The following is a 121987-nucleotide window of genomic DNA, read 5'->3' as shown; positions in this document are numbered from 1 at the left end:
GAAACCCAGAACTCCCCACCCCGCTCCACAGAGAGAACATTTCATAACCGGATAAAGAGAAACAGAACATTCCAATCCATATTTAATAGACACTGGGCGATCTGAAGTTCTGAGCAACTCTCTCTGATGTTCCAATTATTCTTTACAGAACTAAGAAGTCTGCTTATCTATTCTTTGTGATATCATTAGCGTTCATTTATAAGCTGCCAACATGGTAAAAAAAAAAAACTAGAGTGTGAAGGACAAGAGGGAGAATAATGTGCAATTAACATTTCTAATTTATCCGGCGAACATTAACTCGCACGGCACAGAGCATGTAACAAGCCATACGATAGACACTGAGGTTCATCCACAGAGGATTTTATGGTCCGTCACACCATGTTGACAACAACCTCATTCAGTTTAGAGCCAGCCTGGCAAGAGTCCTCTTTTGACCCATGTAACTCCTTCCTTCTGCTTGAGCATAAACTCCCCCCAGCCCTGTGACATTTTGGGTGACTTTCCCAGCTTAAACACCACACTGAGCTGATGCTTCATGGCGATGCTAATGAAGTCCTTTCCTCCATAGACTTTCATTAGTCAGAGAGTCTGGCTGGGTGGTTAAGACTGAGCCATTCTCTTGTTCCCCACAGGCGGTATGATAAGGAATCAGGGGGTTTGTCTAGTAGATTGGGGATCAGATAACAGAGCGAGAACTCGTACAATTATATTATGGGGCAAAAACCACAACTGGTTTAAAAAAAGAAAACAGAATATTTTTAAAAACTTTTTTAATGTGATACTAGATTTAAGGCTTGATACGGTTATATATTTTGAACTTAAAACCTTGTCTGCAGATTTCTTAGGCAAAGGGTTAAGTTTTAACTTTATTTTTTTATTTTTTAAATTAGAGGTTCAGACGCATAGCCGGCCGGAATGATTCATCGAAGGGGAGTGACAAAGCTCATTAATATGTTTCTTTCAAGTAGAACAAACTAGCATTTACAGACTAGTCACAGAATCTCCTTCCAAATTACAGGCTTCAAACTTTCCAGCTCGGTAGTTTAAACTGCCTGTCAACATTTCTTTTTTCATACGATTGCTGTAAATAAATATTTTTTTTTTTAAAAAAGAGAAAAACACAGAAAAACAGCTGTGCTTCAAACAGGCTGACGCTTCAAACTGCCGAATAACGTTTCACTTTTTAAAATCTTAATTAAAACACAAAACTCTCCGTTATGTCGTTGTGGCTTCCTGTCTCACAGCGCACCCCGGTGGCATTTCAACGGTATTACAACACAAAGCGGATCTTCTTGCCTTTTGTGAAACTGTCTGGGCTTTGTTTTTTTTTTTTAAATGCACCAAAGGCAAAAGTTCCTCCACAGCTAAATTATTAGCTTTCCCAATCTCTAAAAGTTGACAATACTCTAATAATGGTCAGTCTTTGATGAATTCTGATTGAAATGTGGATAAGGTTCAAAGAAATATTAAAATAAAACGAAATAGACATGCTAAGCTTTAGGTAAAAGTGACATTTCTCTAGTTTTTATGATGTCTCATAGGAGACTGTCCTTAATTACATTTTTGTTTGCCATTGGTGGTTCTCGTGTCCATAGCAGCGCTGTCTTTACTTATCACTATCTTCGTTATCTGTACCTGCGCTGTCCAAAACGCATCCTTCTCACCAAGAATATGTTTTGTTTTGTATATACTTAACTATATCTTTATGTACAAAAAAAACCCCAACAAAAACTAACTTGTTTTAGAATATTGTCTCGAACTTTTTTTTAAATATTCCAAGTTTGTAAAAAAAAAAAATGATTAAAAAAAAATAATAAAGCTGTTGAATATTTTTACTACAGATTTTTATTTTTTTATTTAATGTCCATTAGATCAAATATTGCACAAAGTAACAGCTTGGCCCGCCTACACGTTTGGAAGGATGACAAAAGATATTAGCACCTTTTTCGAACAAGAACATTGATGTGATTTTTACAAAAAAATGTTCTTGGCAGCCTGCGTACAATATCTAAACTCAAAAAATAAGTCGCACATAAATATAAAAAGGCATTATAAAGTCGCGACCAATTATATTTCATTTTGTTATATATATATATAAATCCAAATCATTTTCAAATTAACCGGAATTGTAAAGATTTTCTACACAATAATTCACAAAAAGGGAGGAATCAGGATTATTTAAACTCCAAAATTATTTATATGTTTTTAAATATTTTTTTCTACAACAAAAATATAAGATACTAAAAATGTTTTATAATATACAAAACAGCGACAAAAATGTCTTAATCTCACTAACTGTAGCCGAGTTCCAGGACTCCAGATCTTATGAACCGTCAGGAGGTTGCGTTTTGAAGATAACCTGGCCTGAGAACGGCCCAAGTGTCTTCATTCATCCACCTTCGATACCAAAGATGACCCACTAAGCTGTGTGACCAGCATTTCGTGGCATCATGTAACTGGTTTTTCGGGTGGGCTCGTAGAGGTCTCCTTCTTGAGTTGGTCTTCAGGATCGTTCTCGGCGTCTTCTACATTGCTCGTTAAAAGAAATTCTACAGCCTCTTCACCCAGGACACGATGAACCTTCTCCCCTTTGGCAGCCAGGATTTCCTCAATATTCCTAATATTATTAATGGGTACAGTGAATTAATATATTCATGATTATATTAAATAAATATATTTAATTAAAAAATAATAAAATAAAAATAATGAAAAATATAATAATAAAAGTAATAATTATTATATTAAATAGAATAAAAAAAAAACAACCCTGAAATCTGTTGCATTCATTTGAATAAATGACACTAAATATTTAAATACGTGTTTAGTGGGTCACGCTACTGTCCCACCACAAAGCACATCCAGGATTTAATCATAAATCAAAGAGCTGGCAATTTTTTTTTTTTTTTACTTACTTTTTTCCTTCCAGATCGGAGAACCACCCGAGGTTATCCGCTATGATATGATGGTTTTTACACCCGGGGCACTTTACGATGACTACTCCATTGTGATAGGCAACTTTAGATATCGTTTTCTTGGATCGTGTCGAACAAACCTGAAAAATAAATATATTGTGAAAATCCTTATTAATATTATTAATTCAGTATTTGAAGGAACGGTAAGAATACCAAACCTCAAAAGCTTGGTCCGAAGACGCAGTTGACTAAATTTCCGAGACCGAGGAAAAAGCTGAAAATCTGGTACACGTGGAAACTAAAAGTAGTAGAAGTATATTTTGGAATCCTCAAGAAAATTCTCAAAAACTGGATGCCTAACTTTTTATTATTCAACAGGCTGGGGGAAGGACTTATCCTGCGCACCATTCACTTCCTGTTGGCATTTCCATCTGGGCAAGTGCAATAACGAAAGTGCACAAAAAAACCTGATTATTTTTTATACCGTGGCCATATTTTCATGTAGATTTGAAAACTTTCCCATAAAGATTAAGAATACATGTTAGTAAACCAATGACAGAGCGGGATAAAGGAATATTTTATCGGCCTCCGTCCTTTACCTACCGATATCTCTGATTATTATAGATTATATAGATTATTATCGATGATTTTACTGATACCACATACCAGCTCGCAGCCTTTTGTAGAGCATTCAGCCGTTTCTGAAGGGGTTGCGCAGACTCACAAGAGTGTTTAGCCAATGAGAGGTGGCATGTGCAAAATACTTGCATCCCATTGGTTGCGCAGGCTCCTAATTTGTAGCACCGCAGGTGCATCTCTTTTACAGAAATATCCCCACTCCCTGGTTGCCTTGGAAACACCTAGCCAGCAGCAGGGGGCACAGAGTAGGGTACTTACCTTACAGGTATATATGAGATGGTAATGAGTGGACTGGATGTTCCCCAGGGTAGCCCCTTCCTTGGGGCCATTAGGGGTGCAGTAGGTCCTGTGCAGTGGTACCAGGTGGGTAATAGGGGCACACTTACATGATAAGGGTAATAAGGCTGATTTGGGGGTCCACAACGCATTAAGTTCAAAGAACCCGCAGCTGCCCCGAACAGCTCGAAATGCCCCAATTACATGAAGATACCCCACTCTGCCCTTCCCCCAGGAGGGTACCCGGGCACTTAAAACCCCAAAGCTCCATGCTTTACCCAGCAACGCAATCTGCCCGCGACCAGCACCCAGCATGGCTTCAGAGCCGCACTGCGCAGGAGCGGAAACGCGTCACAACAAGGGCGGAAGTGCCGGGAGCCGGGTAGCTGCCATGTTTTATGTGGGTGAGAAAATATGTTGCAAGCTGAGAATAAAGTTTTGTTTAGGACTGAGGTAAAACAAAGATTGCTCGGTGTCTGTCTCACAAGGTGTCATGGACTCTGACTACTATTATTCCCAGCCATCTGAGCAATGCTTTCCTGTCAACACCTGTTTAGTAGACATTAGCACCAGCTAATAGCAGATTTCAAAGAAATCACCTCAAGCCAGGTAATTAAGTCATTGTCCCACCAGGCTAGTTGTGTCTGCGCATGATTACGTGAGAGGAACTTGAGGAGTTATACCAGGGCTCAAATATCATTATTTATATATCGCCATCATGTTCCGTAGCGCTTTACAGTGGAGGAAAGAACAAAACGAGTCTTGCATCACAAAAAATTGGCAAGAGCCTTGGACGATCTCACGGTCTGATGTGGCAAGGGTAGAAAGCAACTCCGGATTCTGGAAAGTTCTACGTTTCTACGGAACTTCAGTCCTAAGAAGGGTTAATATTACAAACAACAAGCGGAGGGAGTAAAACTAAAGCTGAGACGCTAATCTAAGCTGAGACCAAAGACTGATTGAGGTCATTACAGCAGTAAAAAACAGGCAGACTAGACAGGGGCCGAATGGGGCCGATCTGCCGGCAGGTCCTGGCTTTGGCTCTAGAAATAGGAACCTCCATTTAGTTTAATTTTTTTTCCGCTGAAGGCCCCGAGACCAGCGAAACCACATGGCGTGCCCCGCGTCCCCATCACGCTCCGTGTTCTGATATTTTCGCTTCTCTGATTTACTTTGTTACCGAAGGCCGGCGTCATTGTTCCCATTTTTTTGAGCAAATTCATGTAACAAGCAGGTGAATCACGTCGATTACAAAGTCAGAATCTAAGCAAATTCACGTTCCGTTGACCGCAAGCTACGTTTCCAATCCTCTTCCATCAAAAAATACGAGCAAAATGGGTCCAAAAATGATCCTGCCCTGAGCTTTGGTCTGCTGAGATCTGCCGACGGGACGATAAACCCTAAACATGTCAGGAGCTGTTTCAGTATCTGTTCAAATGAGTGAACTCAACCTCCAGTCTGCAGACTAGAAACGTGCGCTTGGATTCGTCCGACTTTTAATTTTAACCAAATTTGCCAATTTTGTTAGTTTGTACGAATGTCCGAAAACAAGGAGGGACCCCAACGAAGCAGAGAGCTCCAAATTTTCGTTCGTTTCCTTGCTTTTTCACTCTTTCTCATGCTGTCTCCCTCTGTCTCAATGTATCCATACCTTCTCTGGAGAAACGGGACAGAGGCTGTCCCCATGGTGGCCACCGAGGCTCCTTTTCTGCGAGGCTAGAATAACGCGGTTGGATTCGCAGAGAAAGGCACAGAAACGCTTCTCCTCCGTGCGGAGACAGACTCCCCCCAAAGTTTAGCGGAAGTCCTTTACAATTTCATCAGACCTGAAAGGGCAGGAAACTACATTTCTTGGCCGTAAACAAATGGACCAGAAACCAAACCGAATAATATTAAAACAAAAATACTGACTATTTGGACAAGTCTACTGCAGGCTACCATTTCAGGGTTCTCCAAGGAGAGCTTCACCTGAAAATTGGAGAATCTTCCCAATACAATGTTTTCTCCTTCTGTGTTAATTTTTAAAGCTGAAAAACCTTCATTCACTCATTAGCCTGGACTCAACCGAGCAGAGTCTTTGTGAATATGCAATAAAATTACTACATCTTTTTAGAAGGAAGAAGACAAGTTTTTTTTTTTTATTAAGACCATCTTTACTCAGCTCTTCATGTGAATACTGTGCGTGATCATGAACCCGACCAGAAAGGACCTTCAGCCGATACTCGAAGCAGCCCAGGGACGTAAGGATATAAATGTATCTGAGATATTTATCCATCTATACCTGGTAAGGTAGCTTTTGTTTGAACCTTTTGTTTTTTTGATTAAGCTACCGTATTCATAATGACTAGAAACATTTTCTCATGTGTTTTATTAAGGGTTAATTCCATATAAAAACACCCAATAAACTCCCTTTATCTGCAGACCTGGAGCCGCCGTTGCTGTCAGTCATGTGATATTTGGGGTGACTTTCCCGACTCCAACACCACACTGAGCTGATGCTTGATGGCAATGCTAATGAAGTCCGTCCCTCCGTAGACTTCCATTGGTCAGAGTGCGGGGTGATTTAGGCTGGCTTAAAATGTTACATTTTGGTCTCTTCTGTATAGGGACAGCGTTGTAGCTTCAGATAAAAAAAAATTATGTTCAATAGAACAAAATATCAATACTCCCATTGCTAATACTATGGTGAGAAGGTCATTTTAATATAAAGAAGTCACCTCTGAGACCTTAAAAGCTACATCGTCTTCTATGAATGCTAGACTAGGGACAGATCACCCTACTAGTCCCTAGGAATCTTGCAATTCACTCCAAAATTCTACCCGTTTTACCCCAATACCCTGATAATCCAACCATTCGCCATGTGATTTAAAGAGTAAGGAGTTCCGAAGCAGGTCGTTGTTGACCATCTGGCCTTCAAAGAGCTTTTGATTGATACATTATTTTAATGGGACGAGAATGGTCAAGATGATGTCGCCAATCCTGTTTACTGTTAGAGGTGGCCGTTCTAGCTGTGGACAATGTGAGACATGAGGACTCCAAACCCTGTAGACTAAAAAAAAATTGACCCCTTGTATTTGAGATGAGCAGATCTGAAGAAGTGTCCTGCACCTCCAGGCATTGTCCCGTATTCTCATTCATCCCTATGGCGCCTTCTTGTCTGCCGTATCCAATGAACATCAGTTTTTCTCACATCTCTAGAGACTTAAAAGAACCTACAATAGCTTATTTTCAAAGTAAAAAAATTATACGTTCAGGGGCTCGTAAATCTCCCGTGGCTCCATGTTACAAAGTCCATGCTTGTTAAAGACCCGTCCTTTTCCTTCTCATGGACTCGCATCGCTTTCTGTTGAGTCGTTATGTTCTTCCGATTTTGAGGTTTTACCGCTAAAGGCTTTCTTCCTGGGGGGGGGGGTCAAAAATTATTTTTTATTAAATTGATATTTACTGGTATTTATACAATTTATAGATAAGTCATTTGCATGACGACTTTCCCAAGGTGGTTCATGTTTTACCCTAGGGCATCATCTATAAATAAGGAGAGAGGTTAACGTGTTCAAGAATGTTCACACGTGAGACGGAATGTTTTTAGAACATTAAAATAAACATTCCTGCAGCTTTAACCTGTTCCAACATGGTTTAACCCCTTCGTGACAAAGGCTGATTTTACTTTTTGTACCCTTCGTGACAATGGCCGTTTTAACATTTCTGCGCTGCTCGTGTTTAGCTGTAATTTTCTTCTTTCCCGTTTACTGAACCCACACACATTAGATATTGTTTTTTTCAGGACAAGAAGGGCTTTCTTTAGATGACATTGTTTTGATTGTATCATATTATTTACTATTAAAAAAGTATAAAATATGGTGAAAAATGTAGAAAAAAATGACTGTTTCTAACTTTTAGTTGAAAAATCTTTTACTCATCTATAAAAGGTAATGAAAAAACCTGCTAAATAGATTCTACTATTTGTCCTGAGTTTAGAAATACCCAATGTTTTTAGGTTTTTTTGCTTTTTTCTACACATTATGGGGCAATAAGTACAGGTAGCGTTTTGCTATTTCAATGCCATTTTTTCCAAATCTGGTAATTCTTCCCCCCATGTGCCATTTCGGGTATCTTTGAAGCCGGCCAATGCAATTTACCCCATCAAGTCATATATTTTTGAAAACTAGACAGCCCAGGGTATTCCAAATGCTAGTATTTTAACCCTTTCCAAGCACTAATTCTACCATCAGCCTTTGTCAAACTTTATGGTAGTAACTTTTTTTGCATTTGTTTTTTCACACACATTTTACTTTAGGTATGAATAAACAGGTTCTGGTATATGTCACTATCATAAAACACCCCAATATGTGTTTAGCAACATCTCCTGAGTACAGCGATACCTCACATGAATGATTTTGCCTGGCTGTTTGGGGGCAAAAGGGCCACATTTGGGGCATGCGCATTTTTCAATGTTGAACTTTGGCATTTGGGGATCCACTGCCCATGCCCTATTTGGTACATCTTTGAGCCAGGCCATTTCAGTGTGCCCAATAAAGCCATATATTTTTGAAAACTAGACACCCCAGGGTATTTCAAATGCTGGTATTTTAACTCTTTGCATGCACACATTTTACCACCAGAATTTTTTCAAAGTTTGCAGTAGTATTTTTTTGTGTGTATTTTTCCCCCACACACCTACTTTATGTATGAATTTACAGCTCCTGGTTTATGCCGCTGTCACATGACACCCCAATATGTGTTCAGCAACATCTCCTGAGCGCAGTGATACCCCACATGCATGGGTTTGTCATTTTTTGGGGGAACTAAAAGGCCACATTTGGTACGTGTGCATTTTTCTAATTGGAAATTAGATGTGTGGCCATCCTTCCCCCCCGTGTTATTTGGGACATTGTTGAACCCGGCCAATTCAATTTACCCCATCAAATCATACATTTTTTTAAAGTAGACACCCCATGGACATTTAATATGCCAGTATTTTAACTCTTTCCATGCGAGAATTGTTTTAAGCTAATGTGCTAAATTTTAGGACTTGCTCACAAAAATATATTTATATATTTATATATATAAATGTAAAAAAAAATTTCAACTTGAAGGTTCCCCTGATAGTGACATCAGTGGGAAATTATTTTTACATTTTACTGTTTTTTTAACTATTTTTTTCTAATTATTATTAATTTTATTTTATTTTTTAATTTATTTTTACTAATCACACTGTGATTAGAAAGCTGGGCTCCATTGACTTGCATGGTTGAATGCAGTACCTGTATTCAACCTGCAAGTGGAGCCAGAGTTCTCTAGAGGGTCAGGAGACCGTCTAGCGAACTTTTTCACCTTTATTGTTTTTTTTCCCGGGCCGCCGCCATCTTGCGGATGGCGAAGATCACCGGCAGCTGCGGCTATCCATCCAAAGGTAAGTGTTTGGTGTCGCTGGATGCCTCCTGATCGAGGCATTCCAGCGACACCATTTAAGTTTAGGAGGTGATCGTTGATCGCCTCCTAAACGCTTTTACAACAATGTATGGCGGTTGTTGACGCCCCGGGGGGGCCCTTGGTGCCGATTGTGGCGTTGCTGAATGCCTCGAGGTCAAGGCATTACAGCAACGCCGTTTGGGTGCAGAAAGCGAACGTAGATCGCTTTCTGCACCCGTTTAAAGGCGTGCCGGTTCTGGCACGTCATTTGTCATAATCGACTTGTTTTTCCGTGCCGTGCCAGAACCGGCAATTGTCATTAAGGGGTTAATTCTTTCAACAGATCAGTTTTACCTTAAAAAAATAATTTCAAAAGCAGGTCAAAGAAGAATTAAAGGACTTTGTGAAAATAGCTTTGGGGCAGGTAAAGGGGCAAACGCTAAAGTCCGGGAATCTGCAGAATCCCCCCATTCATTGGGATGGGGGGCATCATTTAAATTTAAAGGGACCTCTCAGCACTGACGTGTATATGAAGGCCGGAGCATCCCTTTAAATATTTTATTTTTTCCAGTTTATATATTTAGGTGTATAATACATTTACGTATCTGCCTCTTAAATCTCATTAATCCCACTTAAGACACCACTGTCTAGAAAGACCACCAACAAGAAATAACCGCTTATTTGCCTGATACTAAAGTCTCTTTTTATGTTTTCTAATCAAATTCCGAAATCTGTTATTAAAATAAATTTTGGAATAATTTTAAATAACATTTTAAATTAATTAATTAATGGAAATTAACCTAAAATCATTAAGTTAATTAAAAAAATATATTATATAATATTTATAGTTACAGCTCACTAAATGGACCACAGATAAGTTCCCAACGCCTTATTATGGGGGCTGTTGTATAAAAATGGACACTTTCCCTTTCAAGTAACTGCAACCCGGAAAAACCCAATTTTCATTGTGATTTATTTTAAACCTGTTTAACCCTTTAAAGCAAGGCTTATATGTTGTACAGCTCGTCTCTCCCTTTTAAATAACATAGTGAGTAATGACCATAAAATCCATGCGGCTAACGAAACAATGATTGGAATCGAAGAACATTACCTTCGATTGTTCTCTAAGCTTCTTTTGACCCGACGTCTGTTGATCTGTAGGATGAAAGAGAGAAAATTTATAAATGTATCAATACTAAAAAGAAAGCAAAGAATAGAAATAGGAGCAAAGTCTAAAAATATACCGTATTGGCTCGAATATAGGCCGCACTTTTTTCCCCCACTTTAAGTCTTTAAAGTGGGGGTGCGGCCTATATTCGGGGTCTGACGCCCGGGACATGCAGTCCCAGGCGCCGGGCAGGCAGCGGGGTTAGGATACAGATCCCCCGCAGCGGTGCAGGGGACCCGCATCCTACTCTCCGATACGCTCAGACAGCCTCCCCTGCCAGCACTTCCCACGGGGGGGGGGGTGCCGGCACGGGAGGTTGTCTAAGCGCATCGTGCGGACGGTCACCGGCTGCGGAGGTTGTTTACCCGCATCGCCGCAGCCAGTGGTGCGGCCTATATACGGGGGCGGCCTATATCCGAGCCAATACGGTATATGCAAATAGTCACCGATTTCCCCTAATCACGCTCTAAACCTCTGTCCGTCCTACGCAGTTCAGAGGGTTTTTTCTATAAGGGGTTTTCAATTTTTGTTTTAAACATTTAAGGTATAAGCAGAAGAAAGATTTTCCGATTGTAATAAGTATTAACAGCTTAAAGGGATCTGGAAAAATATCCAGGCCGCACCTGATCTCCTCTTTTTTGATTGGGCGAGAGGGATCAGGGGATTGGGTTGTTGGCCCACAAAACCTTTAGAATATAGTATATGGGTTGTGCATACCTGCTAAATCTGAGAGTTTTTGCCCCAATCTCAGGGTGAAGGAGCAGATTCTCACAATCTGAATCTGACACCTTCCTATTCTCCTTGCTGTTATCATGTATATGATTCCTAATTGGTGCTTTTGCTCCCAGTATGTTATGGTTGATATTCCTGCTTGAATACAGGTGACTCAATTAAGTGTATCTTTAAATAATGACAAGTCAAGGTTTCCATAAAGAAGGGTATTAGAGGCGTTTGGGCTTTTAAAGGGTTAATATATTTTTTGTAGTTTTACCTTTTGCTCTGATATATCCAGACAGCTTTTACAGTTCTCCACAGGTTTGATTTCCAACTCTGCGTAACAAAAAAGACAGAGTAACCATAGTAACTATATAATATTAAGTAACTTTTTGAACACTTTGCGTAGTTTGTCTACAGCTGTAAACAAAAAGAAAAAAAAAAAACTAATGGAATTCAAACTTTTCACTTTTTGCCTTTCTCTTTGCCCAATCATTCTCAGTCCCATAAAACAGATACACTGTAGAACCTGCCAGCAGGTCACCCTCATCCAGCCCGTCAGTCATTGGTCCCGTCAGGTATTTGGTTGAAAAGCAATACTTACTGTTTTCGTCTTGTGTTTGTTTTTCATCAGGACAGACCTGTATGTTAATCTTTTAGCAGGAAAAGGGGAAAAAAACCCAAGATTTTTTGTTACTTTTGCAACTTAATCTCCAACACGATGTTAAAAAAAATAGGGTTTTATGGCTTTTAAAGGGACAGGACCTTTAAGAGTAAAACCATGAGCTTGCCTTTTGATAACCCAACCCGGAGGCTGCCAATATTCCAAACATATGACTAAGTTTAAAGGGACAGTCCAGCCATGTTATAACTGAGGGTCACCTTTTATTTCACCCTCCTTGGAAGAATTCATTAGCGCCAAGCTCTTTGCCTGCTCAGCAATAATCACGTGTGGACACTCACCCTTCCCGTAGATTTTTAAAGGGATCTCTTTCCTTTCTGGTGAAATGATGGCCAAAAAATGGGGCAAGTTGCTTCAGTGTCTATATGTCAAGTTTTTTTTAAAGAATACATAATAAAGTACTTTGGGACAGGGAACGGTCCCTTTAATTTTCCAGTTACCTTCACTATTATTACACGCAGATTCTATACATTAAATCGAAACATGTTTGGGCCACACAGGCATCATGTGAATTCGCTCCACCAGTTTATTCTGGAGACGGAAGTTTTACCCACATGCCCATTGTACAGCGCTGCGGAATATGACAGCGCTATATAAATCATTTAAATAATAGCGTTCTCTGGCTTCATTGTCTTAATTCCTTGCTGTCATTTTAACTGCATTTTGTTTTTTAAACCAAAATGATGTTTCCATTTAGAAATACTCATTTTGCTTAAAAGAACAGAAACTCTCCATATAATACATTGTAGCAAACTCATGACTTCTGTGGGGTTTGGAGGTATACCTACCTCCTGTGAACTACGTGAAGAAATATCATCCATATCAGAAGACTGAAAATAAAAAAAGAAGATAAAGATCAGTTATTTGTTGGACAAATATGGGCAGGGACACTTTAAGAATCCTAGGCCCCTACACCATGAAAACCACCCATCTCTATAGGAGATTTCATTGGAGTTGGCATTCCCACCCGGGGACTGGCAGACCCGAACTTACGGTTCTGTTAGAATTTGGAACCTTACTGCATTCCGTGTCCCCTACCTGCACCAATGACTCCATTCTTTTCAGCTTGGTCTCCACAGCCAATAGTTTCCCATCACTTCTAATAAGTTGTATCTGGAGGTCGTCACATTTCTCCCCGAGTTCTCGGATCTGTCTTCGGTACACGTCCTTATCCATTAGGCTTTTGGAATACTGCTTGTGGAAGTCTTCCCTCGTAGCTATGGCCTGTAGCATATAATGATAAACCTGCATGTTACTCTATGCTCATATCTGCTAGTGGATCTCATATCTGCTTGTTGCCCAGAGGAAGATAACCTCTCACCTTCCAAATTTACTACCTACAAGATCTTGTAGAAATGTGAGGCCTCGGTGTGGGCCATGGCTGGTCATTTAGAACCATTGGTGGAATTTTCACGGTCAACTTAGAGAACTTGGTGAGGATAGCATTCATTTATACCCAACAACTCCATTGGTTCACCCCTAAAATAAAAATGGCAACCAGCTCATTCCGTGTCCCTCACCTGGTCTCGTTCAACGCACACTTCTTCCATCTGTTGTAAAATGGCCTCAATGCGTTCTTTGTACATCTTGGAGTCATTTTTCAAGGTGGTACACTGCAGCTCCAATACTTCCTTCTCTTCCAAGTACTAGAAGATTGAACATTACGATTAGTAACGAGGTCTGTCTCTACAGGGCAAACCTAAGACAGACCTAGAAGCTCAAAGCAGAGTTACCGCCAGAAGGATAGTCCAGAAAGAGTCCAGAGCCCAAAGCGGAACAGTAAAAGTTATAGCGGAAAAGGGAGGACCATACACTTACCCTGTCACGTAGGTCTTCAGCCTGTCGAAGAGTCATTCTGAGGGTGTACATTTTGTTCACCATATCCTGATACTGCTCCAAGGCCTGTCTACGCTCATTTTCTAGGGTATGGATGTACATTTTTGTCTTTTCTCCCGTTACTTCCTTGGGTACTTTCTATCACAGCAAAATACAAACATTCCCCAATCAGAAACCGCAAACTTTTTTTAATGTCACATTTGGAAATAGTTGTCCGGCGTAAGCAGTGGAGGGCTTACGTTTTGGGGAGTGTCCTTACTGAAGAAACGAAAACTTTTTTTAAGTGCAATACGGGTGGCCATGTTGTTTTGGGATCTTAGTCTTCCGTTTTTTAGTCTACAGTTTTGGGGCGTTTAGTCTTGAATCCGGAATGGTAGTAACATTGTTTCTAAAGTAACAAAAGTAAAGTGTTTACCACGTAAACCAAAGTGAAGAATACATACTTGCGTGGGGTTCTCCAGCTCTAGAATTTTGGCTTTGAGGAGCCTGTTCTCCCTCTCCAGTTCGTCAATATGGTCTGGGCTTGGTCTTTTCTCAATTGCGTTCTTTAACTTGCTGGTCTGTCTCCTCTCCAGCTGACAGTCATCCTCTGCTCTCATGAGATTGTGTTTCAACTTCTCTATCTATGGAAAAGGAGTTTTTTGTCCCAGATTACTTTGATACTCAAGGACTTGGAGTGGAAATTAACTTGGTAGCACCTGGGTCAAGTATGGAGTCCATTTTGAAGCGGCCATTGGGACAAAGCTTAAAGAAGCTATGATATTGATGATGTTCTTCAAGCGCTAAGTTACCTCAAGTTGTAGGTCTCGATTCTTCATCAGCGCGGAATTCTTCTCTTCACTTTGACTCGCGAACCTCATGGCCAGATCGTAGTTCTCATCTTTGCATTTTTTCAGCTCTTTGCTGAAGTTGTCTCTCTCCTCCTTCATCTTCTGGACTCGTTCTTGGTGCTTCTTCAGCTCGCTGTCTTTCAACTGCATCTGTCGGATGGTGTCCTCCTTCTCACAGAGCAACATGTTCAGCTTCTTGTAATTCTGTCTCTCCTCCTGGATGACCTGTTGCAGCTTCAACATCTCGTTCATGAGAAGCTGTGTCAGGCTGGACTCTCCGGCCGTGTCTACATATGAATATATATATAAAAAAGTAAATATTTCCATGTTGGATAATTCCTCATAAAAGGACACCGATGTGTGCCATTGGCCAGTAATACATGGGGCAGTCATGGAATGTTAATGGGAAAGTATCACTTTGTTACAAGGGAGTTACATTATTTATTTTTCACTTAAATATGAATCAAAATCGGGAACATTTTAACCTTCCTCGAAAAACAACGTATACGGGAAAGATGTCCGGACGTTACCGATAATCATGGAGAAGACGCGACTTGGCTCGTTTCCGGTTATCTTCTTGTACAGGTTAGGATAGTATAATTCTAGACTTTCTAAAAACGCGTTGTATCCTTTACAGCCGGTCTTCTGAAGAATGTCTAGAAGTACACCTGCAACGGGGAAGTTAAGCAAAGTGTTAGAATGTGTGAGTGGAAGGTCTTTCGGCATTCTATTTTCAATGACCCATCAAAAAGATTCAAGGTTACGGACTGCTAATTACTGACAGCATAAGGTTTCGATACCGTCCATCGTGGAGATGGGGGTCCAATAGTCTACTAGATGTTGGGCGGCAGAGGAGCTCTACCGGTTTCCTGAATATTTATTGGAATAACGATTCCAACAAATCATAATTTTGGTTGTTTCGTGTTGCCTCGGGCCAAACCAGCAGCCAGACCTGCTCCATGAGACTCACCCACTTTCCTCTTTCGGATGACAAGGTTGGGGTCGTTGAAAACCTGTTCCTCATCGTCGCTGTTCAAGACCCGGCACTGGCGGAGATATGGCGTGATCCTGTTGGGATCTATGATGGAAATGAGCTTGACTCGATAATGCTCTAGCTTGCTCCAGCATCCTTCATCTTCATCCTCCGACATGATGGACTAAAACGGATCTAACCTGAAATAAAAAAATATCTGTGTATTTTTTGTGAAGCTTTGAACCTATAGGATTATTGATTTTTGTTGTACCCATAGAACAAAAAGAAAAATGGTAACATATTAGTCAACGCATGAGTTGCGATGGCCTCGCCATTTGAGATATCTGCGTCAAAGTCTTTTGAGCTGTCGTAGATTTGGGTTGAAATGTTTCTTCTGACAGTTTTGGTTGGCTGAACGAACTCCTCACGGGGGTGACTGGCGGTGAAACGCGTCTCTGGCATACCAAATTGCTGGGGGGGAGGGGCAAATGCGTATGGGGGATTCTGTAGAAAGGGGGTCACCATGTAAATTTAAAGGGACCTTAATGCTTTATTATGCATTGGAGTGTATACAATGGCTGGAATGTCCCTTTAATGTTTAATATAAATATTTTAACGATGGGGGGGGGCAACAACATGCATTTAATTTCCAAATTTCCTGGGCGGATCTACCGTGAAAGATCTGTGACTTTCATCGGGGGTTCGCTTGTCTCATGGGTAGTGGGCGGCTGGCAACTGAGGAATTTGGGTGTTCCTGTCACACCTTAAGGGTGGCAAATAACTCCTTACAGCTGGAACTTTATTTAATGTACGGTAAACCACATCGTTTCCCAATGCTTCCAAATTGAAGGGTGCGGCGTATAATCCGGGATAACCTATCATCAACCCGGCATAGCGTACAGGATTAGCATTTGAACTCAGCGCTGCTTATTTTACCTTAGAAAAGAAAACCGAAACCATGGAGGATTTCATCCCAAACAGGTTATTTGAGTCTTTTCAAAGTTTCCAGAAAATCATTAAAATAAAATAAAATAATAATACGTATTTTGTAGCTCGTCTGTTGCAAGGGTTAAATGACGCTCTCTGCGATTGCATATTACATTACGTCGCATTTATTAATAGAGCTCCAGCGGATTCCTCGGCGCTGTTACAATAGGGAGAGTGAAAAAAAAAAAAATTATTAAAATAAAATGTAGAAAATATAATTTAATTAAGATATATATATATATTATATTATGGATTGTATTCCTCAAAATAGAGAAGAATATTCTAAAACCAGAAGAGGAACCATAACAGCGATGGTGGATATTTAAGGTTTCCGTCTGCTGAGCTGTTTTTTTTTTTTTCCGTTGGGCCATCGTCGTCGGAACTTAGAATTGGTTGCAGAACTTGGAATAATGGCTTAGACACAATTGTCTTGGGGTCCGAGCAGCGGGGGTGGGGAGAAATATGTACTTTTGGATAATGAGCTCCATGGCAGCTAAAATTATAGGAATTTGACAAAAATAATGCGGAAATATTAAGATTTTTAAAGAATGTTTAACAATATGAAATTAGTTTACAGAGAAGTTAACTTTAACAAAGTAACCGAGCTGTTGCTGCGGATCTAAGAGAATGGAAACGGCAATATATCATTTAACCTTCCGACCCGTAGGAAACATTAAAGGCCTGATAGAAAGCACCTTGGCCACTATATATATATATATAGTAGACTATAAAATCTGAAAATGGCTGATAACTTTGAAATGAAATACGTTTAGAAAGTTAAGGATTTGCCGGAATTATATTATCATTATTATTATTTCTGTTATTATTATTTTGTTCCAGGAAGTATCCGGCGAGCGACAAAGTAAATGAGATGAAATGAGTCAGTGTGGGATTTCGTGGATAATTTCTGTGGTGAGTGACCGCCTGGTTACATGGCGCTCAACCAAGTGGACTTAGGCAGCGGTCGTCCAGAAAGAAAGAGATTAGAGATAATTATTAATACCCAGACAGTGGCAGAAAAAAAATTATTTACCACTCTTGCCCGTCGTATTTTAATCACTTTTTGAAATTCTTCAAGAGAGCTTCCTGGAACCCCTGCTGTGTTTGCCTGCACCGCTTCCATCGGGAGTCTGTTCAATGCAAACACTGTCTTTTCTGTAGTACCCCCACCTCTTTACTAAAAAGGTTCATTCTTGGAATTGATTTGATGTCTTTATTCCGATTTGAATTTATAAACTAATATAAACCTACAACTTGCCGGCAGATCGGCCCCATTCGCCTGTTTCTCCTGCTTAGATTCAGGAGCCGTATGGCTATCCCATGCGTGTTTATTACCCTCACTGTATTAGCCTCTACCACCTCTGCTGGGAGGCTGTTCCACCCCTCTACCACCCTCTCAATAAAGTAAACAACAAAGCCTCCTTTTGTCAGAAGAACTTTCAACTTAATGTCGCTTCTCAAACTTTTACAACAGTCATGTTACGTAATGATTTGCTCACCTGCTTAGCAGTCAAAAGGTTAAATAAACATGTGAAATATTTCATCCTTAAGCTACATTTTCAACAATCTAAAAATATTTTGAAGAAATAACTTTCATTTCATTTATTCATTTATTTATTTATTTTACTAAAACAAAAAAATATATATAATCTAATAATAATATATTTTTAATTATTACTTTTTTTTTTTACTTTAATAATTAAACCCATTAAAATAATAATAAAAATAAATAAAATTCCGTATTTTTAACGACGCGTTTCGTTCCCCGGAGCTAAGGTTTACTGATCCAGATGTTTTGTTTTCATAACATAGAATGTAAATTTTTTTCAGAAAATAAACAATATACGTTTATAAATAAAACTACCAAATTATTCTGCCCACTTGCCCTAGGAGGGCACAAGGTTGCCCCACTATGGCTAATACCAAATTAGACCTGGAAAGGGATTTGAGACAGAATGAGACAGCTAACAGTAGATTTGAATCCTACTTTTAATCATTTGACCAAAAAATCTACTGGGAATAAATTAGTATTTGTAGAGTATTCGGAATTTTATATCGGAAAAGCCCAATATGGTTAAATTTTAGTAGTAATTGCTAGAAATGAGAGGTTCTATAATCTGATTTCTTGGAGATATAAAGAATGGCAAGTAGATATACATTGTGTCTCAAGGAATGAAATAACCGGGGGTCCGGATCTTACTTCTGATTCTACGATTAATAAAAATAATAAGAGAAACGTACCTTTGGACGAGCGACTGGCCTCCAAACTCCGGCTCGGCGTGTGTGAGTGATTTAAAAGGAGTGGCAGGAGCGAGTGTTGGCTTCCGGAGTGGGGCGAGTGTCTGCATGTAAATGACTTCCTTGTCTGCGGAACGACGGCGGCTGGAATCTTGGCGAAGCGCTCCGTTTCCTAAAACGGCAGCCTCCTCAAACGAGCCCTTCGGTGGCCGATAGCCCCCGAGACAGACAGGGACGGGGTCCGGCGAATACACCGCTAGGAATAACCGCACATTATTATAAAAAAGCCGAAGAACCGGCTCTTTAATCCCATGTCGTAAAAAAACCGACAATTTTATTGTAGGGTAAAGTTCAATTGTTTTTGGACGGAATCTCCAAGAAGCTTTTTGTTTACATATTATATTATTATATAACATGCTATATATATATATATATATATATATATATATAGATAGATATATATATATTATCCATACCTAGTCTCTTGAGATATTAACCCTTTAGTAGCCCATTGCAGATGTGTTACCCAAATGGCTCGAATACCAGCCGCCATGGAAACCATGCCTATTTTTCATTATTTAAGGATACACTTAATTGAGTCACCTGCATATACATATACCATATACGTGTGTATATACATATATATATACATAGTATTTTATAATTGGGAAAACTTTAGCAAGCATTAGAGAACTATATATATATGTATATATGTATATATATGTGTATATATACATATGTATGTGTGTATGTATGTATGTATGTATGTATATATATATATATGAGTGTGTATGTGTGTATTAACAAGGGCTTTAGAAGAACACTTCTTGGTGTCTCCATCGCATTTTAAGTGAATTACGTTAGAATAAAGAGCAAATAATGATGAATAATAAGAATAAAATACTAATAAATAATGGCTTTGAGAGGTGAAAATTCTCCCTGTTATACTGTGCTTGCCTTTCTGCGCATGCGCTAAGTGAATGTTTCAGCTTTCCGCTGTGCGTAGAATTCATGGCTAAAGGTCGCAAAGTGTTCAGTGGTTGAGATTTTTTCATAGCTTCACTGCAATAAACGATCGGCGGATATTAAACGAGCTCCGGATTTAGCGCGCGTCCTACGTTACAGTGACGCGGTATAATTATCCTCTTGCTTGTTGTTAATTTTTCACTGGTTTAATTGGTAATAAATACGTCTTCATGCGTCGGGGTTTTTTTTTTCCCATTTTATCAAACTTTCAAAAAAAAAATCCATAATTTATTTTTCGAATTAATTTACGTTGAAGGTTCCAATTCCACACCTTTCGGGATGAAAGTAACAAGAGCCAAAAAAGAGAATACGGGAACTTTCTGTAGGATTTCTCAGGTCTTTGTGACCCCGTCACGCTTTTTCTTTATGTAGCTTTAACTACGCGCCGCTGAAAAGGAATCTGCTGACTCTTATCACGGCTTATCACGACGCATCAGTGTCAGGCCCGTTACGGTAAAAGGAGATTATTCGTCTTCTAACTTGTTCTTCAAGTCAGACGATTGTTGAAAGACGTTTTTTTTTTTTACTGTCGAGGTTTATCCTCGCTTGCTGTAGGCATGGGTACACTTTGGGTTCACTTTCATGTAGATAGAGATTAAGATCTAGGATCAACAAAGAGTCTCGTGTTGATTTAGAAGAGGTGGTCCTTCTTCCGTACAAACACATTGTCCTCCTCCTTGGGAGTTCATTGTCATGGCGCCGAGTTGGCAACGGACTTCTGGTGGTCTCCACCGTGTTGGCCGGCGGCCATTGAGCGACTTAATTCTTCGCAAAAACGAAGCGGACTGCGGGTTTGATCTTAATTAAAGCCAGATTAGCTCAAGAGGACTCTGCTTCCAAAGTAACTTATGTATTCATGGAAATCCTACTGTCGGTTGAGCTGAAAAAGCACTTGCAAAGTCAGCTCAGACCTTTCGAAGGAGGCAAGTCGAGCTGGAGCTCCAGCAAACCGAGTAGGGGTGATGGACTCAACCGGCATGATCATCAACCAACAAACGAGCCGCGCACATCGATGGACTACTCACAATACGCGACTCCAATACAACCCGAGTGTGGAGGTGGTCTCGTCGAATGGCTTCAAATTAAGTCAGTGTTCCTTAAAGAGACAGCGTGCGCTATTATTACAGCAACAATTGTCTTACGTAACCGTGTTTATGTTTAATGCCATCTGCGGTATAAATATGGGATCACGTAGCATGTTACATCACCTGTGATGCAATTGGTGCCGTGTTCAAGAGGCTTCCAGGTCGTGAGAACTAGCTTTACAAAGAGCGGAGGATCATGGGTAGGGGAGTACTCGCGTGAAACAACAAAATAAATGATAAACCTACAATTTACGAGACATATATATATATTCTAGATTGTAAGCTTGCGAGCAGGGCTCTCTCCACCAAATGTATCGGTTTGTCTTCGTCTGTGAATTCTTTTCTTGTCATATCCCTTGAATTTATGTATTGTATTAAGCGCTGCGTAAACTGTTGGCGCTATATAAATAAAAGATAATAATAATAATAATATATATATTCCTTACCCACGTAGTACAAAGACTGAAGGGTATAAAAGTAAGGAGCTTCTCTTCTAGGGCTTCCTACTTCCAGTTGACGTTCAGACTGAATACAGGACTAACTCCCTTTTCACATAAGCCACGCCGTAGACAATTATTTTACTGTCTAGACGATGATTTGCTTTGTAAGCGAGGAGGAAGTTACGTGTGTTTGCCTACAAGAAGCCACATTTCCTAAACCACGTTTCATGCGAGAATATAGAATTCCTTCTCCCGCGCCAAAATGAAACAGGCCCACGCAAAAGTCACCTCGGACAGGAAGTACAGGAACTTTGTTAAAAACCTTAATTTGGATATCCTAGTGAAGGTTGAATATATTTGGACCAAAAAAAAAGGAAAACAAATCTATAACGGGGAGGAATAACAATGCAGATCATGAGAACAAGATTTTAAGATCCTGGTGAGGACAATCATACGGACCAAAAGAGAAATCAGAACTTAATGGGGAGGAATAATCACACGGATCCTGAGAAAAGGGGTTCTAAAACACACTTACTTTAACATTTAAATACAATTCATTATATAATAATATAATACATAATAATTACTATAAATAGTAAATAATAAACTATTTTATCTACAGACCTCATCAGGGGTTATTATTTTAGGTCCAAGTCATTTCCTGTATTTAAAAAAATAATAATTCTGAAATAAGTAACAAAAACACAGGTTGTGTCATAACAAAAAAAAAAAAAATAGATCAAAACTTTTAATGAATAAACCATCCGAGTTTCAGGTACAAAAACATACAATGCCGTCGTCGGGTTACATCGTAACATCATCAGCGGTACTTAAATACGGAATTCTGTTATAAAGTCAAAAAGAACACAGAAAGGATACAAAATTACAGACAATACATATATATGAAAAAGAAATAATTTACTTTTTATTGACAATTCCAGCTTTGGTACAAAATGTATCTTTTTTTTTATCCCAAAATGACCTGAAAACAAAGATTTCGAACACGTCGATAAACCTCATTTGTTAAATGTTGTGAGACGGGAAGCTGAGCATTGTGGGAGTTGTAGTTCTACGATGGGTGTAAGTGCTCCTGCCTTCTCTGCACGGATAGCTGCATGGATAGCTGTCCATCTATAGGATTCGACTCACGCAATTGCATTTTGTATCTGAATGTGGGCGATGTGATTCATTTATAAACTGGGGCTCATCAACAACTCCCACAACTCCCACCCAGCTACCGGATACCCTCCGGTTACGAACACATAGATATCTGTACATATCCGATCGGGAATGTAGATTTACACACACAGCGTGTCTCCCGCGGCATCATACAGGGTTACATTTATCACAAGGATTGTTCTTTTAAATCACTTCTGCCCCTTCCGGGAGGAATCCCAAGGAAGACTCCTGGAACGGCAATAAAAATATGGATTTTAACAAATTTAACATATTAAAGTATACCAAATATCTGTACATTTCTCCAGATCTGCTTTATTCCTCCCCACTATCTCCCCCTTATAGTTAAGTTGCTGATTAGCTCAGACAGCCTTTGTAAGGATTGGGGGGGAGAAGAAGGGAGAGAGCTTCAGGACACTAAATTAATTAGATAATGCAGGCTCTGCCACAGGCTGTCATGGGGGGGGGGGGGGGGGGGACGGACTTTTTAACTTCCTCCAAAGCCATTAACAACGGAGTTTTAACTACATTAACTACATTCTGGAACTTTACGCACCGATACTTTGTTTCCCTCACGTCTCCTTCAGAGGATATGTCCTCTTCCGGGTTGTCCTTCTCGAGAGGCACTCCATGCCATCGACGGTGTCAGTGGAGGTCTCCTGGCCGCTTCCTTCATCGGCCGATGCCTCCTGAGAAAAAAAAAGGACATGGTTTGTAAAATATCGTGATCCGTGTGAACGGAAAATTAGAAAACCTACAGATGCAAATGTTTTGGAAGCTGCAAAGCTCTCGGGGGGGGGGGGTGTAAAGGTTAAACGCTGGAGAATTATGGGGTTTTTACTTTAATTGCTAGAACAGGGAACGACCCCAATCTCTCTTAGGTTTTTAGTTTTGCTAATAACTTTTTTGGCGCGCTATCTACTATTTGGTTGGCACCAGGATTTTTAGGCGGCCAGAATCACGGTGGTCCACCAGCTGTTGCGGGACCACTGGCTTTGGCCAAACCCAATAAAGCGCGTTATCATTCAGTACCGGGTTAGTCTTCAACTTCTTACCTGATCTTCAACATCATCCTCATTCGTCTCTGGGCATGATTTCTGAACATCATCTCCCTCTTCTTCTGCTTCCTGGTTGCTTTCGGACTCTGTAGAGTGGTCCGCGTCCTCGTCGCTGCTGTCATATTTCATCTTTGAGTAGCCCATAGTTGTCCTGCTTTGGCCCGGTGGAAGAACTGCTAGCAGAGCCGATAAGGCGAAGGCTGAAAGGAAGCGTTGCTTGAGCAAGAGATACGCCGGGTTGTCCTTTAACTTTTGGTTGACAATGTCTTTGACAACCTCTGTCTTTGTTCCTGGAGACCTCAGGATACCACCTTCCAGAGGAGGCACCAGTTTGAAGGCACTGTCTTCCAAAACGTTCTTCTGTAATAAAAGCCTAGATAACATCTTAAGAGTGCAGACCGAAGGGGGTAGGTAGGCCGTGTTACTGTTTGGCGTCGGAGTTGCTAAATCTTTGCAACCCGGAAGCCATTCCTTCACTTTGGACTCTTCTTCCAAGGATACGAGGCTCAGATTCAAATGATTTCTATCAGGGCTACACGGGGTTGGTTGGCTGCTGCTTTTAGAGCCTGGGGACAGAACAACTTTTGGTGGACTTTCAGAATTGGGTGCAGCGTTTTCTGAATGGTTTAAAGGAAGAATTTTTGCTATTTTAACGACAGGGTATCTTTTTAGACCCAGAGAAGCCTGGCCTTTTGGTACAGGTGGGGGACTGCATGGATTATTAGACGCGGGGCTGGGGGAAGGTGTTGACAACGGAGGACGAACCAGCGGGATAGAAGGTATGTCTGCAGTGTTCGGAGATGCAACTGTGATCTTTGGGGATAATGGCGCAGGTACTGAAGGAGCATGGTCGGAGGTGACCTTATCTGAACCTGGTGAGGCACCATGGGCAGGACCAGATGCCACTTCGCTTCCTGATCCACTAGAAGGTTCCGTTTTAACAACAGGGGGGGTAGTTACATTATTGCTCTCCGTGGCATTAGAGTCAGGAGGTGGCCTGGTCTCAGTAAGCTCTTCTGCGCCACTCGTGGAACTTGGGGCTGGGGAAGGAGCTTCATTTGAAGGTTGAGTTGAGGCTGGAGTAGAAAATCTTAAAGCCTGCAGAGGTATTGGGACCAAGCCCTGAGGGGTAACAAACCAGGTCACAGGCAATACAGAGCTATTTGCCCCTGTACCACCCACCAGCGTTGGCATTAATGTTATTGATTGCTGTGGCAGTTTTGCTGTAGAAGATGATCCTCCTTGTGCCGGGGCAGGACTGTTACTAGCGCTTGGACTATACGTACTTTTTCCTATTTCTTCCGTTGATGGGTTCCCCAGGTTACTCTTTCCAGCATCTGCCCCGGGGCCGGGCGAAGAGCCGGAAGAATTAGCTTGAATAATCTGACACGCGGGCAACGAAACCAACGGCATTACTGGCCACACCGTCCTCTCGGACTGGGACGGAGTCAGGGGTAATACCACGGTTTGCTGCTGGCTTGTTGCATTGATGGCGGGTTGAATTATTACAGATTGGAGAGCAGTCCTGTTCGCGGCTTCCTTCTGCCTCTTTTCGCGGACCCTTTTTTCCCTGAGTAGTTCATACACGGTTTTTAGCTTCGGAGCTGGTCCCTCGCGTTTTTTGGGGGGTTCTTTCTTCCTTGAACGATGGTAAGGTGGGCTACTGGGCAAAGGTTGTTGTGAATTGGTCGACGGTCTAACTGCAACTAAAGAAAGTAGTAAAATAAGTGACTTTTAAAAAGACAATTGCATTGCCGGCAGATCGGCCCCCGGCTAGTCTGCCCGTTTCTCCTGCTGTAAAGACTCAAACCTGAATCAGTCGTCGGTCTCGTCTTAGATTCAGGAGCCGTAGGTCTATCCCATGCATGTTTAATACCCTCACTGTATTACCCTCTACCACTTCTACTGGGATGCTGTGCTACTTATCCACCACCCTCTCAGCTTAATAGTATACAAAACAACTCTGTGCACATGCTGTGCTGCATACACACACAAACACACGTGTAACAAAATAGTGGATGAACGTACCGGAGGAGGTCTCTATGGGCTTCTCTATGGGCTTTGTGGACACTATGGGCTTCTCTATGGGCTTTGTGGACACTATGGGCTTCTCTATGGGCTTTGTGGACACTATGGGCTTCTCTATGGGCTTCTCTATGGGCTTTGTGGACACCTGGAAAGATCAAAAACACAAGAAAACAAACAAAAAAGAACACAAGTTAATAACAGAAAACGGCATCTACTGTCTGGAGGTGAGAGGGAGCAGATGCAACTCAAAAGCAAAAACCAATGAAACTGCATTTTAAACGATTGGCGCTCAATATCCCATCATGCAACCCGCTTCCCCTTTACGCAAATTATTTTGTATTTTTGTAATATTTGGGAAATCTTTTCAAATTGGTGAATAAGATACGCTGAACTCCTTCATAAATAATACTAACAGGACCAAACAAATAAGAAGTGTACGCCGGCACGCTTACGCATTGAGCCGCCACCTTCGGGATCGTAGGGGTTGGGTTCTTTTTGGTGAAAATGGCAGCCGGTTTAGGTTTTCTGTCCTTGATTATTTTGAGACAGCCGTCGGCATCTATACGAAAGAACTTTGACACAAAGAGAAAGACATTGTATGAGTGCGTTCAAAAAGACAAAACGACATCACGGAGACAGTCCCACGCGCGGGCTTTAGGTAGAAGCCACAGGCTGCGCGTCAGGAGCGGCCAGTAGCCTTCTAGCTCACCATATAGACTCAAGTCAGTAATGTGTTCAGGCACCCCTAATCTGGAGATATGTTTAACGCCATACTACCACACCAGCTTTGCCTCCTTCGTTTAGTGGCACTGTTAGTAAAAGGGGGTCGTAACGTAAAACCAGAGGGTCAGAGGCTTAGGTGGAACAGAAGGAGGTTTTCATTTTATCGAGAGGGCTGTAAGTGGAACAGCTTCCCAGCAGAAGTGGTAGAGGGTAATACAGTGAGGGTATTAAACATACGATAGACATACGGCTCCTGAATCTAAGATGAGACCAACAACTGATTGAGGTTTAAGTCTTTACAGCAGGAGAAACGGCGACTAGACGGGGGCCGACCTTCCGGCAGATTCTAGGTTTCTATGCTCACCTGGATAAAGAAAGTAAACACAGGAGTACTGGACAGCGGTATGGAGCTGATCCGCTCCTTCAATACATCAGCTGGAAGAGAACACATCACGTTACACAAGATTCCATCCGGTCTAAAACAATGCGGAGAAACTTAATTTAAACGCCAATTAAATATAATTTTTTTTAAAAAAACACACCGATGTCAAAATTTAAATAAATCTGCTTCTTAATTTATTTACATGAAGAATTTTTTTTTGGCGTGATGCACAACTCTACATTTTGTCACGTGTTTACCTTGAATCATCTTCTTCTTCAGCGGTCTTCCAGCGCATGCCGAGAGCGGAAGAAAGACATTGCCCACCCACGGGGTGACGGCTAAGAGCAGCCGTCTTTCCAACGTATCTCTGTAAAGTTCTACTTTTTTACGAAGCACCGACTCCGGCTTCCCCGGGACTTGGCCTTCAGGCTGATCCGCGCCAGGAACGTCGGAGGAACTTGGTTTTATCCCAAGTCTGCTGACCTAGTAGGAAAGAAAATTAGAGAAATAAGCGGAGGAATCGATTCCCCGTAACACATCTAACATCCTGAAGCTAAATTTAAAAATTCCAAAATTAAAAGCCATTTTTTCTTTTTTTTAAATATTTATTTTTTAATAACGTATTGCCTACCCCGGACGTACCTGCTTCTCGTGGCGGAGCTGGGTGTTTATTTTCAGAATTCTCCTGACGTCGTCCTCGCTGATACACAGAATCTGACGTCTGTTTTGGGCGGCCTGAAGAGACAAACGGTTACTTTAAAGAGACCAAAACGACTTAACGAAGCGAGTAATAATCATCCTCGGCTGGCTAAGTGACCGTTATGCCAAATATATCAGTACATATACTATGGGAGTTTCTTTATTTTCCGCGTGGATATGAATTGGCCGAGCTCGGCCGGCATTTAAAGAACTCGACAATTCTTAAACTTTTCCAGATTCTCAGGTTTTAAACAGAAGCTACAACGCGACGTCACATATATATCTATTTATAAAGGGCATATCACCGTCCCATATATATATATATATATACACACATACATACATACATACATACATACATACACACACTGAAAGGAGAAGAGATTATGAAAGCAGGGAACTGTATTAGAGGATCTAAAACCATTTTACTTCGGTCCGGGGTTAGACACTCCGAGGACACGGCTTGGGTTGCGTTAACAGATGTAAGAAGCCGACTCGTTTGCGATCCTGGGCTCACCTCGTTTATGAGCTCTTTGGGGTCCTCAATGACTGTATCCGTGGAGTGAGGATAGGCAATGCCTTTCAGTATGGTGGTGAACTGGAACGGACCCTTTTGGATCTTAGCAGCTCTCTTAGTTCTCAAAGGTCTGACCCTGATGAGAGGAGATGTGGAGTTCTTCGGCGCCTCTGCAGTAAGGGACAGTTTCCTTGGTACCCACAAATCCAGCCTGGGCACTTTCTGCAAAATGGGTTCTGGACGCTTGGGGGTCTTCTTCTTCTTCTTGTCCTCCTCGGAGCTGTCCGTCAGCTCCGGTTCGCTGTCCTCACTGCTGCTGCTGGTGCTGGTGGTGCCCTCCGACTCGCTGACTTTCTCTTTCTTTATACGTCTCTTGGACCCCTTCGATCTCTGAGAAAGCAAGACAGCCTATATTTTAATACCATTCTATTTAGTCCTACCGATTCACCTTATTCAGCTCTGCGCACCTTCCGATACCTTAAAACCAGCTTTTTAATCCTATACATCTATTGTGCATCCCATTTATAGAAGATCAGATCCAGGGCTTGGGTTGTAGCCCGAGAGCCGCAAGAGACAGGTAATCTATTACCCTACGACGCTCCGGCAGGCACGTCCGCAGTATTAAGGGGGCAGAACGTCCTACCTTTAATAAACCCATGATGCCTTTCCATTTGCTCAGACACTGAGAACCCGACCGGTGGGTTAATTCCGAGGCTACTTTTGCCCAGTTACCTACGAAAAAAAAAAAAAAAAAAAGGGAGAATAAGAGGCCCAAGTCACTTAAACCGCACTTACATCGTGAAACAATCTATGTATTCTGCTAGTAAAGCTAGTATATAGACCCCCCAAAAAGTAAGCCACACCCATTTTGTTGTATCATATTCTAATGAGATGATTTGCATAAACAGCCGCATGTGTCCGTGACATATATTTTTGTATTCCTTTCCATGCGGTTTCTCAGAGAGTGCGGAAAGTTTCAGACTCACCCACTCCGTACTTTTCTATAAGCTCCATAAGCTTCTCCTTCTCTTCCACGCTCCACTTTCCTTTCTTCAGATCCCTGTGGAGGCCTTTCACATATCTGGGAGAAATATAAAGATTATTAGAAATTAAAATATATATTGATTTCTATATACATCCCCTAATGGACGCCCACCATTATAGATCATAAGTTCAGCAATGGCCGGAGAGCCTTTTGTTGGGTCATGCAGTGGGTTGTAGGGTATTATTTACCAACATTTGCTTTCTTTTTGGTGAGTAAGACTCTCCAAGAGCCCAAAGAAAGAAGTTTCCCGTTACACTGACCTCTCTCGGCACTGCACGTCGCTTCTGCCGGGAACCTCTTCTCGAATCTTGTACCAGTCCTTCTCCCCGTACTTAGCTACGGCCTTCAGCAACAGCTACCCAGACCAAGAAGACATCACAAATGTAACACAAAACAACAATGCGACCCAAACTACTTCCATCAATGGTCCAACGAACCCATCCTTATAATGATTCTCCCAACCTTCAAGCTTTATGAGATGAGAGCGCCCACGGGTAGAGAATTAGGGAGGGAGTACAGTAGGGAAGTTGTGTGGACACCACGGAGTTAATCTACTCCAAGACCATGTGGGGAAAACGTACATTTTCGGAACAATACTTTTTTTTTTTGTTTATTTGTATTACCTCATCTTCACTTTTGGTCCAAGATCCCTTTTTCAAGTTAGGATCTATGCTCTTCGACCACCGACACAGGAGCTGCACGCCGTCTCTGCCTTCCATAAAATAGGAGACTAAAAAGCAAAATAAGTGAAAATTTTACTTTTTTGGCCACACGTCGGGAGACGCCGATGGCCGGCACGAAGTACGTCAGCAGCTCAACTTGGAGGGCACTCACCGTCGACACCAGTCAGGCTGAGTTAAAGTTGAACTGAGTCTACGTTGAGTAGGACTCACCCTACAGAAGCTCATGGCAAATTATCATCAAACCTCACCAACAAAGCCCTATCTCCACCTTTCTGCCCTGAATCGGCCAACACACCGTCACCGTCGGCATCTGCTCATGGATTTCAGAAACCTCAGAATGCCCAATCATGCTAAACCGAGGGTCATTTAAAAAAAATAATTGCAACTGTATGAAAATCATACTTTTCCGGTAAGGAATATGGTTCCCGACGCGCATCTGCTGCACGAGATGCGTCAACATCTCGTCTTCTTCCTTGGTGAACTCTTTGCGTTTGAAATCCTTGTTGTTGAGCTGGTATACCTGAAGACACTGGAACGCCGTTCTGTTTGTCTGCAAAGAAAGCACAAAATCAGAACCCCCCCAACAAAAGTATATTAAATAAACAGCAAAGTAAATGCCGCAACGTGCGCGAAGGTTCCCTACAAACCTTTAGGCTTCACAGTTCACAACGCAAACTCACCCCCAGTTCCTCGGCAATCGCTTGCCAGTTGACGTAATTATGCTTGGCCGCGATTTCAAGCAGTTTAGACACTTCCTCGTCTTCCCAAGACCCCTTGGAAATATGGGGATGTTCTAAGTTCTGCCAGATCCTTCTCAACTTCTCTGCGCTGTGAGCGCCTTCAAACTGCGGAAAACAAAGTCGATCTTGGAAGAATAATCTTTAAAAAAAAATGGTGACCTGTAAAAAGGAACATTTCCAACTTATAGGCCCCCCCACCCCCAAATCAGTGATTTGGCTTTAATCCTCCCATGTTTTTAAAACAAGAGAGATGAAGCTTTATTATCTCTATGAAAAACCAGAATATGCGTTTTCTACACTCACGTTGATGTTGCAGATCTTGTCCCAGTCGTGTTCATCTGTCCTCTTCCCAATTAAGACATCTTCTGGGAGCTGGCTGCGGAGAGATGGGAGAAGATCCGAGGGTCAACGTTTTGGGGAACACGCTTTGGAGCAATGTGAATAGGCAAGAAAATCACAGCAATTTTTTTTTTTTTCTTGTTAAACTTACTTTTTGGAAAGTCGAAACTTTTTACAACAGCAAAAACAAAACAATAGAATCTTAGAAAAGCAATTGGATATTTAACACAAAAAGGAATAGATGACTCAACCACTTTGATTATTTGACAGCTCGAAGTCCTTACTTGATGTCATCTATTTCCCGTTCCGTTTCCTGGATCTGTTTGGTCAAGATCTTCTTGTCGATTTCACTCTTGCTGTTGTCTCGCTTTGTCTGCAGATATTCCAGCCTGCGAGGGGAGCAAAGGTCCTAATCCATGAACGATGTTGTTGCAAATGATTTCATCTAACGTCATTTAATCCACACAATGGCATATATACTATCTCATGAGTTCCTTCAATGCTAAACTCAACCAGGACCTTTGAAGCCTACATGGCCAAGACAAGATCTAGCCTTCACCCCAAGATTAAAACCAATGGGGTCCTTATTTTCTCACGATGACTACAAGTACCATGCGTGACGGGTTAACGAAGCTCAACCTAAACCAGAATAAAGTTTAGAATACCGACCTAACAACATCATGTGCCCACATCAAACATGGCAGCTGAACGCAATACCCCAGCACCAACTCTGCATAAGACAAAGGAGTAAGACTCACTTAAACAGTTTGGGCTGGAGCATCTTTTGCAAGCGGTCGCTTATCACGGCTACTTTAAGCTCCTTTTTATCCCGGCTCTTCCCTGGAAAAGAAGACGTAGAAAAGGTTAAGTAAAACGATAAAGTGGAAATATTTCACGGGAATGCAGCTTTTTTGCAAGCGCGGGAACCACTCACATTCTCTATTGGTAAGCTCTTCAAAGGACTTTATTCCCTGCGCGGATTTTTCAATCATGTCTTGATTGGCAGGTGGACCCTGAATTAAAAAGTATCAACGGTTAAAGCAAAACGACTGAGGGAATGCAGAAGAATTTAATAAAAAAATAATTTTTAAAAAATTACCCAAATTTACAAAAAAAAATAAAAAAAAATACAATCCCTCACCACTCCAGTAACTTTATCCCTAAAATACGGCCTCAAGAAATGCCCGAGGGTGACATTTGATGGTTGCTGCTTAGACTCTCCACTTCTTGAGTTTTTTCGGCCGGCGATCTCCCAGAGTAACTCTTCCTAAGACAGAAGGAAAGTTTGATTTGTTAATCCAAGACCAAGCCTTGCTGGACTTGCTTCTTTACTACTATTGTAAAAAAAAAATTGGACTTAATGTAACTAATTTTATTAAATATTTTAAAAATCTTGATATGAAAGAAACGCAAATACTCACACATGCTAACCCCATACACCAATACACAAAAACTCTAACAGTACATGCGGATATACACACTCACGCTAATCACATACAGTAACACACGCGACACCATACCCTCACACAGGCTAACACCGCACTGTTTTATACAGCATGTCTATGTATATGGTGTTAGCGTGTGTGTTTGAAGGATTCTGGGATTTGAAGTTCCGCTCCCTGATTCCAGTTCCGACCTTTATATCCTGCCGATTCCCTCTCTAACAGATCTTGCAATAGGAAAGGACACAAAGAAATAGGTCTTTTCTCTCTTACCTGCTGCTCCTTGTTATTAGCGAGAAGCAGCTCCAGCTCCTGAATCTTCTCCTCTATCACCGCTTGGTAAACCAGGTTCATCTGTAAACACAATTCCGTCTTGCTGGTACCATCTTCCCAAATGACATCACCCTGAAACCAGAATCGGAATCCAGATAAAGGGTAGCCAGGCCAATACCTACTCCACTTACGTTTGTATTAGAAGGAACGTATCCCATTCCAGATCACGTCGGATAATTTTACACATCGATTTCATAAATGACATACAGTTTACCTTTTGAATATCTCCATCTAAGTCTTCTATGTCAGAATCTTCTAAAAAAATAAGGAAATAATGAAATAAATTATATTTTGTTCCCTTCGTTCCCGAAGCAGAATCTGCTGCTATATTTATATATTATTACAAAATACCTTATTCCGCATACTTACCATCTTCAGGATCGACGCTCGAGTCCGACACGACGACGTCTATCGAAGCAACATCGGGCCCCAAACTCCTCTCGAGAGCGTCGATCTCTCTCTGAATCTTTTCCCTCTCGGCAGTAATATCTACGGCAGTCATGGTGTCTGTGAGTGGGGCGGAAGAATAATTAGAAACGTAGAATTTGGATCCTAAATTAGAGATATGATTATATAAAAATATATTTAATATAAACATTTAGAATCTGCCAGCGGATCGGCCCTATTCGGCCCCCGTCTACTCTGCCCGTTTCTCCTGCTGTAAAGACTCAAACCTTAATCAGTCGTTGGCCTCGTCTTAGATTCAGGAGCCGTATGTCTATCCCATGCATGTTTAATACCCTCACTGTATTACCTTCTACCACTTCTGCTGGGAGGCTGTTCCACTAATTTCCCCCACTGTATAGCTTAAATAAAATAAGCATGGGGAGATTTAACAAGAGATTCTGTGTGATTCCTTCATACATATGTATCCCGTGCAGATCTCTGTAATCTTCAAAGCATGTGACACAGAAAGGCATTCTGGGTAACCACATGCAAATTAAGTTCCTGTACAGCAGGCCGCTCTGCGCGTCTCGCACCGTCGGGGTGTCGAGCCGTCATGTTAATTTGCATAAAGCAAAACAACAGAAACAGGGGCTGATCCCGAGTGCTGGCAGAGAAGGTGTGGCTTGAAAAATGAATTCATTAGCATGAATTACCCACAATGCACCACGGTTCTCATTGTCTGCCCCTAGATTATTAAAGAGGTTTGCACCATCCACAAGTTTTAAAAAAAAACGCCATTTTTTTTTTTTAAAGCTCAATTTAAATCAAATGTTTTTGGCAGGAATTTCGATAGAGTATTGCATTAGAGATAAAAAAAAAATATATTTCTAAAATAAGACCTTGATTTCATGTTTACACCAAATAAAATTTACCCGTCTAAATAAGATGGGTAACTTTATACGAACGGATTGGCAATATTTACTACGATAAATTCATATAAGAAAAATCCCATCGAGCTTAACCAGTTCCTGCCTGAAATCTGACAATTGGATCTTTGGAACACAGGAGTGATGGGACTGATAAAGGGCAGTTGGAACACAGGAGTGATGGGAGTGATAAAGGGCCGTTGGAACACAGGAGTGATGGGAGTGATAAAGGGCAGTTGGAACACAGGAGTGATGGGAGTGATAAAGGGCCCTTGGAACACAGGGGTGATGGGAGTGATAAAGGGCCGTTTGAACACAGGAGTGATGGGAGCGATAAAGGGCCGTTGGAACACAGGAGTGATGGGAGTGATAACGGGTCTCTGTATGCTTATAAAGAGATTCCATTGAAAATTTCCAGCTGCAATAGTCATTTACAATATTAACCCCGTCTGCGCTGGATTTCTGATCCTTTTTGTGTTAATTTAATAGACAAAATGTGCTTTTCTTTAAAAAAAAAACAAAAACAAGGACATATCTAAGTGACCCCAAACTTTACATATATATATATATATTTATTTTTTTACTGTTATTTTGTGCAGTATGCTGAGTGGTTTTTTTCGTGCCGTATAAAAGGTTTAAATTGCCCCAGATTTTATAGAAAACATTTATAGAGGAAACACGAGATTATAAACAATATGCAGGACAGGAAGGGTGCTGCAGCTTCCTACTCGTAGGAGGGGTCCAATGCAATCTGCACTGAGGAATTATGGGAAATGGCGGACTGAATTTGCATGAAATGCCCCTGGCTTTTAGTTAGGGAGACGTAAAAATTCCAATAACACCATTAAGCGATAGACGGAAGCTTTTGGGCTTTTATTTTATGGCCGGTGCTACCGTCCCCTGTAACCGCGGAATATATAACTTCAGGGCATGCGGCAAAACAATAATAATTCCTATTAACCCAGGGGCCACAGCTCAGAAATGATTTACGGAGCTCTATGGCGGTTATGTCAGTTATTGGGCGATTTTGATGCTGTTTGAGGGTTAAATCATCTCATATAAACAATGCAATGGGAGACATCACGTTATCTGGGCAATCCCCACCATAACCCCATAGCCCTTGCCTACTGCCCCTCTACACCTACTACCCCATGCCTTCTACCCCTGACACCCCCATGTGTCTAGCCCCTCTACCTCTGGCATCCACCTGCATTCTGCCCCCTCTACCCCTGACACTCTTCTGTCCCCCACTACCTCTGACACCCCCATGCCTCCTGCCCCCTCTAGCTTTGACACCCCCATGCCTCCTGCCCCCTCTACCCCTGACACCCTCCAGCCCCTCTACCTCTTAACACCCCCATGCCTCCTGCCCCTCTACCCGACGCCCCATGCTTCCTACGCCGTCTTCTGGCTGTAAACACTTTGCAGAACCGCAGAACCTCCCGATCAGCCGTACATCCCGCACAGTCACCCCGGGGCTCACTAGTTGCCCCTTCCACTCACCTCTCCCACACGCAGGGGCTCCGGCACGGCGCATGCGCCCCGTGTCCCCAGTTGACGGCGAAAGTGAGCGCATGCGCCGTGCGGCAGTGGGAGCCTGTAAGATGTGGGCAGCTAATCCTGGCGCTGGGTTTAAATGGCTAGATGACAGAGATGAGACAGCCACCGCTGTGACAACCTTACCTGCTCCAACTACAGGGGCCCCAGCTATCCACATACCTACCAACTGTCACTCTTCAGTCTGTACAGTCCCTCCTTTCTAGGAGTTCTGAATGTTTGCTGGGATTTGCACAGGAAATGGCTTTATAAATTAAACTGTAAATAAAATCCATTCTTCTTCTTCTAAATGCCACATTGTTATATTAATAGCTACCAACAGGCCAAAGTCACATAAAAAGTCCTGGTAAAGACCCCAGCCCCACCTCCAACCAAACAAAAGTGCCCCTAGCGGGTTACCTAAATGGGGGGGGGGATATATCTTAATCCCTCAAGGTTAATATACGAATCATCTCCCGTTATCCCGTAATAATATTTTAGGGCTCCTAAATGTGAAATTGTCAGTATTTATCACCTCTTTATAAATATACTTTTAATATCAGATTTTAAAATTTCAAGGAACAAAATGAGACCTTTAATTAGTTAAATAACATTTTATTGATAAAATACATAAAAATATTTGGTCATACATGGTGCATAATAACAGAATAGTGTGTTTCAGAACAGACCTTAAAACATGGATTTCTGAATCACAGAAAGAAAGATAAGATGAACACAACCAACATTTTAATTTTATGCAGCATTAACAAAAATGTGATTTCTTTTGTTAATTATTTTTCCAGCCACCATGTATTTGGATGTTCACAGCTACACCCCCCCCCATCAACATATACTAAATAAGACTAAAATAAGTCAATTTATCCCTAACTTGTAACCCGTTAGAAACAGGGCACAACGTCCCTTTAAAATCCACTTTTTGCGGGTAACACTGGCAGTTAGTCTGATCCAGCATGCAGGAAGTGATGGAGATGATTTCACTTCCTGCATGCTGGCTCAGACTGCACAGAGGGAGGGAGGCACACAGCAAGCTGTTTGGGGGCTAAGGTGGCATAGAAAGTGGTGGCAAAGCTGGCAGTGAGGGACATGTTTCTTGGTGAAGTCGATTGAGGGGGTGGCGGGTCAACTTTTGCACAGATGCCCCGTGGTTTCTACTTATGCCCCTGTTTATAAAAGTTTGACGGAGTGTCGGAATGGAGGTGAAAAGACAGCGTTTGGTCTCTGATCGTACGTTGTGCTTTGTGACGAGCAGACAAACTGTCACTTTATAAAGTGCTGCAGAAAACTCCAGTCTACGTTATATAAAATAATTACACTGAAATGGTTAATACTAAAAAAAATAAAAGTGAAGAAAAAAATATATATTTCAGCAGTTTCAACGCATTAAAGGCATGCGGTCGGCATTGTAGTGATCGGTTACCAGGCAACAAAGGGTTTCGGGTTCTCCGATGTATTAGAACTTTTTTTTTTGCATAGGAATTAATGATAAATCTTCTCCTTAAAGAAACAGTTATTAGATACTTAAAAAATTTATAAAAATTAAAGCATAAGGTGCTTCGAGTAAATGCGACAATCCTGCCGCTAACCGGTTACCTGACTCTTTGGGACCCTGGAATCTAAAGTGTTAAAGGTCACAATAAGCCCTAATAAATCAGTAGAAATGTAAAAAAAAAAAAAAAGTTTTTTTTCGATCATTAACATCCTTATTGAACATATTACGTCATCCACAAGAGTCCTGCACCAGTTGCAAAGATTGTTAAAGTATATACAGATTTTATACATACAAAATACAGGAAGGGGAGGCCAGGTGCATGATGGGGAATATCGTGCTAAAGTACAAATGTGATCTAATAAAAAAATCCATCATAAAAATGTAAACATTTTTGGTTCCAGTGAAATGTACGTAACTTAGAGTCACAGGGGAACTCAACGTCTCTCTGCTGCTCCCGGTTTATTGCGGGGAGGACTAATACTGACCTCTATAAAATCGCTAAAGTAAAAAAAAAACAATAGAAAAAACCAAAAACACACAGTGGGTATTTAATCGGGGCGCATCGCAGTGCGAGGATCACGCGGTGCTGGAGATGTTTCGAGGCGCTTCATGGCGCGTCGTTCTCATGGACTTCGGCAATTCGGTCGATAGATCGGAGAAGTTCGGCTACGAGGTTCATGGATTCGGCTCCTGACATCAGCTGCCTGAGGGGAGGAAATATAAGGTTAGGCTTTTATCACATAATAGCAAGAAGCGCAATAGAATGGCTTTACCCCCATCAGAACCCCTCTCATGTATAGTTTGGCCAGTCCCTCTTTGGACCCCAAACCTCTGATGCCTCTCTCTCCTCCCCTGATGCCCCTCTTTTCTAGGAGGTCAGAATGTTTGCTGGGTACGAGGGGATCGCAGGGTTCTACAGCCCTAAAAGACAGCAGGGAACGGCTTTATAAATAAAACGGGGTAAATAAACCCCATTATTCTTCTAAATGCCCCACTCAGTTACAGAAATAAGTAAAATATTAAATATAATAATATTATTTTTAGTGTGTTTTGGGTATGCGTCTCTATCACTAGAGCTACTTATCACGATGGTGTTATAGGGCAAGTAGCCGACAGCAACCAACAGGTTAAACCTCCCCAACAAACCGTAGGTGAAGGTCAAATGTATGTTTGGGGGCACCATAAAGAAATATAATGTATCCAAGCCGGGGGGGGGGGGGGGTGCTTACTTTATGGAAGACTGAGCGCCGCTGACGACTTTGTGAAGATTTTCCAAGGCCAGGCTGGCGTTGTGCTTCACGGTGTTCATAGCTGCCGTCTCTCCCCGCCGCAGGGCTTCGTTCTCCGCTTTGTACGTGTTCAGCTGGACCTGGGTAAAAAAAAAAAAAAAAAAGATCGCATCAGAACCCCAACCCCGAAAACACGCGTGTGATTTACGAGCCCCTCGACTGGCTACACAGGACCGGGGTTCCGGATTGTTACTCTATAATCCAATTTATTCAAATAAAATCATTTTCACAATAACAGTAAGGAAAGAAGAGACTGTGAACAGAAACAGTTAAAGCTCCACTTTTATTAATCATAAAACACCCAATGAGTCCACCATTTGTATTAACCCTTACTGACCCTACATCAAATGAAAACTACCTATGTACGGCTGCTTCAGGGGCAAACGAAGTGTTAACGAAGGCCACGTACAGAGAAATGTGATTCTCCTACCTGAAGAAGGGCCACTTCTTGCTTTAACTTGGTGACGTTACCCTCCGCCTTGGCCGCTCTTTTCTAGAATGAAGCAAGAAGAGTAATTAGGATCGAAATTTCTAACGGTTTAGAATAAAAATTCCAGATTCTCAGATTCCAAATAAAACCCCGGAAACACCAGACATTGCTTGTTACCTGAACGTGTTCGCAGGCAAGGACCTCTCCCTTTATCCCTAACGGTATGTTAACGCAAACCAAAATTGTCCCATGTGACTGCCTTTTTGGGGACATCCAGTAACTGTCATTTGGAATTCTGACACACACAGCTATAACAGACCAACCAAGCTCTCGGAGGACACATAAATGATTTACCGTCATGGTCTGTAGGTTTTTCTCCACTTGCTGAACCATAGACTCCAGGTCCTGAGCTTCCTTCTGTTCCTCCAGGATTTTTCTTTCCAGCCTCCACTCCAGATGTTTGACCCTGGATCGGCGTCGATGAATATTTAGATCATACGCTCAACCGCGCAGGTTTCTATACGCCCCCTGCCATACTTTACACCAACATATACACCGGGCTATAGGTAAAGAAACGGGCCACGCAATGCTAAAACTGCTCGTGGGAGGGGCTTGGGCAAATGGGTGGGGAGATCAGTGAATGTGGGCGGGGCATGAACTGCTTTTGTAGCCCGGTGCAGATTAACTAAGGAATTAGTAACATTTGCTTTCATTTTAATCAATTTTAAACCGCTTACTTCTCCGTTTGAATTTTGTTTCTTTCTGTAAGCTCGAGGATTTGTCTTTTCAGACAGGAATTTTCTTCTTGGACCTAAAAAAAAAAATAAAAAAAAAATAATCATTAAAAAAAATACTAAAATATTAAGATAAAACCAGAAAAATACACAAAAATTTAGCCAGTATCTGCATCGGTTTGTAAATACACATAAATGTTACAATTACAGTTTGGTTGCCTTAATAAAAAGTCTTATTGAATTTAATATAGACATTGTTCAGCGCCGCTGAATATGAGGGCGCTACTTCAATCACTTAATAACAACACTGTTAAAACTCAAATGTAATAAATTCCGCAGAAAGTACCGTATTGTAGGCGGCCCTTTTCGCCCCTATTTTAACCCCTTCACGACAAAGCCCACACATGTACGGGCTCACAACACATTAATGGGTTTAAGGGGTTAAATCTTTAAACCTACGGCCTTCCACTAATGTGTATTTTTTTCTTTAAAAACTACATTTCCTTTCTTTCTTTTCCTAATTTCAGATTTTCAGTATCAGGATAAATAAAATAATAAACGTATTGCCCCCTAATTAGAATATCCGTGTCACATGTTACCTCTTCGTAGTTTATCTGCAGAGTCTGGAAGCGAAGATCATCGACGGAATTGCTTGTGGAATCCAGAAGGGGTTCCATTTGGGACGGACATCCCTCCGAGGAAGGAGAGACGCGGCCGTGGAGGCGCTGGGCGTTAAACGGCTCTCCCACAGACACGTCGCTGTAGTTATAAGACTCATCATACCCCGCAAAGGGCAAAGGTTTGGGGTTATGGGTATGCTCAATAACCGAGGGGTGATAACTCGTGCTCCAGTCCTCCTCCTCCTCGTCATCATCATCATCATCATCTTCTTCTTCTTCTTCATCCACTAGGTTTTCAATCACGGTGGGATCTTTAAAGAAAGTCTCCTCGTATTTCAAACCCGAGCGTCCGCAGGACTCGGGAATCCGCTGCTTGGAAGGAAATTAAGCAAAATACACGGGGACAACGAAAAAAGGTTATTCCAGTTTGAGTAAAATAATGCATAATTTCAAAAGATTAGAATTTCAGGGAAAGGGAACCCCCCCGCACCAAATATCCCCCCCCCTTTTAACCCCTTAGGACATGGCGCGCTCCCAAGAGCAGCAGGGAAGTTCTCCATTCCTCTTCCATAATAATAACGTTACATTAAATGTCTATTACATGCGGGTGTATACGGAACGCATTATTATCGCCCCAGCCGTACACCCCGGCGCTATAATGGGACCCGCCGTACCTTGGGATACCCCCCGTCACATTGCGTTATGGTGGCCACCGGACACGCCTTGCTTTTCACAAACTCCTTAAAGGAGAACGGGTTGGTTTCTTCCTGAACTTCGACTTTGGCGTCTATGAGAAATAACTAAAAATCAATAATACATTGTCCCTTTTATCTCAAATTCCACAATGCCCGGTAGGCTTTATTCTGCAATATATACATTAATAATATACGTGTACACCATATACAATATAAATATATGTGTACATCGTATACAATAAATATATGTGTACATCGTATATAATAAATATAGGCGTATATATATATATATATATATGTGTATATCGTATATAATATGTGTATATATATAATATACATATGTGTATATATATATATAATATAATAAATATATGCGTATATATAATATAATAAATATGTGTATGTAACCCCACATGTATATTGTATATAATATAAATATATGCGTACATCTTATATAAGTATATATATATATAAGTATATATATATATATATATATATATATATATATGAATGTGTGCGTGTGTGCGTATACATATATTAATAATATACGTGTACGTCTTATATTATATAAATGTGTGTGTATATGTAATATATATATGTGTGCGTGTATACCGTATATATATGTATTTATTGGGACCCCAAAATGCCCCGGTACTCACCATCTTCAGTGATGAGACTGTTGGCTTTGGCATGGGGGTGCTTGCAGAACCCTGACATGCCTCTGTCTTCTCAGGGGCAATAAGGCACCAGGAAGGAGTGCAGGAGAGTAGCTGTCAGGGGGCAGATGGGCAAAGGAAAGCTACATATCTTCAGGGAGGGCTGTAATTATGGGCTGATTATGATTTATGAGTTACCCCTCTGGGGGTAATTGGTGGGCTGTGTAGTCAGGGTGGGTAATCCTGCAGAGGGGGGCTGCACATGGAGCTTTCTGGGTAGAGGGAACCAGTGACAGCAGCCGGCCCCGGAACTGAGATCACAGGCGCGCCGGAAACAGGAAGTAAACCGACTCACACCGTGCCCGTGTCGGGGAGGTCAGGTGGGAGGGAGTCCTGGGAATTGTAAAGATGGCGGCTTACGTGGCCAGGAGCCGGGCCTGGGGTGGAATAAGGAGGTAATGGGTGCGAATGGAGGCGGGGTAGGGTGACTTTGCTTGGGTTAACCCTATGAGTGCCAGAGCCATGCTTCACAGAGGAGGGTGAGGTAAATCTGCACATGGCACAGAGGGGGCATTCACAAGGCTGGCACTATGGCATTTATAGGGGGTTAAGTGATTGTTTGCCATGAGAGGAATGACCCTGGTGCCATTACCCCACTTTGGAGGGGTGCCAGCGCTTACCCATCACCCCACAGCAGAAGGCATATATCGGTATATTAAGTATGTGGAGTAACCTCCTGTCGCCTGCGATGTGTCAGGTCGAGGCGGAATAAATATGTCCGTCATCCTACAGGCGCTTATATAACAGTCCTTGTTCGTTTCAGGTTCGGCCTTTCAGCATACAGAAGGTGCAGCAGCGGCGGGACTTACCCCAACATCCCGCTTTCCTCCCCGTTACCCGGGGTGCCGAAGCCGGTTTTTGCAAGCGTTGACGGACAGGAGAAGTTTGAAACCAAGGTCACCACCCTGGAGAACGGGCTGCGGGTGGCATCGCAGAATAAGTTCGGACAGTTTTGTACGGTTGGAAGTAAGCAGAGGGTTTTATGTCTGCCGTAAAGAAATGCGTCAGCCGAGTACAGATGGGAAAAGCGTTTCGGAGAAAGAAACGATAGAATCGAGATATCATTATAAATAAATATATACGTCTAGAAGATCTACTGAACAAATCCGATGCACTTCGTTAATTAATGAATTCTTTCCATTGATCAAGCGTTGGTCTTCAGGAGCCGTATGTCTATCCCATGCATGTTTAATACCCTCACTGTATTACCCTCTACCACTTCTGCTGGGAGGCTGTTCCACCACCCTCTCAGTAAAGTAAAACTTCATTCCATCTCAGCCTTGGACCCTCTAGTTTTAGATTATGGCCCCTCATTCTAACGTTTATCCTCCTTGGCAAGGCTCTTCCCTGATGTCATACAGCCCACCCCGATCTCCCACCCTAGTGCTTTACTTTGATCTTTGTTTCTCTCTTACAGTTTTAATTAATTCCGGTTCAAGGCACGAAACCAAGTACCTCAGCGGCATCTCCCATTTTCTGGAAAAACTAGCCTTTTCGGTAAGTTTCCCAGCAACGCAATGTTTTGTCTTTAACGCCTTAATGACAAAGCCCGTTCATGTACGGGCTCATAATGCATTGTTCTCAATGGGTTTAGGGACCGCCCATTGTCCTTAAGGGGTTAAAAGGGGAGTAAAAAAACCTTCTGCGAATGGTTCATAAAACGTTATTCGTTGTCGTTATTGTTCAGTCGACGGCCCAGTTCGGGAGCAAAGATGAGATTCTTCTCACTCTTGAAAAACACGGCGGAATTTGCGACTGTCAGACCTCCAGGTATGAAGTTTGGTGATTTATGATGGGGTTAAATCTTGGGCTCTTTTTATATAGTTTTTTTTGGGGTGATGGAAGCGTTTTCCTGCAGTTTCTCTCTCGTATCTCCTGCTGTAGAGACACCACCATGTACGCGGTTTCTGCAGACGCCAAGGGATTAGACACCGTGGTCAGTCTGCTGGCTGAAGTTGTTCTGCGTCCCAGGCTGTCCGGTGAGGTCATGTTTGTAGCCTTTGTGTGTGTCTGAAAATGTCAAATGTGTGAGTGTCTGGGTATGTGTGTGGATGTGTGAGTGTCTGGGTATGTGTGTGGATGTGTGAGTGTCTGGGTATGTGTGTGGATGTATGTGTGTGGATGTGTGAGTGTCTGGGTATGTGTGTGAGTGTGTCTTAATGTCTGGCTGTGTTGGTGTGTCTTAATGTCTGGTTGTGTGTGTGTGTGTGTGTGTGTGTGTGAATGTACCTATGAATATATATATAATGTGTGTGATGTCCTTATTATCATATAATAAAACAACTCATTTGGCTGCTTTTCTTTCTTTTTTCCAGACGAGGAGATTGACATGACCCGTATGGCCGTGCGTTTCGAGCTGGAGGATCTCACCATGAGACCAGACCCAGAACCTCTGCTCACAGAGATGATCCATGCCGTAAGTTACTTCATACTAAGCTGTCCCTCTCTGCTCTTAGGGCTGGAATCCTCCCACCGGGCGCAAAGCACACCAATCGCTTACTTGGCATGTCTCGGTTTCTGCAGGCAGCATATCGGGATAACACGGTGGGGCTGCCCAGGTTCTGCCCTGTGGAGCACATTGATAAGATCGACCGGAAAACTTTGCACGGCTACATGCACAACTACTACACCCCGGACAGAATGGTGCTTGCCGGAGTGGGCATAGAACACGAGCAGCTCCTGGAGTGTGCCAAGAAATACCTCCTGGGCGTGGAGCCGGTGTGGGCATCCGGCAAACCCAGGACCATCGATAAGTCCATCTCTCAGTACACTGGAGGGATCATCAAGGTGAGAACCTCTCTAATACCAGAAAGGAACCTCTTCACCTGTAATTCTGATTGATGGGACATCCGTTCTTCCTCCGGGGTGTTTACGTCTGCTTTCTTCCGTTTGTTTGGCAGGTTGAGAAGGACATGTCTGACGTCAGTTTGGGTCCAACCCCGATCCCCGAACTCACGCATATCATGATCGGCCTGGAGAGCTGCTCATTTTTGGTATGTAAACCAGGCATTGGAACGCACACTCGATAAAGTTAAGACTCCATCTCTGCCCTTTGCGCTACTAATGCCTGTCCTTCTTGTGAATGAGGACAGAGTGTGATGTCGCCGCATACATTCCATGCTGAACCTTTTTATCTCTTATCAAAGGAAGATGACTTTATCCCGTTTGCAGTTTTGAACATGATGATGGGTGGCGGAGGTTCTTTCTCTGCAGGAGGACCTGGAAAGGGCATGTTCACTCGACTCTACCTCAATGTCCTCAACAGGTGAGCAGGACTCACATTAGCATCTTACGGGCCAGAGGGGTGACACATAGCGTGAGAGCGGGGATGCTCTACAAGAAGGGCTGTAAGAACTCTGGGGGTTATTTTGGTCCACTCAGGTCTCTGTAATAAAACCATAATTAAATCTGTATTCTGTTTCTAATCTGCGATGCCAAATTATGCAGCAGCGACGTGCCATCTTTCTATCGCTGCCGTGCTTTTGTATGAAGCCCAATAACCCGCCCGTCGACATTCTGGCCGCTGATGATGCAAAAATCATTTTGTTTTCCTTAGACACCACTGGATGTACAACGCCACGTCGTATCACCACAGTTACGAAGATACGGGTCTACTGTGCATCCACGCCAGCGCAGACCCGCGCCAGGTGGGTACCAAGCAAGCTTTATTTACCGACGGCCTGTTCTGTTATTTGCGACGTAGCCTTCGGTCTCTGAATTATTTTTTTTTTCCCCCCTTAGGTCAGGGAGATGGTTGAAATAATTACTCGGGAATTCACTCTGATGGCCGGCTCCGTGGGAGAGGTAACGTCATAATGTTTGGCCGGCGAGATTTTTTTCTTGCCCGTTGCCGGAAGTCTCTGTATCCGTGACGTGCAAATGCCGTGTTTTATATCTTCCTTAAACCAGGTGGAGTTGGAAAGAGCAAAGACCCAGCTGAAATCCATGCTGATGATGAACCTGGAGTCCAGACCGGTGATTTTTGAGGACGTTGGGAGACAAGTGTTAGCCACGGGTACAAGGAAGCTACCCCACGAGCTCTGCGGTCTGATCAGTGAGTAGAAAACCCCGTTTCGGATTAATAATAATAAAAATAAAGCGGCTCGGCTGTAAGGCTGCGTTCAGTCTGACGTCCATTAGTTGGACGCCAATGACTGACCAATGAGATTGTTTGGTTGAGCAATTGGGTAAAAAAAAAAAAATACAAAAAATTAAGTGGTTGGTTAATAAAAAAAAATATGCTTACATTTTAAATAAGGTCGTCCTGCAGAATGATTATAAACAGGGTTTTATTTCAGAATCACTTGTAACCATTTAACAGCCAGAGGTGTCATCGCAGTATAAATATATGTACTGTATAGACAGTATATGGTTATTTTTTATCTGGTTTCATAATCTGTGCTTTCCCGTAAAATCTCCAGTTATAGGGATTTTACTTTAAATCACTTGAGTGTTGGTACAATGATTTTGTATGTTGTCCTCGACAGGAATTTTGGATTTTAAATATTACATTTCCGTTTCAGGTCAGGTGAAAGCCAGCGACATCAAGAGGGTCGCCACCAAGATGTTACGGAATAAGCCGGCCGTGGCTGCGTTAGGGGACCTCGCAGAGCTTCCGGACTACGATCGTATCCAGGCTGCGCTTTCTAGTAAAGATGGACGCCTGCCCCGGTCGTATCGGCTTTTCCGATAACACCGTCGAGTTTGTAAAAAGTGCTAAAAATCACTGGAGAGGCAGAAAGGGATTTTGGGCTTCATCCCCAGGACATCGGGACAAAGCTGTCTTCTGAGGCTCCTCACCGAACGGATCAGGCAAAGCTTTGTTTCTTTTTCCTCCCCGCCGGCAAAGTAAGTCCTGGAATCGCTTTAAATGCAGGACACCTTCTGTGCATTGCCGAAGGAGCCCTGAACCCCAAACTTAGCGGCGGAAAAGCCCAACAGCACTGAAGCTGCCATTAGTTCATTCTGCTTTCTCATCAAGCCGCAGGACTTACAAGTACGTCAACCTTGTCTGTTAGCGGATGTCCCCTTGTTAGAAAATCAAAAGTATTTAGCAGGTAGCGGGTAGGTATGGCCGTGTAACCCTTTCGTTGCCAGAGGGTGCATTGTTCTGACACCGAGAAGGTTAAATCCCAGCGGCTCTCCTTTCTACATGACCTGGTGGCCTTAAAGACGACTTGGCCACACCGGCTCTTATTAGGTCCCACAGATGATTAGTTTGTGAATATGATTCCAACTTTGTTTACTTGTCACAATAATGTTTTTTTTTTTTTTGGGGGGGGGTTATTTTATTCCTTGGCCTAATGCAGTTATCAATACAATCTTTAAAAGAGAAAATTATACACCAGTTTGTCTGAAATGCAGTCTTCTCTGTTGTTAAAGTTTACGTAGATAAGACGGCATTGCCTGCAAGATCATGAAAGGTTATGTTTTCAAATGGAAATTGAAGTTGCCTCCGAAGAGGCTTTGTGCCATGTAATCTTTTGGGGTTGGGGGGTAGATGAATGCATCCTTCAGCACACGGGGTACATTTGGTGCTGTTCTGGCGATGCGTGTTCCCCTGCTGCTAGCCAAACTCTTTACCGTAAAGCTGAAGTGCCATTGTGACGACAATGAATAGTATTTGTCGTGGCTGGAGCTTGGGTGCCACGGTCACAGAGATTGGGTTGCTTCACGCTTATCGAGTAAAAATGTGTACATGGGGTAGCGTAGGGTTAAAGTAGCATGCAGATTTTTGTGAAACCATTGTATATGCCTCGTCTAAAACCCCTACTGAAGGGTGAGTCGCCGTGTTGTACCCTCTGGCACGGAAATGGGTAACAAGTTCTTGTACCACCTCAATTACATGTTCCCCGGCACGGGCAGCACGCCCAGGGATCCCGTGTACGAGACGTGTAACATGTTGTGCAGCAAATCATGAACAGTGAAACATGTTTGGCCAAAGAGCCACATTGATGGAGCGTTTAGTTTAGATTTTGGCCTCTGTTTTCGCTAAAATCTTAACCCCTGCTTGTGATGCGAAGACTGTTGGTTTAGTATTGGGGTAACTGTATTTTGTAATCTCTGGGATGGTGCTCCCTGCATTATCGTTTAGTAAATAGGGAAGGTAGATTTAGTCTGGATCCATCTATTTATTGCACATTATTCTAGAATGCAAGGTGGTGGCAACCAGATGCAATCTGTTTAGGAACTATAATTCCCATGAGGCCTCTGAAGCAGCTGGGGGGGCAGGTCACACGCTGTCCCCTGCTGTTACTGGTCATTATACTGAAAGGACTTTAACACCTAAATAGTGTGTAAAAGTCCCATGTGCTAGCGGGACTGCACACAAGGCGTCAACCCCCCCCCCCCCCATTTAAAGGAAAGGAGTACTCGGTGTAGCCGCACAACCTGAAAATATACGCTCCGCCGGTTACCGTTTCCGCATAAATAGAAAATTGGAGACCCCCATGCTGCCCAGGTTATGTGGGAGAGGCAGCGTCACTGGGAACAGCTGGAGGAGTAAAGATGGCCACGCTCCGGCTAAAGCACTGTTAAAGCGATAGTGCCCCTTTAGTCGTACGCCTGCGGTTATTTTAAATGTTCCATAACCTGTTATTCTCACTCCAATAACACGGGGCGTTGCTGCATGATTCGGAATGATTTTAATTTTTATGCTGTCAAGAGAAATATATATATTTACATATTTTACACTTATCAAAACGCAGACGTTAAAGGTTACAGGCGTGTCACAGCAGGTCAAAGGTCACAGTGTTTCTTTACCAGCTGCTACCCCACATGGACAAAAACATCAATTTACAGAAATGTCCCTCATTCTGTTCTCACAATGGTTTTGTAAAGTCTATAATAATAAAAAGCCAGAGATTCTTGATTCTGTGTGTTTTAAAACATCTTAATACATATTGATAGGGTGCGTAATATTACCAGACGACCCCCCCCCCCCGGTCAAGAGTTTGGGGTCATTCAGCTGTTTTCATGGAAAACAAGGACATTTCTGGCTGTAACATAATTTGCAAAAGGGTTTTCTAACCATCAATAAGCCTTTTAAACTCAAACTTGGCTCTGCTCTTTCAAGGAAATTTCTAAGTGACCCCAAACTTTTGAAGGGTAGCGTGTATGTGTGAACTACCTGGAATTAAGCATTTTTATTTGGGGACCCCGGCGTGCGGCCAGTAACGGGTTCCAGTACGACCGCATGGAACTGGGAGTGGACGTGTTAATGGCGTGCGGACAAGGCCCATCATCCGGACTGCTGGTTGGGGGGGGGGATCTCGTTATCGCAGTCAGGAGATCGCGCAGACCGCGCTGTTCTTCTGGTTTTTCACAACTTGCCGCTTTTGCTGTTCCCGAGAACTTCTCCTTTTTATCCCCAGCAGGTAGAGCTCTCTGTCGAACTGGCCGGCGGCCAGAGGAATGCTGAAAGAGAACGCGGAGAACCGGTTACTGCTGGGACGTTACTTCTAAATCCAGTGCAACCGATGCCGGCAACGATAAGATAAAAATAAAGTCAGCCCGAATTACCCATTGCTCGGCCACCCTTGTGCCTAAAACGCGTCATAACTCCCATCAATCCCATGTTTCCAACTCAAAACACGACACGGCTTCAGTCTCTATCAGACGGTTATATCAATCGCAGCATATAAAACGTGATTTAAATAAATATTGCGATAAAAGGGTCTCACTTGTCTCGGCCGGGCCTTATCCGCACTTCAAATAAGCCAAAGACAGGCCTGTGGTCCGAAGTCTTGAGCCTGGAGCAGGACGAGTATTTTGCGACCCGGATGTCACCTTTATGGCGGCTCTTATAAACCACTCTGTCCTGGAAAATCGGAACGCAGAATGAGTTCTTAACCCCCACGCCGAACGTATTTACGGTTCAGTGTTTACATTCATGCGCAGAGAAGGGAACTCGGCCGGTGGCGCTTACTGTATAGGAAGGAGTTCTCTGTTTGGAAGTCGTGTCGTAAGCATCGCATCCGACGTCAAACTTGTAGGTGGGAAGGAACTGAATTTCACCCTCGCGGAACCCTTTAAATATTGACCCTGGAAAACCAGAATAAATAAAATGAGCTGCGTGGTGACGTCATCAACAAGTATAAAAATACCTTTTAAACCCCGATCCATGCTTGACAGCGCGGGGGTGGGCTGGTTTAAGCCCCACATACAACGTATTGCGTTGAATTGAGCCTGTTCGGGTTAACCCGCTGAGATCCAGAGCTACCCACAATGCACTGCACATGCACTGTAAGGTGTGACTTGAGTCCTCACCATCGTTCATCTCTTTGCGCAGCTGATCATACTGCAGCAGGCGAGACATGTCTTTCCCCAGCTTGTGCTGCAGAATAGCATTCACTCCCGTCCGGTCCTTGTTCAGACGGAAATTGAAGTCCCCGAACCAGAAAACTTCATCGAACCGGCTCGTCACGTCCGCTGGCGGTACAAAAAAATGCAACATTTAGGCGGGCTTTCATAGTATTTATATAAAATACAGACTTACAACGCAGGATTATCCCGTCCCCCTCGCTCTACATCAGGGCTTTGTATTGAAACGCATTTGAGGATGACGGTTATGAATAATGGGAGTGACAGCCCCGGACAGTGGAAGAGTTATACATCGGCTCTGCGCCCCAACCTGTTATGCACAAGCGTTCTTCTCACGATACTCACTGGGATTGGAGCGATAGGGGTTCGTGTCGGGAATGTTTCTCGGAAGCTGGAGACCCTCGATGATTTTTTTGTAGTCGAGGACCCGCTCAACCACTTTCCCGTCTCCCGCTGTTTTAAAAAAATAAAAAAAATACAGAATTGGGTAATTCACACAAATCACAAAGCAAACGTCTCCTCGTCTTACAGAGCCCTTTCCTCCTCTATTCCGTTAGAAACGACTAAACCGCTCTACTAATCTCCCCTACGCGCCGACCCCCTGATCACCAACTGTGCCGGCAGCCTTACGGCAGAGCCCCGGCGGGCTTCTTAGGGTTGCAGAACCGTATATTCAATAAAATGAATGGGTCTCGAGGCTTCTGTTGTACAAACCTACATGTGAAGTGCGAGGTGATGAACAGAAACGACGTTCCGAAAAAGGTGAAAGATGCGGCCAAAGCTCCCTTGGTTTTGATCTGCGACACCATCCTCGTGGTCACCGTGGCAAATTCGACCTCTGTAGGGCAATAAGGAAAAGCAGATTGGAACCAGAGCAGCGTTTCCGTACGTTACGTATCTACCAGAGGATGTGAGAATTTTAAAACGTGCGCGGTGAGGCGCTAGTGATGAGATTACCCGAGCAGAACCAGATGAGGTCTCGTCTGATAAAGATCGAGAGGTAGAGAACCCCGTGGCCGGACGAGTGGAGTAAGACGTAGTGAGGTCCCAGTGTCTCTTGGAGTCGAATCTCCCACTCTCGCCTGTAAAGAAAGACAATCAGTGGAAGACCAGGTAAGCGCTAATCTTCTAAGTGGAGCGTCTGACGCGTTTCACTGACTGCAGAGAGTCTACTTTATGAATACCTGGAACTGAACTGGTATCCACGTTACGTAATTCGATGATTAATTAAACCTTAAGTGTGTTCAGCAATTCATTAAATACACACCGTAGCAGAGATCTCCCTTATCTAATAACGGGGAGAAGCCTTATTCACAAAAATATATTACATTTCACCAATAAGGGTGTCCTTAAATGTTCTTGTTTCATTGTTTTGTCTCTAAGGCCTCCCCTACTCATAATGAGCTATTTAATAGTTTTTTTACTCTATATTATTGAAATGTAAATCTTCCATGACGTCAGTTCTGGACGTACCTGTCGGGGCTGCCCTCCTGCACGCCGATCACATACATATCTTGGGCAAAGTCATCTTCTGAAGGCAACAAGAGGTCATCGAGGCTTTCCGGCAGCTCCTGCAAGACAAACACATAAAAGGATGTAAAAAAAAATCTGCTAACCCTTTTCCCACTGATTTTGTTAAAAAAATTGTAGAAAAGTAGAAAAGATTGCCTTTCTTCCCCCAAAAAACAAATCTTAAGTGAAAATACACAACTCGGAGAGAGAAAGGGAACTGTATCGAAGACGATTCGCAACCTTAATATTTCCAAGACCAAAAATCTTGACCTCAAATTAAGGAATTTAATAAAATATATATATTTACCTTAAAAAAAAGAAATATATGTTCTGGACGCGGTTTCGTGGATACAGATCCTTGTTAGTATCTAATGTTACCCTTAAAATATTCTTAGCCACCGCCACCTCCTCGAATGCAGATCCTCACCCCGGCTTAGTAAATAACCCTAATTTAGTTCTAATCCACACAGGGATTCGCTTTGGGAATGGATGCGAGGATACGGAAAGATGATGCCGTCGCTAACGGAAACGGTCTGCCGTGGCCGGCTCTCTCGGGATCCCGCAAACCCCAGTACAGGAAAAGAGAGTATTTTTAGATTGCGTGGCAGAGGAAAGCCGACCGAAATACATCTGCCGGCTTATTTGTGGAGGCTGAAGGGCTTTCGTCACGGAACAGGTAGAGTCCGATATCGGAAATAATTTATATTTGCCGATTGAAAATATAAACGGGACAGACGCTGCCGTCTCAATATTCCATCTGCCGTTACCTTCCTCCCCTGCATGTTCCAGGTAGCGATGAAAATCCCCAGTCTCCTTTCTGGGAAATAACGGTCTAATTCCTCAGCTCCCAACAAGGCACCGCTGGCCAAAAGGCTACCTTCCAAGTAACTCCTGAGGAGTGAAGAGCAGCAGGTGAAACACATGTAATAAATAATACGCAAGCTACTTCTATTAAACTGGCCCTCGTGGACACGCTGTACTGGGGAAAGTCTTTGTACAGTCATAAGATCTCTTCTGCAATATGGGGTTTTATAGGAAACCTTTGGAAAGATTTTTGGACCCGCGAGACGCCAGCCTCACCTCGCTGATGAGGTCCAGGAGGCTGCTGGTTCTCTGGTACCCGGACCCGGCACCCGATATATTTTTATCCTGTCTGAGGTCCATGGATGTTTCTATCTAGGATGTTCAGACCATCGAGCCGCCTTGGTCGGATACCGTGCACCCCTGTTTGACACCCAGTGAAGTTCCACAAGCTGCTTAGATTCTGGCGGCGGTGACCTAAATCTAACCGGCGGGGGAAGAGGTTTTAAGCCGGACCAGCTGCCGCGGAAACATTAAATACTTTCTAGAAGATCACAGATGGATGTAAAAAGGTCTCCAGCTTTTCCCCCCACCCAGCGCATCTCTTAAAACATCTCTCATCCCTAAATTGTTGATCAATACATCGTAAACCTGCTGTACGGCGCCGTGGAACGTGATGGTGCTATAAAATTCAATAAAAAATATAAATGAACCCTTTCCTTTTTTTATAACTTTTTGGGGGGCAACGATCCGATATAAAGGTTTAATTTCATGTCAATAAATATAAAATTACCCAAATTACCCCCTTTACGGCAGCCTAAATTACTAATTTACTAAAGTATCACAATCTTGAGTACAAATGTAAAGTTTTTTTATTCCTTTACGGGGGGGCTTTAGCGCAAAACACAGGCAACAAATAACCCAACGATACGATACGAAGGTTTAAAGTCACCACCGACCTGTCTCGGACGTCCTTGGAACGGATAGGAGTCAGCAGGCTGTACGTGGACTTCATGGACTCGTTGGAGCAGTGGTTGCAGACCATGTTCCTGTGAAGCCGAGTGTCGCTCAGGCTGCTGCTCTGTCTGAGAAGTCTGTGCTGAGAGGAACGCTTGTAATCCACGTAATCCGGATCTATCCTATTAGCCGTCCTGAGCGCCCTGGACGCTACGTTGAGTTCCATCTGGGGCAGAGGTTTCGACGGTGTTATCTCGCGCAGTCGAGGTTTACCGGCCGAGGTGACGCTGCTACGACTGGACGTCGTATCCGGATCGGGGGGATTGGGAAAGGGGCTGCTGGAGTCGCGTTCTACGGCGAAAGGGTAAGACGACGCCAACAAGGAGTTACTCTGCAACGACTCGCGGCTGAGGTCAACCGAACCACGTCCTGCAGGATTCACGATCACGGAGGCATCAGGAAGGGATCCATTGGACGATCCAGTCTCGTTTGGGTCGGTTAAGCTTTCCTGACTAGCTTTAAACCTCCTTCGCCAGTGCTTTTCATCGAGGGACGCTGCCCGTTCTAGCTTGTGCAGCCGGGACTTTGGTTTGTTCGGGGGCTTGGGGACAATATGATCAGGGAAACGGGTGCTGAGCTCGGCGTGGAGAGGATGTTTGGGTTCCTCTTGCTCCAAAAAGGCCATTCCTTGCTTGCCCTGCGTGTCGATCCAGTCCCTGATGTCGCCGAACTTCTCCCCCCCCAGGTCACAAATCTCATTCTGTTCACGAACCCCCAGGAGCGACTCTCCATCATCAGGAATCGGAGTAACGCGCTTCGGCTGATCCATCGTTATAGGCATCGTAACAAATCCTACGAGGGTCAGACGTCTGCGGGCGAACCATCGACCCGGCTCTTAAAAGAATACGCCTTGGTTATATAGCCGGTAGATCCGTTGAAACGAAGCCCCCTCTGTTGACAGCAGGATAGACGTTCAGGAGACTTCAAGCTTCATTGCCGGAACGGCTCTCGAAACAAACGTATCTAAAAAAAAATAAAAAAAATAATAATAATAAATAATAAAATATAGAAACGCCTAGAGATTAGTACAACCAGAAATCAACACAAGCGATTCAACCCAACGCCGGACCTCAGGCTTCAGATCAGATTTGTTTCTTCTTCTTTCAAGATGTCGATGAAGCTGCAGCTGGATAAGAGATCTCCGTCTCGTCCGTCCTGTTTCCAAATGGCTCGTTAAACATTAGTTTGGCTGTAAGCGTATTTACCGGTTCCTATGGCTACAAGCGAAGACTGTCATGGGGCACACTGGAGAATAGTTCTAATCACCTGCCCCATTTAGCCTCCCGCAGAGTCTGGGAGGTTTTATATATTCCAGAAACGCGGGTTCATGAGAAGTACACTAGCGTTCGAAAGTTTGGGGTCACTTACAGCAAACCCCTACCTTGAGTCCTGCACCGGTCACAGAGTCAGAATTGGGATGCCTGGTGTATGCTGTGCGCTACGCACTAGAGTCAGAACATCCACAATGAAATTATATTTAAGAACTTCTATATCTATTTACCTGTTCTGGTATTTTAGGTGGAACTCGTATAATTAAGGAGGTGGGTGTTATTATATATTGGAAGTCCTGGCTTTAAGAGTCCTGAAAGTCTACATTATGACCACAGATGGCTGAGGTTCTGACACCAATGTGCTACAGGTAATAGGGTCCCCCTTCCCCAGCAGCTACTGATATCAGGGTCCCACAAGTAAGAAGGTGCCCACCCAGCAGCCACAGACACCAGGACCCCACAGCCAATAGGCGGTTCCCTCATCCAGCAGCCCATGTCTATGTAGCCCTCTTACCGTGGTCTTGGCTCGCCAGTTCGGGCCTGTGTGCCGCTGTCCGCCGGCTCGGCCTGGAAGGTCCTCTCCAGCAGCCTCCGCTCCACATCCCGGCTCCTGGTAACCAGAAGCAACAAGTCAACGCCATAGAGACAGCTAGAAGCCAGTCAGAGCGGAGGGCAGCGGCCCCTACTGGCCAGAGGTCTTCATTACATCCTCCAGAAACATCTGTGCGCACAGCGGCCCCTGGTGGACAGAGGTCTTCATTACATCCTCCAGTAACATCTGTGCGCACAGCGGCCCCTGGTGGACAGAGGACTCTTACACCCATCGCTGAATGGGTTTTTAAATCTTTTGAGTGCTGGGTTGGGTTGTAAAACCATTTAAAAATCTCCAAAAAGTTAAATTTACAGGGAGTGTAGGGAAGCCATGACATACTGTAATGTTAATGAGATAAAAGGTATAAATTAAATGTAACGGTAACAAGGATTTAAAAGAATCTATACGTTGTGCAAGATACCTTTTTAGCAAATGTATAGATCAAAGTGTATGCAAAGTATTTCCAAGCTTACATAAAAAGAAGAATTAACAAATGTCTCTGCTCTTGATCTCATCAGCAGCTGTGGGTAGGAGTGTGCAAAACGCGTGGGATGATTTAGCCTCTACCAATATAGCTGGGAGGCTGTTCCATTTCTCTAGCACCCCCTCAGTAAAGTAAAATATTTTGTCATTGAAAGAGTCTGCAACAATGAAATGCCATACACTACCCATCGTAGCTCCGCTGTATGGGAATGGAAGGGAAGATACGCGTCGTCAGTGCGAAATGCGTCAGCTATTACCTTTCCATATTCTGGTATATTCAGCCTGTATTTATTTTATACGGGAGAAAGCGTCCGCCCTGCGCCTACCAACACACGTTGCGTTTAACTATTAAAAGTTAAATTCTATTGCATTTTTACATCAATATAAAAACATACTTTTTGGAAACTACAGGGCGGAAAATAAAAGGTTCGATCGGAAGTGCTTCAGAGCGCAAAATATTTTATTTAGCAATTTACATTTTCAAATTAAAACAACTTTCTTAGGAAAATAGCAGCGTCCTGGCCTACGGACGTCAATGCAAAATATATATCGGCAGCCTACATTAAAAGACACGCATGAAATTCTAGAGAAGCGAAACGCGTTTACCTATCCTGGGGAAGGAGGGCCGATCACAGGTCACAGCTGACACCCAGACACAGATAGTGGCCCTGAGGGGCATCGAAGCACAACCCTTTTTTTTTTTTTTAAAGTTTTTTATTTTATTTTAAAAAACAAAACATCCATCCATATTTCAGTCCCTACAGGAGAGATTTTTTAGCCCTACTTCCCTATCCACCCATGATGCGGCCGGGAGAGGTGCAGGAACAGGACTGGGGATCGACCTGGCACTGAAAGGGTTAATACATTACACAGTTTTTCTTGGAGACGTGCGGGCTGTTTAACTACAATTCCCATAATGCTCTGGCTCATAAAGGAATTAAGTGTTTTTTTTTTTCATGGCAGTGTTAAAGATACCTGCTGCGCATACACAATATCTCCAAGGAGAAAATGGTTATGATCTATACATTGTGCAGGTCAAAACACCAGCATATTTACACATTTCAAATATTTATGAAAGAAGAGATTCCTTTCTCTTCAGCACAATTCAAAACACACAGGGTTGGGGGCTTATTCACTAAAAGGAGAGTTCAGAGGCTGGGCTAGCCCTGTATAATATATAAGAGAGGCTGAACTGGCCCTGTATTATGTGTAAGGACTCTCATATAAATGTGATTCAGGAGCATAGGGTGAGAAGTGGTGTTATCACCATGGCAACCAATAAAATCACCCTATGAAAAAGGAACCCACTGACATTTCCTATCACACACGTAACCGCCAACAGCCAGCGTTTATTCTTCGTGGAACGAGTCGCTTATGGAATTTTCTGTAAAAATTAGCGGGTATCAAATCACTAAAAATGTCGAATTTAGTTTAAACTTGTAAATTATGATCGACCCAAATTCAAAGCCTGAAACAGAAAAATATCATCAGAAAGGGGCAGAGCTTTCACGGAGGTCACATAATCCAGATTTTAATTACAGACCAGCAGAAATTATTCAAAACATCAAATTCCATTTACAATTATTGGGCAAAAAAATATAAATTAAAATATTTTTATTTTTTTTAAGAATGCGTTGCAGACAACCTAGAAAAATTCAGAGAGGGAATCACGCTTTTCAGGAAAAGGTGTAACTTGGTTATGATGGAAACCCACTTTAAACCTAGAACGCCAGGGTGATGATGTCATGTAGGGGAGACAGGGCCCTCAGTCACTGCATACAAGGGGGGTGCAATACAGACTAAATTTAAAGAATAAAACAATCTTTATAATTGTGTAATAATAATAAATGTTGATTATTGGGAAAAATGTATTACTTCTTCTGTAATTACTAGTTTATTTTAAATTTTTTAATTTGTGATTGACGTTTTGACTATTTGCGTGTAAAACTATATATATAAATTTATAAAATTATTCTCTGAATAGCTAAACTCGGCAGATCTGCGGTTACCACCAGCCAGGAGAAGCCACCATGAAAATCCACAACACCTCCCATGATCCTCAGCCAGCAAAGAGTGTGAATACATATATGCGAGATAAAATGAATGATTGAATTAAGATTTTAGCCCCGGAATAAATTCGATTTTCTTAGTAGAACAGTCTGCCAGCGGTTTAATTACAATTTCCAAAAATAAAAATAAAAAAAAATATTAAAGAATAGGATAATCATATTGCACATAAAAAAAAAGAAAGAAATCGCATGTAATCAGAAAGAGAGTCTTAACCCCTTCACTGCCAGGCGATCCTATAATGAAATCTAGAACCCTCTTTAGCAGGAGACGGGCTACAGAACTATAATACAGCGAGACTATACAGGTATCTCTTACATACATACTAGCGGATAAAATCATTCGGATTAATGCAAATTAGTCACAGGTTTTTTTTTGTTTTTTTGTATTATTTCTTATTGGGTGGCGAATTGACTCTTTCATTGCCAGGAGGGTCCGCGGTCCACTGCAAACGCTACCGGCGCTCTCAGAAAAAGTTTAATAACAGGGTTTGTTTGCTGTAACTAATTTTGTTAAATAAACTGACAATCTAGGCGAACATTATGTACGTTTGGTTATGGGGGGGGGGGGGGTCCCGTAACCAGCTGTAACTCATCGTTCTATAAGTGAAATTCAAAGGCCACGAAAATGAGAATGACACACTCCACATTGTCCAAAACCTCCTAGAATTAGAATGTTTTTCACCGCTGGAATCTTTTTTTTTTTTTTGTAATTGCCAACCTCTTCAGTTCAGCCGTGAAAGGGTTACGCGACGATCGATGCTGGAAAACCCGGTAATCTTAAGAACGTTTGCCAGGTTCCAACTGGTTTCACGAAATCTAAAAGTCTAAAAAGGTACGGAGCTCCATAGCCAGGAGAGAAGGTCGTGCGCTTCCCACGGGGAGAACGCCTTTGAAATGTTTTGCGTGGCCACACGGCAGAGACACTACTTCAGCGTTGGGTATTTTCGTTGACCGAGTCGGCCGGGCCTCGCTCCTCCGGCGGCGGCGGAAGGCTGGAGGAAAAAAATTAAAATACATAGAAAAATTAAATCTACAGGGCAGAAAAAAAAAAAAAAAAAAGTACAAAATCAGGTTTCATGCCTCTCAACTGTCCCAATTTTTGCAGGGCAGTCACGATTTTGCACCGCAGTGCCGATTTCATTCTCCGCTGTCTGGGACACACATTGAGTGATACCAGGGGTAGAAGTTGGGACGCTGTGAGGTTCTGTAAAATATTGCCGACAGTTTAGACAGAAGGCAATAATTAATGGCCCCCCCGCTACGCCCGACAATAACCCCCTTCCCAGTTTCCCCACCGGAGGTGGATAGAAGAAAATTTGGCATAACGGCCCAAACCCCGGTGAGGTGAGGGGTTATGCCTTTAGCATTCCTCTAACGATATCCGCTCATTTAACCCTTCAAACCCCACTGGAGGTACAGCAGGGTTGTTGGCGGGCCGGCGCCGGAACGCACGCAGCGACGCTTTATAGATTTTCACTTACTTGTGCAAAATTAGACGGGTTGTAGAAAGTGACCGTGCCGGCAGGAGGAGCGGAGACGGGTGCCGTGTTAACCGGAGCCTGAAGGATACAACAGAACATGTAACCGCTGTCTTTTAATGATCAGCCTGTTCCGTGTAAGGGCTTTGCATGTATCAATATACCCCGTGTTTGCACTTAGCAGACCGTGGCAGAGGGGGCCAGCTGCGTTTACAGGGAGATCACTATATCTTAGTAATTCGGGTCTTATTTTATTTTTTTATTATTAGAATTTTTTAGATTTATATTGACCCTGAGCAGGCAAAGCCCTTCTGCAGCAGACTGCGAACATAAGTAAAGCGCTATAATACACGCAAAAAGCATTCCTGTTTTACATCATCACAAGCTCAGATGACATCATGCACAGTGTGAGAATGAACACAAACCAGAAACAGCATGCAGAAGCATCTCGAAAACCAGTGCGGGGTTAATGGATTAGTGGGGGATCTTTGGATGAGGTCTCGGGGCAGGGAGGGAAACAACTTAATATCCCGTCAGTCTGTTCTCTGGATTAATTAACGGGTGAAAAGCTGCTAAACTTTTAAAATAGTCCTTTTAAAAAAAAAATATATATATATATATTTGTTTCTTAAAGTCTAAAAGATGCCTAAAATCTGCTAAATAGGTGCAGAGAAAAATAAATAAAATAAAGAACAAAAATAGAAAAAGGAGTTTCCTTACAAGCTTCGTAGGGTTAGGAAGAGGCAACAAGCACGATTAGTTATAAAATAAAGTGCAAGACCGTTGGGGGTTTTTGGGGGCCAGCTAGATGTACCTGTGTAAAATGCTGGCTTACTTCCCGTGATAAGGAACTCATAGAACTAGATCGAGAAAGCTACGGCAAAAACAAACAAAAAAAACACACACACAAAAAATAAAAGATGGACATGCGCGTCACTGTCTCGTGCCGAACAATCCTCAAGACATTCAAAATAAAATTACACAGCAAAATATAAAAAAAAAATCAAAATATTAATAAAAAAACCTCCAAGCGAGTTTAAAGAAACGCCATCACGCAACAGAAAATGAAAATGGGGTAAAATACGGCATTTCTGGGATGCTTTTGCGTTATTAGATTTCAGGGACAATCATTCGTGGGTAAAAGATATCAAGCTGGGGACACATTTTTGTAGGGAATTCATCGGGGGGGGGGTTTAAAGGGCCGGTAACCCGAGCGAAGGCATTAATGAACATGGTGCGAGTTACATGATGCGCGTTAGGGCTAGCGGTGATCGGGGGGACGTCCGTCACCCGGGACGAGGTCTCTTACCTCTCCTGGTGGGCTCTCCTCGTTGGAACCTGTGACATCGGCTCCCGGGGGAAAGGAAGCTGTATTTGAAAGCTGCAAACAGGAGAGTCATATAAAATATTTAAAGGGAACTGTCCCCTTCAGAGCTTTCAGCATACAAAGGACAAGTTTATTCCAAATCAGGAGAAACGGTAGAAGAGAAGGCCATCATCTAAAAGGAGAGGGTCGGTGGCTGATAGGGTGGTAGATAAGTGGAACAGCCTCCCAGCAGAAGCAGTAGAGGCTAATACAGTGAGTGGATAAATCAAACAAACACCGACAACAGGAAGTTAAGACGGTTGCTTCCGCATTAAAATAAGAAGTTTAAGGGGGTTAATAAAGCGTACACCAGGTGGGACGGTACGTTTATCATATCCATACCTGTGACTGGGCATGGTAGCCAGTTGGCTCGCTGGGTTGCGCCGTTTCAGCGCCGCTGGCTTCCATCGGCTGCTCCGGCTCAGGAACTACGAAGAAAGAAAAAAAGCGCAAGAAATCAAATCGTATCCAGACTGGAGCATGACACCACGTGACGGTCTCCCAACACGCTGCGCGATCCATTAACCCCGTCTGTGCGCTAGACTCCGCTTCGGGGTAAGAGTCATCCGTACCTGCGTTTGGAACAAACAGATTGGCGGGCATCGGCATCGGGGCCAGAGGGGCAAACAGATCGGCGGGTGGAGGGACAGGGTTGGAGGTTCTGCTTCCACTTGGGTTTAAGACATCAACGTAGCGACCCCTCGTTCCTGCTACAAGAGAAAGGCAGAATTTACAAGGCCAGCACTGTGTATAATATATATATTATACACACACACACACACACCGGTATATATATATATATATATATATATATATATATATATATATATATATATATATATATATATATATATATATATATTTATTAATAATTAATGTCTTTGCTCCTGCAGAGCTTCCACAATGCCAGGGTAAGAAAAGAATGCAAACTTTATGTGTGGATAAAACTGAGAAAAACTAAGGAAAAATAATAGTAGCGTACATTAAATCTGTGCTAGAGGCAAGAACCATCTGGAAAAAGCCTTAGTAATACCCCAGTAATAGTTACCTGCTCGGATGGAGAACATGTTGACGGAGGGGTTGGGTGGACCGCCTGGGCCAGGGGGAATGTTCTGGGGTCTCTTAGGCATAGTGGACGGGGGAGGTGGCGGAGGCTTGTTCTAGAGGGGGGGAAAAAAATGAATTGTTTCTCTATATTCTGTATGTTTAAATAGCCACACAAACCCGGACCACCCGGAGAATTTCACACGGCCTTCTGGGTGCAAACGTTAGACGCAGAAGGTAAAAAAATCACTCGCCTCTTCCCCATCAGGTTCGTCCATGTTAACCCACCGCTGCTTCTTTTCATCCCACACGATCTGTGAAAACACAGAGGAAACGTTACTATATACGAGAGTATCCTGTGCCGTATAATACAGGCTGCACCAGTTCCATCCAACACAGCGAGACAGAGTGTGTGTATTATATATATAGATATAGATATATACATACACACATACATACACACACACACATACATACACACACACACTACAGAAGGGAACTGGAAGGGGAAGTCGATACACAGGGCTGACTGCCGGCCACATTGAGGATTAGATCGCCGGTCCTCGCTGTGACATATCACGGCTATAGTGGGACACAGAGCCCGACCGCAGCCGGGAGACATTAAACATTTCCCTCGTTCCAGCGTCTGGTCCTTACAGATTTATTCTTGTCATCTGGAAGGTGGGCCTCGCTCTTGCCTTTTCCCATCAGCCAGCCGATTTTCAGGGGAAACCAACTTTTACCACCCTAGAAAAAAAAATAGAAAAAAACCCAGTAAAGCAACAGTGAGAGCGGGTTAAACATGCAAATCATTTAAAAGAAAGGACGAGAAGATGTACAAGTTTCTCAAAGTGAATTATAATAAAAACTATTAGCACATTTTGCTGAAAGAGTATCTACTCAATAAATAATCTACGTATATTAAAGTATATAGGACCCCCACATCCAAGACCGCCTACGTAACGCAGCCGGACGGGGCATAACGAGTATGTACCCCTTGAGACGTCATGTGTGCTTTAGATTCCTTTTTGGGTTCCTGTCTGTCTACTTCAGGGATGGATGGAGGGGGTGGCGATGGCTGCATTCCAACCGAACTTCTTCTTCCCGACCCTATGGAGTGGGTTGAAGATTCAGAGGTGGTTCTTGTCCTCCGCTACAAAAAAACAAAACAAGACAGACACCGTTAACAAGATACGTTCAAACAATCTAGATGTAGAATAACCTAGAAAAAAAAAAAAAACCTAGAGCATATTTAGCGTTGCCTGCACCCAGTGACCCTGCCTGTTTTTGGTGGCAGGGAACGTACCATGTGTAACGACGACTGAGAAACAGTTCTGGATCGCTGACCCGGAGCCTGCTAGGACGCAATGGAAATCGTGAATCAGTCAAGCAGCTGGGTGTCAGACTAGAATACTGCGATCGCGTTATAAAAAACGAGAAATAAAACCGATACGTACCATTTTAGCCATTTCTCCGTAAAAATCGAATCCCGAGTCATGAACCATTTTGGTAGGCGACCCCTGGGGAATCATCTGAACGCCTAAATTAAATAAGTGTAAACGGATATGTTTTCTCCTTGATTCTTGCAACAAATGGGAAATGAATGGTAGCCGTAGTAGCCAACTTACCGGGATCTTGGCTCCACTGCTCCTGGGGGGGATATTCTATGGGCTGTGGGGTAGGAGGCATTAAAGGACTGGTCACAGGCGCCGTGTAGGCAGGTGGCTGCTTGTCGCTGTAGGGAACAAAACCCTGTCCACTGACTGGAGGGGGGAAAGCAGATGCAGGGGCAACAGACTGTGGGGTACCTGGATACGAGGGTTCGCTGGCCACAGGAGGTTGGTAAGTAAAAGGTGGATTTTCAGGACCTACAGAAGAAAAACCCCATTACTGCAGAACTTTATTACCCTCATAACACAAAGGTCCCTCAATACCTGGATATCTGTAACCACTGAATACTAAACAGATCCATCACTCAATATCAGAGTTTCTTACCCGGTGTCGCCAGCTGAACACCCTGGACTTCTGGCATCATGCTGGGCAGAAACGTTGCCAGTAATGGATTATCTGTATGGACGGGCGCATCGTGAGGGGCCGCCACGCCGTCGGTTTGGCTGACGCGGTCCATCTCGGAGCTCGGCGTGCTGCAGGCGTACTGCTGAGGGGTGCTCCTGCCGGTGTTGTACACAACGGTCCCTTGCTAGAATTGAACATCGGATAGGAGTTGGTTTGTTAACAAATACACTAGGTCCTTAAACCTAATTAAGCTAAAATGTCTCCACGCATGGACGTCAGAGGATGTGGTTTCCAACCAGCGACGTAGGTTACCTTCATCTGCATGTCCAGGTGGCGGAGACGCAGTAGCCAGGACGGCTCGATAAACATTTCCTGCTCCGGTTTCTCCTTCAACTGAGGGTCAAAGAATCTCAGATGGGAGGACACCTGTCAGTCAGGAAACACAGGGTTAACGGACAGGTAAGAGCCGTTATCCAATATAATCTGCCCTTTTCTCCAGCTGTTGTAAGACCTTATTTCATCAAAAACCCTCATTTTAGAAGAATATGTTTTTTTGGGGTGTGGAGGGTGTATGCAGAATGCAGAAGACATCTAGATGAGGTTTTACCTCAAGCAGCTGGCCGACAAGCACCGGAGAGTAATAAGACGGGTGTTTCAGAACGGTCTTGGCAATCACTTCGCAGTAATGAAACGCCTGAGCGGAGAGACCGTTCTCGGCCAGCCGGCAAGCGTAGACAAATTTAAAAACCTGAAGAAAAAAAGAAAAAGCAACAGTTGTTACTAAATCTGCCATTCTAATAACGAGAGCAGAAGTAGGCATATCGTCCATTCCTGTGGGAAATGCACAAACCACACGTTTCTCCCTTTTTTTCTGATATAGCCAGAAGTTTGACAGAGAGAATGAAAGGGCACTTACTTGAATATTAGGAAGCGAGATGGTTTGGGTACCCAGAGACTGGGCATATTCATAAGCCTCGGTTCGCTGGATGGCTTCGTTGGTAGCAAACTTTGTAAAAGGCAAGCTAATAGAAGAAAACAACCCAATAAATGCCAATAGGGAACACAGGTAGTGCATACAGAAGATTAAAACATTTTTGGGGGGTTCTTACCTGTGATTGGAGCCGATGAGGACTAACTTTGTAGTTTTCTTTGTGTAGAACCCAAAGCCAACCTGAGCCATTAAGTAACAGAAATGAGCGGCTTCCAACAGACCTCGAGAAGCTGAAGACGAGACAATAAACCGGACAGAAAAAAAAAAAAAAAGACAATACACATTTGTTACATTTGAAAATCATCATAAATTATGGCAATGTTGCAATAAGGTCGAGATGTTACACACGTACCTAATGTGTCTCCCATGGTGGTCATAGTCCTCGTCGGTACTTCCAAGTTATTGGTAATGTTAGAGAGCACCATTGCAAGATGAGGCCTCCAATCTCCCCATTTCTCATCTCCGCAGGACTGCAACAACCAAAAAGGGATTCTATTATAGACCAAATGTTAGAAAATGTAGCCCATAAAAAAAAAAAAAAAAAATTTCAAGCTTTTATATAAAACACACAAGCATCGCCTTCATTTCTTATCCAAGCTGTTGATTTTGAGTCTTACATTGGCTGCCGCTGGCATCCGTCCAGACAAGAGCTGATAAACCGTCTGTAGGGGATCATTAATTGGGAGGCTGTTGGCAAACCTAGATATAAAAACAGAAAACACACATTACGATTAAGTGAAATTACAAATTCAGCCCACAGCCCCACCGTTGAAACACTCAACATGTAGCAAAGTCTTCCCTATCTGCCCAACAACCCCTCCGTACATAACTGGAAGCTGATTTGCCCCATTTGCCCCAAAGGCATACCGATTAGTTAAAAGAGGGAAGCTAAATATGATACATAGTTAATTGTCAACCAAATAATATTAATGCATGGAGCAGCATCTGCGTTATTACCTGGTCATAACTCGCGAGTGCGTCCGGCTGTCCATTTTGCTGGCGAGAAGCAATGCGTGACCCCACAGCCCGTGTTTCATGGCCGTTTCCAAGGCGTCCTGTGGAGGAGTGAAACGTCTGGTATTAGAAGAGACAACAAGCGAGACGGCTGAGCTCGGAAGGGGTCATGTTCCAAAACATTAAACATTTATAACTTGGAATGAAGTTGAATGAAACCAAGGAGTCTGAGCGCAAAGCTCAAGGGTGACCTCCAACAGACGAAAGGACAGCAGCCAGATTTGTCTCTATGGTTAGGAGGATCACCTTTTTACGTCCAAACAGCAGCAGTTCCCTGAACCTCTCTGTCTCTTTCTCCAGCATCTTCCCCTCGCTCGGTAACATATCCGCGAGGAACGAGAGCTGAGAGGCACCGGATTCTTCTTCTTGTTCCAGAGCCTCGTTGGTGAAATCGATCAGGTTGGCCTCGTCTGGAGATTTCCCCGGAAGCCAAACAGTTTTGTGCTCTCGTAAGAGGAGCTCAGCTATATCAGTCCCTACAACGGTCTACGAACAAAAAAAAAGACAAATATATTTATATGTGAACCACAATTGAAGGACTGAAGAAGAATGAAGAACCCATCAGCTGGATGGAGATACTACAGAGGGAAGGGGTTTAAATGACAAAACCTTCCAGACATAAACTGCAATCCTAATTACCCCGTTTTGCCTGCACAGAAGAACGACGAAGTCCCAGAGCAGTCGTGCCGATTCCTGGTCCAACAAACTCTCGTTCTGCGAACATTCTTTGGCTTTGTTTTGGGCAAAATTGATGACGTCAACTTTATGAGTTTCATCCCTGCAAGGAGAAAGAGAAACACGGAATGGCTAGAAGCTTTCTTCTTCATGATTTGGACCTTCAGTAGTGGATTTCATAAAGCGTTACTGTGCTGTATGATAAACCAAAACGTACTTCACCAAAGGACCAGGGAACGATCTCAGCTGCTCCCGTTCGACACTGTTCTGCATAACGACCTGTAGAATAATCATAATTAAATTGGATTTAGTGGTAATAAATGAAAATATACTTTTCTTAGCATGCAAAAGAAAAATAAATAAGGGTTTTCTGTCTACGCAGAACGGACTGTATCTGCAGAACAGTAGCTTCCAATTCAGCAGTAGAATTACGTTACCTCCATGGTATGGATCTCAACTAAAGTTGGTTGTCCGTCCGAAGGTAGGTTAGGGAGTACTTTGATGAGGAAACCCCCAGGACCAAACCTGGCGCAAACATGGGGGCTACCAAACTTCTCCGGGGTGACCGGCCGTGAAGGAACTAGAAGGAAACACATCATGTAGCATTAAAAAGGTTGTTTCCGAACAGCCACGACAAAAACCTACAAACCAAATTAAAATAACTCTACCTATTTCTCCTTAAGCATTACCCCCCGGCGCTGTATACAGTAATATACCCCCTTATCTGCAGACCTGGAGGTCGCCATTGTTATCAGTCATGTGATATTTCGGGTGACTTTCCCAGCTCAAGCACCACACTGAGCTGACGCTTTATGGCAATGCTAATTAAGTCGATTTCTCCATAGACTTTCATTAATCAGAGAGTTCGGTTGGGTGATTAAAACTGAGTCATTCTATTGTTTCCCACAGGCAGTATGATAAGGAGTCGGGGTTTCTTTAGTAGATCGGGGATCAGATAACAGAGCGAGAACTCATACAAACGGCTGATATGCAGCTGCCTGAAAACATTTATATTATGGGGCAAAAACTATTTCCAAAATAGTTCAAGCAGGAACACTCGAGGAACCATAGCTTCTGGCTTCCATGCAAACAAAATTTTTGAATGTTTCCAAGAAAATAATTTCCCGGATATCGGTCCCGAGATAAACGGGCCTGAAATCTGGAAACCGTGCTACAGATATCACAAGTCTTCCACACAACAATGAAGAAAAAGAAGATTACCTTGCTCCACCGGCTGCCATTCCGTGCTGGTCTGGTACCCGTACGGATATGTGTCCAGCGACTGCTGGTTGGTATAATCATTCGGATACACCCCATAGGGGTATTCAGCAGGCGGGGGATTCGGAAACTGGGGATCGTATGCGTTGGCAGTGAGGTCATGCTGGCTTTTGTAAATCTGGCTCTGAAACGAGAAAGCGTTGTAAGCGATAGGTTCTGGTTCTGCTCTTTAAGTCACATCTGAAATGATTACAGCACTCACGTGTTGCGAGTGGGAGCTGAAGCTGCTCCGTCGGCTGTGAGCGCTGCGTCCGCTGTGCAGGCTACGCGCTGAATGCTCGCTGTGTACGCTGCGGCGGTCAAAGTCATCTTTGGCGAGGTCTCTTTGGGGCTCATTTTCTTCATCAAAGCCACCAACGTAACGAGGGTCATATTGCCAACGGTCTTCATACACATCATATCTGTTTAAAGACAGGGAGTTTTATGTTTTATGCAAGGGATGACAGACTTACATTATAGGTGCTCAAGGACCATGGGAGCCTCTTAACAACCAAAGGCTGAAGGCCATCTACCATGGTTGTCCAGAAGGAGCGCATGACAACTGAGTAGGAGGACATGTCTGCAACCACCCACTTTCTACCAAACAATTACGACCCACTAAGTCCCAACCAATGGCATACCTGAGGCGTGTAAACGATTACCTTTCCCACAGCCCAAACATATAAGAATCTTTTCCCTGCGGAGCATTTTTTTGTCCTGGGATACGAACCTGCTGGGGTAGGCATATGGGGCTTTTCTTTGGTACGGGTCCTCCTGGCTTCTGTACATGTAACTCCAGTAATTGCTCCTGGGGTCTCTATATCCTGGATCGTACGTTCCGGGATAGCGGTCCCAACGAGCAGGGTCTGCTTAAACATAAACAGGGAAGCAAGTCATTTCACCATCCAAGGAAGAACCGAGAGACACCCCAATATCACCCAGAAGACTGCTCCTTCTCAGAATTCATTTTGGAGGAGACACAGTCGCACGTAAATACATCTAGAACCACCCGATAAAGATTCACAAATGCACGCGACTGTACCTCCATATTCATACTGGCTCTGGTAGTAGTCCGCATAGTAACTGTTGGGCGCACTCCATTCTCCCTTAGCACTGTACCCCTGTCTGTAGGAGGAACACAAACACATTTAAAAGGATGACTTCAGATCCAGCACAAAAACATCTGTATTTAGGCAAATATACGTAGGTCAGTTTAATATTACTGCAAAATCTTTGGACCTTCTTGGGCTTACGGACTCAGAGCTGGACAATGGTTAGCCCGGAGCTCAGAGGCTTGTTAACTGTACATGTTAAAGGAAATGTTTCACTGCAATGAAACAGCAAAACCAGGAAGGTTAGCTCACTTTGTATTATAATGAGCTTTAATCTGATTTACTAACAGAGCAAATGCGTGCATGGAGCCATCAGATTCTTGAATGGGCATCGGCCACGTTATAGTTACAGAGTCTGTAACCCGTGCCTTAATGTCTGCGCACATTATTACAGCAAAAAGAACGAAGAATACCCGCATCATACGCACCGAACAAGCAACGCAGCCATTTTCACAAACATACCGTGAAGATGGACGATCCGAACAGTGACTGGATCGGGAGCTGGGCCGTTCTGGTTCCGGGTACGGATACTTCCCTGGGTACTGCCTGTAGGAAGGGTCATATGCTGCGTAGGCATCCTGCAAAATACAATATCCTATATAACGGCCAAAATCTCTACGGATTGATGCAATTTATATCTCGGTTATACACGGGCTTTAATGTGCATTCTTCATTAGTGGCGCTGTATGGGACCATAGAATGGAAACTATTTTAACTTTGTAAAAATATTTTATTCGAAGTGAGAGAAAAAAAAAAAAAAGACGGGCAAAATAGACTCAAGTAGCAAAAAAAAAATCACCCCCCAAGCACTTATACTAGCCTGAAAATTCTATTTGCTTTGTGCCAATAAACACTGGTAATAACCAAAAAAACAAAAAAAAGGTGTCTTACCTGATAGTACATATGAGATCTGGGATCCACAGGTGGGTATTGTTGGGGGTAGGCAGGTGGGTAAGCGTTGTAACCTCTGTAGTAGTAATAGGGGTCTGCTTGCTGAGGAGTATGGGAAGGCGGTGGTCTCGGTGGCTCAGCGTACCCAGCTGTATGGTTGAGGTTTACCGGTGCTGATGTGGCCGCTGTGTGCTGAACAAGAAGCGGCGCTGGCTCAGATGGTCCATATTTAGAAGCTGGCTCTGGAGCGCCGCCACTATTAGGTAGTAAAGAGGTTTGCTGCGGCACACCTGGGACTTGCTTTTCACCTTGTTGTGGTTTTGCTCCGGAGGTTATTTGAGCAGAAGCAGAGGCGGACGTTGGTTGAGACGCGGGAACCATGTAAACATGGGATGTTTCTTGACCGCGTTGAGGGTTTGACCGCACGTCGTCAGTAACCTGTCGATAAAACCCCTGCTTGTTAATATCAGGACCCGGATGGTAATTCTGGGTATTGACAGACTGTACAGGGCCTCCCGCAGGTGGGTGGTTGACCACGTTTGCCCCATTGCTTGCGTTGTGATTGGCTGGTGCTCGAGGAACTGTGAAGTCCAACGCACCGGTTGTCTCCACCTGACTGTTGGTCCGATTGATAGAGCCGACACTACTAGTTACTGGCGGAGCAGAGACCCCATTTCCAGTACGCGGTGGGAGATTTGATCCAGTAGAAACAGACACAGGAACTGAAGATTTATTAACAAAATCAAAAGGAGTATTTTCAGCCTTCATAGTCTTTTGACCTTCTGTGACCAAATTCAGGGGGACCTGATTAGTTGAAGACGACATTGGTACATTTAATGCCGGATTAGGAAAAGGTTCATGAAAATTAGCAACACCCGGGGCAGATTTATTATTCGATGAGATAGAAAGTAAAGGTGGATCTACGACCTGTCCAGATTGTATCAAAGAAAGCGGTGCACTTTGATCAGAATTAAGATTAGTTGTGGGAGCCCCACTCGACGGAATACGCTTGTCCTCAGCACTAGAATCTTTCCCCGAATTCACGAGTCTGGCCTGATTCGGTAAAGACAAAGAGAAATTAATTGGCTGAAGCAGATTATAGGATTTATTTGGAGGAGCAATCAAAACAGGTTGATTTTGCAAAGTTTCAGTTGGAGGCGAAGACAACAAACTAGCATAACCTGAACTTGCCTGGGAGTGAACTTGCTCGTCTTCTCCGATCTTCGGAGGATTTTCGAGGTTTTCAGAAGGAATGCGCTCTTCGGGGGTTGCCTGAAATTTTGTTACCTCTTGTCTGCCTGGTTGCGGTTCGGGCAACCCATCTTCCGGAGGCTGGATAACCTCCGCTTGAGATTTAGCCGGAGCGTACAAGACCGGGGCCGCCGGAGCTAGAAGTACGTTCCCTCCAAAATTAGGCAGTTCCCCTTGAGCCCACAGCGTCGTGGCTGGACTTTCACACTTTTTGTTCGAGCCGTGAGCCCTGGAGGACGGCCGTTTCTCGAGCAGAGATGATATGCTCTCAAACGATGGACCTGCCATGGGCTTAAAAACATTTGCACTGTTTGCGGTGAAGAGATTCGAGTTATCTGTGAAAATGGTTTCCATATTATCTGGAGGGTGTTCCATATTACCAGGGGAAGCTGCTGGGATGGATACTCCATGAGAAGCACTGGGTAGCAAGTTATAATGCTCTCTTACATCTCCAGCCCCTTTTGCTTGGTCAACCTCTGCTGGTTTTAATCCCACCGCATGAGATCGAACAGGCTCAAAGGAGCTATTCGCGCTCGTCTGAAACAACCCGGTGGGTTTAGGTGGGCTTGGTGTCGGTGGGTGAGACGTGTTGGCGTGAAAAGCGTTTTGGCCCATATTCTGACCACCAGCATCTCCACCCAGGGGAGAAGAATCGACTTGCTTAAAGAAGCCATTGGCGGGATCATTGTCCAGCTTACCGCTCTCCTTTTGAATAAAAGTACCGACCAGTTCTTGAGGTCTGTTGGAAGCTGGCAGACTCCTGTGACTTAGGTTACTGTAGCCTGAAGATACACTGTCAGATCTAGCCGGACGACTCGAACAATCGAGCGTCTCCAAGTTCGGGCCGCCTTCGGTAGGGTTGATGGCATTTTTCACCTGGGTCGGCCCAGCAGCCTGTCCATACCTGAACAGATCCGAGCTAACGCTTGGAGGGAAAAGGCCGATATTGGGCTCGTTTGGGAGAACTTCCAGATTTTGAACGCATTCTACATTCTCGACGTTTTCATATTGAGGATCCGCTATGGCTTCAAGAGCAACATTGCTGCCAACGCTATAGACATCTTGTGCCCGTGCCGACTGTGAGTCCTGAGTGCTGCTGGAATTCTGGGTTGAGCGGGACTGAGAGTTTGGGGAACTGGGACCCGGTGCCACCGGAGGCTGCGACTGTGTATTCGCCCCAGAGCTTTGGGATTGCGATGAAGGCACACCACCCATATGTCCGGTATTCGGGAAATGAGATGCATCATGCGATTGAATGTTAAAAGTGTGATGATGTTCGGATGAAATTATCTCTACGTTTTCCGCTTCGTCCCCTTTAAAAAACATTGCTATTGTACCGGAGTCCGTGTCTGGGAGGTTGTGGCTGGACGATGCTTTATCATATTCGCCCTGGGGTCTGTTCTCAGGCCCCGACGACCGAGTCCCGGAAGTTGCAGCGGTAGGGTTGACTAGTGGCGGATGCATCTGTTCTTCGTAAGGCTGCTTGTACCAGCTGTTCTGTTCGGGATTGTGGCTGTGCATATAATCCATTTGATGCATGCTGCTGAACTGCGAAGCACCCTGCGAGACGCCGTTATTTGCGTTGCCTGGAAATTGGGTAGGTGCCACCCTTTGGGGTGCTTGCGCATACGCTGGGTCGTTTGGAAGGAGAACAGACTGGGGAGGAAGATTAGATACTTCTAAATAGGCAGGGGAGGAATATGGGGCATTGTACACCGATGCTTGGGCAGGTGGAGCGAAATTCTGCACGGAGGTAGGAGGTGGGCCCGGCATGGACACCCAGGGGCCAGTGCTTTGCTGCGGTGGTGTGGGGACAAAAGATAAAGAAGAGGCAGCAGCAGCAGCAGCTCCGCTATTATTCTGTTCTGGAGGGTGACCCTGCCGACTCTGGGATCGGTTTTGAGACGGCAAAAAAGCATTTTCAAGTCCGCTCGCCATGTAATGGAAAGGCTGAGGAGGAAGATGGCCGTGTCCGGACTGCGCGGAAGGACGAGGAGGAGCATTATTCGTGAAGTATCCACTCCCGGCCGGTGGCCCAGACGCACCGGCGAAAGGGCCCCCTTTACTCACGGGTTGCGATACAGAGCCTTGGCCACCATGAGCACCATCGCCAGCCGAAGAACTAGCAGGAAGAGGCTGCGGGTACGGCGACGGGGACGAACTCGCCATTCCCAGCAGGCCGCCTCTTGGCGCATTGCTCGCTAGCATGTTCTGAGATGTCGCCGCGTTGCCCGTTGACATATTTTGCGACGTCATGTGGCCAAACGCAAACGGGTCAGTGACGGGCTGCACAGAAGCCGTGGTCACCGGAGCAGATGGAGGCGCCCTTTTACGCCAGTAAGCGTTAGTGGTCATCGGCATGCGCGAGGAGCCAAACGCCCCAGGTGGGCCGGTCTGAGGAGGTGGCTGCATTTTGTGTTTTCAAGCCAATGCCCGCAATTTTCAAGTAAACGTGTACTTTCTTCCAACTGCAAAAGGAAAAAATATATATATATTAAAAGGAAAATAGTGAAAAAAGCGCTAACAAGAACAATCTAATTTCAAAACAAATGTCTACAAGCAACTGGAAAATTATTTACAGGAATAAATCTCTGAACAAATCCCAGCAGCCGGGGCTACTAATCCAGTCTAAAAAAGATTAAACTCTCATAAAATTCAATAAGCCTTCGATCCCGAGGAAACTACACGTCTAATAACGAAATTACTTCAAACAGAACCAGGTCCGATTTTAAATTCATGAAATAAAATTTGTCCAGATCCACTACTGGCGGCCACCAAAATGTTATACTGGAAATTATGGCCCGCTGTTACATTCAAAGATCAGCCGGGATCCTATACAGGAGAAGGCAAGCGGCAGCGCGGAAGTATCGTCAGGACCGTTTTACTCACTGAAGGGGCGAGCTAAAGCTCCTCTGGCTTCTGCAGTCACTAGCAGGGTGTGCTTGCTTGCTTGCTTGCTTGCCTGAGCCGCATAATCCAGGTAATGATTTAAAAGCAAGCAGGAGATTAAAACAGGATGCTAACAGGAACTAGCGACCGGTCAGCTCCGGGAACCTGAGCGGGCCCGACATGCAACGCTAACAGGAGCGTGGGAAGTGGCTCCTGCCCCAATAAAACCCCAGATCACCGGTAAACAGCTGTCAGCGGCTCTGAGAGACTACAAATCCCATGGAATCATGGGAGATGTAGTCTTTATGTATTCAGAATTTTACTGGAAAAAGCCGTGCCCTCCTGCAAAGCCTCCTCCAAATCACCCTCGCTCCAATCATCTCATACTCACTCAAGCGGTCCTCTTCTACCGTCTCGCTTAGCCACCCCCTCCCTCCCCAAAGAGCAGGACCCTCTTCTTCTGTTACTGTCCTTTTAAAGTGTCCGGTTTCATCGCACTCTATGGTAACAGCGCCACGGAATCCACCGGCGCTACGTGAATAAATATAATGGAACGCTCATCAACAGCTTGATTTTGGCAGGGAAAAAAAAAAAGGCTAACTAAAAAAAAAAAAAATATATATATATATATATATATATATATATATATAAAGCAAATTTAATATGGCAAATTAACCCATTGGGAGCCACACAGTCCCGGAGCAGGTCGTTGGCACCATGGAAATACCCAGATAAGGCTGATCGAATTACTCAAAGCAAATACAGGCTTTAGCTGCTGGCGTGGAACATTGCAAGTAAAAAAAAAAAAGCAAACACGAGACAATCTTTTCTTACACGGAACCGCAACGGCCGGCAAGATATGCTCTATATCAGACGAGAACCACCGCGTATCCCTAACAAATGCCCCCCCTAAGGGACCTCTCTAACAGCACCAAGCTGGGTAGAACTGCATGCTGGGAATTGTAGTCCAACTGAAAGCTAAGAATCATATTCAACAGCCTGAAATCTTTGTATAAAATAACAGATGCAATCGCTACAACCACATATACTTTCATCAAATACAGGTTTCGGGGCTTGTGGCATTACAGCGTGGGGGGGGGGGGGTATAAGCGGTGAGTTCATTCAGATCCAGGACGAGATGCGTGCAGATTGTTATACACAGTGTGTGTGTGTGTGTGTGTGTGTGTGTGTACTGTATGGATCATGCAAAACAGAGCATAAGGCTGTCGCGTCTACTCGTTATCTGCACAGCGCACCCCCGGGAAGAATTACTGATTATAACATTTCAACTGCTAATATTAAAAAAAAAAAGTTCAGCACAACTAAACCGAGTAAAACAAGCGGATTATCCGGATAAAGCCGAGTTTTCTCTCCAGTCTAACATCACTCCCTGGGAGCATCTGGTATTATGGGGGGCACAGAGCGAGTATAACGTATCTCAACAAATGCTGCGTAACCAGAGGATAAAGTAAAAAAATTAAAAAAAAAACCCAGCCTGACACACTCACACACTCAGCCTGACACACACACACACACACACTCAGCCTGACACACACACACACACTCAGCCTGACACACACACACACACACACACAGCCTGACACACACACACACACACACAGCCTGACACACACACACACTCAGCCTGACACACACACACACTCAGCCTGACACACACACACACACACACTCAGCCTGACACACACACACACACACACACACACACACACTCAGCCTGACACACACACACACTCAGCCTGACACACACACACACTCAGCCTGACACACACACACACACACACTCAGCCTGACACACACACACACACACACACTCAGCCTGACACACACACACACACACACACTCAGCCTGACACACACACACACACTCAGCCTGACACACACACACACACACACACACTCAGCCTGACACACACACACACACACTCAGCCTGACACACACACACACACTCAGCCTGACACACACACACACACTCAGCCTGACACACACACACACACACACACACTCAGCCTGACACACACACACACACACACACACACACTCAGCCTGACACACACTCAGCCTGACACACACACACACTCAGCCTGACACACACACACTCAGCCTGACACACACACTCAGCCTGACACACACACACACACACACACACTCAGCCTGACACACACACACACACACTCAGCCTGACACACACACACACACACTCAGCCTGACACACACACACACACACACTCAGCCTGACACACACACACACACACTCAGCCTGACACACACACACACACACTCAGCCTGACACGACACACACACTCAGCCTGACACGACACACACACACTCAGCCTGACACGACACACACACACTCAGCCTGACACACACACACACACACACTCAGCCTGACACACACACACACACACTCAGCCTGACACACACACACACACACTCAGCCTGACACACACACACACACACTCAGCCTGACACACTCACACACTCAGCCTGACACACACACACACTCAGCCTGACACACACACACACTCAGCCTGACACACACACACTCAGCCTGACACGACACACACACACTCAGCCAGACACACACACTCAGCCAGACACACACACTCAGCCAGACACACACACACACACTCAGCCGGACACACACACACACTCAGCCTGACACACACACACACTCAGCCTGACACACACACACACTCAGCCTGACACACACACACACACACACTCAGCCTGACACACACACACACACTCAGCCTGACACACACACACACACACACACACACTCAGCCTGACACACACACTCAGCCTGACACACTCACACACTCAGCCACTCAGCCTGAAACACTCACAGCCAGCCAGCCAGGCCCCTATTGCCCGGCCCCGTCTCCCCGGATGATGCCCCCTGCCCTCTTGCTATGCAGGCTGTCGTCCCCGGCCGGACCTCGAGGCCTCTCTCCCACTCACCCGCAGCCTGACAGCTCCTCACAGACACTGCCCGCGCCGATCACCTGGAGACCTCACTCAGAAGCCTAATCAACCGGTAGGGCAGACTACCCCGAACAGGGAAAGATAGCCATCTTGGATATCCGGCTCGCCGACGTGTACATTCCTACGTCATACCTCCTTACGTGATGGCGTCACCAGGACACAGAGCAGCTGCGGCGGCGCAGTCAAGGCCGGGTTTCTGTCGCGGACATCAGGGGTCACGTGAGCACCGCCCGCAACACGTCGCCTAATCGTGGGTCGTCGGCCATTTTGATGGTGGGGGAAAAAAATACCTCAGGAACCAAATATTATTTGAAATAATGCATTGTCATGTAGGGATTGGACCTCATAATTAAATGAATTCATTAAAACTAATTATAACTTTTCTGCTTCCCCCTGAACGCCCCTCCTTTTTTCTAACGCTACCTTCTAAGCTTTCCTGAACCAATCAGCTTCCAGAAAAGAGAAGGCGCCCTCTGCGCCGTATATATGAAGAAATATGACTAAATATTTTGAAGAACTTTGGTTTACATTCAGTTACATAAATTAACATATTGTATTCTATAAAATAATTTTGCTGGAATTATATGAAACAACGTTTAAGCTGTTATGACAAAGACAAATTTACAACATCCTGTAAATTAGAAAATAATATATTGTCTCATTTTTGTGTAAAATTTTTTTATTGCAATGTGATATAAATGCAAGCGCCCATCGCCATACCCGGGAACTCTCAGGGTTTGCCTCTGAGCCTCGGGGTTTTTGCCCCAATCTCAGGGGAAGGAAGGAGCAGATTCTCAGGGTCAGGTAACCTGGAGCTGAAGTTATGGTTGATATCCCTGCTTGATTACAGGTGACTCCTTTAAATAATGACAAGTCAAAGTTTCCATGATGACCGGCACTAGAGCCGTTAGGGTAACACATTTGGCGTGTCACTACATGGAGTCTTTATGATGGTCTATTAAAGGGTTAATGTTGCAAGATTCTCAGGATCGGTTCATTCTGAAAGTTCCCAAGTATGCCGATGGGTTGTTGCCGTAGAAACTGAAAAGGCGTCTTAAAGGTTATTTTGTTGGGTTTTTACACCAAAAGGGTGCTTGGCGCATTTGCCTTGGCATTCAGACGCGTTCAGTCCTATACAGGAAGCCCTTCCATTATTCATCACATACATTGTGCAAATAGTTTCTTCTTTTATGGAACGTATGTTCTCTCTCTCCCGTTACTACCCTTCACACACCAACAGTAGTCTCTACTCTGCGAGCTGGGACCCTCTGAGGAAGCCTGACGGCGAAACGCGCCGGGGTTCCTGTGCCGCACTAGGGCTCCACCCATTTGGTGTATTTGTTTTTATACATTATATTTTATTACTGTCTTGTATATTTATTGTATTAAATCATGTGGCATGTGGCTCTTGAGTCTTAGACGAGACCATTACAAATGGTGGGGGAATAAGGCATATCGGGGGGGGGGCAGATTGGCAAATAGGGGGGTATAAGGCATATCAGGGAGGCACAGTGGCAAATAGGGGGTATAAGGCATAACTGGGGGGGCAGAGTGGCATATAGGGGCTATAAGGATTATCTGGGGCAGAGTGGCATATATGGGGGTATAAGGCATATCAGGGGGCGCAGGGTGGCATATAAGGGGGTATAAGGCATATCAGGGGGCACAGAGTGGCATATAAGGGGGTATAAGGCATATCAGGGGGCACAGAGTGGCATATAAGGGGGTATAAGGCATATCTGGGAGGCAGAGTAGCAAGCCATGGAGCAGATGTGCATAACTAGGGGGAAAGTTGGCAAATAAAAGGAAATAAAAACAAAGAATGCATTTGTTTCATAGTTTTTATAAAATATGCAAAAAAATGTTTACATGTGAATTATTATTTACTAGTAAAACCTTTTTCCTATAGAGTAGTCTAATATTCAGGCTTTTTCTTTTTTTCCTAAATATTAAAATTTGGGGGGGTCGTCTTATAATCAAGCAAATACGGTAATACCTTTTTGACGATTCCAATTAAACCACTAGAGGGAGACATACTCATGAACATTGCCCTCATCATGGGGTAGAATCAGATTCCATAAGAGAAGTGCGAGACCCCACCATGCCCGTGGGGGGGGGGGGGCTCACCCAAACCACAAAAATAGTGAGTGAACTACAAAATCAGAGGGATTAGAAGCTCGGGTCCTACCCGGACATTGCGTATGAATTATATAAAAGCTTGCACTTTTACTTTGCTCAAATGATTTAAATGCACAAACGCAGCACATGTATTTGCATGAAGAATTTTCCAACCTATCCTTGCCTATTGTCGGGTAAGGGAAGGGAATTAAACATTCCCTTGATAAAAAAAAAAAAAACAAAAACAGGTTATGTTCCAAATACTGTAGTTAAAAAGCTTTTCAACAGCTTTTAAAACAAAATGAATGAGATATTCTCAACGGGGCGCTTATGTTCTCGTGTGCATAGCTACCAAGTGTCCCAGCTTGATGAATTGCAGGCTTCCCCAGTGATTAGCAAAGCCCCGAGAAACCAATAAACCCTGTAAACGCAGAACGGAACGACTCGCTTCCCCAGAAAGGATGTCTAGACCCCTAACGGGAGAAAACAAAACAAATATCGCTTTATTTAGCACAAGCCTAATCTTCAGACGTATAAAGAACATCCTCGTTCCGAGAAGAAAAGCAACGGGAGCTGAAGACCTTTGAAAGGCATTTTTATTTTAAAAAAAAAATATTTCCTGTGCGTTGAAGGAATAGGATCTTCTCTACGCTATTTGAGATTCAGGAACCAATAAGACGCCTCTTCTTCCTCTTTTCTCAATCGTCAAGTTCGTAAATATAGATCTCGGAATCCAGATGTATTTACGGCTATTTTCATCCGACAGCTTCCTACGCTAGTCGAAGAAGGGGGGGGGGACCACCTGGTTTATATCCAGGGATTATGGAGCGGCCATTGAATGTGCCCCATTAAATAAAAGACATTTTTACAGAATTCTGTGATCATTTTTGTCATAAGCAAACATGGGTTCAAGTTTGTAAATGTATTGCCAAACTCAAATTCACAGCTAAACCCCGTAGCACCCAACAGACTGAACACGGAAGTCAGCAGTGACCAAGCGGCCAAGGGGTTCTAGAGACTCCCGAAGACAAGTCTACTTTAGCAAATACCAAAGTTGTTCCGAATGATATATTTATTTTATTCAACAATAACGAGAACCTACCAGCCGTATTTGGCGAAATCTTTTTGAAACGTGAAATTTCAGACGCCAGAAATATTGCTTTGCATGGTTTTATTTGTAACAAAAGAAAACATACGCTTACAAAGCATTTAACAGAAAAATACATCTTTTTGTGAAACTACAGCTTTGAAAAGGTAGATACAATTATTTTTTTTAGAGATTTTTATTCAATACTATAGCCTAAGGTTTGTTTTTTTTTCTTTTTACAACATGGGATACATTGATCTGCCCGACTCTTATCATCATATCCTATTAGAGTTGTACGTAATGAATCACCAACCTGGAAAATCACACCTGTAAATATAAAACTTTTCAATGTCTTTACATTTTTTGTTCAAATAAACATTAAGCTGAACGAACCACGGAAGAGAGGGTTGGTCGTCGCAGATTGTATAGTACTCCGTTTATCTGTTTGAAGGGCGTTTATGCCCAGGCACTTCTAACCTGATATGTGATGCAATCAGGACATGCATATAGATTTTTTAAAACAAAATCCTTTATATTATATTTACAGATACAGAAAATGTTATGCCACAGGCTTGTACCAAAGATCACATGCTTGTGTTTTTCTTACCGAAGCACCCTTTCGAAACGCAAGGGACCCAAGGATTGGCATCCTACACTTAGACACCCACGATACAATATAAAGTACAAATGCGGTTTGAATTACCCAAGAGTCGTATCTTGTCAAACGCACAGCAAAATCTATCACAGTCTGCTCAGTTTATATGCTGTGTTTCATTTTTCTCTAGTATTTACAAAAACATTTAGGGAAAAAAAGTGGGAAAGTCTCCAAATGAAATGTCTGTTGGGAATCACAAAGTATATCCTTGATTCAAAGCTTATATAGAAGTCCAAGGGATGAGGTCTTCTCTCTGCACTTTTTTCTTCTTCTTCTTCTTCTTCTTTTAGTCGATGTTTGGATGTGAAGTTTCAGATTGCAAAATAGAAGAAAAAAACATCCCAGCTCAGGTTACAAAAGGTTGTAATACTGAACAGTTAAACATATTGTATAGTCCTTCGAAAGAGATCTTCGCCTAGTCAAGGGAACAGGAATTCTATTTTTTTTTTTGCTACTTTTTAAAAACATAACCAATGTGTCCCGTGCGCATCAAATGCGTTTTTTTCTGACTAAAAAATAATAAATAAAAAATTGCCATTTTCCATATCAAGAGTCTTTGTTATAAAATTTGCACAATGTTAGACAGAAACCTTTTTCTAAAGGAAGGAATATCATTAAAAATTCTAAAATGTAAAAAAAAAAAAATTCAAAACAATGGAAACAAAACATATAAATAAAAAAGCAGTGTTCTTTTTAAAAGTATATAAATAAATACTAAAAAAGTTAAATGTTCGGATCTCTTTTGTAAAAAAGAAAAGTATAAAACTGTCCATTAGTCTATCCCAGTGTCTTAAATGGAACAAAACAAATATATCTTTCTGTTAAGGTCCCTCATAAGTATTATTTACTTGAAGGCCTCGGGAATGTGAGCGTGTTGTGACTGCATACTTGTAGGCGGGCTCGAAATACCCTCCGACCAATCAGAATGAGGTGATGAACTTGACCACTGGTCAGGAGATTCTGGAGATGGTGTCAGAAATGGGTGATCTGGCACCTGAAGCTGGTGGCTGGGTGTGTTGTCCATATGGGAAGAGTAACTATGCTGCGACGGAGGAGTTAAAAACTGCGTGGTGGTCATAGACTGGGTAAGCGTGGTGGGCAGGGACGATGTCAGGATTTGTGTGTCCTGGGGCATTATCGCATGCATGTTATTGCTCGTCAGTTGCTGCATATCTTGCTGACTTAAGTCGCTGTTGCAAAATGTGGCTGCGATGTGAGCGCCGGCACCAGGGTTTAAACTGCGGTGCTGTTGCGGCTGCTGCACACTCGGCTGCTGCAAGTTTTGCTGTTGCTGCATTTGCTGAGCCTGCATGAGATGAGGTTGGTTAGTCAGCCTCGTGTTGGGCATTGCTTGGTAGCTCATCATCTGAGCTTGCAAACCGTTATGCACACTAGACATCATGTTGTGCTGTAGAGATTGGGTTTGCTGGTGACCTCCTTGCGGCATGTTACTCCTCATGATGTTATATGGGTTTTGGACCATGCCGTTTTGCAGCCTTGTTAACCAGTCACACTGCCCGTTCATCGAAGATCCTCCTATTGTAAACTGCACAGACCCGTTGTTCAACACAGCACTGGGACTTGACACAGGTAAGTGACTGAGACGAGAAGTCATGGAATCAAATGCAATTCTGTTGGGGTTGCCGACAGACATCTCCTGCTTTCCAGCCATGTTCAGATGATTCATGCTAAGGTGAGATTCTTGCATTGTTGTGAGGTGGTTCAGAGGCATTGAAGGAGACTGTTGGAACGGGGATGTCATCAACGGTGGAGATGCCACATCTGACAAGTACCCATGTGGTGACTCCAAAGAATCAACTGGAGACAACACTCCGGAGCTACTCGAATCCAGGATACAATTTTTTACATCTTGAGACTTTTTCCTCCTTGCTTTAATATCTTTTGAGTCTTTGCATCCTGGGCCCTTGGCACTTGGCTTGCGAGCTTTCTTTCCTTGGACTGATGGCTTCATATTTCCCATGTACCCATTAGGGGAACAGATGGGAGGTGATAAAGTTTGTCCACCCAGTGGACCATTGTGCAGCTGCGGGCTCCTCACAAGGTTATACTCATCCAGTAACCGGACAATATCATGGTGCATGCGTTCTTGTGCAATGTCGCGAGGAAGCCTGTCCATGTGATCTGTGATATCTCGATTTGCATAGTGATCAAGAAGAACCTTGGCCGTTTCATAGCTTCCTTCTCTCGCTGCAAGGAACAGAGGTGTCTCTTCCTACATAGGAAAAATAGGTAATCAGAAGCTGATGACAGACCCTGAGCTTTATAAAAGATGCTTAACAGAGGATCATACACAATTGGTCTCTCTCTACTATATCTATAACTTGAAGCAAAACCAGAGTTACTGGTCTTGGGGAGAATTTCATTGCACTTGTAATACAATCGAACTTTTCTGATTGTTACCTTGTTATTCTGCATATCCTTATTGGCCCCATTCTTCAGAAGAACGGTTGCAGCATCTACGTTGTTTACAGCTGCCGCCCAGTGTAGAGCAGATTTTCCTGTGCGCGGAAGAGAGAGAAAACCAACATTTAGAACGTCTAACGCATGCCGTGCTTGGGCACGTAACGGTGAAATGTGTGTGCTACGTAAGGACAAGTCACTTACCCATCTCATCAACTGCGTTTACATCTGCATGAGAATTGATCAGTTCCTCCACCATGCCTTCCACTGCCAAGCGAGCTGCCAAAATGAGCGGCGTGGTGCCATCGTACATACGAGCATCCAAGTCAGTAGCTCGGTTCCGAATGAGTATCTGTCAAGCAAAAATAATCAAATACAAATTACAAAAAGGAAATTCCAGAAACAATACAATCCAAACATTGTCTCTTACTCGTGCATTAAATGGATAAACGTACCTGGAAAACACCTTGAGCATCAGCCGCCACAGCAGCGTGAAGAGGAGTCCTTCCCATGTTATCCTGAACGTTGGAATCTGCACTAGATTCAAGGAGACGTTTGGCTGCATCAGCCCGGGCATATCGTGCCGCCAAGTGAAGGGCAGTTTCGCCAGTTCTGTCAGTGTGATTGTGAAGGTTGGCACCTTGACCGATGAAGTCTGAAATCATATTGGCCGACGCATCCTCTTCTTCTTCGCTATTTGCCGTCTCCAGGCCTCCTCCGCTGCATGCTGCTATCATGAGAGGCGTGAATCCATCTATAAAGACAAACATTTCGGTTACTTTAATATAAAATGTTTTGGCAAATCTGAAGGTTTTGGTTTCTGTGGATTGCGCATTTGTATGTAAGGGGATGTTAGCCCACCCATATCTTTAAGACGTCTCATTCAAAGATTATAAAAGCATAGAAAATGTGGCTTTTGGGAAACATTGGAACAGTGGTATATATTGAAGCACTTATAATATTATATGAGGAGTACATTTTTTTGGAATATTTTAACAATCGCCAAACAAAAGGAATACTGCCTTTTAAATGAGTAAGAAACACTTTACGAGATATGTATATTTTTCTTATTTCATGATTCTGTATTTTAAAAAAAACAAAAAAACCAAAGCATTTTGTTATAGTCCAGGCACGGATATGTTAAGATAATAAAACGTGTTGGAGTTACTTTGCTACTGCAAACGTATAGTATTTTAAAGATTTGCAGATAAAGAATACAGCACTGCAAGAGATGAAGTAATGTTTTATTTACCTGGACCGCGCACATTGACATCCATACAGTCAGCATCGATCTCTCCCTGAGGTGGGGTGGGTGCCATGGACGGGATGCGGAGATCGGCTGCATCCAAGTGCTGCTGAGTCCACTGACGGTGGTCTGTTTGATCGCTGAGATCGGGCAACATCACTTGCTCTTCAAACTACAGCCGAGATAAAACCATAGAAATCATTTAAGGTTCAACAATTACCATATTACAATACTAACCCACTTACACATGGACAAGATCTTCAGTTGATCCCAAAAATATTAAAAACCACCATCTCAGAGGCGAATATAGTTACTAAACAGTGAAACTACTGTACAACTGCATGCGTCTTAACATTTTAATAAACAAAGATGAAGTTGCTCTAACACATTTTTAACTTACCCTAAACCTCTTGTTTTCCAAAGTTTCCTCATCACCCCACTCATTTTGATTGTCGTCCATCAAAGAGCCATCAGCGCCATTTTTTAAAGGTCTGCAAAGAAGAAAAACATTGATTTCACGTAAATTTCTTCTTTTGTAAATATTCTAAATTCAGCATCATAGGTCATTATGCGTAAAACCCTAGTTTTGTTTTTAAAAGTAGTAATCCAGCTGCTTGAACATTAAAATAAATTATATAGTAAACAACAGAGATAAATGTAAGGATCTAAAATTCCAGTTGAGTTCTATTCATTGAGACAACACACAATAGCCAAGATTTAAAAATGTCATCGCTTACTTTAACCCGACAGAGTCCTCCCCGAGGGGTTCCCGGCGTTTCTTTTTGTTTGATTCTTTTGGATTGAAACCCTCTGGGAACCAAAGCTGTCCATGCTCCCTACGTCTTTTCTTATTCACCATTATTCCTCCAAATACGAAGGCCAACAAAACCAGAATAGCAACCACGCTTAACACGGAGTAGAGTGTAGAATTATTCTTGGGTTCCACAGTTTCACCTGGAGAAGAGCAGAACAAGATCAGGAATGCTGAAATTAAAGCCGCCTTTCTAACTGGCAAACCAAATGGAAATGAAGCGATATTAGTTAATAAAAAGTCAGTCAGCGTAATCTGTCGAAGAAGGAAAAAAAATCATTGCAAAAATAAGGTCATTTTACGCTATTAATCAGAATTGCAAAATAGCCTTAAAGTCTCTCTTGCACTAGTCGACAATACCCAGAGACAGCTGTACTTTTACTCCTTTAAAGAAAAGGATTAATGAACTTCACATCACTGCGCTTTCATTGAGCTGTTAAGACAGAGGATTTAAGGAGGGATTTCGAAGATACAATCTCCAACACCTCGTATATGCTTTTGATCAATTTTTCTCATTCTCTCTGTCTTTTTTTAAGGCAATTAATGATTCTGATATAAATCCACTTAAAGAAAAGGGCTGTTTATTTACGGAGGCCTAGGTTATGACACGGGTCATGAGTTGGATTGGTGTTAAATTTTTGGCACCCGTTTCGGAGCGTTTTCTAGAAAGATGGTTTGCGACAACACTTACTCTTCACAGCTTCGATCTTGTATGGGATATCCAGGCTGCCGATAGACGCCAGGGCTCCCAGGAATGCAGCAACATCTGTTGCGCTGTCAAAACACTGGGAAGAGGCTTGGAAGCATTGCCGGTTATCTATTTCAAGGTATACGATGGATCTAAAAAAACAAAAATCATGGTAAAAATGTTAAAGATAAGGAAAATGTAAAACAAGATGAATTAAAAACGTCAGCCCATGGAAGAAAAATATATATTTAAAGCCATATTAATCACAACATTGGGTGTCATGTTACATACCCTCTGACTTCCATTTGATCCAACTCCCTGCGGTGTCTTCCAGGTATCAATGAGTCCTTCATCTTGCTGAAGATGGCTGTGGGCGCCTCCGACGAGCTATCAGCTGATCTTTTAATGTGGTGTTTCTTCAGTTCTTCTTTGTTACCGTAGTATGGGAAGATCATGTATTCTCCCTTAACATCTTTCTTGAACACTACGTTGGTGTGGAGGACGCGGCTCAGTTCGCGAAGGAAATTGAAGGAGTTGTTTTTCAGCTTCTCTGGTGGCATTAGGACAACCAGCACCAAGGTGCCTTCCGCAAGCTTTTCTGGCATGTTGTTGGCGCAATCCAAGCCATCCCATTCGCATTCCGCATTGTTACAGCCTTGGTCACAGTGACCATCTTGAAAGTGATCCTTACAGTACTGATCATAGAGTGGGCTGTAGAAATGAACAAAAGTTGGGTTCAGTTAAGCATATGTGTAAAACCTGACTTACTTCAAAATTCCAAAATCAGCAGAAGACACCCCAAGATCATGTTTAAATTGACTATGGACCTCTGAGGGAAATATTTCACTATCACAAACATGAAAGCCGCTCCAAAAAATGTTAAACTACTTCCTCGTAGAAGAACCCAGATTCATGTTGTGGAGAAAAAAAAAAAAAAAAAAAAAAAGAAAAAACACTTCTAGCCTGGTGTTATCCCTTGAAAAAGCTTCCCCAAACCAGACCAGCACTGACAGACCAAGAATATTCAGTTCTTTCATCTTTAATTCACACTTACTTGCACTGAACTTCCACCTTCTGGCAGTCAAAGCCGTCGTAAAGACACCCTGCGTTGTTACACTGCGAGTCACACTTTCCATCATTAAAGTATTTCCAGCACTGTAGAGACTGAGTACAGTTTTTCCAAGGGTCGTTGAAGTTGAGAGAGCAGTCTCCTCCGTCCCATCCGCAGGCGTGGCTGTTGCAGTTGGCATTGCAGATCTTGTTGCCAGCTTGTTCGGCGCACATAGCTACCTCGCAACGTTCTTCAATTTTGGGTGGGACAATATCCTGTCCCTGTCCTCCGCTGAAGCTATAGTCCAGTATGTGACAGTAAAGACCGTTGAAATTCCTGGGACAAAGGCACTGGTAGAACGGGGCCTCGGACACAAATTTACAGGTGCCTCCGTTGTAACAGGGGTTTGAATTGCAAGGACTAGTTACTACGTACTGGCACAGAGGGCCGGTGAACCCATCAATGCATACACATTTGGCGATCTTGCTCGCAGATATACAGGTTCCACCATTCTGGCAACGCAGGTTCCCACATGTTCGGGAGTCATATTCACAGGTCGCGCCATCAAAGCCCTGGAAAAGCAAAAGGATTCATTTAATGACAGTGTCCGATGTAGGGTACTGTGTAGGGTGTAGGATGTAGGGTACTGTGTAGGGTGTAGGGTACTGTGTAGGGTGTAGGATGTAGGGTACTGTGTAGGGTGTAGGGTACTGTGTAGGGTGTAGGGTACTGTGTAGGGTGTAGGATGTAGGGTACTGTCGAATCATGGGCTAACTAGTGCAAAACAGCAGCGTTGTGCCCTTTATTAGAAAAAGTGTACAGCCTCCCGGACAAAGGCAGAGCAGAAGCTCCAGCTCTCGTTGGCTGCTGCATTACCCAATCTAAGCCTTTATAACCCAAAGTCCCTGTGGGCAGCAGGTTCTACTCCCATGGTGGTAGGAAAGAAAGGATGCTGTCTATGTGGATACTTACAGGAGGGCATCTACAAATAAATCCACGTTCTGTGTTGCTCGCAACCGCGCACGTTCCTCCGTTTTTGCAGGTTGTCCCTTTGCAGCCGTCCACCACAGAGTCACACCGCCTCCCTGTTAAATGTACAGCAGTGTTTGGTTTCTAGATGCTTACTTTTTTTTCCCCACGTGAACATGTGGCCAGATAAGAGCTCTTCTTACCTGTGAATCCTTGCCTACACTCACACCGGTAGTCGTTCACCAATTGTACACAGTTTTGTGTCCCACGGGCATCACATGGGTTGGAGAGGCACTCGTTCACGTCACCTTCACAGCGTTCACCCACAAATCCCGGCAGGCAGATGCAGCTGTAGCCCCCGACTCGGTCTATGCACTGGCCGTTGTTGAAGCACTTGGGTTCGAAGCTGATGGCATCATATGAAGGAGTGCAGTCATCCACGTTGATCTCACAATGGACTCCTAGAAATGAAAATATATATATAAGAAAGGAATATGTTGGGGTATTCAGTCTACTTTAATGACAGATACAAGTGTGCATAATCCCAAAAAAAACCAAGGAGACAGGTCATAGACAACAACATCTTCTCACCTTGCGTTCCTCTGGGACAGGAGCATTTGTACGTATTGATGAGGTCAATACAGGTCCCTCCATTCTGGCATGGGTGTGACAAACATTCATTGATCTCTTCTGAACAATTAACTCCATGATAGCCTGCGACGCACTGAAAGGAGCAAAGAAATGTTACCATAACATTCGGAAAAAATCCCAATGCATTTCACATCACTGGACACAAGTTAAACTATTTATTGGACAGGCCTGGCTTCAGTAATTAAGTCAACCTACCTCGCAAGAGTAACCACCCAAGTAGTCCGTGCAAGTGGCCCCATTCTGGCACGGGTTGGGGGAACACTCGTCGACTTGTTCTTCACAATAGCTGCCAGTATATCCAGCCTGACAAAGGCAGAAGTGAGTGTTTCCGGTGTCTCTGCATATCCCAGAATTCCGACAGAGATGAGCTATATCCACTCCTGTAAAGAATGCATGAAGATCCACGTCAGAATGTAAAAACTAAGAACCACGGAAACATTTTGTGTGTTTAGTATTGGAAACATAACCTTTGTTTCCCTTTACCGTCATTAAAATCCTGCATCCTTGCCGAGGATCAAATGTTTTATTTAAAACAACATACCTTGTTGCTTTGCAGCCACCTCGCAGGACACACTTGGGACATCACAATAAAGTCCTGTCCAGCCACTGTTGCATTCACACCGGTAAAGATTATTGGTCTGCCAGCATTTCCCCCCATTCTTACACGGCGAGGAGTCACACCAGCGCACCAGATTCTGGGGAAGCAGTCAAACATACCTTGGGGTTATACATGGAATAATACATACATGCTAGATATTTAATCATTGATCTTACTCCGGAATCCAGAAGTCTTTTTGATCTCTAGAGTGCATTGAAAGTTAGGCAGATGGGTTGGGGGGGGGGGGGGTCTTTACCTGGCAGTTGAGTCCAGTGTACCCTTGAGGACAGCTGCACTTGTAGGTACCATAACTGTCGTGGCAAGTGCCCCCATTCAGACATGGCTTAGAATCACATTCGTTAATATCATACTGGCAGTAACTTCCGGTAAATCCAGGCGGGCAAAGGCAAGTAAACGTATTGATTCCATCCACGCATGTTCCACCATTAAAGCAGGAGCTAAAAATTAATAAGATTGTTTCAATAACCATGAAAAATGGCATTTAACAGACTAATCCATCATGCACTAATAATTAGGCGTAAAACTGGTAGATGTACGTATAGATACTGAAGGGTGACAGATACCTTTCTGTACAGTCGGGGGTATTATTTTCACAATGGATGCCGCTAAATCCCAAGGGGCAGGTGCATGTATAGCTGTTTACACAGTCTGTGCAGTTTGCCCCATTCTTGCATGGATTGCTGGCACATTCGTTGATATCTTCCTCGCACTTTGGTCCACGGAACCCAGCCAAGCAATTACAGAAGAAAGCGTTAATTCCGTCCGAGCAGGAACCTCCATTGTGGCATGGATCTACAGAATAAATAAAAATAAAGATTAGGATTACCTCATTTCCAAAGTACCGGTCACTCGTTTCCACTTATTTTTTCATGAAAAGAACAAGTTTGGCAACAACGGAGAAGTAAAGATGTAAAGTGGGTAAACGAGAATATTAATGTAAAGGGGTCATATCATCGGTTTCAAAAAAGTTGTAATGGCAATGGGGACGGTGGCTAAAATGTTCTTGAAATAAATTATAGGCTATATACAACTGCGTAGAGCGCCATGTAGGAATGAGTCTTTGAAGGTTGCTGACCAACGTGTAGACACTCACTTGGCTGGCAGTCATCGATGTCAGTCTCACAGTTCCTCCCGGTATATCCAGCTTTACAGCTACACCTGTAGCTTCCGTTTGTGTTCAGGCACACTGCGCCGTTTCGGCACGGACTTTTAACACATTCGTTGATGTCTATCTCGCATGTTTGTCCTTTGAAGAACAGAACGATTGTGTTAGATTAATTTACAAGAAACAAAGCACAAGTGGAAACCAAAAAAAAAGCTGTGTTGAACTGGAAGAATAAAAAAAAAAAAAAAAAAAAAAAAAAAGTGCTCCTGGAATCACAGGTTACAAAGAATATTAAGAAAAGACTAAAACCAGGCTATCAGGCAGTTATCGGTCTTCTGTACCCTTATTGGTACCAACAGACATCAGAGCCAAGTACCATGCTGTGCGGCACCTCTCGGTCCACTAGTCCTTAGAGCTATTGAAAAATAGCGATTCAACTTTACACTAGTCTGTAAGGATCAGTCGGATACGTTGGAGTGAACTCTAATGCCATATGATGAGGTCAAGGAGACAGGAGGAAGTTTTTATAGGACACTGACTGTTTTAAACTGTCTACATATTGTACCTTGCCATCCTGGGGGGCACATGCAAGAAAAGCTCTCGTAGTCCTCCGATTCCTGGCATTTACCACCATTCTTACAAGGACTGCCGGAACATGGAGCCAAAACATCTTCACATGTAGCACCTTCAAAAACACAGAACAAAACTAAGCATAGCAGATACGCAAGACTCAACTCAACTCAAATAAGCCCAGTTTAGTCAAGTATTATGGACTCCCTGACCCCCCCAAAAAATATGTAAAAAAAAAATAAAAAAAAAATCAGAAAATATTACGATCTAAGATATAATAGGTCATGTTTAGTTATTGTGGTTATATATCAATAATAATAATTGACTTTTTCATTTTGCTTGTCAGCTGTCTACCCAGTTAGGCCAGTTTCCCAAACCCCCCCCTCATCTATCTGTTGCTGTGGTATCCAGGCCAGGCAGGAAATTCAGAGTTATTTCCTCCAATTGTGCGTTCAGCCATTTTAACAGCAGAGGAAGCAGGAAGTTAGCCTAGAAGGCTAAAATTCCACTCAACCGCTTTTCCCAAGTCTTCATCTATGTCAATAATAAATCCCTTTGCCAACGATGAATGCTATGGTCACTGAAGACTTTTTGGGTGGGAATAACTTTTAGTGTAAAAAAAAAAAAAAAAAAAAAAAGAAAGCAATAGATTTTTCCATAGGATCCTCCCTTAAATGTATCCAGAAAAGGATTTCCACTGAGAATCTCAATACATGTTTTCTTTGAAAACGTGGCAAGATGTGTTGATGTTGGAAAGAGCCAAGGGAAACCAAAAAAAAATAAAACTACTTTCTCCAATCATAATATTTTCTTGTGCTATAGAGTAACGGAAACAACGAGGGAGGGGGGAAAAAAAAAAAAACTGACTAGCGATGAAAATAAATGTTAAAAATGAACAGCCAAACAAATGTTGTCCATTTTCCCACTTTTTATTACAATTCTACTAAAGAACTGTAAATTATAGTGTACACTTACTAGATCCCTAGCTAAATAGGCATAAATGAAATATTTAATTCACAAGCAAAGGCCCCCATATTTTTTATCTTTGCTTTTTCTTAGACACAGTCTCGGGGTCCAAATTAAGCCACTTACCTGTATAAGGCAGCATACAGTTGCATTTGTAACCAGCCACATCATCAATACACGTCCCCTGGTTCAAACAAGGGTTGGACGCGCACTCGTTGATGTTTGTCTGACAGTTTGGTCCTGTAAAAGAAGAATGAAATCACGGCGTTAACATAACATACCCCCGACCCGTTTGCCAACCTGTGTTTGCCTCCAACACTGTTCTTGTACTCACCACTGAAGCCTTCTCTGCAGGTGCAGATGTATCCGCTGGTCATGTCTTTACAGGTACCACCGTTCATGCAAGGGTTGGATTCGCATTCATCGTTGTTTATGTCACAGTTGGTACCACTCCACCCGGAATCACACTCGCACTTATAACTACAGAACACAACCAGGACGAGGAATTATAACACCTGAAAGTCGTAACATAAATCTAGAAAAAATACTCTTAAATTAAAAACTTGGTAATGTCTTTTGTTGGCTGCGTGCCCGTTAGGACGTGAAGATACAGACTATCAATGTCATGCATGGAAAGAGGGTCTGTCCTGGTTTTTATGGAAAAAGATAACCGGCTGTTTACCCGTTGACGCCGTCGAGGCAGGTTCCATGAATGCAAGGGTTGCTATTGCACTCATTCACTTCAGAAAGACACATGTGGTCCTGAAAACCCTCAGGACAGACACAAGTGAAGCCATTAATGCCATCTTTACACGTCCCACCATTGCGGCAAGGATTGCTGGCGCATTCGTCGATGTTGATGTTGCACATCTTCCCTGAATAAACAAGAATAGGAAGAATGTATGTATTATATACATAGATAGATTAAAGAAAATGGTTTTCAGTCTCCCAGTTGCTTGCAAAAATGTGGTGTAAAAAAGACAAGAGAATATCGCACGGATTAAAAAAACAAAAACAAAAAAAAAAAAAAACGACCTTTGCAAGGGATCTGTGGCCATGAAAGACAATATCCGACATTCTCAACAGTGAGAATCAATTATTTCACGGCTCAATCTCTATTCAGATTTTAACGCGCACCCTTGAATAAGCACAGAATAATTTACTTCTTATTGTATGTGCCCTGATTGACATTTTGCTAGAAAAGGCCACCTAAAAACCGGTCTGTTTTTCCGAGTTTAATCAGTTGCATCATTTATCAAGTAAGAGTTTTGCCGAGTGGCTGTCGGTCATTGTTTCCCGAAATGGTTTTCCTCCTTACCTGTATATCCTGGTTCACACGCACACTCGTAGCTGTCAATCTTGTCGATGCATTTCCCCGAATCACAAGGATTACTCGCACAATCGTCTACATTTATTTCACAGTTTGTCCCTTTAATAAAAAAAATAAAATAAAAAATAAATTAAAAAAACAAAAACAAAAAAAAAACAAAAAACTTATGAATATTAAGAATTTTCTAAACAATCCAATCTACTTTGGATTAAAAAAAATATCAATTAAAAATTTGGTAGGTAGATGAAGGCTCCTTCTTTGTATTTCTGTGGGGCTATTTGGAAGGAACGAGGCGTATCTCTTCAAAAGCTTGTGGCTATCAAGACCTGGGCTTGGACAGCCCTTGCGCCACATTCTACAGACAGAACAGCGTCAAGAACGTGCGTAAAACCACAGAGCAATTCTTTGCAGTGAAAGTGAAGTTTTCCAAACCTGTGGTTCCTTTTAGACATCTGCAGATGTAGCCGTTATCCCTGTCCTGGCATTCCCCCCCATTCTGGCATGGCATGCTGTGGCACTCGTCAATATTAATCTCGCAGCGTCTCCCGGTGTATCCTGGGTTGCACAGGCAGGTGAAGGTGGCGATGCCATCTTTGCAGGTACCGTAGTGACAAGGGTCAGGGTTACAGTCATTGATGTCCACTTCACAATGCTGGCCGGCAAAACCTAGATACAAGTTACCATGAATTAGAACTCTTTGGCGAGGAAGCCAAAACGGAGATATTTGTATTTTTTCAAATTTGGCTATAAGGAAATATTTTGTTTTCTTTGAGAAGAATTAAAGAGCTAAATGCGTTTCAAGATGGCAAAATAAAAAAAATAAAAAATGAGAAATTCTTACTCCTAGAAGTCATAGGAACATTCTTTGATAAATTACATATTTTGGAAAGTCCAAGTCCTGCTTTTACAAGGAAACGACAATAAATAAAGCCACTGAACGGCGTTCCAAATTTGCCTCTGAAGGGTTAGATGGAAGCGTAGATAAAATGAAAATAAGTCTTATGTCTTTTTGGCCACTTTAAAGATTGTTCAGGACAAAGCGAAACACTGGCTGCATGTCGGGGGCCAAAAGCTCCTTTTCATCTCTTCCTGGCATTCACAGGACCCTGATTAAGGGTTATTCAGCCGTACATTCTGTGGCAAAATTGGCCCACAATAGACGCATTGTCCCTCAGCGAGGCTCATGTCACCGTTTAATCTAGATCACTCCTTGAGTTTCTCAGTGCAACCAAAGACCTGCTTTGCTGCCGTCCCAAACTTTCCCGCGGTTTGCATTTTTTTTTTTTTTTGTCCGTTCCAAAAAAAAAAAAAAACTAAACTTTTTTTTATTTTTTATTGTTGTGATATGAAAAGAGAGAGAGTCAGCGAAGAACAAAATGTATCTTCGCTGGTGACACCAGTGTAGCAAGGCGGTCTATTTTAATGCAATTGTGAACCCTGAGGTTTTACACATCTGCTATTGGAATAAAAAAAAAACAACCCAAAAACAAAAAAAAAAAACAGATTGCAACGGAACATTATGCTTGCGGGGGAAGAAATTTGGAAGTTGCAGCGAATTTTTGGTGCACAAAGCTTCACATTCATCTTTTTGACTACGCATTTGCAGAAATTAAAAAAATTCATGGCTAATGAAGAATTACGCTTTTGAGGTTTTTACCATTCTTGGAGAAATATTTTATGCATGCTCTTTAAAGTTAAAATATACTTTTGGGGGTTCAGAAAGGCTAAGGACTCACAACCCCCCCCCCCCCAAAACAAGAGTTTGTTTTTGGGGAAAAGGAAAATAAAACAGATGTTTTTTTGGTCTTCTACATTACCCTGACACAAGTGTTTACCCTCCCATTCAGGACTGCCGTGGTTACAGAGTGCCATGCGTTAGCCCCTTACCTTCAGTGCATTCGCAGGTGTAAGCGTTTGACCCGTCCACACACTTGGCGCCGTTCTTGCAAGGCGTGCTGGCACATTCATCAATGTCATACTGGCACAAGTGACCGCTGTAACCTGAAAAATTAATTCATGCGCTTTTACCCTAGGGCTGGATCCAGGGGCAGTCTTCGGGGCTTCCAGTGCCCTAAGTGAACCATGCCTCTCTAGCGCCCCCCTCCAACATGCATGCTATTTACATGGGGAAACCAGGTGGTGGCGCCCCTACCAGCTCAGAACCCCTGGTAGTTTCCTATTTGGACCTGTGAGTAAGGCTTTGCTCGGTATTCTTTTCTGTACTTGTATGAGGTCAACGAAAACATGAAAGCACTTTTAAAAAATGAAAAGCAAAGGTGGTTACAGAGCCGGAATGTAAAGACTCACAACAAGGGCCTCTAATGAGCAGCGAGCTTAAGGCAATAATAAAACAGACGTTTTCTCCTGTGACTTATTTTACAGCGAACGCAAGCTCATCGGTCGAGCACTGCCTCGGGGCGTGGATTAATCCTAACCTTGTCTGCAGAGCCGAGGCCGTGAGCTGGGACAGTTTATCGATTGCTTGTCTTACCTGTGAGGCATTCGCAGTGAAATTCGTTGATTTTATCGATGCATTTGCCGTTGTGTAAACACGGCCCGCTGGCGCACTCATCTGTATTGATTTCACAGTATAACCCTTCATAACCTAAATAACAAAATAGAGAACGTTATTATACCTGCAGGGCACAAAGTTCCAGCCGGGTTAGTAGCCTTTTAAATATTTGCTGATGTTTTTTTTTTTATTGCACATATAGATTCTAATTGTCCCAGTTTAGTCTGACCATTCCCTCTTTCCGTCCCAAACCCCTGTGCCCCCCCCCCCCTTACCTAGGCGTTCATAACGTTTGCTAGGTATCAGGGCATCATAGCGTTATATATACTTAAAATCCCAATGATATGTATAGAAACAGCAGCTTTATAAGTTATAATTCTTAATATAACACAAAGTCTGAGTAAAGCTCCTCTTTACAATTAAATCTAGACGGTACATACCTGGCATACATATACACTGGAATTCTCCAATTTGGTCCAGGCACGTGGCATCATTCTGGCACGGGTTGGAGAGACATTCATTGACGTCGATTTCGCAGCGAGGTCCAGCATAACCCGGGAGACAGTTGCATTGGAAAGACCCAAGGGTGTTGATGCACTTCCCTGCATGTTCACATGGGTTTGCGCCTGAAGACAAGACCAACAGTTATTATCAAGCCTCACAAAACATATCTAGTATACCGTTTTGTACCACATAAAACTTAACACGCATAGATTAGCTGATGGCATTTCTTCGGCTTACACGAGCCAATAATAAACCGTTATTTTATACCTAAAAAGGATAAATAAAAACTCGTATAAAAGGACTGGAATTTACCAAGTGAGCACTCGTTCACATCATCATTGCATGCTGGTCCGGTATATCCAGAAGGACAGGTACAAATCGCCTTTCCGTTGACTGGGTTGGTATCACAGTTGGACCCTTCATTGCATGGATTGCTGATACATGCATCATCAAGGTGGCAAAGCAGCCCTGTAACATGGCACACGCAATACAGAACAGTAAACATCACTTCCTAAGGAAACATCTGCTACTAGACTGCTAAACAGCATTAAAAAAACCACAAAAAAAACAACATTTAGTCCCAAATTTCTCTCCTATGATCATATGAAAAAGGGGACAGCTATACCCCCCCACTGTCACGTGGTGGTTCATAACCAAAAAACAACAGGGACTATGTCAGCAGTGGACTATATTACGCTATATCACAATACAAAGTATCACATTTACTGACTTTACCTGTACGCCCATGTGGACACTCGCAAAAGAAGGAAGCAACTCGATCGTGGCAAGTGGCCCCACCGTTGCAAGCCGCATTTGCGCAATCGTCGATGTTCTCGCTGCAGTCTTCACCCGTCCAGCCGTTGACGCAGACGCAGTTGTATCCACCATGAGTGTTGTGACACGTTCCACCATTCTGGCAAGCGTTGGGCATCAACTGGCATTCGTCCACATCCTCTGTGCAGTACTGACCTACAAGACGAGAGTAGCATTTCATTTACTCTTTTCTTAGCAGGCTGTAAGTAAAGAGTGGGCCAAATTCATTGGTCCTTCACGCGTTGATACGGCATTATTTACCTGTCCAATCAGGGGGACACTGGCAGTTGTAAGTATTCACACCATCCACACACGTTCCTCCATTTCTACAGTTGTTGCCTGGACAGTCGTCAATGTTTTCCTCGCAGTTCTGCCCAGAAAACCCTAGGATTTAAACAACCAAGTAAAATGTAAAGACCTATTGTTTTGGCAAACGTGTCTTGCCTTAAATTAAAACGAGTAGAGTTTCTTTGCAGACCCAGATGTTCGAGGGTCCCCCTCCCCCTTATCACTGGTGCCACCTTGACCTGTAGATTCGGATTGGAAAATCTAGCCCATCCTCATCTAAAATGCAAAAGATGTCCTACTAAACAGGAACAAAAATCCTGAATAGGACCGGCTTGGCATGATTCTTAAATTACCGTGACTCCGTAAGTGCGGCCATTCAAATAACCTCTCTGCTCAGGTATTATTATTATTATACACAATACTTAAGTGTTTGCTCTGCTGTGATCACTGCAAACAAAGCTGGCAAACCCAGTCAGTTCCAAATTGGTTACATTACGCACACAATCTCCTAAACATTCGTATAGGTATCTGCCGCCCCAACCGACGCACACGTTGAACGTTTAACCCTCCGGAAGACACACGCTACACGCAAGTTACTCCGATCGGGGGCTGTAAAATTGGCTTCTTGTACAGCCGCCAGACTTGGCGCTAGCACTTCATCCACAAGACCAACATGTGTCAAGTTATCGATTAACTTTATATGGCTACTGCTTATAAACTTAAGTATGGAGTAAGGTAAAGAAGACTTCAGCTCCATGTCTTAAGGAGCCAAAAAAACCCATTGGATTTCAAAAACAAAAAAGCCCACGGATTAAATGGAGTTTCTTGAGAAAAAAAAAAAACACACACAAAAAAAAAAAAGCATGTATTCTATTCGGAAAGCCGTCAAGTTCCCTGCTCAAAGTTTATCGGAATACATTAGGTACGCGCTTTTTAGGGTTGGTATAATTGAAAGGAATCCGCCAGGGTGCTCACAGAATTAACCAAGACTTCTCTAGAAATTTAAATGGCTCTGTGTACAGTAAATACATTCTGCATGGAACTTCTGCCATGAATGCAAATAAGACACTTCTTCTGGTTTCTGAGAGTCCTAAAAGGTTATAAATTGCCTCCCACTCCAAACATTTTTCCGATCAGCCGAGGACGCCTTCTGACCCAACGAATATCGCCAACTCGTGGACCGGGCCATCCTTCCCTATGCAAAACAGCCTTTGCTTCACAGATTTAGAAAAGATGGACAATGTAACCACTTTTCATTCTTGTTTTGGGTTTAAGTCCAGTGTTTACGGTAAACACGAGGCTATTGCCGTTTTTTATTTTATTTGCATGGTTCCTGCAGCTTCGGGCAGGTAGGACACACAGGTAGCCGACATTACTGCAATCCGATCCTCCTATGTTTACCCAACAACAAAAAAAACAAGTTTTTCTTTTAAGTGCTTTTAAAACAGCTGGCAAGAACTGTCGGTTCCGTCAAGGTATGGACTCGTTTTAACCGCATTTTTAACAACGACTAACACCATAAAAAAAAAAAAAAGTAAAAGTTGAAAGATAAACTTAACGCTCAGGTGAACTTTTGATGTCTTAAATTTGTCCGGCAAAAAAAACCCCAAAAAACACTTGTTTTAGATCTTAAGCGCTACCACCGCCTCATTCCTTGATCTTGCGCGTCGTACGTAGGTTTTGTGCCCACAACGCATGTGATTGAGGAGACACCTGCTAGACAAACTCATAAAACTCACGCGCCTTTTGTTACATTAGGCTTCAAAGTACGATCAAGGTTAATGTTTGCCCAGTCTTTACATGCCTAAGCTCAAGATAATATAATGGGAGAAAGAAGGGGGGGGGGTGGAGGGAATTATCTCTCTACCCAACTAATAAAGTATCTGCCGCCGTCTATCGTCAAGTTGTAAACGCAGATTTAACAAAAAGAAATTCTAGTTTCTTAGAATCTCGCCGCCGGACAAAGAATATGGACTTTACAAAGGTTCAAAAAGAAGATTAACCATTTTATGCACAGTGGGGTTATACGAAACGGTTGATTTTAGTGCCGTGTTGCTGTGGTGATTCCACCATTTAATTCATCTTTCTTGCCCTTGGGTAGGATTTTTATCGTTCAGATACCCGTTTTAGGGTGGTGACAGGACCAGAATGACCGAACGCAATGCAGCCTCGTGTAAATTAATTTTGCCTAATATAATTTGTCCAGAAACACACGCCAACGATACAATTGGTAAAAAAAAAAATGTATCAATTAATTGGAACTAAAGCAAACGTTTGCTAGATCCAGTAAGTTGCAGACAACCATTTAATTAACATGAAATTAAATGTCCCTGCACAGCCCCCCTCCAGAAGCCTGGGAACCAGAATGCGGATGCTGATATGGCAATGTAAACCACTACGTCGCCTTCACATTAAGTCCCGTCGTCCTTTTAACCGAGCTACTCGGCTCACAAATATCTTATTGCTTAGTCTAAGGTTAAGAGGAAGGATGCTTCCGTTTTTGTGAAGTCGAAGTTTCCTGTTCTAGAACTGTCCTATTCACACCCCTCCTAGAGTCACGAACGATCTTCCTTCTGAGAATTTAATATCATGATTTTTTGTGAATCAGAAGACCGTTTCTGAAAAAGCAACATGCTGACATTCGTCGGAAAAGCACCAGGCTTGAGGCAAAGAATATAGGATTTCAAGTAACGCATCCTACTGAAACTTACTAGAACTTTTAAGATCGTTTCACAACTTTTAACACTTAAGATGCCGGAGGAGGAAACCAAAGTATTATCCGATCCCCATAAATTAAAAAAAAAAAAAAGCTCGTAACTCAAAATACAGAGCGATCAGTATGAACATTCTACCCGTTGTCACGGTGACTGCAGATCTAGAACTTTGCCCCGGAACAGCTTTAAAAATTACCCTTACCCAGAGAAGCTTTGGCATTTTTTTTTTTTTTAATTGACATTTTTGCACAGCCTATACGTACAAGGGCAAAAGTCCAAAGCAAAACTGGCAAATCCTACTATTGTAGAGGTCTCTTTGTTTGGAATTGTTAGTTTAATAAAACAAAGAGCTTCCTGTTTGCAACACTCGAAAACAATCACAGAGGTCGCGATACGGAACCGGGACACAAGAGCAGAAGACGGAAACGCATTTTGTGCCATCCAACGCTACCCGTTAACATTGCGCATGTTTGCCAAGGAGTAAAAGTTCCGGTGAAGATACTTAACCAAAGCTTGTTTTTTAATTATCAAGAAAAAGTAGATATAAGAGTTGTATTTGTCGATTACAAAATGCATTTTTACTGGGATTCCCTGGAATTTGTTTGATCCACTACACTGCAGCTGTTCAAGTTGAATTTCCAGATTTATTGTAGCATAAGCCCCACAACAGTGTAATTTTCACACTACTCAGCGCCTACTACTGCTACTACTACTCTGTCCGCCTGCACGAGGGCTACCGTGGTTAGTGCCGTGATGCACTTTGATACCTACACGCGCCTCCACTCGTCTCAAGATACACTTTTATCCAGGAGCACCTGCGTGCCTTCAAACATTCTTTGCACTCCGTAGAATGTTAAACCCAGAATACAGGTTTTTCTTCTAAACTGTATGTTTTAAACAAATACACACTCAATTTCCATCAAAAAGTTCCTGCGAAAGCTCAGCTATTGTTGCTGGTGGCCGAAAAAGAAAAAGAAAAAACAATGGTGATATGGAAGCTAAAAAAAAACAAAACAAAAAAACAAAAAAAAAAAGAACCAATTTTCAGTGGCTTTGGCCCAACCGTAACTGCTAATGCCCCCAAAGCCAAGAATTTCACCCGCTATTACGCGGCGATCAAACCACCCAAGTTCAAAAGATTAGAGCGATAGGTACCTGGAAGACATGTGCAATCGTAAGAGGTGTCATCGGTCTGCCGACAGGTGCCGCCGTTCTGGCACGGTGACGGATTGCACGGCACATAGGGGATCTCGCAGTTCTTCCCTGTAAACTTGTTGTTGCACACGCATTGGTAGGATCCAATCTCGTTGATGCACAGTCCGCCGTTTCTGCACGGCTTTAGGTTGCACTCGTTGTGGTCCAGTTTACAGTTAGGCCCGTGGAACCCTGGAGTGCACCGGCACACGTAGTGCGCCTCAAACGGAATGCACTTTCCACCATTCGCGCATGGGTTAGAAGCACACGGATCTGCTTGCTGACAGGAATCACCTGGGAAGATAATTCAAAAAGAAGAAATGTTCATTAAGCTGCGGCTTCATAGTTAATCTTGGCCGACTCGAGGAAATCATTTCTTAGTTTTTAAACAAATGCATCGTAATGTTTTTCTCCGCAATAACATATGATGAAATATATGAACGGCCATGTATTCGGAAGCATTTACTGGTGGGGCGTATATTGTTCAAATTATACAAGGGAAGTATGTACTAACACTAAATATATGCACAAGCGTGGCCTCCTCTGCTCTTACACAGAGCGCTGCCTCTCTTTGCCGATTCTGAACTTCAATTTAAATATCTATGCCTGGAGAAGGATTGTGAGAGTTGTAGTTCGTCGACAGAGATTTCGTCCCCAACTGAAAAGCCATCGCGTTTCATTTTTTTAATCTTTCAGATACAATTTTTTATTTTAATCTAAAGATAGAATTTGCACATGGCTCCAAGGGGGGGGGGGGATCTGTTCAGTGTTCCCCAAATCCATTTCCGATTACGTCGAGAATTACCCCACTTCTGATTTACATACCTGTCCAGCCAGGGGGACATCGGCACTTATACTCCGTTAGACTAGGTAGCAACTCGCAGGATCCTCCGTTACGACAAGGGTTGTTAACGCAAGGGTGGTCGCCAGGGGTAAGGCACACTTTGTCCGAGTACCCCAGAGGACATTTGCAGACAAAATCAACAATGTTTCCCCTTATCACAGGTTGGCAGGTCCCGGAATTATAACATTGATTTTTTAAGCAAGGGTTCAGAAACTGGCATCTTTCTCCCACGTAGGAACTGGTACACCTAGAACAAAAACAAAAATATATACGACGTCAGAACGACGTTAAATTAACAGGGCAAGCAATTTTAAGACAAAACGTTTATTGGCCACCCGGTAGGAGCCACTTATTAAAAGTCATTCTGACTCTTTGCACAAATACTTTAAATCCCTGGGAATTTCCCTTCCGTCTCATCCAGTTTCACAGATGCACCTATAAAAATCGTCACCCAAGTTATAACAAGTCTATCGAAACGATCCAGTGAAAAACAGAAGGGCTTGCAAGTCATTCTAAATTACGAAGACTTTCAACCTGCCAAAGTGATTAAAAGAAAGTGTTTTTCTCCGTGAAAGTTCCCAAACCCCCCAAAAAACAAAAAAAAACAAACAAAAAAAAAACAAAAAAAAAAAAACCACAACCTCTCCGATGTTCAAACACTAAAACTTATATACCGGTCTTCTGTTTTGTGATAAAAGAATAATTTCTTTTGTGTAGATGGGATTCGCATCAAAGGAGATTTTTGTAAGGCATGTTATAGGCTTTCAGTTGGATACCATGCCTAAAAAAACACCATAGCCATGAAAAGTGACCCTCCCCCATCCAAAAATCTTCATCCTTATAACTTGGCTCACTTTCCTGGTACTGAAAAGATTAAAAATTTTAAGTTAACTTGGTGCAATAACAATGACTCCCGCCAGGTAATCATGGGAGAGCAGCCGACAGAAACTGCCTTTCCATTTAATGAGCTGGGTAAGAGAGAAACAAAGCTTCTTATCCCATAATTATTACCATTATTATTATTATTATTCCCATCACAACACTTTCCCCAGCAGAGTAATTCTCATGAACTAAAGAGATTAAAGGGATATTTACTCCCTGGTTTCTGCAGGACCCGCTGGGCAGCCAAACAATCATTGTTTGGGATCAGCACTTCCAGATCTTCCCAAACCTAAAGTCAACAGAGTGGAAACTAAATAAACAAAGACGCAAACTCCCTACCAGGTATTTAACGTAGAATGGCTCAACAACCTCCGAAGTACCAAGCGAAAACAGGGAGTCTCTAAGGGATCCCAGGCCATGTGTCGGAGAGAAAACCAGTAGAAGGTTCATGGGAAATACAGTCGTCCATTGATATGGCCACATGCTTTTGCCTTAGGGCCATCCCTATGGTCAACTGGAACATCTGTGCAAACATCTGCTGTCGGCGTAAAACAGATTGCAAGCTCTTTTGAACAGCAGCTCATTAGTTCCTCGAGTCTACCCAAAGCACTTTGGTAAGATAATAAAAGTCGTCCATTTAATGACGGCAGGGTTGGTGGCAAAAATGTGCACCATACCCTTTTAGTCAATGAAACGAGACTCGCTCACTCCATAAAACGAAGATATCAATGATTAATCAGTATTGCGAAAATTCTTCATTGGTGGATTGGTCACTGTTGATGGGGTCAGATTAGTCATGAAAATAATCAAAAATATTGCACTATAGAAGGCACCACCATGGTTTGGGAGGGCAGTGTTCTTTTGTAAATAGAGGCATGATATGAAGTCAGAGGATGGGCAAGATTGGGTGTGAATGCATAATTTAACTCAGAGGGTGTGGATACAGGGTATAGCTTGCCAGCGGAGGTGTTAAAAGATAGGGAATTCAAGAAAGCGGAAACAAATCAATAAACATGGAGGCTTTAGAATGGACAGACTAGATGGACCAGCTGACCCTTAACTGTATGTCACTATGGAATTCTTTCAATTCACAAATAGTCTCCAAAGTATCTGTATGCGCAGGTAAATTTACCCACCATAGGCTGGTCAGTCACTCACCTAGACACAGATGAGAGAATGAATAATTGGAAAAAAAGACAGCAGAAAAGGAGTCTTAATATAGAGGGGTGAGGGTAGGAACACAAGCCACCATCTGCTGCCACAAGCCAAATGATCCAAGCCAATTGGTTTACAGGAAAAACAACATTGTTGACCAGCTTTTTGCCTGGGGAATTGTTTACGGAGCCGTCGGTGGGGTTGTCCAGCATATTAGGCGCTCGCAATGTTGTGAAATGAAAGAAAAGGGAGAAAAGGGGCAGGAGAGACATCTGGGTACGAGCGTCTTTGTCAGCACATCAAGTAGCTGTGATAACTGCCCCATCTGTTAGCACATAAGTACACAAGCTGCGGAGATTTGATTTCCTTCAGAAGGGGCTACAGCCCCAGTGGACCTCACGCTTCTGCCTGATGAATAGCGAAGAATAAACATGTCTTCTTGGGAGGCTTTAAAATAAGGGGTTTGGTTTTTCCCTCCCTCTAGACCTGCAGATGGTCCATTTGTGGCAGAGCGGGCACCAGCATTGGTGAAGGAGACAAAGAGCGCGGTGTTACGGGCCTGCTGTTGGGTCCCTCTGAAATCACAATGTATCACAGCGTTAGCGCTTCCAGAGATGAGGACCCAGCAATAATACACCAAGCTGTATTATTCTGCCACTGCTTAGGGTGGCACCCATGGGTAAAACAAAAAAGGTAGCCATCTGTGAAACAAAAAAAAAATAAAAATAGTTCATTACAGCCATTAATGGTTCGTAGTTAAAATACTTTGGAGTACTAGGTAGTTAAAATATTTTCCAAGAATGTATTCCAATCAACAGCTCCCGAGCACATTGCTGAATGAGCTCTCTCCATGTATTGCTCTCTTTGAACTTGCTGTCTGCGGGGCTTCTGTTGGACACAGAGAACTCTTTTCCACCCTGTATTTAATCCTTTGCGCAAGGGGAATGGAACATCTGTCCCGCGCGGATTTCTCGACCATTTGGGTACAACAAGCTGCTAATGTCTTTTAGGTACAGAAACTCAAAGGCAAAGTTCTAAAGATGGAGCAATTAGCATGGAACCCAACATAACACCTCTGCCAATTGCTGCATACCTAGTTATTTGCTCCAGAACTATGTTCCTTAGAACATAATCAAGAGAGGTTTTGCATGTTTTGGTTTATCAGCTAATTCTGCCGAACTTACAAATACTAAAGGATCAGGTTCTCCAAATTGTGTTTCACTGTTCACAGCGATGGTTTAGCTGCTGGGGACTGCCAAGAAGTTTGGAGGCTATGAAAACAGCCAACGTTTGCAAAATCCCAATTGTTTTAATCATCAAAATAAGTACTTTAGTGAAATAACTTTGTAGGGAGAATGTTTGGCGATTTATAAGGAAAAAAAAAAAGAAGAAAATATTGAAAAATCTAAACTCTCAGAGATATATTTCGACTTGTTTGTAAGTATTTCTTTGTGCAGGGATTTGTGTGAGAATTTGTTAGGAGGCAGAGACATTTCGAGTTAATGAGTACGCATTATCCTGGCCAAAGGGGCTGAATAGAATAGGCACAGAATTAATTAGGGCATCTGCTCCGTGCACAAAAGACTTGCGACGAGCAGGTGTGCATATTAATGAGGCAATGGCAGCTGCTCCAAGCCACTGCCGCCCAGTGAACTTCATAAATACGGTGGGGGACATGGAGATCCAGAATAGACCTGGGCTTCTGGACAAGGCGGTGGGGGTTGGGGGGGGTTGCTTCTCCCAATTTAGGAATGCAACAGGCAAAAATCTTTTTTTGGAAGCCTGCTGCTCTCATGAGAGCACCCATTGTTCAATCTCCCTGGTCTCCGAGGGCCAGTGAAGGCATGTTGGCTGCAGACATCTGAAGGATGCATTCATGCAGAAAGTCCACCTCGGTCCGCACACTTCTCCGAACTTTCACAATTGCGTGCAAACACAAGAAATGCAGCCGGCTATATTCTTCTCTTTGCTCTGTTGCACCTGTCAATAAGTGCGTTCTCTGCCAACTTTGGAAAGCACACATACATGAATTCACTCATATCCTTAAACATTCCATGTGCCGGGAACTAAAACGTAAAGTCCAAGTACCTGAATCTCTAGTAGTAACCGAAAGCGCCTGATCCCCTCCAAATTACATTTTTATTTAAAAAAAATAAAATTTTACTGTTTGGGATACTTTTTAGCGGACCAACACAGAGCACATTCTTGAGTCCGGACCTCAAGAAGGTCCCTTCTTGAGATATAACTTAAAAAAGAGACATCTGAGGTCTTGCAAGTTTATGCAATTCTTATTTTGGCGCTACGAATGCTGGTCAGCGAAAAGGTATTCCAATCTTCTAGACTATCTTCTCTGCGGCCAACAAATAATATTGTTTCTAGCTACTAAAGAACTACATTCATACTTCTTCTATTCATTAGCTGACCAAGGTCTAGAGACAAGGTGGCAATAAGGGGTCTTTGTTTATAACAGCCATCATCAAGTGTTGCCCCTACTAAGAAAAAGTCATACAAGAAACGTATTCAGTGTACCATACATGGAATTTTTTTAAACATTAAATATACAAAGTTACATTTTAACAAACCTCTCTCTAAAAGAGATAACATTCACACAAAGAACGTTATTTATTAATGGAAGTTAACAAAAAAAAAACAAAAAAACCCACAAGTGGGTGGATTGTGTCAGAGTATAATGAAAGGAGGAATGTTTGCTTTGAACTGGCCACACCACAAAAAGGGAGTGTTTCATGGGAAAAAAAAAGAAATAAAAAAAAAAAAGCCATCAATTGTTAAGTAAACTGGAAAAAGTGTTTTATACATTCATTTTTGCAGTTAATAAATTGTTTGTTTATAAATAAAATTTGTGTTTAATGGTTCGCTAATATTTGGGGAGGGGGTTGGGGTAAAAGTTTAATTGTACTTTAAAACCCACAGTGTGCGATTGTACTGTACAGGAAAGAACTCAAACCCTACTACTACTACTACAAAAAAATAAAATACATAAAAAAAAAAAAAAAAAAATTGCAAACACTGTAAAGTGCACTTTATTGCCAAAAAAAAAGGATGTATTTTCAACAACTGAAACGTAAAAGGTAGATAAAAATGTGTGTATTTGAAATACATTAAGAAATTTAAATGAAATATTCCCAGTTAAATTGCCTGATTTAGAGGTATTAGAACATCTATCCTGGCATGCACCTGATTGGCTAGCATTTTATTTTATATTTTTTTTGTAGAAGAGATTTTATTGATGACAATACAGAAAAGTCTTCAGCGGGGTTTTCCCTACACCAACCTAAAGGGTAATTGCTCACCTCTACAAGTATTGGCTTCTTCAAACAAGGGGATGATTGAGCGGAGCTTGTGTCCGTCCACAGACAGGGTGCTGTGAAATCTCAAGACATCTTTCCTAATGTTTCATAAATGTGTTAAAGACATAGTCAGCAGAACTCGTGTGTGCTGGCCGGCCTCATCCCACCGCGGCTTTCTGTGAAATTCTTTTACTGCTCTTAAAATAGCCACGCAAATTCTAACTAGAGGAAAGTTACTTTACAAAAAAAAAAAAAAAGAAGAGACCTAACACTAAGATACTAATATTACTAACGTTCCAAATCTTGTACCATTATGTGAAGTCCCCATGTAGGCTCTTTGGGGATAGACAGCCTCTGGACTCTCTAACTCACACAGAATCTAAGCGCTGCGTAAACTGTTGGCGCTATATAAATAAAAGATAATAATAATAATAATAATAATAATAATCTGCTGGCAGATCAGACCCCATCTAAAGACGCAAACCTTAATCAGTCATTGGTCTCGTCTTAGATTCAGGAGCCCTACGCCTATCCCATGCATGTTTAATACCCTCACTGTATTACCCTCTACCTCTTCTGTTGCCTGCTCCACTTATGAAGCACCCTCTCAAAGTTTTGGAGTGCAGTGTAAGCGATTGTCTATGCTACAGCACAGCCAATTATGCAGTACACCTGGATCTACCTGGTTTCATGCCACCATTTTTCCCCCCACCATGCCTTTTTTTTTTAATAAAACCCAACAACTTATATAAAGTGGATACTTTCCAAGCCATCAGAGAACTGTGACACAATGGTGTTAAAACATGACAGTATTCTAACCACAATAGAGAGGACACCAGCCAAAAATGCTAGTTAAAACTGCGTATTCAAGAAAGGAACATGAACTGGCTCAGGAACAGATCAAAGGCCATTCCACGTATGGGTTTTTGTTCTTAGGTATTCTAAATGTAGAATAAGGAAACCTTATTTTCCATATCTAAAAAAAAAGGATAGAAAGACACTACAAAGGTTTTTAGAAAAGTTGCTAAAACTCTCCCAACAATAAATTTGGCAGTAAAGCGATTCCAGACGTATATATACCCCGCAACATAGCAAGAGTATCCACACTGCAGAACCCAAATACGCTGTAGTCATCTGTCATCAAGTTAAAACGGGTAATTTTGTTGCACAAAAATTAGATTTAGGATAACCGAGGCCAATGCGTATGCCAGGTCACTGCAGAAATGCGGCCCGTCTCAGCATTTAAGTCTGGCAGATGCCTTCTTGCGACCTCTCACCCCAGGCTTATTCTAAACTTTTAGTGATCTCCGCCAATCTTGGTGGCCATCTGCCATCTTTAAGACAGAAAACAATGGGTTTCCAAGACACAGCAAAAGATCTCAAGACACACAAAAAAAAAGGTTAATCCACAAAAACAACTCTCCCACCCCGTCGTAAATAGAAGATGTCTGCTACGTGTGCTGGCCAAAGGATTACAGCGGGAAACCCAGATCTTTAAAATAAATAACGTTACACGTATAGAAAAGGAGAAAAAAAATATATATATAAAAAAAAAAATACAAGGAATTCCACATTTTATTGGTTTAATAATGTCTATGCATCTCTTCTTCAGATGAAACAAGATAAGTAAATGCCAATAAATTATATTTTCAACTCCTAAAGGAAAGATGACTTCTCTTTTTGCTGTACGCCATATGTATTCCTCCTGCCCCAAAACCATGGAAACAAATAATAAAAAAGACATAGCGGCAAAAAAACCGAACCTACGATTTCCCCCAAATGACAAAAATGTGTTTTATGAACCAGACATTGCGATGGCCAGAGAGGACAGGCTCCTCATTCTCCTACCACCCTCCTAATGTCCTGCTTTCGGTTATTGGATAATGGAGTAAACCGTGGGAAAGGAACATTTAAAAAGTAAGAGGTCGTGACTCTTAATTAGCTGCTGTGCCTTTGAAATTAATCAGTGATGCACGTGGTTCTAAAGTATTCACAAACACTGACTGTTTCCAGGTGCTGGGAAGTACCGCGTCTCACTGAGTTGTAACAATATTGCGCACCAGCATCTGCAAAAATCCCACTTCTGCCACCGGCTCAATATCTTTGTCACCTGGTCTGCCGGCGTGAACTCATTTATTTCCAGAGCTCTGTCAAATAGTCCTGTAACAGAACACCTCTTTATAGAACAGAAAAAATTGCCAGATCACCATTTTTGTATGTGGGAGGGGATGAAGGAACAAAAAAAAGTTAGGAGGTGTTAACAAGGATCCTAAAACCAGCGTACAGGAAAATAAAATGCACACACAGTTATAAGGCTCACCCCAATGAAAGCAAGTCTGGGGTGAATGAGAAAAAGGAATTCTCATAACCGGAACGCCAGCTACTTCCCAACACAAGATGTAACGCTAGACCTTCTAGATCAGACCTGGGCAAAGCACGGCCCGCGGGCCACATCCGGCCCGCTGAATAGCTCGGACCGGCCCGCAAAGAGTGTCCTGGTGACTCACCAATGAGTCCGGTGTCCCCCCCCGCCCCGGTCACTTACCTTAAACTCCTGTGTTGGAAGCGTTTGTCTCGGGTGCCGGCGCTTTACGCTGGGCGCCGGCATATGACGTCAGACGCCGGCGATCAGCAGTGAAGCGCCGGCACCCGAGACAAACGCCTCACGCTTCCAACACAGGAGTTTAAGGTAAGTGACCGGGGCGGGGGGGGAGATCCTGAGAAGGGGTGGTTAGGGAGTTAGAGGGGAGATACTGAGAAGGGGGGGTTAGGGAGTTAGAGGGGAGATACTGAGAAGGGGGGTTAGGGAGGGAGGTCTTACTGTGTGTGTGTGTCTTACTGTGTTTGTGTGTGTATCTTACTGTGTCTGTGTGTGTCTCACTGTGTCTGTGTGTGTCTCACTGTGTCTGTGTGTGTCTCACTGTGTCTGTGTGTGTCTCACTGTGTCTGTGTGTGTCTCACTGTGTCTGTGTGTGTCTCACTGTGTCTGTGTGTGTCTCACTGTGTCTGTGTGTGTCTTACTGTGTCTGTGTGTGTCTCACTGTGTCTGTGTGTGTCTCACTGTGTCTGTGTGTGTCTCACTGTGTCTGTGTGTGTCTTACTGTGTCTGTGTGTGTCTCACTGTGTCTGTGTGTGTCTCACTGTGTCTGTGTGTGTCTCACTGTGTCTGTGTGTATCTTACTGTGTCTGTGTGTGTCTCACTGTGTCTGTGTGTGTCTCACTGTGTCTGTGTGTGTCTTACTGTGTCTGTGTGTGTCTCACTGTGTCTGTGTGTGTCTTACTGTGTCTGTGTGTGTCTTACTGTGTCTGTGTGTGTCTTACTGTGTCTGTGTGTCTCACTGTGTCTGTGTGTGTCTTACTGTGTCTGTGTGTGTCTCACTGTGTCTGTGTGTGTCTCACTGTGTCTGTGTGTGTCTTACTGTGTCTGTGTGTGTCTCACTGTGTCTGTGTGTGTCTTACTGTGTCTGTGTGTGTCTCACTGTGTCTGTGTGTGTCTTACTGTGTCTGTGTGTGTCTCACTGTGTCTGTGTGTGTCTCACTGTGTCTGTGTGTGTCTTACTGTGTCTGTGTGTGTCTTACTGTGTCTGTGTGTGTCTTACTGTGTCTGTCTCACTGTGTCTGTGTGTGTCTCACTGTGTCTGTGTGTGTCTTACTGCGTGTGTCTTACTGTGTTCATAGCTTATTCAGTTATTGTAATAAATATTTTAGCCCATTTTTTAGCTCAAAATATTTTTTCCTTTTTTTTCTCCTCTAAAATCTAGGTGCGTCTTATCAGCAGGTGCGTCTTATAGAGCGAAAAATACGGTATGCACTCCGAAGCCTTGTTCATTTTGTTCACTTCTGTGCTGTGCTAATAGTTATTCAGGCCTTACTTATTCAAGCACCTCTACCAATGACGTAGGCTTGAATAACTTTATTAAACAGCACATAAGTTAACAAAATGGACAAGGCTTCGGAGTTTGTAGTTTGTAGAGGTCTGGCCCTCTAAAACCATTCCAATTTCTCATGTGGCCCCATGGGAAAATTAATTGCCCACCCCTGTTCTAGATCATGAAAGCTGCTTCTTTGATTTGCCAATGAGAGTGGCTTCTATAAGAAAGCCAGTGTATATTCACCTACTAAATATATATTTCTTATTAAAAAAAAAAAAAGCAATATAATTTTGAGATAAGAGTCCTTGTAGAGTGTCCCGGCAGCACCTGCAAAGGACCTACCTTAAAAGATCTAAGGCCAGAAACCCCATACTCATTTTCCATTTTAAAAGAACATTTTCCTGTTGAAACATCTGCCCTTCGAACAATACGCCCCCTAACGAGTTTAATTAAAGCCTTTTCTACTATTCCCCCCCCCCCCAATACTCTGCCCTTTCAGCACACAAAGTGGAATGTGTACAGATGCGGAATGGTTATTATGGGCGCATTGCTAAACACCTGCCTCGCTAAATAATAATAATTAAAAAAAAAGTGCCTTATGTTAAACTAAAAAGCATTCTGTCCAGCCCTTAAAAACAGCAGTTAAGGGGATATCATTGCCACAAAATAACACCTGGATTTTATAAAACGCGGTTTGAGGCATCTGCTCCGGTAATCGCTGCTCAAAAGCCGGACTTGGATCAGAAACCTCCAAGGATAGAAATAATAGGGGGGTAATTTAAACACGATCACTTAATGAAAAGGGTGGGAATTTTACAGCAGAAAAAAAGGTTGTTAAGGATTTCCCTTTAGTAAAAAATAAACTTGAAGACCTAGAAATGCGTCGGGTATACTATTGGAACTCAAAAGCCACGTACTTAATGTTATATTATTGAAGCCTTGTTCGTAAAAAAAAATTTGATGGAAAAAAAGTCGTTTTGTAATAAGAAGAATTAAAAAAAAAAAACGATAACGGTAACCGAAGACAACATTATGTTTTGACCATTTTTTTTTTAAAGAATTAATCCCAGACCTACATTAAAGGTAAGATTGCCTCGGAAATTGTCACTAAACCATTTAGAACAATTCTAGCAATGTTGTGTTGTTCCTGTGAATCATATCATATTCCTTCAGTCATTTTATTTGACTTTAAAAAACATATCTTTTATATAGCACAGGAGTCATGACGGATGAACCCTGCTTTGCTCCAGGGTTCAGAAGCTCTTGACTCACTGCACACAGACAATAGAATGGAATGTGATGCTAAATTATTACATCACATTCTTTTCTCATAGTCCCAAGAAACTCGAACAACCCCCCCCCCCCCATGAATGGCCAATCTGTCATGTTGCTTCGGGCTCATTTAACCCGTGGGTTGGCAATAAAGTGGAAGCAGTGGATTAAGAAAGCAGTGAATGTGTAGGTGAAACAAATTCCAGTTTGAGTTAAATGTAAGGGTTCGGGAACCCTTCTAATGGACCCCAGGCAAGGCCTGATGCAAATGTTCTACTCTACTACCGGCACATCCGGTTGCGTGCAAATAACCCAAAACAGGACAGTAATAATTACAAGAGAAGGAAGGACGCACCAAATTTTCCGTAAAGGCACCCGATACGGTTGGTTTCATTTTTTCCAGTTTCGTGTTCTTTTAACACCTGCTTTAACACAGAGGTGTAAGGAACTGCTCTATTAAACCATGCTTTGCCCACTTTAAATTCATGAGCCTTTTTATACCTTGCAATAAAGTGGACAATTTCCACTCCAAGCTCTGCACTGCCCCGGGCTTCTTGGGACTGTTAAAGCCAACAAACAAGCTATTAACAAGCAGGGCTCTGTAAACATCTGGGCTCCGTCTTAAAAGGAAGGTGCTTTGAGAAAAAGAACAATTCACACAGGTGAAAAAATAGATGGAAACGCACCATTTAACGCAGGGAATGCAGGGTACGGAACAACGTGTGTTTAAAATCTAACCCGCACCTTCTTTGCACGTATCATTACCAAGGAGCCGCATGCTGCAGAAAGCGATAAAGGGACGTTATTCGATGGCGTGTACGTCCACATATTCACTATTTTTGGGTAAATCTAAAATACGGTTTTTGTTCTACTTTTAAAAATAAGGAATTATGTAAAAAAAGTTTCCAAATCGGAACAGGGGACCTTACAGGACGATACGGTTTTTCATTTTGCAAACCGGGGGAAGTATTTGGCAGTTGTACTTCGTTTTATGAGCAGGAAGTTGTTGTTGTTTGGAAGACTCAGGAAGAGCCGACAATAAAAGACTCCATCCGAAGTGTGTAGAGAAATTAAAATATCCAAAGCTCTGCTGAAAATGGAAACACGTTCGAAGCTTCTATAAAAACTGAAAAGTTTTGTGACCCTTAAAAGGTCCAAGTAAGATACATTCAGATGCTACGGGCCACTGACCCCATCAGGGATGTCCTGGAGTTTTGTCTCATGAACTATTGCCCCATACCCACCCTTTCCCGCTAGGATTCTCGCTGGTCTGATGATCAGATCCACGAGCCTCGCATTGTATTGCACATGAGAAACAAATACAACAGGAAGTATCTGCTTTTTGGAACCAAATATAACTCAAGAGCTGAACAAAGAAACGAGAAAGGATTCCCTTCCTACTATGCATTATAATCAATCATAAAAACAATAACAATGGAGTTACAGAACATCTCTAAGGACCTCATACACAGCTTGAACGTTAGGAGTTATCTAACCGGAAAGAGCCACATGTTTCCTATACATAGAAAATACCCAAATTCACAGTTTAATTGAAAATTCACTTTTCTGTTAAAATACAGCTTGCCTTTATTTCTTTAAGGGTAGACTGTAAGCTCGAGTTTTTTCGAGAGGCAGTAGCAGTCAATGTACCTCAGGGTATTCCTTGCCTTCCTATGATCCAGACAGTTCCATAGGAACTGTGTACTGATATATAATAACCAACCTGCTGGTGCTAAGGTTGGATAAAAGGGTATGAAGACTAACCAGTTCCCCAACATACCATGTGGAATCTTTAATGGTCCATCAAATAAGCTCCTAAAAGGAGTCTCTCTCAGGGCAGATGTTTCAATACCAAGTCGAAGACAAAAACTCCAGCTTGGTTTTCTTAGCTAAAAGCCTTTTTGCTACAACGTAGAATATTTAGTTTCACTTGACTTTCAAATTGTCTAAAGTAGGACATAATAAAAGGTTTGCGGATAGAAACGCAGGTGAAACGTTGACATGTCTGATGGCCCGAATGCCCAATTCATTTGCAGAGCTTCAAGAGCTGGCGTCCAGATAATGAAAATGACAAGGCTATGAATTCGGGTGATGGATTGTGTTACTCAATGCTACTGGCACACAAACTGTTAAGACAAAAAAGGGTTAAATGATCATTTACTACTTCTGCCCCCCCCGGATATCTAGAATACCGAAGCCTGAAATATTCCATTGTGTTGAACGACTCAGACAGAACATATTCCTTATTATCTCAACCTAGCCAAGTGATATGTTCTGAAAATTGGTGCAATTAATGTCACCGGGTTCCCATATGAGATCAACAGCAAGAAGGGACAAGAATAAAAAATTGCACTCTTACTTGCTTATTCCAAATATCCCTTTGGGAAAATCATTTAAGGAGATGATCAGGCTTAATATTATTAGGCTAGTTAGCTTTGCACAGTAAAATACACTGTAAGGATCCATTGGAGACATTAATTGAATGGTTGTGTCATTCAAAAAGACTCTTGGGGCAGGATGGCCATCTGCCTGAAGATTACCGCCAACAAGCTAACAGAGGACCCAACACCTCACATCTTGCAAACATCTAATCTTACAGCCATTCGCAACCTGTGAAAGGAGGCAAAAAAAAAAAAAGGCAGGATGGGCCAGAAGAAATCTCCCCTGTTCATTTGAAAACAGCTGTCGGCCATCGTCTGCTGTGGCAGTCAACGGACCTTATGGAGGATCCAGAAAAGCCTGTAGCCCTCTAAAATAAATAAATAAAAATAACCTATTGAGCTTGAGCACAAAAACCCTTTTAATCCATACTTTCACAGCTCTGCTTTTATCACATGAGAGTACACAAGCCCACCACTCCATGTACCCGGCGCACAGGAGAGTTGATACGAAACATGATGTTGGAAACAATGTTGCAAGACACGTTTTGGGGGTCACCCAGGGAGCTGTAGATATAGGGAGAATAAGAGGACATAATAGTCTTGGCTGCACATTCTTTAAAAGAAAACATTGAAAATCAAAATTGAATAAATGTTAGGTCCCAAGTTCTGTTCCAACGAGCTTCCCATTCAATCGGCATCCAAAAGACTCTTCCAAAATGAAAAACTGATAGAACCATCTTATGGAGTCTTTCCATCGAAGCTCATGCAACTTTACATCTCTTCCTATGTTGGCCAATTGAAAGAAATCAACTTCAACTAAAGGGTAAGACTTTTTTTTTTTTTCCAAAATGCACGCAATATGTTCTGAAAGGGGCCACGTCAACAGAGGTTTCAAAATTGGAACCAAGCGGCTTGTAACGCAGTCAGTGTCAGGGGAATGCATTTTATATTCGTTACACTGCAGCTCTAACAGATCCTGAAACTCAGCATTTACTTCGGAGGAAGTTCCCACTTGTCTCAAGCTTAAAACAAGCTATTTGCAGAATTCACTTAAGTACTTTATAGAGGCAAGTATTCCCGTAGAACCATTAATACAGCTTCCTGCACTAGGGTTGGCCCTATTCTCAATTAAAAATAACACTTAGAGTATTCCACTTCTGCAAAATTAGATGTTCTCCTTGTCTTAAAGGGGTTAAAGAAAGAAAAAAAATAAAGCTATGCACAAACAGGGGGTAATTCTGCATTCTGGAAAGCCACGTATGATTAGTCACACAGAGTTAATCTGTCTTCTTTAACAATAGAGGCTGCGTTTCGGGCCGAACCACAGCTGTCGCATTTTAAATGAAAGAAAACAAGATTTACAGCGTCAAGCGTCCGTGTGGCTTGAGCGATGAATACAAAAAAGTGGCGTGCATTCATTAGGAGCTCACAAAGAGGGTCTGCCCTTTGTAGACCCGATTGCTAGAGGGACCAAGTAACTCCACCATTGTTTTAGTAGGTTAGAGAGAGCGGAAGATTTTAATGGTTCCCTACTCGCAAACATGGTGAAAAAGTGTCCGATCAGTTTCTCCTTCACAGCCAAGATCACAAAACAAAAACAATTAATGAATAATTAACACTGCTTATCTGGCTTAAGACATCTTGGATATGTCGGTCTATATATTCTTGAGGAAAACTTGGTTTTAGAAGACCTTTACATCACTATTGGTTGCCACTAAGACCATTATGAAAAGTACCGAGTATTATTTAAAGGCCAGAGGGAAAATGGATCCTTGTCAACAAAGTGATGAATTTTAGTAGCCATGTTGGATGCTACTTTTCTAGACCAAGAACGTTAGAGCAGGTTCTTCTCATCTTTCACAAGCCTAGAACCTTGCGGTCTTTCCACTTTCCATAGAAGAACATCTAGCTTTGGGCCATACCCCACAAGTCTCTTGGACAAGAAAAAGTTCTACAAAAAAGAAATCACTTTTATGGCAATTATGCCGCTAATAAATTTGGGAATTATTATTTTAGGAAAATTGTTTCTTTTCTAAAAGCTTTCCAGTTAAAATAAATGCCCAATGAGGATATTAGAACAGGTGTAGTCTGATTGTAAACATTGTGTCATTTGGGACCATACCGAGGTCACATCTAAAAGAATTGGCACTTACTTGCAAACTCCATTTCCATTAGGGGTAGATTCGCACTTCCCATTGTTCAAACACATTTCCGCAGGTTGCGTACATCGTAAACCTTTAACAGTAGGGAAAAAAGAAGGACATTATTATTTGCTCTGTGCAAATTACAATGAGAACTAGTCTCCCCCCCCCCCCGTACAATACGCACAAAACTCAACTGGCCAAGCCTTGTGATCGGTTTCTGTTGGGGTTATCACTGTTACCGCGCCAATTATACTTATCAATATGATCACCTTCTCCAAAATACCTTGCCAAATGAATTAGAAATTTACACTGTCTTATTAAGGAATAAAAACACATTTTTCAAAGAATCTGCTCTTCTGACCACATGAAGCAGCTGATGGATGAGGACATCTAAGGTCTACACTGTTGGACGGTCTCACATTTTGGAGCACATAAAACCAAGTATATTTTTTTTTTAAGTAGAGAAGAATATATTTAATGTGGAGAAGTTCATCGATAACTGAAAACAATGGGGGGAAAAAAGTGTTATAGGTCAACCGATCTTCTTACTTTTCAGCTACTGTTCAGTGGTTGACTTGACCATTTGGTCATAAATTGACCCAAAACTGCAGATCATTAATGTCATGCTTGACGTCTGTAGATTGTAAAGAATCTAGCTTGGAGTCTTGAATCTCAAACAAGCTCTTGGGACTGAATTATAGCAACTGTAACATTATCTTGTGCCTGGACAATATCACATTGTTACATGACATGGGAAGGCCATTCCTCTGCGATGACATTATAAAGAAACAGCAAAACACGAGGTGTGAAACCGAACTTAACGTGAAAATGAATTGCCACGTGACCTTCTGGATGCAGCTCATGAAAGGGTGAAAGGTTTGGGTTTGGGGGGGTATAGATTTTTTTTCCCTCTTTAAAACTGCTCTAGGGCCCTCCAGATCATCTGGCCTTGAGTAAACATAATGGACTTTTTCATTATGCGGGACAAGCAGACACTGGTTCAAAGAACTGTTATTTGAAGAAATCAGTAGACGACCAATGGTCTCCATAAAAAAAAAAAAAAAAAAAAGCCACTGTCCATAAGAGCTTACAATCTCTGGGGTGTAGGGAGAATTACAGTAACTATAGGATTATTTTCAAACAAATGTAACTTTCCACATTTTGAATCCAGATGTGGAAAAGAATATAAAAATATTCTTATCAATCTGTCTCCATATTCTGCAAGCAGAAGAGTATTGCATTACGTTTCCCTGTGTCGCTTCTGCGAAAAGTTTTTAAATTGTGCAAACATGCTTCTGATGAGAAGGAAGTGGTTAGAAACAGACATAAAAATGTATCACAAGGTTAGTTATCAAGTGGCTCAGATATTCAGAGACTCACAGCTGTAAGTGCCCAGAAGTGACCATTATAAACCCTGACACACACACACACACACACACACACACACACACACGGGAGCTGGCCATGGGAAGCACAACAGCTGCAAAGCAGAATCTATTCTGTACTCTAAACAAAGACAGAAATCAGAGCCGTTCATTGTGAAGTTAAACACGTCTCTTGCTATATTGTTGGGAGCCAGACCTCATTCCACCCAACCACCTTTGTCACTTAATACCTGCAGCCTGGGGCTGAATTAATAACCCCCTGCTAGGTGAGCACACTGCAGCCTGTGTCCCCGTCTTCAAACAGACAAGGAATAGGGGGCAATTTAACCCTATAACCTTCTCACATAGCTCAAACCAATTTTTTTTTGTTTGTTTGTTTTTTTAACGCTTACCCTCAAAAAACCAGAAAGCGACTAGGGGGAGGATTCTAAAAAAAGATTTTGTTTTAATGGTTACTAGTTCATTCGTCAGCTCTTCGTTCATATTGTTAGCAAAACAATACCCTAGCTATGAAAAGAAATGTGAACATCTCATATCTACGTGGTCCAAATACAATAGATTTTTTTAGTAGAATAAGATCAGAGTGGGTGAGAAACGTAGGATTGAATGCTATTGGAAATGTGCATTTTGGTGTTTGCCAAGTGTAATACCCTCCTTGACCTTTTCTTTTGGTGGGGGCGCCATTTCTCATCATTATTTATGAGAGTTTTTGTCAATGGAAACTTTGGAAAGTGCCTACTTTCTTCCCAGTATGGCCTTTTCTGTACTAACACGCCTGTCGCATAGAGCCATGTGTGATACTAAACTATTAAACCCTTTTGAATCCATGTGTATAGAAAGAAAGAAAGAAAAATTAGCGGGGGGACATCCACTTTTCATTATTTAGCCACATCACAACACAGTGGAGTTCTGAAATACAGCTCTAGATAAATAAATACAAATATTTGGCTTTTAGATAAAATATCTGGCCTAACAGAGGACATGTAGCAGATTTGTGGAGTTTTTCCGAAAAGCATTGACATTTGAAACATCAAGAGAACTGAAAATACTATCGCCTGGAAAATGAGAACTTTTTGTATCGCGAGTACATCGATTTCTTATACGCCGACCTATTGCAGAGAAATGACACATTCTGATCTGCTCTGCGAAACTAGACAAGGGAAAGTCTGTAGGAGCAGCCTATAGATTAAAAAAAAAACACAGCATATTCTGGTTATGAGTCAGTTCTGGGACAATAGACTAACTTGGTCCCTTAAAAGCTGTCCTTGATTAACCCTCTGTTTTCCTTGTGGTTGCCAGGGGGCTTTTGTCCTCAAAAGTGCAGAGGGATATTACATAGAAACCTAGAATCTAGAAGTCAGTAGATTAGACCCATGTGGCCAGTTCAGTTTCACTACTATTTAGAGCAGCCTCCCAGCAGATGTGTAAGGGCCCAATACAGAGGATAGCGATATGGCTCCTGAATCTAAGACGAGACTAATGACCGATTAAGGTTTGAGTCTTTACAGCGTGAATAAGGGTCAGTCTAAACTGGCCGAATGGGGCCGATCTTCTGGCAAATTGTAGGTTTCTACGTGCCCACAACATGCTGCTTAGTGAATAAACGCCTACGAGGTACAGTCTGTCTCTCCTTCTGCAGACCAAGCATGGTCTAGTAGATTCATTAATAGCAAAGTACACATTTCTAGAGAGTGACATGTTTGAGTAAACCTCAATGGTTTCATTAAACTCTTCCTCTGGGTTGTGCCAGCTGTTCCTGTAGCAATAACCTTTAAACACAAATTCACAAAACAAAAAACAAAAAAAAAAGTGATTGCAAAATAACTTTACTCATTCTGTCCCAGAAATGCTAAACCATAAACTATTCTTTAACGCCTAAAAGTAAAATAATTATTCAGAGCTTGGTTAGCGGATTGATTGTTTGATTTTTATTTATTTTTTTACACTTTGCTTGCCCATGAGATCAGAAATACATGGACTGCCACATAAAAAAGGGCAATACTACACTCAAACCCACTGGGGTAGAAAAGGTTAAAAAACAAAACCAAAACAAAGAAAGACCTCCAGCCTCGAATTGCTTCATTGGTCTGAGATGTCACAATGTTTCCACTAGTTCCTCACGGCCATTATCTTAACTAACCTCTCTCTCTGCTGCTGAAAGGGTTAATGCCAAGACATGTTGGTTGGTTCACTAAGTTACTTGAGTTTATAATTGATCTTAAAGCAACACATTTCCTAGATTGTAAGCTTCCAAAACAAGACCCTTTGTATTCCATAAGCAGCAGTGTCTTATTTTTAACACTTTAGTGGCAAACTTTCATTGGGCTATGCCAGAAAGGACCCTTGTGTGTACTATCTAAATCAAAAGAGTTTGCAATCAAGGGTTAACAATTTGTCCTTTTGGAAGACAATTCTGGTCTTTTGAAAAACTTAACACCCTGGAACCAAACAGGTTAATGCTGGAAAAGACCAAATCTTCAGACAGATACATTTTTGTTGACATCAACAGAAGGTCATGTAGTAAGTGTAAATATTGGGTTTAACCCTCCAAGATTTAGAGCCAACAGCAAGAAAATTGCAATATTTAGTATTTATATTGTTTAAACACAAAACACAATATTTTAGTGCATCATGACCCCAGAACATGGGTGAAGTCTTGGGTATTTTAACTCCAGGATCTGCCATTAAACTTGTAGGCAATTGTTACTGCACATTTCCTTGGCCCAAGAGCTTGCAAAATCTTAATGAACGACAACCTACACCTGCATATAGAATTAACACCATCAACACCAGAGGGTAGAAAAATGCACCTACACGCCCAATATAGACTGTGTTAAATATATAGTGTACATTTAGTTGAAAGCTTCACTGAACTCCTCGTGGCTAGATCGTAAGCACTGTGGACTACTGGGCCATACCCAAGGACTTTCAGCACCACCGAAACCTTATAAAAATGTTGCTGTAATCGAGTGAATTCCTTGGGAACAATAATGAATGCCTGATGATGGGATGGGGGCATCTCATGTTAGACATTATGATGGTGATTTCACAAGTCTATGCAGTAACACGTGCCATGCCGATCCACTGCAACTCGCTAACAGTACGATAAACACTGCAGGGTGTAAGCTCCTGGAGCAAGTCTCGAAAAAATAGTCATTTTAAAGCCATTTCAAAGGGAATGCAATAAGGCATGGGGGACACACACACACAGTAATACATAGGTGGCATGAGGGGCACACAGAATGATGCATAGGGACACACACATATTATTGTACCTGGTATAGGGGCACACACAACATGCATAGTAATATTTCTATAGTGGTACAGTACCTGTGATGGGGGCAGGCAGGGAGCAGAACAGAAACACCAGCCCAATCCGATACATCCCTCCGGATAGATCAGCCACACCAAACCAGCTACACTAGTGGGACATAAGTCCCGTGGGTGGGAGATCCCAGTAGCTACAGGGGCACAAATCCCCGAAGAGGAGCAAAATCCCAGCCAGCGAGCCCAGCAATCAGTTACAATGTATCCAGCCTGGGAGAGAATTGTTACAATGTATCCAGCCCTGGAACCCTCCGTTACAATGTATCCAGCTGCCCAGGAGCCTCCTGTTACACCGTATCCAGCCCCGGAGCCCCTTGTTACAGTGAATCCAGCCTGCTAGTCCTCTGTTCCAGGGTGTCCAACATTAGGGTCCTTCTTTGGATGTGAGGAAACCAGTGTTGTAGGGTATTAACCCCTGAAGCTCGCAATCACACAGGACCAATGCTTACTGTGTCTCCAGCTTGGGATCTCACAATCACTGATTGTCCTGCCAGCACTGAGTGCAGAGCACACACTGAGAGCAGCTTCAAAGCCAGGGCTCTGCAATAACACAGCTCTGCAGATCCTTCCGCCACAGGGTGTCCCACTGCTTGCACAGCTCCACCACACGCACCCAGTGCACCCTTGGACATATACCCTAGACGGGGCTGAATACAACTACCCCGGTGAGAAGTCTCTGTTGCCTCTCTCTCTGGCCTGCAGCGTGCTTGAAGAAGAGGGACTATTGTTCTGAAAACTTCAAGGCTCTGTCTAAAGTTTTCTTGCTGTAGGCGGAGGGATCTGCTTCATTAGCATGTGAATGGGGAGTGTGGAGCGCAGTC

At 42.9% G+C, this 121987-nt stretch overlaps 7 protein-coding genes across 7 annotated transcripts; 1 reads left to right on the top strand and 6 right to left on the bottom strand.

The window, feature by feature from the left end:
• Positions 1-11535: 11535 nt before the first annotated feature.
• On the bottom strand, positions 11536-15620 carry LOC149281855 (caspase recruitment domain-containing protein 9-like). Its single transcript, XM_089498994.1, has 9 exons — positions 15440-15620; positions 15000-15137; positions 14431-14756; positions 14083-14262; positions 13622-13777; positions 13324-13449; positions 12848-13027; positions 12592-12633; positions 11536-11541 (listed from the first exon to the last, which is right to left on the bottom strand). The coding sequence occupies exons 1-9, from the start codon at positions 15618-15620 to the stop codon at positions 11536-11538; spliced, it is 1335 nt and encodes a 444-aa protein (XP_089355120.1).
• A 7346-nt stretch (positions 15621-22966) lies between these two features.
• LOC149281854 (snRNA-activating protein complex subunit 4-like) lies at positions 22967-35272 on the bottom strand. Its single transcript, XM_089498993.1, has 23 exons — positions 35200-35272; positions 32753-32890; positions 32598-32638; positions 32324-32455; positions 31750-31875; positions 31543-31621; positions 31367-31448; positions 30893-30997; positions 30573-30645; positions 30210-30374; positions 29932-30079; positions 29470-29576; positions 29107-29201; positions 28788-28882; positions 28445-28533; positions 27802-28191; positions 27228-27320; positions 26843-27068; positions 26568-26638; positions 25933-26052; positions 25481-25625; positions 23450-24018; positions 22967-23083 (listed from the first exon to the last, which is right to left on the bottom strand). Exons 1-23 carry the CDS (start codon positions 35270-35272, stop codon positions 22967-22969), a joined length of 3279 nt encoding a protein of 1092 aa, XP_089355119.1.
• Positions 35273-37349: 2077 nt separating this feature from the next.
• On the bottom strand, positions 37350-41227 carry LOC149281853 (endosome-associated-trafficking regulator 1-like). The gene is made up of 8 exons (XM_089498992.1): positions 41170-41227; positions 40490-40602; positions 39795-40187; positions 39199-39272; positions 38816-38927; positions 38462-38524; positions 37972-38111; positions 37350-37446 (listed from the first exon to the last, which is right to left on the bottom strand). Exons 1-8 carry the CDS (start codon positions 41225-41227, stop codon positions 37350-37352), a joined length of 1050 nt encoding a protein of 349 aa, XP_089355118.1.
• Positions 41228-41574: 347 nt separating this feature from the next.
• Positions 41575-45919, top strand: LOC149281852 (mitochondrial-processing peptidase subunit alpha-like). The gene is made up of 13 exons (XM_089499005.1): positions 41575-41621; positions 41990-42192; positions 42644-42723; positions 42914-42996; positions 43111-43205; positions 43542-43642; positions 43750-44013; positions 44127-44219; positions 44373-44491; positions 44783-44873; positions 44968-45030; positions 45136-45280; positions 45750-45919. The coding sequence occupies exons 1-13, from the start codon at positions 41575-41577 to the stop codon at positions 45917-45919; spliced, it is 1554 nt and encodes a 517-aa protein (XP_089355131.1).
• Positions 45920-48509: 2590 nt separating this feature from the next.
• LOC149281851 (phosphatidylinositol polyphosphate 5-phosphatase type IV-like) lies at positions 48510-53380 on the bottom strand. The gene is made up of 11 exons (XM_089498997.1): positions 53266-53380; positions 52821-53085; positions 51828-51951; positions 51022-51119; positions 50506-50630; positions 50267-50386; positions 49894-50001; positions 49495-49656; positions 49154-49269; positions 48909-49045; positions 48510-48642 (listed from the first exon to the last, which is right to left on the bottom strand). The coding sequence occupies exons 2-11, from the start codon at positions 53042-53044 to the stop codon at positions 48510-48512; spliced, it is 1347 nt and encodes a 448-aa protein (XP_089355123.1). The 5' UTR covers positions 53045-53085; positions 53266-53380.
• Positions 53381-53679: 299 nt separating this feature from the next.
• LOC149281850 (protein transport protein Sec16A-like) lies at positions 53680-72749 on the bottom strand. The gene is made up of 32 exons (XM_089498991.1): positions 69138-72749; positions 68709-68824; positions 68177-68259; positions 67865-68003; positions 67358-67556; positions 67099-67279; positions 66315-66457; positions 66095-66156; positions 65842-65980; positions 65449-65688; positions 65146-65243; positions 64806-64887; positions 64541-64658; positions 64307-64418; positions 64114-64219; positions 63805-63945; positions 63510-63623; positions 63177-63381; positions 62810-63049; positions 62639-62721; positions 62488-62535; positions 62186-62334; positions 61839-61917; positions 61436-61495; positions 61186-61297; positions 60710-60847; positions 60480-60565; positions 60081-60152; positions 59586-59645; positions 58775-58852; positions 54664-54759; positions 53680-53769 (listed from the first exon to the last, which is right to left on the bottom strand). Exons 1-32 carry the CDS (start codon positions 72747-72749, stop codon positions 53680-53682), a joined length of 7281 nt encoding a protein of 2426 aa, XP_089355117.1.
• An 8239-nt stretch (positions 72750-80988) lies between these two features.
• LOC149281849 (neurogenic locus notch homolog protein 1-like) lies at positions 80989-121224 on the bottom strand. Its single transcript, XM_089498990.1, has 34 exons — positions 121170-121224; positions 116464-116545; positions 101422-101687; positions 100558-100890; positions 96662-96784; positions 96323-96556; positions 95900-96055; positions 95524-95709; positions 95063-95176; positions 94459-94572; positions 93004-93237; positions 92560-92670; positions 91924-92116; positions 91576-91721; positions 91368-91481; positions 90271-90390; positions 89694-89846; positions 89164-89392; positions 88836-89037; positions 88523-88676; positions 88177-88361; positions 87922-88054; positions 87534-87791; positions 87334-87446; positions 86365-86933; positions 85602-86021; positions 85314-85462; positions 84549-84765; positions 84212-84302; positions 83818-83983; positions 83021-83319; positions 82770-82917; positions 82566-82663; positions 80989-82377 (listed from the first exon to the last, which is right to left on the bottom strand). Exons 1-34 carry the CDS (start codon positions 121222-121224, stop codon positions 80989-80991), a joined length of 7554 nt encoding a protein of 2517 aa, XP_089355116.1.
• Positions 121225-121987: the final 763 nt, after the last annotated feature.

This window comes from Sceloporus occidentalis, unplaced genomic scaffold (assembly GCF_023333645.1).
Source record: "Sceloporus occidentalis isolate IW3139 unplaced genomic scaffold, rSceOcc1.0.p SCAF_127, whole genome shotgun sequence".
NCBI lineage: Eukaryota > Metazoa > Chordata > Lepidosauria > Squamata > Phrynosomatidae > Sceloporus > Sceloporus occidentalis.
The sequence above is the reverse complement of the archived record's forward strand: the minus strand, read 5'-3'. Positions and strand labels throughout refer to the sequence as shown.

Excerpts from the sequence above, each read along its gene's own strand:
- LOC149281852 (XM_089499005.1), top strand. The coding sequence starts at position 41,575 with ATGGCGGCTTACGTGGCCAGGAGCCGGGCCTGGGGTGGAATAAGGAG. Across the intron at positions 42,193-42,643 it reads ACAGTTTTGTACGGTTGGAA|TTTTAATTAATTCCGGTTCA; the intron begins GTAAGCAGAGGG and ends TCTCTCTTACAG. Across the intron at positions 43,643-43,749 it reads TCACAGAGATGATCCATGCC|GCAGCATATCGGGATAACAC; the intron begins GTAAGTTACTTC and ends CGGTTTCTGCAG.
- LOC149281851 (XM_089498997.1), bottom strand. The coding sequence starts at position 53,044 with ATGGAACTCAACGTAGCGTCCAGGGCGCTCAGGACGGCTAATAGGATA. Across the intron at positions 50,002-50,266 it reads CATCACCTCGCACTTCACAT|CGGGAGACGGGAAAGTGGTT; the intron begins GTAGGTTTGTAC and ends TTTTTAAAACAG. Across the intron at positions 49,270-49,494 it reads GCGCAAAGAGATGAACGATG|GGTCAATATTTAAAGGGTTC; the intron begins GTGAGGACTCAA and ends CTGGTTTTCCAG.
- LOC149281854 (XM_089498993.1), bottom strand. The coding sequence starts at position 35,272 with ATGCGCTCACTTTCGCCGTCAACTGGGGACACGGGGCGCATGCGCCGT. Across the intron at positions 29,577-29,931 it reads CCATATTCCTTACCGGAAAA|TCTCCTATTTTATGGAAGGC; the intron begins GTATGATTTTCA and ends TTTGCTTTTTAG. Across the intron at positions 28,534-28,787 it reads TATAGAAAAGTACGGAGTGG|GTAACTGGGCAAAAGTAGCC; the intron begins GTGAGTCTGAAA and ends TTTTTTTCGTAG.
- LOC149281853 (XM_089498992.1), bottom strand. The coding sequence starts at position 41,227 with ATGTCAGGGTTCTGCAAGCACCCCCATGCCAAAGCCAACAGTCTCATC. Across the intron at positions 40,603-41,169 it reads CAGTCTCATCACTGAAGATG|ACGCCAAAGTCGAAGTTCAG; the intron begins GTGAGTACCGGG and ends TATTTCTCATAG. Across the intron at positions 37,447-37,971 it reads GGCGCTCAGTCTTCCATAAA|GCAGCTGATGTCAGGAGCCG; the intron begins GTAAGCACCCCC and ends TCCTCCCCTCAG.
- LOC149281855 (XM_089498994.1), bottom strand. The coding sequence starts at position 15,620 with ATGTCGGAGGATGAAGATGAAGGATGCTGGAGCAAGCTAGAGCATTAT. Across the intron at positions 14,757-14,999 it reads CGTCTTCTCCATGATTATCG|ACACGGCCGGAGAGTCCAGC; the intron begins GTAACGTCCGGA and ends ATTCATATGTAG. Across the intron at positions 13,778-14,082 it reads AGCTGGAGAACCCCACGCAA|AAAGTACCCAAGGAAGTAAC; the intron begins GTATGTATTCTT and ends TTGCTGTGATAG.
- LOC149281850 (XM_089498991.1), bottom strand. The coding sequence starts at position 72,749 with ATGCCGATGACCACTAACGCTTACTGGCGTAAAAGGGCGCCTCCATCT. Across the intron at positions 67,280-67,357 it reads TCAGCTCCCACTCGCAACAC|AGCCAGATTTACAAAAGCCA; the intron begins GTGAGTGCTGTA and ends TTCTCGTTTCAG. Across the intron at positions 61,918-62,185 it reads GAATCTAAAGCACACATGAC|TTGGTTTCCCCTGAAAATCG; the intron begins GTCTCAAGGGGT and ends GGGTGGTAAAAG.
- LOC149281849 (XM_089498990.1), bottom strand. The coding sequence starts at position 121,224 with ATGTATCGGATTGGGCTGGTGTTTCTGTTCTGCTCCCTGCCTGCCCCC. Across the intron at positions 96,785-100,557 it reads CGATTGCACATGTCTTCCAG|GGTTTTCTGGGCAGAACTGC; the intron begins GTACCTATCGCT and ends TTTAAATCCTAG. Across the intron at positions 96,557-96,661 it reads GTGTCCCCCTGATTGGACAG|GTCAGTACTGCACAGAGGAT; the intron begins GTAAATAATGCC and ends CTCGTCTTGTAG.